The 144179-nt window shown below is 47.3% G+C and overlaps 4 protein-coding genes across 9 annotated transcripts; 2 read left to right on the forward strand and 2 right to left on the reverse strand.

Annotated features, from left to right (window-relative positions):
• Nucleotides 1-3555: 3555 nt before the first annotated feature.
• On the reverse strand, nt 3556-33538 carry LOC144938190 (mitogen-activated protein kinase kinase kinase 20-like). 3 transcript variants are annotated; one of them, XM_078865986.1, is made up of 23 exons: nt 31506-31710; nt 30468-30506; nt 26430-26644; nt 25013-25100; nt 24664-24765; nt 22616-22681; nt 22414-22442; nt 20842-20979; nt 19523-19609; nt 17784-17858; nt 17143-17249; nt 16227-16362; nt 15510-15554; nt 15314-15338; nt 13880-14019; nt 11693-11755; nt 11469-11564; nt 9126-9233; nt 8175-8249; nt 6860-7019; nt 5633-5755; nt 4911-5194; nt 3556-4460 (listed from the first exon to the last, which is right to left on the reverse strand). In XM_078865986.1, the coding sequence occupies exons 3-23, from the start codon at nt 26586-26588 to the stop codon at nt 3831-3833; spliced, it is 2736 nt and encodes a 911-aa protein (XP_078722112.1). In that variant the 5' UTR covers nt 26589-26644; nt 30468-30506; nt 31506-31710; the 3' UTR covers nt 3556-3830. The 3 variants fall into 3 exon arrangements, with proteins under 3 accessions (XP_078722112.1, XP_078722111.1, XP_078722113.1); XM_078865985.1 differs by lacking the exons at nt 30468-30506; nt 31506-31710 and adding an exon at nt 33410-33538 and having other exon boundaries at nt 3557-4460; XM_078865987.1 differs by lacking the exons at nt 22414-22442; nt 24664-24765; nt 25013-25100; ... (1 more) ...; nt 30468-30506; nt 31506-31710 and having other exon boundaries at nt 3558-4460.
• Nucleotides 33539-42348: 8810 nt separating this feature from the next.
• On the reverse strand, nt 42349-74585 carry LOC144938191 (solute carrier family 40 member 1-like). Of its 4 annotated transcripts, none has more exons than XM_078865990.1 (12): nt 73772-74585; nt 65887-65974; nt 57892-58068; nt 55800-55867; nt 54415-54574; nt 53664-53779; nt 53253-53376; nt 51378-51653; nt 50255-50496; nt 49100-49321; nt 48333-48486; nt 42349-44574 (listed from the first exon to the last, which is right to left on the reverse strand). In XM_078865990.1, the coding sequence occupies exons 3-12, from the start codon at nt 58013-58015 to the stop codon at nt 44201-44203; spliced, it is 1860 nt and encodes a 619-aa protein (XP_078722116.1). In that variant the 5' UTR covers nt 58016-58068; nt 65887-65974; nt 73772-74585; the 3' UTR covers nt 42349-44200. The 4 variants fall into 4 exon arrangements, with proteins under 4 accessions (XP_078722116.1, XP_078722115.1, XP_078722117.1 ...); XM_078865989.1 differs by having other exon boundaries at nt 57892-58105; XM_078865991.1 differs by lacking the exon at nt 73772-74585 and adding an exon at nt 67833-68069 and having other exon boundaries at nt 57892-58105.
• A 296-nt stretch (nt 74586-74881) lies between these two features.
• On the forward strand, nt 74882-107260 carry WDR75 (WD repeat domain 75). The gene is made up of 21 exons (XM_078865993.1): nt 74882-75042; nt 79180-79309; nt 79716-79781; nt 80203-80314; nt 81467-81591; nt 82300-82370; nt 82782-82898; nt 84449-84537; nt 85465-85623; nt 86385-86444; nt 86782-86897; nt 87119-87297; nt 87779-87942; nt 88997-89216; nt 90871-90965; nt 92075-92170; nt 98685-98854; nt 101052-101111; nt 102607-102795; nt 105397-105488; nt 106020-107260. The coding sequence occupies exons 1-21, from the start codon at nt 74939-74941 to the stop codon at nt 106237-106239; spliced, it is 2634 nt and encodes an 877-aa protein (XP_078722119.1). The 5' UTR covers nt 74882-74938; the 3' UTR covers nt 106240-107260.
• A 9280-nt stretch (nt 107261-116540) lies between these two features.
• LOC144938193 (glycoprotein-N-acetylgalactosamine 3-beta-galactosyltransferase 1-like) lies at nt 116541-136834 on the forward strand. Its single transcript, XM_078865994.1, has 5 exons — nt 116541-116854; nt 126358-126613; nt 128426-128744; nt 130049-130397; nt 131811-136834. The coding sequence occupies exons 2-5, from the start codon at nt 126367-126369 to the stop codon at nt 132219-132221; spliced, it is 1326 nt and encodes a 441-aa protein (XP_078722120.1). The 5' UTR covers nt 116541-116854; nt 126358-126366; the 3' UTR covers nt 132222-136834.
• The last annotated feature ends 7345 nt before the right edge of the window (nt 136835-144179 follow it).

Here is a 144179-nt window from a genome sequence, read left to right on the forward strand (position 1 = left end):
TAAACAGCAACGCAGCTACTCACACTACAGCTTCATTCGTATTGGATTTAACATGAGCGTGACCCCAACCTCCCTCCCTTTGCGGACGAACATAGCGAACGCATGAACACGTTCAACCGTAGCTGGAAAACTTTGGAAGTTAACCGAATCGTGACCGTGAATCGCAAAATGTAATGGCATCAACCGGGTTGTAGGGCGGGGGTATGAATCTTTTACACCGTATTTAGCCATAATTATTTCTGCTAAATCAAAAGCGACGTGAATACGGGTTTAAGGATGACATTTTATCAACGGCATTGATTGCATGAGCGTGTTGGGAGTGTGGTTTCTGATTGTAAGTACTGTACAATAAATGAGAAAATTGACAATGCTCTTTATAATGCTCATATGTTGAACTAAATGTGGTTTGTCATGTTGTGTGCCCAACGGTATTTTATTTGCGATTCGTCAAATGATCGACCCGTGTTCCATTGGTCAAACAAACGTAGGTTTTGTGAGTGCTGTGTCAATGTTGAAATGTAACATTTAATTTTTAGGATAAAACTAAATTCAATGCCATTTTGGGTAAAAATGGCTAAAATGTACTTTATATTCATCTTAAAAAGAGTACATTTTTATCTCATTTGTACACCAAAATTATATTAAAATGTAAAATTAATGCTTGGTCTGTGTTATATTTTTCAGAGAAACACAAGTATGTATTTGAATATATAAAAAATATGAACCAAATTTATTTGCTGAAAATGGGAAAAAGAAAGTTTCAATAGGGATTACCATCGATACGGCTATTTTAATAAACACAATAGACAGGAAGGACAAGATCAAAGGGCTCGCATAATGCACATGCATAATGTACGTTGCCTCATTAACCCTCCCCCCTTTACGTAAGAGCACAGAAGTGTGCCCACCACATCTCATCTATGCCTCTATATGAGGAACGAAACAGTAAGACTTCTCCACAAATCTGGCTGTCGCCTGAAGCTAGTTGTAATTAATTACTGGCGAAACGTCGTACTCAGATTGTAAATGTTGTGGCTTGGCTCTCCAACACACCGGTTAGTGCTGTACTAGTACACTATACAATACACTACACAACTATACACTACACTATACACTAGTGCTGTGTTAGTATACTACACTATACACTACACTATACCAGAGGTGTGGACTCGAGTCATGTGACTTGGACTCGAGTCAGACTCGAGTCATGAATTTGATGACTTGCGACTCGACTTGGACTTGCATAACAATGACTTTGTCCCACCTATGAGATGTGGACTCGAGTCATGTGACTTGGACTCGAGTCAGACTCGAGTCATGAATTTGATGACTTGCGACTCGACTTGGACTTGCATAACAATGACTTTGTCCCACCTCTGCACTATACACTACACTATACACTAGTGCTGTACTAGTGACGAATTGGACCCGTTGTTTACGTGACAACCCTTACTAGCTGGCTGTCGGGTGGTGGCGGGTTTTAACGACACATTTATATATTTACGCATTCTAACCCAAAAAAAACTCTATAATAGATGTTTTTTTAAAATAAAATATTAGTGCACTTATGAATTTATGCTTGTTTACGCAGGAATGCCTCGACTCTTTTTCAGGAGGGTCCTGCCAAGTATTCGCAGTCAGGGGGGGGCCCAATGTTGCTGTGTGATTGCAATCGAGTAGGCAATTGCAGGTACATTTTTTCGTGCGATGTTGTGGCCACTACCGGTTACAATGTGATCCTTTCCGCTATGGAAGGAAACCCATCCAGAACACGGAGGGGACGACGTACAAACTCCACACAGGCACCCGAGTTGGGAATCGAACCCCCAAGACCCTTGTTGCTGCGAGGCATGAGTGTTACCACTGCCTAGCATCATCCTGCCGCCAATATCTCGTTTTTGTTAAAAAGGTTGAGCTATTTCATTTGAATGCATGTTCAATCTGGTATCATGATGAATGTTATTACAGAAAAAATACCAATCCTTTGGAAAAGGTTGTCTATAGTCAAATTTTATTAAAATACACCGGCTTATTGCTGTACACATGGCGACAAATACAGCTTTCCCTCGTTATTCACGAACTTGCTATCCGCGAATCGCATCTGGAACTCCACACAACTGCATCGAGAGTAGGGAAAGCGATGCGATAAAGTGATGAGATAGGAGCAGGAACGATATCACAATGATCATCATCATTGTCATCGTCGTCAGCATCATCATTACTGCATCCTACTGCGCAGCAGCATCATCATCATGATTTAAGGTAAGGTAATTTATAAACTATTATTTAATACTTTAATATTTATTCGTAGTAACATTATGTTTATTTGACCAATTTTTTCGTATTATCATAATTTTCCTGTTTTTCATAGCTTGTGTATTTCTTGAAGGTAATTCGTAGGCCAATACCACTGTCTGCGAAATGTTCCCATTCACAAGCATCTCCGGAACGTGTCCCCCTCGCGAAGAACGAGGGGATACTGTCGGCGCAATTCACACCGCGAAGATCTCAAAACCTGAAGAGGAACAACAATATGCACACTATTCATTCAACGCAAATCAAAAGTGCCATCCATTTAAACTCACAGGGTCATGCAAGCTTGCATGCAAACGTGGCTTATGATGATTTGCACATCGAAGCTATAGATCTCCTGGTATAGAGGAAGTTTCCATCATCAGCTATGGCCGATCCACAACTGGACAAGGCACTCCCAAGGCAGCTCAGATCTGTTTTAAACTGTCATTTATGCAACTTGTGCGTGTATGCAATGTAAATCAAACACCAGCCTTGGAGGAAATGTTTTTTTTTTTTAAAAGGTCCTATCGATTAGCCCACATCACATTTTTATATTGTATTCACATATAGAACTGTAACAGTTATACGCAGACGATGATAAATACACGGTCAGCAGTTTCATGAATTCACTGCTGCATGATGGTCACCCCACTGTGCTGGTCACGGGAGTTGTTTGACCATACTTCACCACGTTGGTCAGTGCCGGTTGGTGAAGGCAGAGAGCAAAGAATTACAGTACAACAGTGGCGTGTGCTGCACTGCCCTTTTCTGCATGGCGGTCACCCATACAATCACTATCCAGGCTCAAACCTGCTTAGCTTCTGGGATCGGCGCATTGCATGTAATTTGGTTATCGGCAGTTATGTACACATCATCAAAAATAAATACATTTATTAATTTATCTCAAATACACACACTGAAAGTGTGTTCTACTTTAGAGCAGTATCTTTTGAACAGTATAAAAAGATACAATCATTATTTCCGCCAAATTCAGTTCAATGACTTCCCCTTGCGGACGCGTATTTACATCGTGCAACACTACATAACAATCCGAGCGGAGCGGAGGAATGGCACAACAAAACTCAAATCTTTAGAACTGCTTTGTGTTGAGTTTGTTGTCCTTCCCCCGTAACCTCCCGATTATCACGGTTGGCTAGGTGCGGCGCAAAGGAAGTTCAACATACGTACATACAACAAACATTGGATGAAAATGGCTTTTTGTCAAATGCCACTGAGTCAAGCTGTGGCATGGAAAACCCTGACGGTTGTCAAAAAGATATAACTGTTTGAGCAGCACATATTATTTCAGTGGTTCCAGTGACGTATGCAGTGCTTTTATTATCATTACTAGTTATACGAAACGCCAAGAAAAAATTCTAAGTCTGACTTATCTGCAGCTTTGTTCTCTCGAGTTGCTTTTGGCATAAAGTAATTAAATATGAGCTAAGTGCTTTACAAAGACGGGGGGGGAGGGGACAAAGCGATGGCGACGTCCATAGTAGTTCACGACCAACCCGGCCGGCGGGGTGGACCGTTCAGTAGTCTCTCCTGCCGCCGCCGTGCCTCCTGCCGGGCCCGACGGCCGGCCTCCTCGCGCTCTCCGTCCTGAACTGCCGCTTGTGCCGCTCCACTTTGATCCAGTCGCTGGCCTGCTCGGGGCCGCCGGGCGCCGCCCCGTCGCTCGCCGCCCGACCGCCGTCGACGCTGCGGTTCGGCGCCGTCCCGTAGTTCGGCTCCGCCCGGCCGGCCGAGTGCCACTGTCCCCGTCGGTTGTGGTGAGCGCCGGCTCCTCTCTGCGCGGGCCGACTCGGCCAGCCCTGCCGGGACACGGGCGGGTCCCCGACGCCATCTCCCACGATCCTGCCGCCGCCGCCGCCGCTTCTGACCCGTCCGCTCCACCGTCCCCCCCGCGACGGAGGGGGCCTGCCGCTGCCCCTCTGGTAACCTCCGGGCAGCGAGAGGCCCTGCGCGGAGCTCGCGCTCGCGCTTCGCCGGGTCGCGCCGACGCTGGCCGTCGACGTGACCCTTTCGTCGCCGCTGGCGTAGCCGCAGCTGATCTGGCGGTTCGTGGAAGCCACGCTGTCCTCCGTGGAGATGCTGTAGCCGCTGTCCTCCCTGAAGATTCCGTGCTTCTGCTGCGCAAGCTGAATGGAGGAGAGCTGCAACTGCACACCGCCACGAAAAACACACACACGTGTGTGCGGTTAAACGCTCGCCAGTGATGACAGCAACACTAGTGATGAACAAGCATCACAATGACACTTGGCAAAGGAATGAATTTGCTTCTTATGAGTTAGGGACTTCTACCTGCAAGTCCCAACCGATGCAAATTGTTGATCTCTCCTCACAAAGCAATCGTACCTCCCAGTTGAGTGCAACTTGCCAACAAAAACAACAGTCCTTAGTTTACCATAGAGGGCCTTATTGGACAGGTTAAGGGGTGAGCGAACTCATGCTCGGTCCATCCTGTGCCAACCAACACACAGGGCAACCCGTGCCTCCAATTCTCACACGACTCGAAAGGTCTTGTCCCTGCAACACCCGTGCGACGCCAAGAGGCAATAACAACGCGCAGGCGGGCGCAAGCAACCGCTCCACCATTGAACACTCCTCACCTGCAACCAGGCGAGCTCCGTGGGCTTGAGTCCGTCCTGCTGCGCCGCCGGAGCCGCCGCGGCCCGGGGCGACGCCGACGGCGGCAGCTCGGGGAAGAAGCCGTCCTCCCCGACGGCGCGGCCCGGTTGGCTGACGCGCCGCACCACCGACGCGTAGCTGTAGCGGGCGGGCGGCGAGAGCAGCGCGCCGGGCGTCTTGACTGGCGCGAGGTGCGGGGTGACGCACACCGGGCTGCCGCTCCTGCGCGGCGACATCGCCCCGCTGCACGGCAGGAAAATCCCGACTGCCGGGGCACAGAAAACGACGAACGGTTGGGTTCGTCGTCGCTACCACCTGTGAGTGTTGCGCGGTCGTGCTGTTGCGGATCTCCGGTGCGTTTTTGAGACGTGTTGCCGAAACAAACCCCCACGGCACAACCCAGAAAATAAAAACACGTGAGCGCTCGTTTAAGAGCGTACAACAAGCCAGCTGCCTGTGACCAAATCAGCCGGAACGTGCCTGATCTCATCGCATTTCAGAAGCTAAGCGGAGTCGAGTCTCTGATGACTGCTTTTGGATCGGCGGCCCCCCATGCGCGACACGTTGTGATAGGCTGTCACACATCTCGAAAAGCACAGCACGTCGTAAACTATTCCTCCACGCTTCTCCCACGGCGAAGCAAAACTGAGAGCAATGGGGACAGGAGGGGGGGATAGGGGCAGTGATGAGGGGTGCTCCTCACCTGGTGAGAGCGATGGCGACGGGAGTAGGTTCCCGCCGATACCGGGAGGCATGACGGCGTGCCTCTCCCAGCGGTCTCTCCAGCAGCCGTGCAGGTCACTCGGGGCGCCCGGCAGTGGACTCACTGCGCGACAAGAGAGGGAGACGGACGTGTGAGAGGGAACGCGATCTGTGGCAGAGACACGCATACGGCAGAGGGAAATGACTTGCGACCCACATTCTCGTGGCCAAGGCTCGAGTTGGTTATGTCATTTCACAAGTGTGAAGTACAGTCAAACATCGCCTACAACCTTCACTGAACGGTGTGAGATCCACACAGCATGGGGAGGCCTTCATCCAGCGGCCTATGGACGCTGTGTACATTAGTTTTCATGTACACAGCGTAGAGATGTAAAATGATGCATGTACAGTAATCGGTTAAAATTATATTCGTTAGGCGAAGCAGGGGCATAGTGGTCAGTGCGCTGCGCTGTTAACTCTTTCCCGTTCCGAAATTTCTGCAAGTTGCAGAGTGGGCGTCCCGTTCACCTCCGAATCCTGGGACTCGCAAGCGGCTCAGCGTTAGTTTTATTCAGAGAGGCGTAGCGCCATGGCCTTTAAAGACATTGTTACTCACCGCAGAGACCTGCAGCGACACGACCGCACTCTACGATAGCTGGTGCCAAACTGTGCCACACGCCCTCCCCGCATGGCCTTGTCGAAGCCTCGATACCGATAAAGTTGTTTCATATGAGTTTTTATTCCGATTTTGACGTACATCGTCGGAACGGGAATCGTGAGAAAAATTGATGACTCTTACTATTAACCGTGTTTTATTTTACGAGATAAGGCCCACTGAGCTATATAGCTCTTTTGCTGAAGTGACCTTGCCACAAATGATAGCCCAATGAAGTGGCTTATCATGTGGAAATTCATAGCAGCCAAATACTTCAAACGCGTGATGTTGATTCTAAATGTGGAGGATAAAACCGGAGGACCCGGAGAAAAATCGACACAACCACGGGGGGAGAGAGAAAGAGAACACGCAAACTCGAAATATACAGCAGCAGGCGTCAGGGTCGGAATCGAACCCGCGACCTCCTGTATACCAAGCGAGGTAGTTAACATCTCGCCAAAGTGGCACCCCACGGTGGCGCGATGACGTACACGCACGTCATCGGAACGAGAAAACAGGCCAACCCGTTGGCACCGAGTTCCGACTCCCGGCCGCAGTGGTTTGGGCTCTCACCGGAGCTGCGCCTGCTGTGGCTCGACGGAGTCTTGCGGCCACGACTCGGCGGCGCCGGCTTGACACGCAACGCGACGCTCTCGATGTGCGGCGCGGCGGCGGCGTCGCCCGCGCGCACAGCGTGCACGTGCCGCGTGTACGCCGGCGACCTCACGCTGTCCTGCACCGCCGACAGACAAAGATCCCCCCCCCCACGGCGTAGTCTCCAACGGACTTGTTTGGGGGCCAAGTCCTGGCGAGTGCCTAATGTTGTTATTATTGAGGTCGGCACGGCACCCGAGGGAGGGGGGGGGTGCACGGCTTTCCACCAACGTGCCCGGCAGCCTCTACCTTCCCGATTGCTGATGTTGTTTACACACCGCTAGGACCGGTTCATATAAATAGACGTGATTGATGTTGGCCGTGAGCGGGAATCGAATTCGGGTCGCTGGGTTCGCAGGGCAGCGCGCTAACCGCTGTCCCACCGCTCATACACCATCACTACCACTACCACTGGAACGGCATGAATGGAGAACCACACAGTGCAAGAAACGAGTAGACATTCACGAAAACTGGAAGTTCCAAAAGGTGCCGTGCACATGTGTACGTGTACAGCCCTTTTGTCAAGCAACTGCTAAAGTTCCATAAATAAAAAATAATTAATGGCCGTCCTTAAGTACTGCGACTAATCTTTCCTTCATAATCCGCGTAAAGAATATAACGGAACTCAATGGGCTCCTGTGAGGTTAGACGGGCCCCAAGGTGGTGAGATGTTAACTACCTCACCTGGTATACAGGAGCTCATGGGTTAGATCCCGACCCTGACGCCTGCTGTACATTTGGAGTTTGCATGCTCCCCCTGTGGTCGCGTGGCTTTTTCTCCGGGTCCTCCGGTGTTTCCCTCCACATTTAGAATCAACGTGTGTACTTGGCTGATGTAAATGTCCTCGTGATAAGCCGCTTTGTTGAGCTATCATTTGTGATGGTCAGGTCGCTTCGGGAAAGAGGTATATAGCTAAGTGAGCCTTACCTGGTAAAATAATAGTTTTTATAGATATGGAGGTGCTGGGGAAGGACAAAAAAGTAAACACAAAAAGCAGTTCTAAAGAAATTAGTTTTCAATCTCGACGATTTAAAAGTGCATCGCTCCCAGTGGCTTCTTAATATCGGAAGGGCGTTCCAGACGGTCGCAGAAGCGCATCTTAAAAGCGCCGTTGTTTCGATGGCTAGCCCAAAAGCCGCCGCTGTTGATGCTGCTGCTGTGAGGATGACCGGAGTTCGCGCGATGGTTTTTGCTCCTAGGCGAAATGGGCGGCGAGGCGTTTGCGAAACGTACCGCGTAGGTGACGACACACTCCACTGTCTGGCCCTCGGCGAGACCCACGGTCCATCTCGACATCACAAACGGTGGCTGTGGAAAATGCAGCGGCGATCCGCAGCAGCGCGTCAAGCACACGAACATTTAAGAAAACGAACGGTTTGTAATGCACTCATTGGTTTTTTCGGTAAAGTGACATATGTAGAAAAAAAAAAAAATCATTAATAAAATTAAAATAAATCACGACGTTTCGAACGCAACACAAGCGCTCATCGTCAGGTGGAAATGGGGTAAAACACATAGCGAGGGAACACACAGGGGGACACCACGTACACAGCACGCAGAGAACGGCAAACTGCATGGAGGCAAATACAGAAAGAAGATGGGAGACGAGAAATTAGTATAATTTCTGCAGTCACGAAAGCTTCAATTCGGTTTGTAATGCTTCACAATTCAAGTTAGAGGATTTCCACGCATTAGCTGTTTTTCTGTCGCGAATGTGTTCATCTTTAGTGACTTTCCGTCGTTTTTTTTGTTTGTTGTTGTAACTTTCTGACCAGCCCCTATTGGACATCTGTTAAAAAGAGCTTCATAGCTCATCGGATTTCTCCAGGATAAAAAAATATTCTAATAATGGAGAGCGGGGGAGAGTGCGAGAGTAAAGGTGACCCAATTTGAATTAAATTTAAGCATTAAGTTATATTTATATTAAATATTATATATTAATATATCTGGGGCTTATGCCATTTCAAACCAGCCAATTTGGTCAAACTCTGAAATACAAAGACCATGCAAAAAGGACCGTTAGTAAATCTGCAAACAAGTTTTGCCCCTGACACCTACCCGTTCGGCATCCGTACCGATGATCAGATACTTCCTGGGGCACACGGTTGTTGGAAAGCATTCCGTAAATGCATACGTGTGCACGTGCAGATTTTCCCCTTGCTCACTCGGCGCGCGTCGATTCACCTGCGAGAGTTTGACGGTGTTCGACGCAGGCGACGACAGGTGGAAATTCACTTCCTTGATGAAGGTGTCATCGCCATCGACCTCCACGTACATCTTCCACTTGCAGTCCTGCGACACACGAGCACGGTTTGTTACCGTAGACTAGGGAGGGGAATCCTACAACCCACAATCCAGATATGGCCTGGACACTGCAATATATACCGCCTACGGTCGCCACATGAGGCCGCCAACCGCTTCCAACCGGCCCGCAAGCAGTAAGTTGTCCGTCACGAGATGCCGGTGCTGAGAGTGAAAATAACTTACCGAACTGTGACCAACCTGCTGCCAATTAAAACATTTTATTTGTCGGATCACTGCAAAGCATCTTAGCAGCACTAATTGGCTACAATCAGGGAATATTTACAACCTGCCAAACACCGTGGACTCAGTCACTTCTGCCACTGCAAGCGGCTTATGTTGTGACAGAGGTGTTTTAGCTGTGTGTGTGTGTGTGTTAATGTGTGACCTGCCAAAACTATTTAAAAATCCTATTCGTGTCATACGCAATGCAGGCAGAAACTTTTTGTTTGCACGACGGGCAGGAATCTGGAATTCCCGGGGCCACTGGAGGTCAGGAACTGGCAGTTGATGGAGACTTGAAAATCCCGGCTGATGACCCCACGACCCGTTTAGCAAGGCCCCCCTCTCTCTCTCTCTCTAATTCTCTATCTAGTCTCTTTAGCCTCTCTCCCCGATTACTTGTCACTTATTCCTTCGTCCTTAACATGGATGGCGCCCTGAGCTCCATTTTCAAGGGTGCCTTATAAATCCAAATTATTACCGTTATTAAACGATGGTGGATCCATCGTTTAATAATGATTCGGAAGATCGAGGCGTAAGAAGCAGTGTTTTCCGCTTCGTATATATATGTTGCGCGTAATGTAATGGGTTCACCAAAATGTTAAAATGTACTCTTGAATCTAATTGTGATGAACTGCAAGACACAATGACAACCGCTCTCATTTGTAAAAAATAGGATTCATGCACGTTCAATTCCATGCGTAAAATCAATGCATGAAGCAAATGTTATTCCTCTGCACAGATTCACGCGACAGCAACGATCAGCTACATTTCCCCCCCTCCCATCTTTATCTATATTTATTTATTTAAAATAAATAAATAAAATCACAATTCTTTTTTTTTACTTACACGGCCCACGCATTTGCACCTGCTGTGCCAGTGAACAAACTTACTGAACTGTTAACAACCTGCTGCCTATTTCGGTTTTTTTTTTGCCTTTAATTTTATTTTTAAAAGAAGAAGAGAGCGAGAGAGAGAAGAAAAAAAACAGAACAATAATTAGAAACCCGCTTCCAAAGCGTCGCCACGGGCGCGCCAACCTCCCCGGGCGAACGGCGACACAAATGGGGGGCAATTACGCGACCCCACTCTGAGAGAGCCATCTCCCTGTCACCATCACAATGCCGGAAAGGGGGGGGGGAGAGAGTGCCCCCCCCCTCTTAAGAGGTGCGCAAGCCTCCAAAAAAAAAAACAGCTGCTTGCCTCCCAACAAAAGGCAGGCCCACGCACGAGCACGAATCGGTGTACGAGCGAGTCAGCGGCGGCCGGAATGTTTGAGGAGGGGGTGGGGGCGGTGGGGGGAGAAAGCGAGTGCCGCGGGTGGCCTGCTGCGTTAATCTCGGCGTGCGGTGGCGCCAGCCCAAGGGCGGCAGGCAGGTTGTCATCTAGTCGGATGGTGCGCGAGAAAAGGGTTCAATTTGCTGCAGGGAGGGATGGAGGGGGGGAAACAGGTGCGAGGGATGATTGCGTGCGTGTGTGTGTGTACGTACGCTGAACTTCTTTCGCGCCGCACGTAGCCAACCGCGTTAATCGGAGGTGCGGGGGGAAGGACAACAACCTCAACAGAGAAAGGAGTTCTAAAGAAATTACTTTTCAATCTAAATGATTCAGAAGTGCATGGCTCCAGTGGCTCCCTGACATAGGAAGGAGAGAGCGTTCCGGACGGCCGCAGAAGCGCATTTGAAAGCGCGCGATGCGATGACCGCCTTTTGTTTCGACGGTTAGCCAAAAGGCGCTGCGGCGACTTGTGAGACGAGGCCAGCCGCCCCGAGGCCAGCCGCCCCACGACGAGGCCGCGTCTTCCGTGCGGCGGTGGCAAAGGGGGGACGCCTGGCGCCGCTTGGATGAGCAGCCGAGGAGTGCGATGCGAGCGTAAGCGCGCGGTCGCTTCTTCAGAGCGAGAGAACGGAGGGTGGCGACCCTGCTTGGTTTTGATGAGTCAACCAATCGATGGCTGCTACAACGTTTAACGTTTCATTGCAAAACAACGGATAGGAGATGCACCTGCAGTGTTTTTCCTGGGATGATGTGGTAGCCAATGACAAGCTCCAAGGTGACCTCTTCCTCGCTGGAGTCGGGAGGAGAGACGGGTTCAAGCTCCTGCGAAACAAAGTTTCCAACGGCGACATCAGTCAAATGAGCAAGCAAGGCATATGCATCGTCCATGCCTGGCAGTTTAATTACCGTAGTCATTAATTGAGAGTGTATAACAGCGTGCGTGTCCTTACCTGCATGAGAGGTGGGAAATGAACCAGGTCCATGAATTTCTGGTAGAGCTTCCCGATTGCTTTCTGTGAGGACAAAAATATAGGGTATCAATAACGGTGTCATGCATAATTAACTAATTATATTAAGACAGCTGTTTGAACTGCATGGTTGAAAGGTTGGCCACATAGTACTTTACGATTACGTTTTTTTTTTTATCAAAAAGCTTTTTGAGCAATCTTCAACAGCGCATGACTGATGCGTGTGAAAGTCACACCCGTCATGTTTTATGTGCATACTGTATGTTGAACTTCTTTCACACCGTACACAGCCAACCACGCTAATCGGAGGTGCGGAGATTTCGGCGAACACCTGTGACTCAAATCTCGGCACCCACGTGCGTTGCCAACACGCGGAGGTTTGGACAGATGGGGCTCGTGTGATGAAACCTTCACACCACCCAGCATGTCGGCGTGTGCGTGTAGTTTTATGCGTGACGGGGAGTGGCGGCGCAATGGTTAGCGCACTGCGCTGCAAACCTGGCGACCCGGGTTTGATTCCCGCTCGCTGCCAATAACAGTGACGGAATATTTGAACCGCTGATCGTGGGGTTCCTCTCGGTCGACTCAGCCTTAAATGAGAATCTAGTGCAGTGTGTCTATATATACTAGTTCATAAAGCCTGTCTTTGCCAGGCAAAATAACAAATAAATCAAAGTTGTATTAGTTGTTATCGCCAAATTTAAGTCAATAAAGATTTGTACCAAAAAAATTTAAATACAAAAGTAACATTCTACTAAATAAATTGAGAACTATATATATTGCATACATTTTTTTTAGATAGTATCTTTCAATAAAAAAATGTTTACGATGATAGAATTATTAATGGTACATTTATCTTTGATTAGACACAAACTACTCCACCATTTTTTATTTACACAAAAAAAAATTATTGTTGACGACTTGATTCAACTTGTTATATTTAAAGACTTACCCATCAGAAACCACTCAATTTAAAGATTGTTTTTTTATTAGAAGGAACAAATTTATTAACGTAATACTCTTTGAGGGGAAGCTCCTATCTTTTACCGTTTTCGAATTATTCAGATTTGAACATCATAAAATGCATATTTTGTTCGTTCAAAACTGCTTTAATCCTAAATATCTCAAAAAACAATATTAAATAGAATAATGGTTCTCGCTTTAATGTTATTTGCTGTTTAACGCTTTATCAAACGAAAAAAAACCGCAATCTTATATCTTGAACGGTTTCCGAATGACGCGCACAACATGTTTATGGGGCACTTAAAATCGAGATTTTAGGGGCCTTAAAATAAAAAATCTAGGATTTTCAGATGTTTCCTGTTGTTTGAGTCCGAAAAGCTACCTATGTACCAAATGTCAGCTTTATACCTTGTCGGGAAGTACCCTAAAGGTTTTTGAGACGTACGTATATCAGCACAGGGAGAGACAAAGGTGGTCAAGCGTGGTGCTGGCCCCCCACCCTCCCTCGTGTGCCGTGCCGACCTTCACAGGTGCGACTCGTTGCAGCAATTGCTCCCAACAGCCTGCTGCAGTTTTATCGACCCAGCAAAAAAAACCCCAGCTAATTGTAATTCTACAATGATGGAAGAAAACCCTTTATTTAAAATCACACAATCACACAAAGTGCATTGCGCCAACAGCGTCTACTACACGTGCCAACACCGTGAACGTCGGGAACAGGCGGGTTTGGCGCTAAGGTGTGGGATCTCGTAAAAATAATGTCTCTCTTACAATGTGATGCTTAACAGTGTAGAATATTCAAAATGCGAATGCACGATGACGATCGCAGCAATGTTACGTCGTAATAACCAGGCTTACGTCGGGGATGCGTACCTGAAAGGTGCGACGACGAATATCGAAATCACGTCAAAGCGATTTAGAGGGTAGGAGGAGGCGAAGGCTGAGAGGTGACGGATACGAGAAATGATGGACGACGCTGTCAAGAGACGTGTGGGGTTGAGGCGACGCTAATCGGGTAGAGGTGTTCATAACAAAGTGGCGACATATTTGCGAAACAACGTGAAAGGGGGAAGACGTAAATCGGGGTATTACTGCAACGGCAAAAGCAGCAAGAGTAAGATGGGCTTGAGGGGGGTCACGAGGGGTCACGAGGGGTCACGACGGGTCACGACCACTGCAGTGGAGTGCGGTGGGGGGGACGGTCACCTTGAGGTGCAGGATGTGGCCACGCGACTTGATGCCCATGGCGAGGAAGTCGCTGTCCTCCAGCAGCAGCAGCCTCTGCCCCGTGATGTGCTGCTGCTGGAAGAGCTCCGCGTACACCGCAAGGTCTCCGTTCGCCTCCGCTAAACACGCACGGCGTACGCACGGTGTGTTTGTGGGTTGGGTTTTTTCTACTTTCGCGGTCGTTTCCCAACCCAACTTTATCCCAAGCGTGCTATCCGCGTCACTCGGCCAGACGAAGTGTCTGTCCGAGAGCGGCGCGACCCCTTCGTCTTGTTGAACGGCCCACGGAAGCGGACACCATGGAGCTACTTCTGAGATACCTCCAAGTCCTCTCTGATCCACAAAGAAGAGGACTAGCACTTTGCCATCCACTCTGCGTAACACTTCATAAACAATACATCTCATGGCAGTCAACACAAATATTGTAATTCTTAAGAGCTTGAAATAAGCCAAATTAAAGTGTAGAACCAAATTTGTGGCGCAGCCTTTGGTGAATGTGCTGAAACTACAGACTCGCTACGTTTGAGAACGCGGTACTCCAGACGGCGGATGCCCGGATTTAAACCTAGGATGATATCTCATCGGTTTCCAGCTTAGCGCTCTGTACTGAGCGGCTTAGCCAGCTCACGCACACGCGGCAGGAACTCTCACGATCGTGAGCGACGACGGGCATTAACGCAAGCATGCCCTCTACTGGACCAAATCAGACATGAGTGCATTCTCATTAATTTAATTTCCTTTGTATATATGTTGAACTTCTTTCGCGCAGAAAGTAGCCAACCATGCAAATCGGAGGTGAGGACAACGAATTAAACACAAAAAGCAGCTTTAAATAAATGAGCATTCAATCTAGATGATTTAAAAATGGATAGATACAGTGGCTTCCTAATATCGGAAGAGTGTTCCAGACGGCCGCCGAAGCACATCTGAAAGCGCGCAATGCGGTGACCGTCTTTGGATGATGGCCAGCAGCCAAAAGCCGTCGCTGCGAGGATGACCGGAGTTCGTGTGATGATGGTTTATGCTCCTTGACAAGATCAGCGAGCGATTGTGTGGTTCATTTGTGGCGAGCGCATCGTGCGTTCGGTGCTCTTTGATTTGCGTTTTGAGTTCACCTTCACCATGTGCAAAAAAGCAGGCCGATGTGTGCGTGGCAGCATTGATACCTTAATCGCCGGTTTTAAAATTACTACTTACAACTACGACAAAGCATAAATTGTGCGCTCCTTTCTTTTGTGGAGCATCTCAAGTTTTTTTGAGCTATCAATAACAAGATAAACTGCGCTTCACAGGGTTAGTCAGATTACAGAGCAATGGCACGGTTTTCCTTTATCCCCATTAACAAGAGCTGACGTGAGACTGAATTGCTTTTACACGAGGCAAAGAAGGCAACGGAGTGATTTTTACACTTACAACTAATTTGGCGGATCCAGTCGGCCTGCGAGAAACCAGGAAACAACCAATCAGCACACTTTATGACAATGAAGCACCGCACGCAAAATGTTTATTTAAGAACCCTGCCATCTGTGGGCTCACAATAAACGCCACGTGCGGGCTAAGTGCTCTGCAGTGGCTGTGCGCAGAGTCCGGCAATTAAAATTCTACTCACCACATCCGTTTCGCTCCAGGAGTAAAGAGAACAGGATGTAGATGTCTGTAAACACAACAGCGTGAACCTTGAACTTCAAGTGGTTCGTCCACACCTCACCCTGGCATAGCAACCGTGACCCACTTCAGTAAACGATAATCGTTCTTTCGTCAATTCACGATATGCAGTACGTGTACATGTAGAGCCCTTTCACGAAGCATAACAAACCATTTAGTTGATTTTTATTGGATATTCATGAAATGGCCAATGCTGCTGACATTGTGCACTTTCAGAAGGGCGTGGTCTGACGGGATGTGTAAAAAAACACTTTTTATATTGTATGCGCAGAGACAGATGTGTTGTGAAGGAGGCGTATCATCTGCTTATTCATCTTAATTTGACAATGGATGCATGGTTCACATCGAGCAGCATCAGAGATAAAAATGCGATAATGCTAACGAAGAGTTGACGGTCGCATATTACACTTAAAACATTTACAAAAACACCCCAAGTTACGCGTGTCCTCTGTTTGCGACTGTTAAAAGTGGTTCAATAGAAAATAAACAACAAGCCTGCATCTCTCAATAGTATTACGACACAACAAGTCACGAACAGATAAGTCCCCCATTGAAATGAAACAGTGAAACGACGCTCAGTCCCACCGTCTGGGCTGCCGTCGAGGTTTGAGCCCTCTCCATATTCCTCCCCCCACGGGCACCCCTCTGCTCCGGCACTCACGTAGGACGAGCCCTGGTCTTTGAGCTTCTGCTCCCACATCTTGAGGCGCCGCTCCCGGTCCCGCAGCTCCTGCTCCTTGCTGCTCAGGTCTCGCTCCAGCTTCTTGAGTCGCTCCAACGTCGCCTCTATCTCCACCCTTTGGTCGGCGGCGCAGGCGGGCGGTCAAAAGCGGCGGCGGCGGCGGCAGCGTTAGCGGCGTCACCGCGGGGACACAAATCACGTGTGGCGAACGGCGAACGGCGGCCGGGCGGTCAAGCGGCCGCCGCCGCGTTGCGCAGGTTCGCGTGTTCAAGCCTCGTGGCCTTCCTGGTCGATGCTGCGGGCGTGTTAACCAAAAAATACCGCGCACTGCCTGCGTCACAGTGGATGTTAAAGATCCCGTAAAAGGAATAGGTCACGTGTGTTCGTGTCATGGTCTATATATATTTTCTAATTTTCCCCTAATTTACTCAATATGGACACTATAGCTGACGGTGTGTGTACGCCTCGTACTGCATCGGGATCGCTGCTACCGGGGGTCCCCTTGGCTAGACGTCCGCAGGGCACTGGCTTGGTTGAGACAAGATGCCGTGTGACGGAAGGCACTTTGAGACGCTGAGGCATTTAAGCGAGCGCTCTATGCGTGCAAATCCTTTTACTTACATGACCTCTCGGGCGTAACAAGAAGCATCGTTGACCACATTTGTCCACTTAGCATGTGTCGACCGCAACAACAACAGCCGCCGTTCAACACTAAGTGGCGGTGATGTCACCACGGCACTTGTGCCACGCTAGGTGCACTCTGAGGCCATGTGAAGTGTCGAAGGCTTGCTGACAGGGCACGGGACAGATCCAGGGGCCATGGATTGACCGACTCAGATGACTGGCAGATGCACCGACTGTGCCCCGACCGCGTCGATCGCACACACACACACACCTCCAGACCGCCTTGTTGTGCAGAAAGGAGTTGCAGAGGCTGGAGAGGAGGGTGTCATGCTCCATGGAGTTCAGCATCTGCAGGATTTGCTTGAAGGTGGGTCTCTTCTGCGGAAGGGAGGTGCACGGAGGAAATGCGTCTACTTAACCCAAGAGTGGTGCTGGCAAATATCGTTTTTAAACACCGGCTTGGCTGACATCGTTCCACTGGGTTCTTAAGGAATATTTAAAAAGGAGCGGGGACACACTCCATAATATAATTTGTATTTTATCTCATTTCATAATTCACACCACTGTTGTCAATCCCTTCCGCGCACACCGCGTCGATTGACCAATACGTCACCGCGGCCGATCGGCGCGGGTTGGTGAAGGGTGGCGGTCCAGGACAAATTCAGATAACCTTCACCACTGATGTCAACCGTGGCCAGGGATTGAACTCAGGTCACCGCTCACCCCCCACCTTCTCACCCTATCCCTTACACTGCTTTGAACAGGTCATTCTCATTTGCGTTGTGAAGCATTTTGAGATGCTGTTTCAATATTTAAGAATTCACCGCACGCAAATCCTATTCGTTCATATTATCACAGGCACACACACGCGCACACACACACACACGTGTGACTTGACTCAGTGAGGCTTACCTTGGGATCGGTCTCCCAGCACTCCTTCATGAGGTTTGCAAAGCTCGGCGGGCAGCTGCTGGGTATGGTCAGCCTCTGAACAAAGGAACATCGTGCGGAAGGGAATGTATCGGACATATCAGGGGCAAGTAGAGCACAGCTGTTATCGTCTATAGCGACAATACACAAATGTGAAAACACCCAATGGCGGAGCCAGGATTTTCAGATAGGGGGGACAAACCCTCCAGCAATTAAAAATGATAGGAGTTGTTAGTAAGTAAGGACTTGTCCTTTGCTTTTTATTCGACGCGTGTGCGGCGATGGCGCAGCCATCAATTGAGGGTCGAATTCGAACCATGTGTGTGATCGGCATCGTGCTCGCTGAAGGTGAATGCCTTCAGGGAAGTCGTGGACTGTAGACGCAACTGCGCACAATTCTGTGAGTCACTTATAACTGCTTTGCCGTTACTTATTGCCAATTATGGAATCAGACTATTGTCCTTTCATCTCATAGAGTCCCTGGCACGTAATAATATGCTACACAGTGGCAGTAGGGGTCGCAAAATGCCAAGTTATTACTAATAAACCCTAATGATCCGATCGAAATGAGGAATATCGATCAGATAATTGGGGGGGCACGTGCCACCCCACCCCCCCCCCCCACTGGCTCCGCCAGTGAAAACACCCCCCATCATCATGCTGTCAAACCCCAATGGTTTCAAAAGCGTGGCGGCCCTCACACTGATGATGTCTTATCGGCAAAAGTGGCCGCCTCTGGAAATTAGTGAAGAACACTGGTCTATAATCAATATGCAGCACAAATACAGCCCTTTGTCATTGTACTAGTGGATTAAGGGACTGTTTGACCTTGCTTCACCCTGCTGGTCATTGTGGGTTGGTAAAAGGCCGGGAGCTTGAACGATGCAATTAAGGAGTACAGTACAACAATGGGCATAGCTGTACTTCTGCTCATAATGTAGTCCTACAGCCTATGAGACCTGTTGTGCGTGGTGGTTATCACCAAACTGAGCACTATCCAGGCTTGAGCGGGATCTGAATATACCAAATATTAACGAATGCATTTGATGTTTTAAAGTCTCAGCTTAGACCCAACCAGACTTTATGACATTCATGTTCAAAGTGGCAATGTCAACACATTTTTTCTACTCCCGCTCACTTCTTTACGAACACTAAACAACCAAAAAACATGAACTTGTTCTTTCCAAGTGAAAATAGAGATCCAAAGCATCGTAATTGTTTGCTGCTGTAACTTCCTAAACCCGCCCCTACTGGACATCTGTGAAAAAGAGCTGACGTAGTTTATTGGATTTATCCAGGATGAAGGAAGATCCTGATTCTATTATGTTACAACAATGTATCATGTAGCCTTACCAAACTATAAACTAAACATTTTTTTTTTATTTTACCAGGTAAGGCCCACTGAGCTGTATAGCAATTTTTTAAGCGACCTGGCTGCCACAAATGATAGCTCAACGAAGCGGCCTATCATGTGGAAATGCATAGCAGCCAAAATGTAGAGGGAAAAACCGGAGAACCCAGAGAAAAATCCACGCGATCCCAGAGAGAGAGACATGCAAACTCCAAATATACAGGCGTCAGGGTCGGAATCAAACCAACGACACCGTATCAACCTACATCCATATCCTCATCACAACACTTCCCTCGCTTCGACTTAAGCCCCAGTGTTGTGGCAGTGTTAAAACAACGTTCGGCGAAGCCACTAGACCCGATCGCTCTACCTCGTTCTTCTCCACCACCAGCCAGGCGACCTGCAGACCCTCCAGGCCGTTGAAGGGGACCTCCCGAGTCAACATCTCCCACAGCACCTGAAGGAATAGCGACAGGCACGCGAGACAATTTACTATCACGCTACGTCCTCGCCAAACGTGTGGTGTTCACGCTATCTACGAGTTTGTCGCTATAACGCAGTTCTTACAATTGGGGAGCATTTTTCACACAACGCGGAACATGAGCCATTGTAATGCGGAACGCGCACTGTTCCAACGCGGAACGCGCATCGTCGGAAAGTGGAACGCGCACTGTTCCAATGCGCAAAGTCGTAATGCAGAACGCGCACTGTTGGAACATGGAACGCGCACTGTCGTAACACGGAACGCGCACTGTTCCAACGCGGAATGCGCATCGTTGGAACGCGGAACGCGCACTGTCGGAATTCGCACCATTCCAACGCGGAACACGCACCGTCGTAACACAGAACATGCACCGTCAAAACCTGCACCGTTCCAACACGGAACAAGCGTCGTTGTAACGCGGTTTCTGAGCGGCCGATGACGAAGTACTTTATTGAGCTGCGCAGCTGAGCGGTACGATACAGTACGCGGAATGATGCAGTAATGTGGCGGCGTTCCCTCAGTTATTTATCTCACCATCTTACGGTGCGAACATACACTGTATGCTGCCAAAGTTCATTGTTACATTTGTGGAAATTGTTTTCGCTTATACGCGTTTTTCGCTAAACGCGGCACTTTTCAGGAATGCATCTACTGTGTTAAACGAGGTCTTGCTGTATAGAGAATCACATTCGTGTTGCACGTTTAGTCCACCTCCTGGGCATACATTAAAAATGTAATGATGCAACTCCCATAGATTCGATGGGTTGTCACGAATTAGGGTTTAGATTTGATTGAAGAAATATATCCGTTTTTTTTTTTAGACCGTGGTGAATGCAGTGGCCTTGAGTGGTTGGATGGGTGGCCATATGAATCCATTCCATCTCACAGCCTTTTGTGAATCCACTATGAAGGCTTCCACCACCCATTGTCAATGGGGCATATTTGAAACTTCATCACGCTGGTCAGCGCAGGTCGATGAAGTTTGTATTTAACCGATAATCGATCTTAAAATAACACAAATTTGCGTGCAATTTTTTAATAACGCCAGAACACCAAAATGAACAAACCCTCACCGCCCCCTCCCCATCTCCCCCTGGTCTCCCCGTGCTCGAAGACCAACAGAGTGGAGCTATCCCCACCGAGCCACAACTCCTCGAGATGCCAGCGTCAATCCCGACTCCTATCCCCCCGGGCGTTGCACTTACAACTCCGAAGGAGAATGCGTCGCACGTCTCGGACACGGGCAGGCTCTGGATGACCTCGGGCGCCATCCAGGGGAAGGTTCCCACCAGGCTCATGTGGGTGGTGTGCGAGTGCAGGCGTGAAGCGCCAAAATCACAGATCTGGGCGGGGGGCGGACAGGCACGGCAGTCGCCGCATTGAGTACGCAACGTAATCTGACGTGAAATTATCTTACGCGGGTAAATGCTAGGTGCGAACCGCATCTTTTGAACGTTACTGGAAATGACAGGAACAACATGATATGACGTGTGAATTCATTTCATGCGATTGTTAACGTTTATTCATTGGAGAACTGCTTTGACGTGGCTAAGAGGCTTGCAAGCCTCGCAGACCCTTGGCGCTATACTGAATAGGGCCTCTCCCTCTGCCGGTCAGGTACTCGGCGTGAGCTCACACAAAAAGTGCTCTCTTCACCAATGCACACGAACGCACACGAACCAGTGTGGTGAAGTAGGGTCTGTAATGGTGGAGTATGGTCTGTGACGTGGTGCAGGAGCTAGGTTGACTACCATGCTGACAATGGAATGACTGCCACGATTGAGAATTGTCCAGCAGTCAGAACACCCATTGCCGAGAGAAGAAATGCATGGCAATTGTGACTGAGCTGTGGATTGGCTTAACGTGCACGTGTGGGAAAATCGATGATCACTCATTAGGGCAGAATTACCACCTGGCTCGCGATTGGTGGGACCTGCACGTGTGCAGGGGGTATGACTCATTTCCCCAGCAGGTGATTGATTGCTTGCTCACCATTGGTCAATTTTGCATGCTCTTCAAATCACGCAGCTAATTGCAACCTATTGCACAGTCCTGCTTTGGATTAATTAAGTAGAGAGCCAGGTGTAATGGCTTAGGGTGGACCTCCTCTCCCACTGGCTAAGGAGGGCTAGGAGCTGTGTATAAAAGGAAAATTCAAGAACATGGCCAGCTTGGAGACGCTAACAGCAACTTGCAGTTGAGGGGAACTACACGGTCGCCATTGGACGGTGCATCTGAGAACAAGTGGTGACGTCACATGTTAGGTTGTGTTTTTTTATTTAGCATTTACTATGACTCTTGATAAAAAAAAATCGACTTTTAGTTATGGGATTTTTTTTCTTTACACCACAGTTGCTAAGCACAGCCCCTTAAAGGCCCAAAACGCCACGCGGGCAGCAACAAACGGCACTTGAAGGTATAATAGATAAGATTAACTGATTTAAAGCTTTCGTGACTGCATGGATTCATATTCTTTGTTCTTTCGGTAAAGTCGCGTAGAAGGGAAATAATAAAATAATAAAATGATAAAACATAATAAAAATTATCACGACGTTTCGGCCACAACGCAAGCAGCCGTCCTCAGGTGAAGAACGCTGTCTTTCCGACAGCTCTGTTCTTCACCTGAGGACGGCTGCTTGCGTTGTGGCCGAAAACTCGTGATAATTTTTGTTTAATTTGTATTATTTTATTATTTCCCTTCTACGTGACTTTACCGAAAGAACCAAGAATAAGATTATCTGAGACGTACAATAACGCAACATGAATCGGGTTGTTACCTTGAGAATGTCGTCAGAACTTATCACAACTGCAAAAGAGGGATAAACAAAAAAAATGTAGAAAATTATAATGCGTGTAAACGGTATGCATTTTGGATTTTGAATGTTGGCAAGTACACCCATGGTTCGAAGTCAATTTTAATACTAGGTGTACACGCGTGCACTTGACAGAATAAAGATGACGTGTGCCTCCATCGCCTACCATTCCGAGATTTCAAATCCCTGTGGATGACCTTGACTGGAGCCTCTTCGTGCAAGTAGTTCATTCCTGCAACAACGGTCATCACGGTCACTGCTTATGATTATCACCCTTTAACGTGTATTACGATTGCACAAGATGTAACTTCGCCTCGCCCACCTTTCCCTGCGCGTGCTCTTACGGAAGGATTCCGTGGTAAGAGCACCGACGTCACCGGGGTGTAGGCAACGTTTCGGGGGACGGTGACGTCGTGACCAAACGTCCGCTTAAAATATAACCAATGGGTACTGAGCTTCTGGATGATTCTACAAATAAACCGTGGCGTTGCTGTTCCAGAGGATTTTGGAGGCCCCTGTTGGCTTGTATTGGACTGTGTGCTTTGAGATTTCCTGAAGGAAAATGTTGAACTGGAAAGGTGACAATTTTGCGGGAATGTCCTCTCCAAGAAAAAACATTTATGGGTTTTTTTTCACACCATGTACCATTGGTGAGCTAGAACGTGACGAATGGATGCTTGTGCGTTATATATGTGTATAGGTGGCTCCGAGGAGAATCGACTTCATGTGATGGGGAAAGTGGGCTGTAAAAGTATAATATTTTCAATTTGTAACTGTACTTGGAAGCTCTTTGCAATCTAAATTATCGCATCACATTTGCTGGGGGTAGATGGGCAGCGTGCCTGTCAACTCTCGCAGCTGAGAAGCGTCGATGACGCGACTTGTGTCGTTTATCGCTGGCTAAGGCAACAGTGCAAATGACGAGGATTATAAGCTCTGCGCCGGCGTGCTTTTTCATTGCCAGTGCAACGCCGGACAATAGATTGCCGATGCACAAAGCGTCGCTACAAACATTGAAACCGATAGGCTGACAATTTTTCTTTCATGACGGTCTCGTGGGATGTGTGGTTTGTTTCAGTTTGGCTATGCAGGTAGAGGAAAGGTAAAATACTGGACTTCAAACAGAAGTGTCATGATTTGCTGCCCCCCCGCCCCACCCAAATTGTTGCAATCCACGGTCACAATTTGCTTGTAAAAATTGTCCTGGAAAAACTTGATAACCCACACGTGATCATTATCCGCTAAGTGGGGTATTGTTGAGAATTGGACAATTAAGCAGATGCAGTGAGTGAATTGTTAATCGTATTACCATCATTGTGCTCCTTTACCCAGGAGAGCCTCATGACTGTCAGGAGGATCCTGCCAAGTTTTGACGGTAGGGTGGGGAAGGGGTCGCCGGTGGGGGGGGGGGGGAGAAGGTCGGTGGGGTGGATGGGTTGGTGGGGGGTAGGCGGGCAATGGTTGCTATATATACACAGCCCAAATAATATTTGGACCATGGCACCACATCACTGTGGCCTACTGATAGGCACAACGTCAACGGGATATTTAACGTCCACCGTTTACGGTGATAACGGCCGGCGATAATCGCCAAAGAGGGCAGCTGCTGGATTCGAACCGTGAACCTTCTCAACAAGCGGCCAACGCGCCGCCGATGGGGCCATGGCACTGACCCCAGGGAAACACGGCGCCAATTGTGGGGGGAAATAATGCACTAGCAACGATGACAAGTTGTGGTGTGGTTTTTATTAAGGTAAAATAGCTTATCGAGCATGTATGTATAATGGGTAGTCGGGTTTTTTCAAGAACATACCTTGAAGTGTAGCAGCCAAATGTGGCTGCTGGGGCATGTGAACTCGATACATGTGCAAATTGCAAAATGTCAATCCGAGCACGTGTAATTATATTCTGGAGTGCTGAAATGCCACGTGTCAAGCACAGTTGACCACGAACATTGCGAAAGAAGTTGAACATAGATGCATTAAGAGAAGCAAGTTAAAAGTACAGCTCTTAAATCCACTGCTAGATAGGGACCTCTGGCTGTGTGGGTCACGGGGGGGGGGGGGGAATTCGTTGAGTAACGTACACTTCGCCACAATAGTCGGTGTTGATTGGTGAAGCTGAGGAGCACGTGAGTGGGAGCACAGGGGTTCGGTACAAAACTGGCGTGTAATCCGTGTGTGTGTGTGTTCGTAAGGGCTGCAAAATCGTCACCTCTCGCGATGTCCGTAGTCCAGGCAAAAATCTGGTCAATCTCCATGTTGTCGCTTTCCTTCTTTGCCAAGAACTCAAACAGGGACCCCTTGGCCGCAAACTCTGTTCCAGGAATAGCATGTCACGGTTTAGCGGTCTATTTCTATTTTTAATTCTCCATGCTTTCGAAAAAATGGATGCCTTCCAATGTTTGAGGTTGAACGGCTTTTAAGAGATCATCGCCATAACATGCTCTGCTTAATGTTTGAAATTTTTAACAAAGATTCGTCAACTACAATACTAAGATATTCGTGTTTTTTTAAATACACAGTAATGCATTTACACGTTAAACCCGTCCGTTAAGACTCACCAGTAACGATACAATAGTTTGGTGGATCCGTTACAGCGCCGAAAAACTTGATCACATTCTTGTGACTGAGAATGCTCAGTATTTCGGCCTGCGTTTATCAACAAAAACAAAACACCACAACGAAGGCAACGTTAATTGCAATACATCGGCATCTCCCGCGGTTCTGCGACGTAAACGTTCACTTGGCACTTGCACACGAGCTGAGCTGTTTTTACGATCGATTATATCGGCAATAACGTGTGATTTCAGCCAAGACGAATTCCCCTTGCTAGGTCAGGGCAGGCACACTCGGTCGCAGCAAGGGTCATTCTTGGGTTGTTCATTAGCTTGCTCGGCTTTCCAAATGTGACCACACGATAATAACCCATTCTCATTGACAATGTACTTTGTCTGGTCCAGAATGTCAAAGCAGTACATTTCCAAGGGTATAAAATTGAAAGTAAACACTGCATTTCGAGGCAAGCGTGGTGTAATTACGTTGCCACATTTTAATATGAATTGCACTGCAGCCTCGCCACCTTGGCAGTCGTCATATCAAAATAAAACCGCTATCTCAATGTAAACAAGCAAATTTACAATATTACAAGTTTTGAATGGTTTGTTTGCTAATCATAACGAGTTTTTCGGTACTCTGAAGCAAATACGGATGTTGTCATGTATCAAGCATATACAGTACATGCATCCCACGCAAAGATCTATCGTTGTTTTATAAACTGCTGTGGTAAATATTGCGAAAGGAGCACTTAAGGTCGGCAAGGTGCGCGTGAAGATGTGGTCAGAACCACAGCTGTTTGCCCTTGCCCCACGGCGCTTGCATTCACAGCCAGAACCAGGTTGTCCGTTTCGAGGGAATCGTTGACGCGTTTAGAGGAACACCAGGTACTCGTTTAAGGACGGCCCCAGAGAGATACAGATACCATTTACAACTGATGTTGGCCCTTGGCCGCAAACAAAGATTTGTGTTGCTGGGTCTGTAGCACAGCGCAGTGTGCTCACGATTGCACCACTGCTAACGATACTCTCACATACGGTTACGTGGTATACAGTATGTGACAACAATCGTCTGTGGGCAAATGTAACGAGACCCGATAGAGCCATTTGAGCCACCAGGTAATGAACAATTTTTTTCGGGCAAGACTCGCTGAGCTATATAGCTCTCTTTCAGAAGCGAGCTGGCCACAAATGATAGCTAAACTAATTGGATTGTGGACATTTATAGCAGCAGCTAAAAACTCTAAACGTACGTTTCTAAATGTGAAGGGGAAAAGCGGAGGACCCGTAGGAAAAATCCACACGACCACAGGAACAACATGTAAACTCCAAATATACAGGCATCTGGGTCGGGATTGAAACCACGGCCACCTGCGCATACCAGGCGACAAGGTAATTAACACCTCGTCCATTGTGGTCCCGTCACCTCATTCTCGATCTTGAGCAGTTTCTTGACGGCGACTTCGCGCCGCTGAGAGAGCCACTGCGCGCGGTACACGCTGCCAAAGCTTCCGCCGCCGCAGTGCTCGTAGAACTCCAGGTCGGAGAAGGCGACGCGCACGAACGCCGGCACGCTGCCCGCCATCCTGCCCGGAGCGCGACGTTCCAACAGCGGGGCAAGGCACCGCCACGCGTGCGCGGCTGTCGAAAACCGCGGCGGCAGCGAAAGTGCACGTTGATTGCTGTTAAACACGTTAAGGGTTGGGTTCAACGAACACATTCAGCAAGAGGTTACGCAACAAGCCTTTATATAGCGACGGAAAGTGGACGCCGTTCAACAGTGTGCTTCAAGTGAGCGGATGTGTTTATCCCCCCCTCTCCTCTCCCTCTGTCCCCCATATTGACATGTCCGTAGATGACTCATGAGCTTTGAGGGCCGGCGGGTGGGCCATCCCTCATGACAAGTGACGGCGTTACCTGGTTGTGAGAATGCACATTAAAACTCAAACTCCGTGCGTCTAAGCATCCTGTAAATCGTTGCTACAGCTGCCAATCCGCTGTTGGATGAAGGCCTCCCCCCACACACCGCGTATGTCATGGAGATTGTTTGACCACACTTTACACAGGTCGGTGAAGGTGAGACTAATGACTGGTTCTGATATCACCACTTACGTTAGCTGAGGTCAAGAAAAACGTAGGTAGCCTGGTTCATAGGGCAATGCCATACCCACTGTAAAATAAAATAATATTTATTTTACCCCACCACCGCTAAGCTCCAGTTTAAGAGGCTATACACTTCATTTCGGGTTTTCCAGTCTTAGGTGACGCATGCAGGTATATTGAGTGAATGGAAAGTGGCCGCTTTGAGGCTCTCCACCAGATGGGCATAAGCAGCTTCCCAGGAGAACGTGCCTGGGCAAGCCCAAGCACTGATGCGTTTATTAAGTTATCACACATTGCCGTGGCATTCCAACGATCAATAAAGTTGGGAAAAACATAACAATCGTCGCCCCCCCACCCCACTGAAAAACTTCGCAGAACCTTCCAGAAAAAAATGTCCCGAGACTTCCTGAATAAATGTTAATAATATAAAAAAAATTAAATAACCACGTGAAAATGTCGCATGAAATGGAAAAGGCGAAGGTGATTAATGTTACCTTCTCGTACCAACGCAGTTGCAATTCACACCGCAAAGCTGATGTGAATTGGCACGCGGGAAAGGAAGTGTGCACTGAAATAGCAAGAATGAATCATTATCCCAAGAATTAGGTTACTGGGCCAGACTTGACTCACGCCTGCTTTACTTCCCACCTCTAAATCCTGTTGCGACTAGCATTATCGTAGATGTTACATTGCCCAAGCGAACTTTTAAGAAACAAAGGTCCCCAAAGCCTCCATGCGTGTTGGTAGTATTCACCATAATACTGTACTCGTATTCACCATAATACTGTACCCCAACCATGCGATGCTCGGTTACACAGCCCCAGCCCACAGTGCACACGTGTACAGGCTATGTAAGAAAATGAGGCTATAGAACATGTCCAATACAATGGTACGCTTTCGATGCATAAGGGAGTCCAAATGCAACTGCCATCCCTCCAAGGCAAATATATGAAAGTGTCTGCAACTCTGGATATTTGTTCACGATACAAGTATAGTGGAAGAAGGTAAATAACTTTGCATCAGAGTCCATATAAAATTCCCTTTGCTTATCCACGAAAGCCTCCGTGAGTCTCAAAGACAATTTAAGGAGAACCCTCCATTGGGATATTTGGCAACTTCTTGTTTGACTTCATGTGGGAGGAAACCAGAGCAGCCACAAACCTACGCATACTAGTGAATAACAGTAAAAGATCCACGGATGGATTGGATAATCCATTGCGGTACTGGTCACCTAGCTGCACAGCAGGCTTGCAAGTTTCACAAATGTCTGCTCCACCAACCCCCTTGCTGGTTTACAGCTGTGCACCACCATGCCTGCCTGGCTCAAACTCGAAAACGGTGGGATGGTGATCCTCGCCTGAGGCAGTGGAGAAATTCCGCATTCCCATGGCAGGGATCAGTCATTCCACAGGACATCCACAGTTATGCAACTGCAGTAGTAGGATGACGTGTTTGTAGAATACTCTAAATCAACCGAAATTGTTCAATGTATAACAAATGCACGTTTGCAGTGCCTCTGTCAATCCACTGATGGATGAAAGAATAGAGGTCAATCGTGGGGGGGGGGGGGGGGGTTGGCCATGGGTAGCAATGATGTAGAGTACAATGAGAACTGTTTTTCACCATCCTCTGCTTGCCGATAGGCAGCCGGTTTATTTTTTGGGTAAGGCCCACTGAGCTAAGAAGCTATTTCAGTTTCGAGCCGGGCATGCATGATGGTCGCCCATCCATGCACTATGCATGCCGAAACCTGCTTGGCTTCTGGTATCTGACAAGATGAGCAAATTCCAGGTGATTTTGGAGGAAAATAGATCCACATACGAACATAGTTTAGTGGAGATATTAAATAAGGAATGCTGCCAGGTTATGCATTCGTATAGCAATAGCCTGTTGCACAACTCCGGTCATCCTCGCAGTGACTTTTGGCTAACCATCGAACAAAGACGGCCACTGCATAGTGCCCTTTCTGATGTGCATCTGGGGCCGTCTGGAACGCTCTTCCTTCCGATATTAGGAAGCCACTGGAGCTGTGCACTTTTAAATCTAGCTTGAAAATTAATATATTTAGAACTGTGTTTGTTGTCCTTCCCCAGCACCTCCGATTAGCACGTTTGGCTACTTACGGTGAGAAATAGGTTCTACACACATGTTCCCATTATTATATAGAGTCCTTTGACGGTCGAGGTGTGAGATGTGTCAGACACGGTAAACAGAGTTCGGTGAAGGCCACGGCCCCCATGACCACCGACCAGCACTGACACAGCATGGTGAGGTATGGTCAACAATCCTGCACGACCGATGATGATGGGTTAATGATAAGAGGGCTGTGGATTTTCACTGAAGTGGTACAAATAACCACACTTGAGGTATATTATGAAACCGGACACCACAATATCATGAGGGGCCGTCCATAAATGACGTCACGCACCTGGGGGAGGGGGGGTTTGAGAAATGTGACGTCACATCAAAATGCGTAACTTTAAATAAATATAAACAAAACGTTCTACTTAATTAAATAGACTTTTTAATAAATGTTTTCTCCTACAACATCAGAGTGCAGCGCAACATTAAATACGCACTACAATGACAATAGTTTAAAGCGATTTGAAGCATGTTTTATTTTTTGGGGGGGGGGCAGAGCTTTGTGACGTCATATTTGAGGGGGGGGTCTGACTTTTTGTGACGCCGTGTGACGAAGGCGGGGGGGGTCAAAAATCGTCCAAAATCGCGTGACGTCATTTATGGACGGCCCCTAACAAAATTAATCCAGGTGACGTCAGACGGGGCACGTCTCTTTTTTTTAAGAGTAAAGTCATAACATCGTTTTAAGAGGCCGTAAACTAAATCGGTATTATCTTAAACAAATGTGCGGAATATGCGAAAGCTATACACCAATGTTCTGTGACCAAGCCGCATTCAGCGAGGATAATGCTTGGTTTAGTGACCTGCATACATCATTACAGGCGTTATAGGCTGCTGCGGGGGTTACGTGGTGGGGGCAGCAGAGGGAGAGGCGTTTGTGCGGAAAAATGCAACCACGTACTTCGACACATCCAATGGTCTCCTACCTAAACCATGAGTTGGGCAAAGAAAATCAGATGGGGGGGAAAATGCAACCACGTACTTCCACACAGCCAATGCTCTCCGCCTAAACCATGAGTTGGGCAAAGAAAATCAGATGGGGGGAAAATGCAACCACGTACTTCCACACAGCCAATGCTCTCCGCCTAAACCAGGGGTCTGCAACCTTTAAGACATAAAGAGCCACTTGGACCCGTTTCCGAAGGAAAAAATAAACTGGGAGCCGCAAAACCATTGCAACTATTAAAACAAATATAACACTGCATATATTGTTTCTTACCTTATTGCTATATACAGGATCGTGCAGTCAGCTGTCAATCTGAATAAAAAAAGGACTTTTTCACTTAACAATGTAAAATATATTTTTGCAAATTAATAGCTAAATTACCTGGTTAATGGGATTTTTGCTCCTGAACCTCAGTGCACAGTGTCTGCACATCAGGGCTGTAAGACGTCACCTTCATTTTCACACAGGCTTGCAAGCTGTCATCTGTGAGACGTGATCGATGTTTGTTTTTAATATAGTTCATGTTGGAGAAGACCTGCTCACATACATGTGTGGAGCCGAAGATCGACAGGACTCCAAATGCATACTTTTTCATGTTTATATAAGTGTTGGGGATGGCATTCCATGTTTCGAATACAAGTTTGTCCTGTTTGGGAAGGTTTTCAATATCACTCCATTTATGATTCTGAGCCAGAATGGCCTTCTGACGGGCAACATCCTCAAGAGTAGCGGTCAAGCATTTGAACTTGGACACCCATATATCTTTGTCGGCTATATCGGCCAGTTCCATCTCAAGATCAGGTTGACTTACACCTGCAAATGCAGTCATATTCAATAGGGATGGATCGATCGCCAGGGGAGTGACAGGGAAGGATAATGTCGTTTTTTCTTCTCTGAACTCACAGAATCGTTTCCCAAACGAACTTTGCATTGTGGTGATTGCAGACTTGAAATATTCCAAATTTATCGTATCATGACTTTGTTTGAACTCTCTCAAAGAGGGAAAGTGAGACAGTGTACCTCTCTGTAAATCTTTGACAAACACTGTCAACTTGCGCTCGAATGCCAAAACCTCCTCCAGCATGTGCAGGGCTGTGCCTCCTTTCCCCTGAAGGGTTGTATTTAGCGTGTTTAGATGTGCTGTCATGTCTACCATAAAATGTAATTTTTCCAGCCACTCTGGCTGTTCCAGCTCAGCAAAGGTGAGCTCTTTGCTGCCCAGGAAGGTTTTTACTTCTTCCAAACATGTGACAAAGCAACGGCAACGTTATTGCCTGTCACCGGGCGGGCAGTGTGGAGCGGAGCGGCGACCTGTCAGCAGCGGCAACGCCAGAGCAGGTGTCACAGTGCGCCTCCTCCCCTCGCTAGCATCCGCCCCGGAGCCGCGGTCAAGGTTCAAAAGAGCCGCATGCGGCTCCGGAGCCGCAGGTTGCCGACCCCTGGCCTAAACCATGAGTTGGGCAAAGAAAATCAGATGGGGGGAAAATGCAACCACGTACTTCCACACATCCAATGGTCTCCCACCTAAACAATGTGTTGGGCAAAGAAAATCAGATGGGGGTAAATGCAACCACGTACTTCGACACATCCAATGGTCTCCTACCTAAACCACGTGTTGGGAAAAGAAAATCAGATGGGGAAAATACAACCACGCACTTCCACACGGCCAATGCTCCCCGCCTAAACTACGGGTGGGTGGGAGCTAGCAATATAAGAAGATGCAGCAATGTTCGTTCGAATTTGTTACAAACAAAAAGGACTTTGCAGCATTTCAACAACCGCCAACGCGCACGTGAACAAATGCGCGCGTACGGAGCGCCACGATGCATCAGCAGTGCGTAAAGAGCTGCAGCATGCGGATCCAGAGCTTAAACCAATTCGCACTAAGCACGGTCAAACAACCCCCCCCCAGCCACGATCTGCACGGCGTGTCGAGCCCCCCATCCATCATCTAGCAGTGGATTGACAGCGCCGTCCGGTGGCGCTTGCGCGGTCAAAAGTTTGGGCTACGCTTCGTCCACGGTGCTGCGCTACGATTACGAAAGGCGTTCATCCTCGACAGCCATGGGTGGTGGTTGGTGTTGGTTGTGGGGAATTCCCAATTGCCGTGCCTAACCATTTCGATGTAAAGCTTTCGTGACTGCAGGGATTCATCTTCTTGGTTCTTTCAGTAAAGTCACGTAGAAGGGAAATAATAAAATAATAAAAAATAAAATAATTCTCACGACGTTTCGGCCACAACGCAAGCAGCCGTCATCAGGTGAACAGACATACCTGGTCTTCACCTGAGGACGGCTACCGAAAGAACCAAGAAGGTGCCTAACCATGTCGGGCATGGAGATTGTCCGTCCATACTTCACCACTCTTGTCAATGCGCGGGTTCATTTAGGTCTGGGCGGGGGGTTGGCAACCTACGGAGACTTTTAATCGAACACCCCCCCCCCCCCATTCCAGAAGTACATCTCACGAAAGCCACCGGTCAGTGGCCACTTGAATTAAATGACGTCCGTGCAACGGCGACAGATGTGCTTGCTGTCCGCCTCGCTGTTACTTGTGTATTCTCCACAGCGACGCCGACTGTTAATGAATAGTGTTTATCGTTGAATTAATCGAACTCGGGGGAGGGCAGGAGGGGGGCTGTCAGAGGCGCCGGGTTCAGCGCTAACCGCTGCGCCACCGCTCCACGCCTAAATGAGACGGCACTGTACCGAGAACCATGCGTTCAGCACAGGAACGCTGAACGTGCATTCTGCAGACAAATGTCCCCCGTGTAGCCTTAACAGACTGTAGTGGCAAGTGCTGTTAGCGAGCAGCACCTATAAAGGCCGGCACGGCACACGAGGGGGTGGGTGGCCAACACCACGCCCGGCCGCCTTCGTCTCCCTCGTGGCGATGTTTACACACCGCGCCAGGTACTCATTTGAGGCTGAGTCGACCTAATCGTCACTGTTGGTGTTTGGCCGTGAGGGGGCATCGAACTCGGGTCGCCAGGTTCGTAGCGCAGAGCTGCGCTAACCGCTGCACCACCGCTCCCCTACACGACGACCGCTATGCACACAACACACGCGCCGAGATGTCTTCAATGCACAACACAAGGCGTGTTTGGAGACGCGTCTACTATTATAAACATTATATTATTATAGATTGAACGCCGCGTAATGGCGCGACAGTATATGCAGTATGCACTGTACGTAAACAAGCGTTGAACCACCCACCTCGTCGCAAGACTTTAGACGTCCGAACCCTGCGGCCGCCGCCGCCGCAACTCCTCTCCTCGCAAGACACTCGACGACTTTAACAACGCCAAAGATAAGTTTTCTTTAAAATCTTCCCCTGCTCCTCAACGTTGCGTGGAAGTTGTAATCGCGCGCGCGGATTCGCGAAAGGCGCGCAAGCGACGCGGTGACGTCACCGAGGCGCGCACGCGACGCGGTGACGTCACCGAGGCGCGCACGCGACGCGGTGACGTCACGGTGACGTCACGCGCGCGTCGCGGTGACGTCGTGCACGGAGCCGTCGCCGCAAACCTTTGGAGGTGGGGTGGGGGCGCTGGGGGGCAACTGCGGGGTTTGACGTTGCTATGGGGAATGGGACATTGCCCGAAACGTCGCCTATTTTTTTTCTTGGAGGCGCCACTGTTATTTACAAATGTTGAGGGGGGTAGGGGGTTGTGTTGGTGTTTGTGGACCCCCGCAGCAGCAGCATCGCACGTAACTTTGTTAATAACAACATTTAAGCAACGTGAATAAGAATCAGAATGTGTTTATCGTGGAGGAATCCGATGAGCTTTGAATATATTTTTCGCGGAGTTCCACAGTCATTCCAAGATGGCATGCATAATGAGGGATTAACGACGCTTAAGAGTATGGTTGTTAAAAGATTTGTTTTTATTACCGGTAAACACTTGAGAAAAATATAACATGTTACCGGTTTGCCGCACATTTATGGATAGGTGTCTGGTCTAGCAATAAACAATAGACGTTAAAGAGCTTCCGCAGTCGGAGTTTAACACTTTCCCACGCTGGACTTTACAGTCCCAGAGTTGGCCGGTTCGCAGAGCCGTCCCGTACGATACGGTACGGCGAATCGGAACGACCGCCCCGGGCCCGGCGCTTTGGGGGGGGGGGGGGTGCTTAGACGTCACGCTGTCATATGTAATACTTCTGGTTTAGTTTGACGGTGTCGGGGAGAGCCCACATGATGAGTGATTGTTTCTGTTTTGCCCCGGGCAAAACACGACCCGGCCGGTTTGATTCCATCTCCTGGCGCGGAAGTTGAAACAATGGCGCATATTTCAAAATCCTATTCCCACCCCGCCACCACAACAGTTCGTCGATTGACTGGTCGCGTGTGGTGGGGTAAAAATGTGGGTACACCAACCTCTTACCAACACACGTCTGAGGGCGTGTGTAAGAGCACACCAACGTTGCATTACATTTATAAGTTTGGTATCTTTTTTCTTTTCTCTCCACCTTTTTCCCTCTGTAGGTTTCACCCCCACCCTCCTGCCCGTTAGTTATTAATTTTTCTACCTACGTGACTTTACCGAAAGAACCAAAGAGTATGAATTCCTGCAGTCACGAAAGCTTCAAATCAAAATGGAGCAGAACAAATGCCCACTACCTCCCTACACTTGAGGCTCTTCTGCCAGCAATGCCGCAAAGCAGTTGCAGACCTGCACCTTTAACTTGTTTTTATTTACTCTTAAGTCCTGTCTGTCGCCGTGCGGTTTGTACGTGCCAAATCGGTGCATTCACCATTCAAAAATGTATCTATAACGATTGACTGTTCCTGCCTATTGGAATCGGCAATACATTCTGTAAACTGTGATTGCTTAAGTCCAATAACTGTCTGCTCTGTAATAAAGATAACGAGTCTCCACCAGAGGAATGTGGAACTTTCACCTCTGAATAGAGGCCACCAAATACACTCCACGCGCGCTCTGACTTGGCTCGATTTTACAAATTGCCGCACCTTGTCGAGTAGAATGCTTCCGAGCTGTAACATCTTTGGCAACTCCTTTATTCCGATATCTCTTTATCTTTACAATAGAGCGATCGGCAGGGCAAGGTGCTCTCCTGATGGTGCCAAGAGCAAGTGGGGATGGTTTTATGGAACGAAAAACCTGATCAAAGTAGTAATTTCAGTTTGTGACGTGCGCAGTAATTGCTCACTCTCAAGAGGTGTGATGAACCACAGACAACCAGGAAAGGCAGCAACCGCGCGGGGGAACCGGCACTACCAACAATTGCCCAAGCTCTGCGGTCCTCTATATGTATTTAGGTGTTACCAGTTAATTCATTGGTTTGCATGTGGGAGGGAGCCGCAGACCCGGAGAGAGAAACCACGTGCGCGAGAGGGCGACACTTTATCCCATACGGATGGAACATTAGGGGTCAATACTCTTTGTTTTTTTCGGTAAAGTCACGTAAGTTAAAAAAGAAAACAAATAAATTAAATCACGACGTTTCGGAGGCAACACAAGCTTCCGTCTTCAGGTGGAACCGTCACAGCACAATGACTGTATCACGTGGGGAGAGCTCTAAGAGACACGACCTTTTATACTGGTTAAGGGGAGGGGGGAGGAGCCAGGATGGGCCGGGGGGGGGTATAAGCTGGTGAGGTGACGACCTGTCCTGCATCTACAATTAGGGGTCAACTTTTGCTGCATTGCCATTTCCTTGCACGCCATTGTATGGAACCTCGACAAGTGAGCTCATTTGCAGGCACTTATGGTTTCGAATGTTGAATCCAGATGATACTCAATTTCATTTCTGCTTATGGAGTAGCAACCACAGGAGAGAACCTGCCCGAGTGGATGATCCACATGAAGATGAAGCGATGCGGTCAGCGAGTATCTGTCGTGCTTCCCGACCCATCATCATAGGCCTTTGTGTCTCGAGAGACAATTTCTTTTGCGCCTTACGAGGTCAGCTGTAAGTTGTGCAGCGCATAGAATGACTTAGTAGGCCAATCCTTGAGTGGCAATCCTTGCCACAACAATTGAAAGTGAATGCGGTGGCAGCTCTAGAGGTGTTTGTTGCTTGTTCTTTACGTCGCTCCCTTTGTCTGCAAAGCAGTGTGTCTTTTCTCCTCGCCTTCTCCTGAGGCCTGTTTTCACAGCCTGCTGCCAGCTGAATCGGTCACCGGCAGTTTTCTCCCAGTCATTCGGGTTGATGTCGCAGCTCTTCATGTCCCGTTTACAGACATCTTCCCGACCCACACCTCAGATTAGTACGGTTGGCTACGTACAGTGCGAAAGAAGTTCAGCATACAGTTCAGGACTTGTAAGGTGTATGGGGGGGGGGAGGCCTTTATCCAGCAGTGGAATGTGACAAATATTTAATGTGACATAATGATGTACAAGAAAATATTAGGATACAACCATAGAAAAAAACTTTATTTTTTTATGGTGGCGATTTTGCAAACGGCATCGCACGCAAATGTTCATTTTATTCAATGGACGTTTAGAAAATAAGTATTTGACTGACACACCGAGAGCAGTTACAAAAAAAATTGCACACATGCAAATGATACCTGCACAATCAGTGTGGCAGGACCAATATACAGCTTTTACATGCCAATACGGTGTGCTTTTTAAGTAATCAGAAAAATAAGTGGCCAAGGGGAAAGTAATCATAATTACAGATTGGTACTGCAAAACAGACGTTTCGTCACTTAAATCATTGCACAGTTGGAAAATAAACGATGACATTGAATGGAAATATAATTCGACAATCCTGACTCGGTTATCTAAAAAAAACATTGTTCATGCAAAAAAACATTATAAAAACAGCAACCAACCAAAAACACTCCAACCACAAAACTCATTTTAAACGATTGTTCATGAAGGTGCAGCTCTGCAAGTACTCGCTAATGCCCAATGTTGGTAGAACAGCCTCCACGAGGGAGCTCCACCGAGCAGGCATTTTGGTCTCCTGTTCCACGCTGGACACAATATCTCGGAAGAGGTGGGGATACCCACATTTTACCACGCACGACCCACCGATCATGAGACTGATGGACCAGTTTATACTGGTGGGTGGACAGAGCCGAGGGCGGGTGGTATATGGAACGTTTCAATTTTTTTCAACTACCACACCAGGAGGTGGAATGGTGGAACTGTCGACCTTGACCCGTTCCACCGCGGCAACAGCCATCGTTGATGTATCGACACGTGCTGTGACCCGTACGCGTCGGAAGTGATACTGTGCAGCTAGCAACTCCACTTGCCCACGGGCAAGCGAGGTTTTGTTTAATTGCGCAACTAACGAGGGAAGAAGGCACAGAAACACGACTCTTACTGGGTTACTGCAAGCATTGCAATGTGACGTTAGGCTCACAATTCGCCCACGCGAATTGTGAGCCTCGAACGCATGGGCATTCCAATTCGGTTCGTCAAGTTCAAATTCCGTTTTTAAATTTGATAAAAAAAAAAATCGCTAAATGCTGCCCGGGGTGGGGTGTGAGTATGACCGCATCCGACGGAGCGGTGGCGTCGTGGATGTCACGCTGCTGTGCTACGAGCCCGGTGGCCTGAGTTCCATACCCGGTCACGGCTAAGGTCCAAGTGGTGAGTGACCAGCGTGAAGTATGGTCAAGCAGACACGGCCTTCCTCCCATCGCTGGATTAACAAACCGGGCTGTAAATCAGATTATGATTATACCGCGCGTGTCAGGTTGCCACCAGCACACGGCAAAGTGCCCTGTGGGAAAGCACAGTACTTGATGAAACCCCGTGGGGTCATAAGTGCTGTAGTCTGTTTCTTTTAGTGTTCTCCCGTTCAAAGGAGCACACAGTGGTGTAGTGTAAGGGTGTTGTTTATAAGCACCCTTAGCAAAATAGCATCACAGCAGAGCTTGTCACATCTACGGACAAGGTGTGGGAACATGTCAGAGAGAGAGAGAGACAGGGTGGCCGAGCCTGGGGGGCTGCACGTGGCAATAAAGAGGGAGGGGGGGCGCTTCCCCGTGTGTTAAGCCCCCCTCTGCGTTCCTTCTTGCAGTGGTAGCATTCAGCTCCCGTTTACGGCAGTGGACAAATCCACATTCCTAATTCGCAGGGGACGAGCGCCTGTTGTCCATAGGACGACCACTGTAAGCCTTCCCACAGAGCAGCACACTTTCATTTTATGAACTCGGTTTTGTGTTAAACTTGGAGGTAATTACGCCTCAATTAGTATTGTTTGCGGCTGTGCACTCTGCAGTTTGGGGCTGTGCTTGACAATTGATTTAAAGAGGATCAGAAGTGTGCTTAATTGGTGACGGCCTTCAGGTTATCAATGCATACAATTCACTATTTTTTTAATATACACACTCCCAAATCCATCATTTAAAACATCTAATGCCCAGTGGAATGCGCGCACCCACACACACAAAAAATGCCGACGCACAACGTACCTCTGAAACATGCCGTCAAACCGGCCTCTCACTCTCGGGCCCGGCTGCTAAAATTGCCTGGCATTGGGCGGGTGCAATTCAAGCATTTCTCTCAGGTCGTATTGGAATTGCGAGGTCACAGAGGATTCATATGATCCTTATGGCGGTACCCCGGGGTGACCAAATAATAGTAGATGGCCGAGGCAGTTACATATTTTATTTCTGGGACACAATTTTTCCCCAGGGTGTACTTCACTCCGCAACTGGGGTACCAATCAATCCGAAACGCAGCGAGGACTATTGCGCTGAAACCCTGAACGCTCGCACGTGGCACCGTAGCGGTGCATCGTGTACAGCTCGTCGAGATGAGTCGATTGCCGCATCGCCGACCATCAACAGACTAAAAGTGACTGCATCACGGACATTATGCGAGAGCCGGGGTACTGCCATAAGGTTCATTTGTCAATTCATGGTTATGATTCAATCTGATAATTGTTTATTATTTTTTTACATTTACATAAACATCTCTGGTGGCTGTGGAGGTCAAACCAATTCTATCAAACCAAAAAACTCAACACATTCGTCACTAACACTGTGGCAAAGGGGCTTTTCATTGCATACAAATGAGGGACCGTTGCCAAAAATGTTGCTTATTATGTACTTTTTTTACTTTTAAGGCCACAACGAATGTGCGAGTTGTTTTGTTTGTGCTTGTACGCCACAACCAATGCAGCATACGCGAAGTATTTGTTTCTTTTTGTGTAACCAGGTGAGAACGAGTGACCAGAATACTTAACATTTTTCAACATCCACCCGGTTAATCGAAATTACAAAAACACAAAGTACAGCAATGAAAGCAAATAGAAAATCATTCCAACCCGACAGACAGTGTTGATGCCACTGTTTATGTTTAGCCACGGAAATCCCGACAATGCCCTCGTGTACCACTGCAGTACAGTGGCGGCGTCTTTGCATTCCAATCCTTGAACACGAAACTGTTAAGACACCTGTCCAACATTAACTGTGTAGCTAAGCACTGTCATAAAGCCCACAACTCAGTCAAGTGCAGGTAGGTAGTGTCTAGCATGTGTGACACCCAGGGCCCTGGATCACTGGTAGACTTGGAGTAGGTGGCACGATCATTCACAGCCACAGCAGGAGGTATTCTGGATGTGGCGTGCCGGGTGGGAACATGTCAAAGAGCCCCAGACACCTTCTTGGTTCTTTTGGTAAAGTCACGTAGAAGGGAAATAATAAAATAATAAAAATAAAACACAATTCTCACGACATTTCGGCCACAACGCAAGCAGCCGTCCTCAGATCAAGAACAGGTCTGTCGGAAAGACAGCGTCTGAATGAACACCACCAAAGCCCCAGACACGGCTACAATCGAGCCTTGGTTAAACCGCTCTCGCTCCTGGGCATGCTTCGTTCCAGCGGTGCGTGCGTGTGTGTGTATATCACACAGGACGCAGTGCTTTTTGACTTGCGCAGAACCAACACGACCTTTGATTTTTTCCATGCGTGTTTTATCCTGCGGACGGGGACAATTGTGGGGGTGGGTTGCACCACGTGGTTTCCACAACTTTTGAGGTGTAATTTCGTTGGACTGTCCCACGATTGCATTCCGTGGTTTGGATTGTGGTGGTTTTAAATCAACCCGGCAGCTTTTTGTTTCGGGGGCTCCACATTATTTTACTCCAAGTTTTCAAAAACGGTCAACATCCTCCGCTACATGTATTACACAGCGAGGCAGCGTTCAGATTGCGTTGATGAGAACATCACTTACGCACACACACACACGGCTACTGATGTTAATTGTCATAAGTGTACTAATTACTTAGATATTCTTAGTTCTTTCGGTAAAGTCACGTAGGTAAAAAATGAAATTAAAAATTAAAATTAATAAAATAAAAATCACGACCTTTCGGAGGCAACACAAAATGACGGAGACTCGTGTTGCCTCCGAAACGTCGTGATTTGTATTCTATTTTTATTAATTTTAATTTCATTTTTTACCTACGATGACTATACCGAAATAACTAAGAATATGAATCTTTGCAGTCACGAAAGCTTCAAATCTAGAATTAATTACTTGGAGCCCCATGTTGTGATTCGATTATTGCGATACGGGGCACGATTAGATTAGTTTTTTTACGTGATGGTGAAAGTAGCGGCCTCTCGTGGCTGGGGGGGAGGGGGGTCATGTGATCCCATTACGGACGACACGTGCAAAGATACAACTTTGATTTTTGCACGCGTGGTTCAAGAACCACCTATCGTCAGTCTTAAAGAATCGACAATCGTCAATTTAATCCATGCATCGTTACACCCCTATAGATAATAAACAATCAATTCACATTCCAGCATCGGTGACACGTGAATACATTCATGAAAAGCTATTCTGTTATAAAACAGTATTCAGTATTTCCACCCTTCGTATAGTACAGCAGTGGCCAATACACCAGGCACTGCGATCCATTTTTGACCAACAATTGCTGGAAGGATTTGACTGCAATATACTTTGGACCAATGTTCTCCAGCATCTTCGATTGGCAAGGAGATATTTTTTTAGTCGGGGATTTTTTTTATATATTTCCCATCCGCCATAATGAACAGTTTGTACGTACATATGTATGCTTATGATAGTTTGCGTTCCGTTTTGTCCTGGGATTCGCAACAAATCTTTTTGGAAAGCCACACCTACGGAGTCATGCATTGGCCACCGCTGTTTACAGCACGAGGCTAAAGTGGAAAGGGCGATGTGCTTCACAGACGTAGAACAGTCCGCCAGAAAGGGGGCGATGACGCAATGAGGGTTTCGCCAATTAATAACGTTACACCATTTTTTTTAATGTTTCCAAAATTTGCTCCATGACGGGCGCGCGCGCGTGCACACGGCCTGCTCTTTAAAAATAAAGTATTCATAATGTCACGGGATTTTTAACGTCCGCTGTTTGAAGCAGACAGTGCGAAGTATTTATAGTTATTGCATCCGCAGTAATAGCCAGGGTTGCATTGCATATCCGCTAACAAATGTTGTCGATGCTGTCATGTCTGGAAGTACGATGTTTAAAAGAGTAACAAGCCCGGACAGCGTCTACACCAGCAGCGCTAGAAAGCTCACGAACATGTGATCACGGAAACGTTCGTATTGTATCAACAAAACCAACAAACGCATACCGTATTGTGCGTTTTATACAAATCCACCGTTGAGTGGTTGCTTTGGTTCCACTGGTCCCACTTAACAAAAAAACACATTATCAATCTACATACAGTAATAATAGCAGTAAAAAGAAAACAAATGAAAAAAAGTACGCAAGAATCATTCTTGATTTAATACACATTTTTCCTATTTTTGTGAGTGTTATTTCCCCCCCCCCCACCTCCTATTTCACCCTGATTGTGCTCTTGGCTGTCACGCCATGAGCCGAGGAATCATTCGGATCTCTCGCACAGCGGTGCAGCCCCCCTCTTTTCGTGTTCGAGAACGGCCCACAGAAGTGGATGTCGAAGAGCTACCCGGCGAGATCCCTCCGATTGACCTCAAGTCGGAGGAGGGTAGCACAATTATTATTTTAATTCTCAAATGATGGAATTTTCGACGACTGCCTGGATGGGAACCCATAACCTCGGCAGTGCCTGCTCAGTGCTTTGACCTCTTGAGTCACCGAGCCACCTCCAACTAAATAATATGTTCTTATGAGTAGGGTAGCTACAATCCCCCCCAGCCCCCCTGCCCCCTCACAATTCAATGAATTATAATTCAGGGACGTTATTCAAATCAAGAATCGATTCTCTTATTGTTAACGCAGTGGCCTCTAGTGGCTGGAATGATCACATGACCCCATTTTATACGCGAAACAAAATATCCGATTAGAAATATATTTCTACGCGTCGTGAGCTTAAATCGATATCAATCGACGGGTATTGTCACCCCTCCGTAGGAGCGATAAGCACCTCACGCCAGCACTGGTCTCTTCGACACTGGCATGATCGGATTAGCAGCAGAATTTTTGAGACTTGAGCACCGTAATTTATTTGCCAAAATTATCCGAGCCACACGGCTAAACGAGCGAAGTAATTTGATCGACAGTTCGAACTGTGAGTCGCCTGGCTAGTTAGCATGCGAGTGGGCACAGTGGTCAAAGGCAGCCTAGCGAGAGTGGAGCCACGGGTTGTCTATTGCAAGTCGAGGTAACAGCCCTGATCGCGTCACTGCTGGGCAGGAGGGCCTCCACTAAAAGGGAACACCAGAGAGCCCCTCACCCAGACCGTGGGTGAAGTTTCCGAATGGGACAAAAGCTCAAATTGGGCACAGAAGCTTCGAGAAGCGCACCACTACGAGTGCACTGACAGGACGAGTTGCACGTGGATCTGGGAACAAATAAACCCAAATTGGAGACGTTAAAGTGACAGTCGTGAAGAGTCCGCAGGATTGGACAGGACGCCCACAAAAAGGCTGTCAAAGGAGAGAACTTGAATGAAGAGGATGACGACGACGATGATGAGGCTCCACGCTTTCGAATGATATGACTCGACGACATCGTGGACAGAGGAGAAGGTGGGGGTGAGAAGAGACCGATATGTTTCGGACATGTGGCCAGGAGGGTCGGAAGACAGCATTGGTGGAAAGAGAAATGGCGATGACGCGAAGACCGTGGAGAGAGAGAGTACTCAGACAGCAGAGTCCACTTATTGGGACAAACCTCTGGAAAAAGAACACCGATGACCCAAAACAAGTTGCAATGCCCCAAATGTCTACGTCACAAACAGACCGACCGACGTGGTCAAGTGTCGACCAACTTTCCCCTCGACAAGTGCACGGATGTTGGGGATAAAGTAAAAAAAAGTAATACTTACAAGTCATCTAGCTCTTTAAACGGCCAAACCTAATGTTGCTACCTGCTCAGTGCTATTTAAAGTATTCCTCTGCTCTGTATAAAGCAGGGCACACAGGCTTACAATACCCAACTGACTCTTAAGTTGTATTTAGTTGACACCAGGATGAGAGCAGGGTGACCTCACTGGCAAGAGTGGCATGGTGGCATGTGCAAATGCATTTCGCTGGGTCAAGTAGGGACGGTGGCCGCTTAACCATACGACCCACCAGCAACTGGCAAGGAACGCGACTCCTGTCGTGAACGTAGGCAACACCTCTTACCGCCCCCTGGCAACGCTCCGACTGTCCATTGGCAATGTTCCCATGAGCTAAAGGAAACCACTGCCACCCGCCACAGGCTCAAGTAATGCTGCTGATGCCTGCTAAAGGTGGCAACACTTCCCCACCAGTCCGAGGCAACGCTCCCATCGGCCACAGGGAACGATCCCAGTCGACTTCCCCCGGTAGCTACAAGCGAAATCGCCACGTGCCGCAGGCAACGCTTTCCCTGGCCAAAGGCAACGACCACAGGGAACGCTCCCGGCAAGCACATGGGGCCAACGCTTACGACGGCCACAGCCAACAGTCCCCAGCCGGCCAAAGGCAGCGCTCTTACTGGCTACAGGCAAACGTCGCTAGCAACTCCCAGAGGCCACAGGCAACGATCTCACCGACCATCGGCATTCCTCTCAACCGGCAAAAGGCAATGCTCCCGCCGCCAACGGGCCGCGCGGGCAACGGCCCCTCACATCCGCTTCTTCCCGTCGCCCTCGCCGCGCCGCTCGCCCCTCTCCCCGCCGTCCCGCTCGGCCGCCGGCCCGCCGCCCGGCCCGTCGAGCTCCAGCGGCGGCGGCGTGCCGCAGGTGCAGAGGCCGCCGGGGCCCAGCGTGCGCACGGCGTAGTGCGTGTAGAGGAGGCCGCCGGCCGTGACGAACGCCACGGAGACGAGGATGAGAGCGCCGAAGTGGTGCACGCTGGGCGCCACCATGACCATGATGAAGCGCAGCACGTTGAGGAGGCTATTGAGCGAGCTTTGCACGCCCGTGACGACGCCGCGCTCGCTCTCCGCCACCGTCTCCTGGAAGATCTGCGTCACCGACAGGTCGAAGCCCCACAGGCCTGCGCGCGAGGGCGGACAAAAAGAGGCGAGAGGTCTGAAGCGAGTTCAGAGACACTATTGTGCCTCTGTTCCATGGGCACATACCAAATCGTTTAAACTATAAACTATTAAAAACTAAACAATTTTTTTAGTTGGCCAGGCCCCACTGAGCTATATTGTAGCTCTTTCAGAAGCGACCTGGCCACTAAACATGGCCTAACGAAGCGGTTCATCGTCGTGGAAATGTGTAGCAGCCACATACTCTTACGTGCATGTTGTTGATTCTAAATGTGGAGGGAAAAAAATGGAGGACCCGCAAACTCATTCAATACAGCAGGCGCCAGGGCTGGAATCGAACCTACGACCTTCTGTATACCAGGCGAGGTAGTTAACATCTCGCCACCGTGGCATCCCACGGTGAAGGCCTGCTGCGCCCCTCTCTCCGATGCCACGCGGTGTACACGGTCCAGGCGGGTGCAGATGGTGTACTTTGATGACTGATGCAACTACCTCTCTGGCTTCTTCACGTGTGCTGTGGAGAATGGCCATTGCCCGAAACGTCGCCCATTGCCCGAAACGTCACCCATTGAATACTTTTTAAGGCCACAGTGTTTTTGACAAATGTGAGATGTTTTTGTCTTTTGTATGCGCTGCGAACGTCGTGTCTCACCATATTTTGTGACTTAATGGTTGATTGATAGGCCTGGGTTCTGGCCCCATGTCCTTCCGGAACATGAACGAACAGTGCCACCTTCAAAACCTTTCCGCTTAACCTGCTATGCCCCTTGTTTTGTTTTGGAAATCGTCAAGGCACCAGCAGGAGTGGCTTCTTGACCCCATTCTTTGCACAACAAGAACACTCTCTCAAGAAAATAATCACAGTAATTTGAGTAAAATTAGAAATTATTTGGTTGACCGAATATCGTGGAGGTTTGACCATACTTCACCACGTTGGTCAGTGAAGGTTGGTGAAGTGCGGGCGGGCGTCCAAGGTTCAGCTATCAATCACCGGTGCTGTTAGCCATGACTGGGAGTCAAACTCAGGTCTCTGGGTTCACATTGCAGTGCGATAACCACGAAACCACCGCCGCTCAACCCAAGTCTTACCAAGGAAGGTGGTCCCTCCTCCTTTGGGTTATTACTGAAAGTGCCCACTTTTGCAATAGGTTCACGGAGGTTGTGCTGCATAGCACTCTCATCATGTGGGTTCGGTTCCTGAAAAATCTCCCAGCGAACCGTCGAACATCGTGCCAAAGAACACGCACTACAAGCCGATCACAAGTCGCACAGTCTGACCACTTGGCCCGCCAACTGCTGCACCTGAATGGAACCACAAGCCTGGATCTACACACAAGCCATCGTCCAGCGGACGAACTGCGGTACTGCTTGGGTCAACACTTCAAAGGATTCCAAACCCGTTAAGAATCAATTCTTAAGCACAACCACGTGCTCTCTTGAAATGGTTTTCACCTGCAGCGTTGCGCTGTGGCAGCAGAGCAGTAATGTTAAATAGTAATTCCTGAGCCACATGAGCATCTTCTTGGACACGTCCTAGATGACTATCAGGGTAATGGAGAATAAAGAAAAGCATCCCTTCCTGCTTTAATTCAGTTCTCTTGAGGGTTAGAATAGCCAGCTGATCCCTAACCGCCACGTGCTCTCTGTGGTATTTTTCGTGGTAAAATTAGAATTATCTGAAGTTCGTAACTTTTATAGCTCTCCAAATTATGCATTGAGCATCACATCGTTGGATAACACTGGTCAACAACAAAAAAAAATTTCTGGCCTGGACTTTTGCAGCTGTTCTAGACTAATTTCAGGGTGCTGATTCCAAATCTGATCTCAGATTTGCTCTATCACATCTCATTTTATGCTATCGGCATACCCCATTTTCATAGATTTTACCTGAAATTAACTTTGTCACTTATGATTGCAAGTTGTTGCGAGTCAGTGACTGCTTTAGTGTTAAAATATGGTGCTGTATTTTTAGGATAGTGTGTTTATAATATAATTTTATGTAGATATCCACATTTATTTAATATTTTTCTTCTGCAGTTTTTATTGAAAAAAATATTTGATATCTCAAAAACCTGATGTGATAGACAAAAACTGATGCCAGATTTGGAATCAGCACCCCAAAATTACCTTACAACCGTTGGAATAACTTATGCCAGTAAAAGTGTGTTGACCAGTGTAATCGATTATCAAGTGTCCATCGGGAACTCTTGCAAAGCAGTGCAGCGGATCGCCTCGTGTTAGATAACGTGCCTGCAGAAGACGATGGCATCTCATAACTACCTTTAGAAATCACTTTTTTATAGTGACCTCTCACTCACACTTAGGAGCACTGCAAGTCCTCCAGATGCTCTGCAATGGAAATGCGACGTGGCAGTCAAAACTCAAAATGGCAATCGAACCAACATTTAATATTTCCCGAGTTGCAATCTTCCGAAATTGAGTGAAAGATCAAAACTATAATGTAACAGGGAGGGAGGGGGTTGTTTTATCAGCGTGAAAGTCGCTGGTGACCCAGGCTGAGACTCGACTCGTGACAATAGAAAGCCCAGTTTAATGACGAGTGGCCCAAAAACTATAAAAACTAATTTAACCCACGATCTAAGTGGTCCTTGACCTCCTGAGCTACCCGACCACATCCGCAGAGGTTTAAATTGCGTATCAAGGTAACATTCTCTCCTGGCTGATAACGAGTTCTCATCGGCTGGGAAAACAAAGGTACAGCCCCTGCACCTTGGTTTTTGTTCGGTCCAGAAGGACAACGCAGACGAAACTTCAGTTCTGTACTGAGGAACGAAATGAGGCCGGTCCGATTGTTTTTTTTATTTTTTCAAGGGAGTAATGATTCATACCCCCCACCCCACATCACAATGTCATTGTCGTAATTCAGTATGAGAATTGTGTTTGTTACGCTATGGCGGCCTCTAGTGGCCACGCAGACACAATGCATACAACACGCGTTCCTTGCACCAACTTTCAGTCGTTATGGCGGGACCCCGGGGTCCCGAATAAACAAAATCAAAATCGTAATTTATTTATTTTTGGCGACTCCGTCCCACCGCGCACATCAACCCCGCGACCCACCCGGCGCAGATTGTTCTGATGTCGTGTCGTGTCCAAGCGCAGCGGCGAGGACGAATGCGCAGGAGAAACAAAACTTTTAAACTTTGATTAGCGCATCGTGCAGAGCTTGTCGAGAGGAATAGATTGCCGTGTCGTTCGCCTTCAACAGACGTAAAATGACGTCGCAACGCAGTTTATGCGAGAGCCAGGGGCTCATGGGACCCCGGGGTCCCGCCATGAGGTTGAATTGTCCATTTGTGGCCTGGATGTTTAACTCTCGCAGCAGGCCTATTCCCTTGGAGCGATTGCATCCAAGGGTTTTACACCATTTGTTGTCGTTACCTATTTTAGCTTTTAAGCGAGCCTTGCCAACAATTTTGGCTGATCTCGTCAAGGAGCATAAACCATCACGCGAACTCCGGTCATCCCCGCAGCAGCACATTTTGGCTGGCCGTCGAAGAAAGACGGTCGCCGCATCGCGCGCTTTCAGACACGCTTCTGCGGCCGTCTGGATTGCGCTTCATTCCGATATTGGGAAGCCACTGGAGACATGCACTTGAATCTAATTTGAAAGCTCACGTCTTTAGAACTGCTTCTTGTGTTTAGTCGTCCTTCGGCCGCACCTCCGATTGGGGCGCTTGGCTACGTACGGTGCGGAAGAAGCTTCGACATACGTACATTCAAGCGTTGCTCAACGTACCAACTCTGGACAGGATGGCTCCGGCAAAGAAGAGCGAAATCGAGGTGTAGTCGAGGATCTGCGGCTGAACGGTGGCGGTGACGTTTGTCGTGACGTTTTGAAACCAGGTCCCGTTTGCCTCGTAAGCAACCGTGGGCTCGGCTGCGTGATGATCCTGTCATACACACAAAGAAAATCGCACGGCGTGGCGCGCGAGGGTGGCTGTCAGACCCGGGATGGAGAAGCTACAATAGCCCCGTCGGAGAGGAGTTTCAGGGCGGGGTGGGTGGGAGCTAAAGCAAAATGCACAATAGACAAAAGCAACATTCCACCCCTGGGTATTGGTATATGCCTATTTACAGGGATGCACGCAGTCCCAGCAGCCAATCCACGTGAATTTGCGTGTGGGCCGTAATGTAGTGGTCAGGGCACTGCGCTACGAACCTGGTGACCCGAGTTCTGTTCCCGCTCGGTGACGAATATCTGAACCTGTCACGGGCCTCCCCTAGGTCGACTCAGCCTTGAAGGCTATATGGGAGGGGAGGGGGGGGCTGATCTCTGTCTTGATAGATGACTACAGCCATCACAATGCCATCATTCATTGTCTTTGTGTGTGTGTGGACCTATTTATGTTGAAATTCTTTCGCACCGCACGTAGCCAACCGTGCGGGGAAATAGCGCTACGAACAGTGATGGCGCTGTTAACAGCGACGTCATCTTCATCGTCGTCGTCATCATCGTGGTGGTGGCGGCGGCGGCGGCGGCGGCGGTGACCTGACCAGTCTCACCAGGCGCGGCTTGTGCAGCGGGGCAGTCAGGTCGAGCGGGCTGCCCGGCGCGAACACGGACGCGACGCACAGCAGGAGGCAGCAGACCTGCGCCAGGCTGAAGAGGGCGCCGGTGCGCACCAGGCCGCAGCGGCGCCGCGCACGCAGGTAGAGCACGGTGCCCACCAGCCCCAGCGTGGCCGACAGCCCCACCATGATGCTCAGCACCGAGGTGCTCACGCCCTGCCCCCGGCGGGGGCGCAGGCGAGGCGGCGGGACGAGAACAGCAATAACGTTCATCAATGTTCACCGTCGTCGTCGTCGTCATCATAATCGCCGTCGACAGCCACGATCAAATCGCGCTGCTCGGTAAAGCCACATTGTCTCGCTGGAAAATAGGCGCAAGATTTAACGTTGGCAGCCGCGAGATTGTAATTCCGCATATTCCGGAGCTTAATTGCAAGGTTGTTAAATGTTTAAGTTCACGTGTGATTTTTGAGATTTTTTTTTTACTTTTCACCGGGTCATAAATTGACACTTTCTCGATATTTATCTTTGCCGTTTTTTTTTTTAATCGGGCGTTTCGGCCGTTACCCAGTTTGGCGTCTGCAGCAATTTTTGTCCATGCTGTTTGTCCACTTTTAGATTTTGGGTCGGACCGGTTTCACAGCTCTTGACATGGTAGGAATGCACCGGTGCGGCAAAACCAGTATGGTTCCATGACACGGCACACCCACCCACCCACCCTCTTGTGTGGGCTCATACAGAGAAATGTGGGGCCATGCTTTCTATATAGGCCAGAAATTGGTACCACCTAAGGTAGCAAAATCTTAAGCAATATTAATGTATTAATATGACTAATAGGTACTCTTCGGTTCTTTCGGTAAAGTCACGTAGATAGAAAATTAATAGATCACGACGTTTCGATCGCAACACAAGCAACCGTCGTCAGATGAAACAAACACAGCAGGAGAACTCCTACGTCAGCAGTTGTCTCCAACACACCGATGTGCTGAACTAGTAACTAATTGGCATGTTTTGCTTACAAACCTTATTCATTGGCTGTGTTCGGTGTTGGCAGGTTTAACAACACATTTACTGTGTGGCGATATATAACCCAAAAACCTACATTACGAAAGGAATACCAATTCTGCCACTGCTACTGCGTGACCTCACCTGCGCGTACGCGTAACCCGTGGTGATGCCGTCAAATCCCAACACAGTCATGTAGAGGAAGGCGAGGCCCAGGCCTGGCAGGAAGGCCGACTGTCGGTAGTACGCCACCCAGCCATAGCGAAGCGTGCGTAGGGGCTTCCCCAGAATCGCCAGCCAACTGCCAGACTTGGTGTTTGGAACGACTTGAGGTTTGGAGCTCTTGTCGATGGCAGACTTTTCTTCGGTGTTGTTGGCCTCGTTATCTGAGGACAAAACGGACAGGCAGGGGTGGGGAGGGCTGCGTCGTTCCCGAGGCTAAATCGCGGCAACGGCTTCCGCGGATCCTCGTGCAAGAGTTGCGTCCTCCTACCAGACACTGTTGTGCTTTGTGTGGCTTTGCAAGCAGATAATTTATTCTCATCTTCAGCCATGATCAATCCACTGCTGGATGAAGTCCCCCCCCCCCACTACCTCCAAACCGTCGCAATGTCTCATGATCCACTGGAGCAATAGATAATATATCACGCATCTGATTTAGTTAAACGCCCAAAACAAATCACATTTGTGAAGGGTAAATATATTTAAATCCACATAATGAAAAAAAATCAATTACCATAGCTTTTGGATAGGTAGTGATTGTTCACAATGTTAATTAATCAGATTTCTGGTTCAGGGAGAAGTTACACAGCAGGCAATTAAAGTAGCGCAATGCTGTTAAAATACAACAGATGAGCTGAATCATTCCGTTCCCGACGAAGCTCCCATCATGTGGAGCGAAATGTCGCGGGGGGGCGGGGGGTGATACGGTACAACCAGAAAACACAGCGCAGAGCAGCACGGGCACAACCGCTAAACCGCCCCCCTCCCCCCACCTCCGCATCTGCATCGCTTTATAGAGAATCGAAAATTCCTGCGCTGACAGTGCACAGACAGGCATGGAAATGAAACAAATTTCTTTAGAACTGCTTTTTGTGTTTTAGTTTGCCCTTCCACCGCACTTCCCATGAAATGCCAACACCGTCATTGTAGGATGTCCAGACCCAGGCCTGCCAGGAAGGCCGACTACCGGCAGTACGCCATGCAGCCGTACGCAGCCAACCGTACGTGCCAAATCGGAGGTACGAAGCAGCGACGCGTCGCTTACCTTCTCCTGCCGCCAGCGGATGCAGTTCGCAAGCGGCGGCCTCGGTCTCCCCCGCTCGCTTGGCGTCAGCCACGGCGGCTCCTTTGGTAGCGAGCGCGGGCACGCTGCGAAACACGTGCCGCAGCAGCCAGTACTCCACCACCATGGAGAAGAGGTTCCAAGCGGCGATGACGCCGCAGCTGAACTCCAGGCTGAGGAAGGTCATCACCTGCCCCACCGTCATGGGCGCCAGCAGCTTGCTGAGCTGGTCTATCTGCCGCATGGTCGCGTTCATGCCTGCGCAATGGGGGGTGGGCAACGTTTTGTTTTTAATGCTTTCTAAACGAAGGTTCAAAGTGTTCAAGCGTGAGATCTGCCTGTCGATGGAAAGGGGCGGTGTGATAACTCCCGTAAAGATGACGCAGTATGGACTAAAGTTGAGTTGCTATTGGGGACCTCCCCTTGAGAATAATGGACAAATTGATAAAAAAAATATATATTGGCCAAAAGTAGTAGATAAAAACCAGCGCGAGATAGATTAGCTTTGGCGTTTGCGCCACTACGTTTGTGCGCTACCGACTGCAGTGCATCAGCAACTGTGGATAGGGGCCAAATCGAAATGATCTGAGAAAGAAATTCAGTGAGGTCATCTTCCGTAGGCCAAATTCTTACACAGGGTGAGGGCGCACTGCTAGTTGCAGGGTTCCTGATGGAATTGTCTTTCTTCTCCTGAGACGAGACAAAGATGGCACTTTATTTTTAATGTCCCGTAATTGTGGGGGGGAAAAGCCAAAACAATAGGTAAGGTGGTCCAGCAAGCTTAAGCAAAGAGTCCTCCGAAATGTTTATCCTGCAGTCTGGCTGGGTTAGAGCCCTCTGGCATGAATCTATGCTGCTAAAGAACAAGACGGGAGTTTTAGTGACTTACCGCTACAACATTCCACCTTTTGGGGGGAAAAATTTTAATATAAGGAGACGAACGTATACGTTTTATTAATGGGCAGTCTCGGCATGGCGGGTTACAAAGGGGAAGTTGTGTCCATGGACGCTGGAAGAAAGGGCGACTTTAGAAATCGCCTTTTTAAATGGCTCCATTGAGGGGGGGGTTCCACATTCTCTGCCAAACACATGGTAAAACAGCACTGCGAGTGATTTATTTTTTCATATTTTTTTTCTACACTTGGGTCCAAATTTTAAAGGCGTTCGTATTTACACTCGATAAACATTTCAATCCATCGTCTGCAATTTAGCCAGGCAAGAGGCTGGAGAGAGGCGTTGACCCCCCCCCCCCCCCTTTGTTTGGACAAGGGTGATGAAAGGCCGATTTGATATTGGTGCTAGAAAACATTCTTTTCAGCAAATTGCACTGGCAGTGGTGCTCGCGCACATGCACCAAGAAAGTCTCGACCCATGTTTGTCGCGGACACTTTCTTTAAAAAATATATATATAAAATATATACAGCAGACTATCGTTTCGGGCAAGAGCTGTGCTTAATCCTTTTCCCGTTCCGATGAAGTACGCGTAAGTAAGTGTACGTCATCAGTTTTTCTTCCAATTCGGAAGGGAATAAAATAAAATAACTGTATCGGTACTGAGGGGCGGCTCCCACAAGGCCATGCGGAGAGGGCGTGTGGCACAGCTTGGCGCCAGCTTTCGTAGAGTGCGGTCGTGTCGCTACAGTTCTCTGCTGTGAGTACAATGTCTTTAAATACAACGGCGCTGCGCCTCCTATAAATAAAATTGACACTGAACTGCCCGTGCGTTCCGAGATTCGGTGGTGAACGGGGACCCACCCTGCAATGTCTCGGAACGGGAAAGGATAAATTGGCCACTGCCCAAAATCCTGCGTGCGTGAACCCACCCTGCTGACCCAGGAGAGACGTGCACCCGCTGACCTGCCAGCTTCTCTTTGCTGTCGGCCACCACGACGATCCAGTCGCGCTGGATGGCGATGGTCATGGCCGTGCCGGCCAGCTGCGCCACGACCCCGATTGTGATCACCACCACGTAGCACGCCACCTGCGGAGGTCAGGATCAAACCCACAACCTCCTGTATACCAGGCGAGAAAGTTAACGTCTCTCCATCGTTGAGCCCAAGATCGGCAGCAACCGAGGCCAGGTGAGAAATTCGCCTAAGCTAAGGTAACTGGATATGGGCGTGCGGAATCGTATTTGCCCGTCAATTGTGTCCACAGAAAGGGGGGGGTCGGGGGGGTGACGAGGCAGAATTATTGGCCACTATGCGTGGATCTGCTCTCGTGTCACGTTGCTGGGTTTGTCACCGCCCGCCACGGACGCGAACTCACCATGAGCCAGCCGTTCCACACGGGGCTGATCTGGACTTTGCACAGGAAGATCGTGAGCAGCACCAAGGCGCAGAGAATCACCGATGAGTTCTGGATGCTCAAGGACAGGCGCACAACTGCAGGATAGCACAACGGGGATAAAATTAGAATTTTTTTTGGCAAGAAAAAATGTCAAATGTTTGCTGCTAGAAAAACGTGAATTGTGAGGAATTGGCACTCGTAGCAGGGCAAAGAAGGCCCACTGCCCAAAATGTCGTTATTTTTTTTTCCTGTTTCGGGCAGCGTTATACTGGTAGGAACCTCCTGGTTACACCAGCCCACAGGGGATTATTGTGTCCGTCCGTCGTGCATCCAAAAATGGGAGGGGTGGGGCTGGGTGGAGGGGAGGGTGGGGAAGGGCTGGGTGGGGAGGGTGGGGAGGGGCTGGGTGGGGAGGGGCTGGTCACCCCGTGATGCCCTCATAAAACTCAACGTTTAACCTACTGACGCCGGCTTGTGCCCGCCCTCAGTCGGCCATATTTGCGGAATACACCACGCCGCCGTTGACCCAGGCCATTGACCGAGCAACCCAACGTTCCTACCAGCTCCCTCCGCAGGATTGTGTTTTACGTTTGAGACGTTGCAATATGTGCTCGTGCAACCGCCGCGGTGTATCACACAGCCTTGTATTTGTTTTTTAGCAACTATAAGGCGAGGTGGCGTTGTGGAGTGCGGCAATGAGGGTAAAAGAGGGGGGGGGGGGGGGCCGTACCGCGCATGCGTGGGTTTTTGTCCACCCAGTCGCCCACCAGGGCCCCCAGGAGGATGTGGGACCCGGACGCCGTGAGGCCGTAGACTGCCGCCAGGAAGAGGGACTTGTCGTAGAGCTCCACCAGGAAGAGGCTCATGGCGAAGTGCCACATGCGGTCGCCCTGCAAACGACAGCAGATCGCGAGCGCGCTCGGACGCGCTCAACCGACGCTCCGCCGACGAGAGATGGACGGCGATTTTTGTTTAAGTTTAATTTTGCAAATGTGCTGACTGCGCGGCAGTCGCGGGATCTGGCAGGAGAGTGGAATGTGATCTTTTTTGGCAACGAAGTGTGGTGGTAGGTCGTGATAACATCTTGATGTTTGATTCCAAAGAGATGGACCGGCGGTGGTGTGCGGGTCCGTCAAGTGCGCAATGAACCCGGTGACCCGACATGGATTCCCGGCCACGACTAACGTTAATGGGGAGTGATATCTGAACAGGCATTGCGGTGGCGAGATGTTAACCGCCTCGCCTGGTACACAGAAGATCGTGAGTTCAATCCCGACCCTGACGCCCGTATATTTGGAGTCTGCATGTTCTCCCCGTAGTCGCATGGATTTTTCTCCAGGTCCTCCAGTTTTTCTTGCCACATTTATAAACGTGCGTTTAGAGTATTCTGCCACTATACATTTTCACATAAGCCACTTTGCTGAGCTATCATTTGTGGCTAGGTCGCTTCTGAAAAAGAGCTATGTAGCTCAGTGGGCCTTACCTGGAAAAATTAAAAATATAAATTTGATTCCAGAGCCACTTCTCTGAGTCCTCAAAATGACGTCTCTCACTTGCTTCTGATCGATACTTGCTTCTATTTCTGTGGCTCGGTGTGTACATTTCGAGGTGGCACCTATCCATGCTTCTTGACGCACCAGCGAGTATGTAAACATGGCGACCAGCGTCCGTGTTGGACGGCGACAACTATTGCTCTGAGCCCAGCAGGAGAAAGTCCACATTCGTATAGCAGGGGCCAGACTATCCATAAGATAACCACCGTGATATTTTTACACATTTATTTAATATGACTTTGATTTAAAATGGGGCTAAATCAAGATATATATATGTGAAAGAGATTCAATTAATCTAGAATTGAAGCTTTCGTGACTGCAGAAATGACTATACTCATTGTTTTTTCGGTAAAGTCACGTATGTAGAAATAAAATGTAACTAAATTAAATTAAAATAAATCACGACGTTTCGAACGCAACAGGTGGAAATGGTGGCATCCCACAAAGTGGCTAACCATTTTATCTGTCCAAGTGAAGTCTGCCCGATCTCTCCGTCAGTATTTGAACTCGCAAACATTTCAGTTGTGTCAAGTGTGTTTTCCACATTCATGAATCGTCTTACCCACGTGGACATGGAGTGGCTGAGGAATATGTAAAACCGGGGAGATTTGACAAATTTCCGAAATGAGGCTGCAAAGAAAAGAAAAAAAAACGAATGAAAAATGTAAAGCATGCGAGTGCTATGACTGGGTTAGCGTGAGAGTTTGCGCGACAAATACATCGTCTTAATCATGTCCATTAGTCACCCTGGAAAGGCCTCGCCGCGCATCGAGGTTCTTTTTCTCGAGGGTCCTGCTGCCTTGGATTGTTTGGCCATTTTCACTTACAAGTACAGGGTCTTCTTGGTTCTTTCGGTAAAGTCACGTAGAAGGAAAATAATAAAACATAAGAAAATAATTCTCACGACGTTTCGGCCACAACGCAAGCAGCCGTCTTCAGGTGGAGAACAGGTCTGTCGAGAGACCTGTTCTCCACCTGAAGACGGCTGCTTGCCTGTCGAGAGACCTGTTCTCCACCTGAAGACGGCTGCTTGCGTTGTGGCCGAAACGTCGTGAGAATTATTTTATTATGTTTTATTTTTATTATTTTCCTTCTACGTGACTTTACCGAAAGAACCAAGAAGATGAATCCCTGCAGTCACGAAAGCTTTCAATCGAAAAGTAGAGGGTGCTTCAAAAAAATGTATTTGGGACTATCGTTTTTAATTGACAAAGAACGGATAATACACTGTAACATGATAACAAATGTATGTTAATCGCTTCAAAAAGTCAGTCTCCAATTGTTCGCCATCATTGTCAACGCGTGCCTGGAATCTTCTCCAGGTGATCTCTAGAGCCCGGAGGCACATTTCTCGTAGTATTGTTGCAAATTGTCAGAAGTTGTAAAAAAAAATTTAAGCACCCTCTATTTGGTACACGGGAGTAAACCATAGGACCTGGAGAAAATTCATCAAGCGTGTATGGGTGTTCTCCTCGAATATCCGCATAGACAGATTGACGAATCCATTTACTGTGCCGATATGTCCAGGACACCTGGCCAGCCACTCCTACAACAGCTCGTCTTCCCAAACAGTCTCCCATTCGGGTCCTAACCATAAGAGGGGATAACTCTCAAAGCTCTGCGCATGTGCATTAAATTCACAGACGCAATCTATGTAATTCATCTTTGGAATAAACCTGTTCCTGTACTCCCATCTCCCTGGCCACCGCACTGCGTACAACGCCTGGCAAGCCCAGTTCATGATTCAGAAGTGGCCTGGCCACAGGCGTCATGGTGGCGGGGTGAGATGTTAACTACCTCGCCTGGTATGCAGGAGGTTGTGGGTTCGATCTCGACCCTGACACTCGCTGTATATTTAGAGTTTGCATCTCTCCCCGTGGTCACGTGGATTTGTCTCTGGGTCCTCCGGTTTTTCCCTCCACATTTAGAATCGACATGCTTATTGAGTCTTTGGTTGCTATAAATTTCCACGTGATAAGCCATTTGTGACCAGGTGACTTCTGGAAAATGTTAAATAGTTTAAAAGTTTTTTTTAATGATCCAATAAAAACTACTGGACATCTGTGAAAAAGAGCTTTATAGCTCATCAAATCCCTCCAGTATCAATAAAAAATTCTGATACTAACCAGGCTCAACTCTACTTGGCCTTTGAAATCGCCCGGGATTGGGCACATTCAGGGGTAAACCCCACATCACAAATCCAGTAAACTCTCGATTATCCGGGGTAGTGGAAGGGTGGTTCAGATAAGACATGGATAAAGCAAAGCGTGTAAAGATTAGGCTATGAACACGTACCTAATTGATTACCTATACAGAACGGGGGAGAAGACGGTTGAACGCACGAGTCTGTTTTTGCGGGTTTGTAAAGCAGTCCAGTGACCCGCCGACGCGTTTGCGGTCACGTGGGCAACTAGTCGCTGACTCTCGACGATTGAGGAGCAGCCAGTAATTAAACCAACGCGCGCAAAGACTTTCTTTTTGCGCAAGCACGGTTAATGTCCAATCCAATTTTTTTTTTATCTGCTACCCACGGATATTCGAGAGTGAAAACCGTTCCATACCAAACCAGGCTCATGCCGCCTTTGGCATTCCAGCATTGTGTGGCGAATTGACCAAAAACAATAAAAATGAGCGCCACATCATGAAGTCGATACCGCATCGGTTTTTCTTGGGCGGGGAAGCCTCGGCATCTGCCATCCCATCGCGATCCGGTTCAGCATCTGCCATCCCATCGCGATCCGGTTCTTTGTCGGCATTGGCGGCCTCGGCGTCGTCCATCCTCGCTCGTCCTCGTTGGGTTTTCCGCTTTGGTGGCTCGGCTCACAACACAGCTGTCGTCGCGGTGAATGAACGGGGTAGAACGCATCACTGTGGCGACAGGCGCCGGCGATCGGTAACGCGAGCGCACATCGACTGTAAACAACACCTCGGTTGTGGGTGTTTTTAGGCGAAGGTTCAACAGGCGTGCACACGTAATGCACACACGCCACAGGTGCGCGCTCTCTCTGACCATTTGGTAGTGAAACACTTCAACGATTCATGAAGCTAAAGTGCTTGTATAGACCTTTAATCCATTAAGTATTAACTGTTTTAACTTTTTTTATTTTACCATGTAAGGCCCACTGAGCTATGTAGCTCTTTTTCATAAGCGACCTGGCCACAAATGATAGCTCAACGCAAGTGGCTTATCACGTGAAAATATATAGCAGCCAAATGCTCTAAAAACATGTTGATTCTAATTGTGGTGGGAAAAACCGGATGACCCGGAGAAAAATCTGCACGACCACGGGGAGAACATGCAAACTCCAAAAATACAGGCGTCAAGGTTGGGATCGATCCCATGACCTCCTGCATACCAGGTGAAGTAGTCAACATCACACCACCGTGGCTGGATGAGTGCTTCCCTAGGATGTGCAAGTTGTGTCTGTGTGGTTTGGTGAAGGCAAAGCAGCATATCTGTGTGGGAGTATAAACGTGCAGTACACAATTGCCATTTGATGACCACAACGTGGAAACCCGCCCTGTAGAAAGTGACAGAAGGAAAGAACATACGCGACACAATACAAGTGAGACGGTACAAACGAGCCAAAAAATACATATTTTTGGGTCAAAACATGATGCAGAATCATGGCAATTTATTGAGTCGCACACATACCTAACTATATATTCAGAGTGTATAATTTACCGCGGTGATGTGTAAGATGTTCATACCAGGATCGTTTTCAGCTTGCACTTGCAACCCAAGTGCCGGGTTTACAATGGGGTTATTTTGCACTCAAAATACCTGCACCACAAGCTTCCAAAATAATCACCACACAAATATTTCAGCCGATTTTCATTCGTGGCTTTTGACCAATTTTGGATTGAAACCTGATTTTTTTCTTAAATAAACAAGTGTATGTAGACTGTCTAGAAAGAGCCGCAAAACGCAGGGCATTGCCAAAGTGTTGGTTACCAACACTGAACACAAACAACACGGTAAAGAGGGTAAAGGTGCAGCCTTGCAATTGCTCGCTCACACCACTGCTGGCAGAAGGGCTCTAGAGAGCCCCTCTGGAGAGTAATTGGCCTACTCTTCTACGCTAAAGTGCCAACGTTGAGGTCTGTTAGCCAAGACGAGAGAGGGCTTCAGGAGATGGTTTGTGTAGTTTTGCTACCAGTCTTCTTGAAAGAGGTGGGGGGGGGGGGGGTACCCACATTTTACCCCACCGCACACGACCTGCCGATCAACTGACCGTGGGTATACCCATTAACGCTGCTTGGCGAAACGGAGGCAGAGGGCATGGATTCAAGCAACTTGCACCATTGTTTCAACTGCCGCGTAGGAAGATTGATTTGAGACCAGTGTGTATCCATTACACCATTCCCTCCACAAAATACACATCGAAAATTTGTAGTTCTAGATTTGAAGTTATCGTGACTGCAAGGATCCATATTCTTTGTTTTTTTCGGTAAAGTCACGTAGGTAAAAAATAAAATAAATTTAAATGAAAACAAATTCATCACGTAGGTAAAAAATAAATTAAATTAAAATGAAAACAAATTCATTTTAATTTATTTTATTTTATTTTTTACCTACGTGGATTTACCGAAAAAACCTAAGGAAATTTGTAGGATGGACATTGTGCAGATCTTCTTTCGCACGGCATGCAGGGGGAAGGGGGCGGTGGAAAGCAACAGTTTTTATAGATCTCATACTCGGCTGTCGCGACCAATATCATCCATAATACAGGTTTTCTTTGGGTTAGATCGCGTAAATATATAAATCTGTCATTAAACCCGCCACCACTCGATACAGCCAACTAGTAAGGGTTGTCATGTAAACAGAACGTGGCCAATTCGTCACTAGTACAGCACTAACCGGTGTGTTGGAGAGCCAAGCCACAACATTTACAAACCGAGTACGACGTTTCGCCAGTCTATTACAACTAGCTTCATCAGGCGACAGCAATATTTGTGGCTTGGCTCTCCAACACACCGGTGTGCTGTACGAGTGACGAATTGGCACGTTCTGTTTACGTGACAACCCTTACTAGTTGGCTGTGTCGGGTGGTGGCGGGTTTAACGACACATTTATATATTTACGCGATCTAACCCCCAAAAAAACCATTATGGATAGATGTCATAGTTGAACATTACGGGGCGCTCAACCAATCCAAGGCGGCAGACTCTACTGATTGCAGCAATACCGCCAGGGTGTGCGTAGGGATGGTGCGATCGTCGGAAATGCGTTGGATGTTTTGGGATTTACCGCAATGGCATTGCGCTTGATAGGCTGGCGGCCCTGCCGCCTTCACCCTGAGGCTGCCCTCGGAGTTATGGGAAGCCCCTGGGGCCCCTTGCGTGGTTGCCGCTGTGCCCTCAACGCTGTTGCCATCTCTCCGCTCTCTACCGTTGTTGATCCGCCTCAAACAACCACAAGCTTTACGAATGTATTCCCTCGACTTTGTGTAAAGCGTCTTGAGGAGCAGTTGCATTTAAGATGCAACTGCTTCTCGCCTGGATTGTTGTGTAATAGTGCACAACAATCCATTGTTGTGCACTATTAACTGCTGTGGTGCTGCACAGCAGAGTCCTATGAGCGTGCACTCCTGCTAAGCTGCATACCCTGTGAGTCGCTCATGTTACGTAGAGGCGTTTCACCATAATTCATCAACGGGGGGGCCCTCTTAACGCGATCGAGTGAACAGAATTACTTTGCGCGCGTAGCAATAAGCGGTTGTACTGCCGCCTCTGCGTAGCATCACGCAAGGCATTTGGATGCTGCTGGATGCTACCCACGCGCCTCAATCTTTGTCCGGCCTGCGTAGGCATCTCACGCGTTTATCACGAACTGTGCTTTACCCCTTATTATATATTGTTCATAATGAAGAAATTTTCCCCTTAACGCGGTGTTCTTCAGGAATGCAGCTACCGCGTTATAAGAGAACAGACCGTATCACGAGGGATAACTAGACGGCACGGTGCTGTCGTTTTGCTATTACGCTGCAGAGAATATTGCACCTCTAGTGGCTACAGGTGGCTACCACGTGAAGCCCACATCACACAATACGGTAACTGTTCTAATTACAAAGCTTAAAAAAAAACATCACACGCGCATGATTCGATGCAGGTGTCACGAGCGTTAAGAATCGACGTTCATCTGGAAATGTCGTGCATGCATCGTTACGCCTTGAGCTATTTTATACGTAACATTTCGAGTCATGAATGAATTCATTTAATTATTATCACGCACAAACGCTACGCAAGCCATTTGCGAGTTATATTCGATGAGTTCAACAGATTTGTATATATATATGCCAGTTTACAAATCTACTGTTCTTACGCACGCACAAATAAACTCAACACATTCGGCAATAGCACTGTTGGGCATTGAAAGCAAAAGCACAATGGGCAATGTTTCAGGCAATGACCTTTCTTCACGTCAATGCATCTTCTTACACATGCGACATGACGCACAAATAATCACGAGCCCCAACAATCAATCGTCAAACAGACGCGCACGTGTCCTGACTATTTATGTGGTGAGATAAAAAGTTGTATTGTATTTGTTTATTTTCAAGTAATTTGTTTACCTTTCCTAGACAGTACTTTTTGTATTGTTTGCTGTCGTTAAGCTCTGCAACCTGCCCCTACTGGACATCTGCGAAAGAGCTTTATAGCTCATCGAATTCATCCAGTATAAATACATATTCTGCTTCTGATCCTGGCTCCCATCGGATTCACCCAGTATACATATTCTGCTTCTGATCGGATTCACCCAGTATAAATACATATTTTGCTTATGATCCTGGCTCCCATCGGATTCACCCAGTATAAATACACATTCTGCTTCTGATCGGATTCACCCAGTATAAATACATATTCTGCTCCTGATTGGATTCACCCAGTATAAATACATATTCTGCTTCTGATTGGATTCACCCAGTATAAATACATATTCTGCTTCAGATCGGATTCACCCAGTATAAATACATATTCTGCTTCTGATCGGATTCACCCAGTATAAATACATATTCTGCTTCTGATCGGATTCACCCAGTATAAATACACATTCTGCTTCTGATCGGATTCACCCAGTATAAATACACATTCTGCTTCAGATCGGATTCACCCAGTATAAATACATATTCTGCTCCTGATCGGATTCACCCAGTATAAATACATATTCTGCTTCTGATCGGATTCACCCAGTATAAATACACATTCTGCTTCAGATCGGATTCACCCAGTATAAATACATATTCTGCTCCTGATCGGATTCACCCAGTATAAATACATATTCTGCTTCTGATCGGATTCACCCAGTATAAATACACATTCTGCTTCTGATCGGATTCACCCAGTATAAATACACATTCTGCTTCTGATCGGATTCACCCAGTATAAATACACATTCTGCTTCAGATCGGATTCACCCAGTATAAATACATATTCTGCTTCTGATCGGATTCACCCAGTATAAATACACATTCTGCTTCAGATCGGATTCACCCAGTATAAATACATATTCTGCTCCTGATCGGATTCACCCAGTATAAATACACATTCTGCTCCTGATCGGATTCACCCAGTATAAATACATATTCTGCTTCAGATCGGATTCACCCAGTATAAATACATATTCTGCTCCTGATCGGATTCACCCAGTATAAATACATATTCTGCTCCTGATCGGATTCACCCAGTATAAATACACATTCTGCTTCTGATCGGATTCACCCAGTATAAATACACATTCTGCTTCTGATCGGATTCACCCAGTATAAATACATATTCTGCTTCAGATCGGATTCACCCAGTATAAATACATATTCTGCTTCTGATCGGATTCACCCAGTATAAATACATATTCTGCTTCTGATCGGATTCACCCAGTATAAATACATATTCTGCTTCTGATCGGATTCACCCAGTATAAATACACATTCTGCTTCTGATCGGATTCACCCAGTATAAATACACATTCTGCTTCAGATCGGATTCACCCAGTATAAATACATATTCTGCTCCTGATCGGATTCACCCAGTATAAATACACATTCTGCTTCTGATCGGATTCACCCAGTATAAATACATATTCTGCTTCAGATCGGATTCACCCAGTATAAATACATATTCTGCTTCTGATCGGATTCACCCAGTACAAATACATATTCTGCTTCTGATCGGATTCACCCAGTATAAATACACATTCTGCTTCTGATCGGATTCACCCAGTATAAATACATATTCTGCTTCAGATCGGATTCACCCAGTATAAATACATATTCTGCTCCTGATCGGATTCACCCAGTATAAATACACATTCTGCTTCTGATCGGATTCACCCAGTATAAATACATATTCTGCTTCAGATCGGATTCACCCAGTATAAATACATATTCTGCTTCTGATCGGATTCACCCAGTACAAATACATATTCTGCTTCTGATCGGATTCACCCAGTATAAATACACATTCTGCTTCTGATCGGATTCACCCAGTATAAATACATATTCTGCTTCAGATCGGATTCACCCAGTATAAATACACATTCTGCTTCTGATCGGATTCACCCAGTATAAATACATATTCTGCTTCTGATCGGATTCACCCAGTATAAATACACATTCTGCTTCTGATCGGATTCACCCAGTATAAATACATATTCTGCTTCAGATCGGATTCACCCAGTATAAATACACATTCTGCTTCTGATCGGATTCACCCAGTATAAATACATATTCTGCTTCAGATCGGATTAACCCAGTATAAATACATATTCTGCTTCAGATCGGATTCACCCAGTATAAATACATATTCTGCTTCTGATCGGATTCACCCAGTACAAATACATATTCTGCTTCTGATCGGATTCACCCAGTATAAATACACATTCTGCTTCTGATCGGATTCACCCAGTATAAATACATATTCTGCTTCAGATCGGATTCACCCAGTATAAATACACATTCTGCTTCTGATCGGATTCACCCAGTATAAATACATATTCTGCTTCTGATCGGATTCACCCAGTATAAATACACATTCTGCTTCTGATCGGATTCACCCAGTATAAATACATATTCTGCTTCAGATCGGATTCACCCAGTATAAATACACATTCTGCTTCTGATCGGATTCACCCAGTATAAATACATATTCTGCTTCAGATCGGATTCACCCAGTATAAATACATATTCTGCTTCAGATCGGATTCACCCAGTATAAATACATATTCTGCTTCTGATCGGATTCACCCAGTATAAATACATATTCTGCTTCTGATCGGATTCACCCAGTATAAATACATATTCTGCTCCTGATCGGATTCACCCAGTATAAATACATATTCTGCTTCTGATCGGATTCACCCAGTATAAATACATATTCTGCTTCTGATCGGATTCACCCAGTATAAATACATATTCTGCTTCTGATCGGATTCACCCAGTATAAATACATATTCTGCTTCTGATCGGATTCACCCAGTATAAATACACATTCTGCTTCTGATCGGATTCACCCAGTATAAATACATATTCTGCTTCAGATCGGATTCACCCAGTATAAATACACATTCTGCTTCTGATCGGATTCACCCAGTATAAATACATATTCTGCTTCTGATCGGATTCACCCAGTATAAATACATATTCTGCTTCAGATCGGATTCACCCAGTATAAATACACATTCTGCTTCTGATCGGATTCACCCAGTATAAATACACATTCTGCTTCTGATCGGATTCACCCAGTATAAATACACATTCTGCTTCTGATCGGATTCACCCAGTATAAATACATATTCTGCTTCAGATCGGATTCACCCAGTATAAATACACATTCTGCTTCTGATCGGATTCACCCAGTATAAATACATATTCTGCTTCAGATCGGATTCACCCAGTATAAATACATATTCTGCTTCAGATCGGATTCACCCAGTATAAATACATATTCTGCTTCTGATCGGATTCACCCAGTATAAATACATATTCTGCTTCTGATCGGATTCACCCAGTATAAATACATATTCTGCTTCTGATCGGATTCACCCAGTATAAATACATATTCTGCTTCTGATCGGATTCACCCAGTATAAATACACATTCTGCTTCTGATCGGATTCACCCAGTATAAATACATATTCTGCTTCAGATCGGATTCACCCAGTATAAATACACATTCTGCTTCTGATCGGATTCACCCAGTATAAATACATATTCTGCTTCTGATCGGATTCACCCAGTATAAATACATATTCTGCTTCAGATCGGATTCACCCAGTATAAATACACATTCTGCTTCTGATCGGATTCACCCAGTATAAATACACATTCTGCTTCTGATCGGATTCACCCAGTATAAATACATATTCTGCTTCTGATCGGATTCACCCAGTATAAATACACATTCTGCTCCTGATCGGATTCACCCAGTATAAATACACATTCTGCTTCTGATCGGATTCACCCAGTATAAATACACATTCTGCTCCTGATCGGATTCACCCAGTATAAATACACATTCTGCTTCTGATCGGATTCACCCAGTATAAATACATATTCTGCTTCAGATCGGATTCACCCAGTATAAATACATATTCTGCTTCTGATCGGATTCACCCAGTATAAATACACATTCTGCTCCTGATCGTGGCTCACCTGACAAGTTTCGTCGTCCTCCTCCTCCTGTCGTTACTGACCAAGCGGTGATTGGCGAGCTCTGTGCGCGTCGTGGCATTTGCGATTCCTGCAGAGCAAGTGAGGTGTGGAGACGCGGGTTGAGGGTGTGGAGGAGGATAAAAAAAAAACGCAAAGCATTTAAGTCTCCTCGGCCGCCACCCCTCGTGTTCAGGTGATGATGCCCTGAAGCCGACGGGGAGGGGGTGGGGGTGCTTTCAACCTATGGCAAGCGGCTCACATTTCACTTGCACAGCAGTCAATGGTGCAACCACGGCAGGGCGCTATCCAACATACGCAGTTTTGAGGCCGCACAACGTGAACATTGCGTGTGTTTTGGTTGTTGTTGGTGTGCACTCGTGGGGTGTTGAGGTTGGGCATGGGACGGCACACGAGGGGGTGGTTGGCCAGCACCACGCCCGGCCGCCTTTGTCTCCCCAGTTGCGACGTTTACACACTCATTTGAGGCTGAGTCGACCTAGGGGAAGCCCCAGGACCGGTTCAGACAATCGTCACCGGTGTTGGCCGTGAGCAGGGATCGAACTCGGGTGGCCAGGTTCGCAGCGCAGTGCGCTAACCGCTTCACCACCGCTCCCCACATAGGTGCACCCACACACACAAACAATACACAAACAACAGTTTCAACTAGCGCTGACTGGCGCCGACTGGTGCCAAAGTGCGCATCGGGGTCCCCGACCCTCTTACATTTTCCAAATGTTGCAGTTCGCTTTATTACCGCCTGCAGGTGGGGGAAACAACGCGGTCCAGGCTCCTTTGACGAGTGTAATGGGGAGCGGTGGCGCAGTGGTTAGCGCGATGTACGATTATTCTTTTTTTGACCAGGTAAGACCTACTGAGCTTATAGCAGCTCTCTTTTTCAGAAGCGACCTGGGCCACAAATGATAGCCCGACGAAGTGTATTGTCACGTGGTCATTTATTGCAGCAAAATTCTCGAAACGCAAGTGGATTCTAAAGGTGAAGACCGGAGGCCCCGGCGACCCGAGTTCGATTCCCGCTCATGGCGAACACCAGGGACGATTGTCTGAACCGGTCCTGGGCCTCCACTAGGTCGACTCAGCCTCAAATTAGTATCTGGTGCGGTGTGTAAACATCGCCCCTGGGGAGACAAAGGCGGCCGTGCGTGGCGCTGGCCACCCACCCCCTCGTGTGCCGTGCCGGCCTTCACAGGTGGTCGATAACAGCGCTTGTCCCAACAACCTGTTACAGGCTACAGGAGGGGTCGGTGAGTGTCCACTCCGTCTTAAAAAAGTGTACCTGCTGCAGTGTGTGTGTGTAATCCTGAGCACCACCAGTCTGTCTAGGCACATGGTCAACCTCTGACATTGGTGTTCGTTTATATACGTAGTCGAGTAACGCGCGTGGGGTCTTGCAAACAGTGTGCATGCACGTGTGAGCCGCGGACAGTGAGGTCACATCAGGGCGAACAGGAGCTGTGGGAGAAAGCAACGCTAGCGAGCAGAGGTCGCAAACGGGTTTTGATTCCTTACCCGTACCCGTACCCGGCCGCACCAGGGTCGCAAACGGGTACCCGTACCCTACCCGATACCTGGCTACCTGTACCCGGCCGGGTATCGGGTAGGGTACGGGTATCGGGTACCCGATTGCGACCTCTGGGATGAAGCCATGTTGCAGGCGCTGGTGGGTTCATTCTAGGAACTTGAATTGTGAGAAGAGACGAGACGTTGGGAAATTAGTGACAAACGGTGACTCACCAGTGACTCACGGCCTACACGTACCTGTACCCAGCCGCACCAGGGTTGCAAACGGGTACCCGTACCCAGCCGGGTATTGGGTAGGGTACGGGTATCGGGTACCCGATTGCGACCTCTGCTAGCGAGAGAGACAGGGCCAATTAAGATGCAGAGCCGTGATTGGTTGGCTGCAAATGCAGGCGCGGAGTAGGCACCTCGGAGTCTGCAGATTGAGGCGATAGCAGCGGACGCGCCATGTGCGGGAGGAGGACGCCAGCTTAATTCGGGCGTTTAATGAGGAGGATAAACACGGAACGGGTGAGGCAGTGGAGTTAAGTTGGTCGGAGTGAAGAGAAGAGGAGAGACGAGAGAGGTCCGGGGCCCGCGCTCCACACCTCTTCCTCTCCAGCGGTGATGGCTGATCCCCCACTGGAGGCAAGGGCGAGGTTGGAGAGGCGAGGGCAGACAGGCTAGCAGTAGAGAGGCTAGCAGTAGAGGCGAGCAGTAGACAGGCTAGCGGTAGAGAGGCTAGCGGTAGAGAGGCTAGCGGTAGAGAGGCTAGCGGTAGAGAGGCTAGCGGTAGAGAGGCTAGCGGTAGAGAGGCTAGCGGTAGAGAGGCTAGCAGTAGAGAGGCTAGCAGTAGAGAGGCTAGCAGTAGAGAGGCTAGCAGTAGAGAGGCTAGCAGAGGGTATAGTGGAAGGCTAGCAGTGGAGAAGCTAGCAGAGTGTATAGTGAGAGGCGAGCAGTGGAGAAGCTAGGAGATAGAGAAAGCAGGCAAGCAGTAGAGAGTCTAGGAGAGTGAGAGAGAGAACAGGCTAGGAGTGGAGAGAGCGGAATGAGCGAAGCGGGCGAGTTGCGACGGAGTTACGGGGTGTTGGACGCGAGGAGTTCTGTTCAATAAAAAGTGACAAAGGAGAAAAATAAGTTGTCCGCGTGAAATAAAAACACTACATATATGCAATGCCCAGTAGTGCATCGATGAAATGCTCGATTTTTTACAATGCCAATGAAAAGATGATCAAAAATCATTGGATAACAGGGCATTTTTCAACAGAGTTCCACAGTATCGCCGTTTACGTTAAATTGCAAGTTTGTGTGTTCACGCAGAACAACTGCATGGCACATTTCACAATTAACCGCTTGTTTACTTCACGAAGTATGAAATAGCAAATGCATTACACCACCATACGCAAACAACAGTATTATTGCACATGGCAGTGTTTTTAAATGAACGAAAATACCCTGTGAATGAATGACATTCATGGAAATAAATCTAAACAAGGAAATAATCATAACTACAATCCTGGTATGCGAGTTCAAATTACAATAAGACGTTTTCATTTCAACTCGGCATATTAATTAAATGCCCATGAATTGAATTGCGCATTAACACATTCCTGCGGAGGGAGCTGGTAGGAACGTTGGGTTGCTCGGTCAATGGCCAGGGTCAACGGCGGCGTGGTGTATTCCACAAATATGCCCGACTGTGAGGGCGGGCACAAGCCGGCGTGAGTAGGTTAAACGTTGAGTTTTATAAGGGCACCACGGGGTGACCAGCCCCTCCCCACCCAGCCCCACCCCTCCCACCCCCACCCTCCCCACCCAGCCCCTCCCCACCCTCCCCACCCAGCCTCTCCCCACCCTCCCCATCCAGCCCCTCCCCACTCTCCCCACCCAGCCTCTCCCCACCCTCCCCATCCAGCCCCTCCCCACCCGGCCCACCCAGCCCCTCCCCACCCAGCCCCACCCTCCCCACCCAGCCCCTCCCCTCCCCACCCTCCCCACCCATCCCCTCCCTGCACGACGGACGGACACAATAATCCCCTGTGGGCTGGTGGAACCAGTGGGTTCCTACCAGTATAACGCAACTATCCGAAATGTAACACTCCAATCACGCTAGTTAATCTCTCGAGTAATTCTGATTTGAGTAATTATCCCCGTAGCAAACTGTAAATGACTTAGAGACCGGGAGGGCAGGCTCAGCATGCGAAGGTGGCGAGTTCAAATCCTGGTTGGACGTTCACTCGGCCCATCATTACTTTCTGTGCGTTATTAAAATGAGTAGTTACCACTGGTTACCCGATGGATATTACTCGCACCTGCCATAGGAATGTGGAATTTCCACGAGTAACTCATGGCTGTAAATGGCACAAGAGCACAGCACCAATACAAGTTGCCCAAGTTACACGAGACCATGATTATGAACTAACAGTGTAAAACATCAAAAGGTTCAACAACCAGAACAACTCATCGAAAAGCCTAAGTAGTAGTAGGAGAAACATTCCAATTCATCCTTCCCTGCTGCCTAAAATTATGTCTTTGCATTATTTAGTTTACAATGAAATACAGTATTATCGGACAGATCTTTGTTTGAACCACAGGTCTGGAATTAGTTGTCTCAAATATGCCCACTCACCCCGATATTAATAGAAGACGGTGATGCAATGTTTTAGGTTTAAACATCATAACAAGTGTTGAATGCACCTCCGAGCTACTTTACATGTTGCAAACATACAATAGCGATGGCTTTACCTTGATTTAGCCAAGTGTAAAGCCCTCTGCAACGAAGCGTGGCGATGGTTGCCTGGGTAACGATACCCACAGGGTTATTATTAGCGTTCCACAATTAAGCCGTAGCATGAGACTCAATTGCCCAGGAATATCCTCGATCTCGTGAGCTAAGCAGGCTTCTGAGCCACCTCATTGGTGAGCAAAGGGCAGTTCCGGCCAAATCAACTCTTGTATCGTAACCAAGCTTCCCTATCTAATTCAAATATGGGTCTCTCTCCCTGCAAGCTGCTTGGTGCTCCACGATGGCGAGATGTTAACTACCTCGCCGGGTATGCAGGAGGTCGTGGTTTCGATACCGACCCCGTGACGCCTGCTGTATATTTGGAGTTTGCGTGTTCTCCCCGTGGTGGTGGTGGTGTGGATTTTTCTCCAGGTCATCCAGGTTTTTCATTCCAAATACCACATTTAGAAGAATCAACATCACGCGTTGAAGAGTATTTGGCTGCTATACATTTCCACGCGACGATAAGCCACTTCGTTGAGCTATCATTTGTGGGTAGTCAGGTCGTTTCTGAAAAAGCGCCATATAACACAGTGGACCTTAGCTGGTAATTAAAACTACTTATTTAAAAAACACGCTTTAATGAAATGTACCGTACTAGTAATGGCAGAACTCCACGACTCCATCAAGTGGCCCCGAAGCTTGCCAGAACGTAAGGGGCCGTGGTGATTTACAGCCAACGTCAGTTGAGCGTGGACAATTAGACCCAAGGCTTTACATAACATATAAAAAAGATGGTTTAAAATTATTATTTTTAAATGATAGAATATAGTATTGTCATCAGTATGACATAAATATACCAAGTTTGCAGTCGATACCACATTGAGAAGTGTGTTAAAATTGAGTTACAAGATTTCAGGATACGACAACAACAGACAAAATGAGTTAAATAAAAGCATGTTAAAAGATTGTTTACAAATTTTAAATTTTATGATATAATATAGCATTGTCATCAGTAAGACATAAGTATACCAAGTTTGCAGTCGATACCACATTGGGAAGTGGGTTAACATTGAGTTACAAGATTTGAGGATACGACAACAACACACAGAATGAGTTAAATAAAAGCGTGTTAAAAGATTGTTTACAAATTTTTATGATAGAATATAGTATTGTCATCAGTAAGACATAAGTATACGAAGTTTGCAGTCGATACCACATTGGGAAGTGGGTTAAACTTGCGTTACAATATTTGAGGATACGACGACAACAACAACAGACAGTGAGTTAATAGAAAGCGTGTAAAAATATTGTTTAAAAATCTATTTTTTTTATGATAGAATATAGTATTGCCATCAGTATGACATAAGTATACCAAGTTTTCGGTTGATACCACATTGGGAAGTGGGTTAAAATTGAGTTACAAGATTTGAGGATACGACAACAACAGACAGAGTGAGTTAAATTTTGATTTAAAGCTTTCGTGACTGCGGGGATTTATATTCTTGGTTCTTTCGGTAAAGTCACGTAGAAGGGAAATAATAAAAATATAAAAGAATAAAAATTATCACGACGTTTCGATTGCAACACAAGCAATCATCATCAGGTGTGAAATCCACAGCAAGAAAAAGTGGCAGAAATTTTGAAAAAAGTGGCGCCACTTTTTTCAAATTTTCTTGCTGTGGATTTCACACCTGATGATGATTGCTTGTGTTGCAGTCGAAACGTCGTGAGAATTCTTATTGTTTCATATTTTGATTATTTTATTATTAATCAAAATATGTGACTTTACCGAAAGAACCAAGAATATAGAGTGAGTTAAATAAAAGCGTGTAAAAATACAAAAAAGTTCACACAGTCCACATTGTACCAATATCCCCGTGTCGGCCTTCACCGGGTTCAACTAGCCAACAACAGCAGCAACTTGCTGCTGAAGGCGTCATGGGCCAATCTTTGTCTTCTTGGTTCTTTCGGTAAAGTCACGTAGAAGGAAAATAATAAAATAATAAAATAAAACATAATAAAATAATTCTCACGCCTTTTCGGCCACAACGCAAGCAGCCGTCTTCAGGTGGAGAACAGGTCTGTCAGACTCTGCCTTCTCGACAGACCTGTTCTCCACCTGAAGACGGCTGCTTGCGTTGTGGCCGAAACGTCGTGAGAATTATTTATAATGTTTTATTTTATTATTGTATTATTTTCCTTCTACGTGACTTTACCGAAAGAACCAAGAAGATGAATCCCTGCAGTCACGAAAGCTTTAAATCGAAACTTTGTCTTTGTGTTATGACCTTGAAAAGGGGCACTAGCAGGACAATCATTAAGAAGGGTCAGAATGGCAGGATATATGTCTTAAACATTTTCCTTGTGTATGTGGCATTTGCCAGCGTGATCTGTGGCACCAACATGATCACAAAGTGCAAGAACACTTTTCAAGTACTGTACAACAATGAATTCAACATAATTAATCCGAGCAAAAATAAATCATTGTTCACAGTGGTAAGCCAGTAACAAAGAGGAACACGCAGAGGTATTTTTATGATCAACGTTAAGAAATCTCAAAATCTGGTTTATTTTGTAGCATTATCCTTAACGCAATGCAACAAACCAAACGCCCCCGATGGCACATCGATTAATTATCATCGATTTAGCAGCACGTATCGACATTAGTAATTTAAAAGGAAGAAATAAAACGGGCAGTGTAAAAAAAAAAGTTGAACTCGTGATAATTATGAAATAAAAGGTGAAATGTACGATTTGTCGCGGAGACTCGAGGGTTGTTCGATTGTGCAAATCGATCCCTAGGATCAAAGGGATTAAACAAATGAAGAGACGGGGAAGATGATCGCGTGTATTGGAGAAGACAGCGCAAGGTCTGGGGACACTGCAGGAAATGTTGAGAATCGGAACTCGTGGACACGTCGCTTGATATGGTCGTGGCAGCAGTCGAGGAATGAATCACGTGAGTGGAAGAGCAGTCGGGGAATGAATAACAACGTGAGTGGAAAAGCAGTGGAGGAATGAATAACGTGAGTGGGAGAGCAGTCGGGGAATGAATAACAACGTGAGTGGCACAGCAGTCGAGGAATGAATAACGTCGTGAGTGGGAGAGCAGTCGGGGAATGAATAACGTGAGTGACACAGCAGTCGAGGAATGCATAACGTCGTGAGTGGCAGAGCAGTCGGGGAATGAATAACGTGAGTGGAACAGCAGTCGAGGAATGAATAACGTGAGTGGCACAGCAGTGGAGGAATGAATAACGTGAGTGACAGAGCAGTCGAAGAATGAATAACGTGAGTGGCACAGCAGTCGGGGAATGAATAACAACGTGAGTGAGAGCAGTCGGGGAATGAATAACGTGAGTGGAACAGCAGTCGGGGAATGAATAACGTGAGTGGCACAGCAGTGGAGGAATGAATAACAACGTGAGCTGCAGAGCAGTCGGGGAATTAATAACGTGAATGACAGAGCAGTCGGGGAATGAATAAAAACGTGAGTGACAGAGCAGTCGAGGAATGAATAACGTGAGTGACAGAGCAGTCGAGGAATGAATAACGGGAGTGGCAGAGCAGTCGAGGAATGAAACGCGTTCCTAGGGGAGATATATTCCAAGCGAGTTAAGAGGGAGCGATGGGGATCACCTGGTGTGCAGCAGCGTGGTGGTGGCGCCGTGACGGCTTGTTGGTTGGTTGGCGGTGGAGGTCTTAATCCAGCAGTGGATTGAACACGGCGAATGACGGTGGTGAAACACAAATCAAACTCAAGCGTGATCCGTGACAGAAACCCGCGGCAGCACGTGTCGATGACACAGGCCCCGTGCCAATCCCGGATACAACGCGGGATTAGAAACCCGCGGATGTCTTTAGAAATCCGCGGAAGTCTTTAGAAATCCGCGGCAGCACGTGTCGATGACATAGGGCCGGTGCCAATCCCGGATACAACACGGGATTAGAAACCCGCGGAAGTTTTTAGAAATCCGCGGCAGCACGTGTCGATGACATAGGCCCGGTGCCAATCCCGGATACAACGCGGGATTAGAAACCCGCGGAAGTCTTTAGAAATCCGCGGCAGCACACAGCACGTGTAGACACAGGTCCGGTGACAATCCCGGAAACACGGGATTAGAAATCCGCGGAAGTTCTCAGAAATCCGCGGCAGCACGTGTCGATGACACAGGACCCGTGCCAACACCAGATGCAACGCGGGATTAGAAACCCGCAGAATATTCCGCGTGCCATCGCACACACGAGTGGCGGCGACAAGCCGCGTTGCTTTATCGCCCGCATGCCCGTTCCAAAATTGGACGCGAACAATGGCCAAAATCGCCGCGACGTTGCTCAACGAACGCTACGCTCTTGACAAACTCAACGCAGCGTCTTCACGCGCGTGACACCACCACCACCACCAACAACAACCTCGCAGTGTTAACGCTTCCAAACAACAACGTGACCGAGCCGCAAGACGCCGCTTGATTGGTGAAGTGAAGCCAATTTCTGTGACGCCATCAGCTCAACATATAATGGCGGCCATCTTACATGGGGGGTGGTGTTGTCTACAACGTTGTGGCGGGGCGGGGGAGGGGGCGAGGGATCGTCCCGTGTCGATGACGTCATCCAGCGTTATTTAATACCCCTCCCCCTTGGTAAGATGGCGGCGCGCTGCACACGTTACTGACCACGTGTCGGCAGCGTGGTGGTGGTGGGGGGGTAGTGAGAGACACGTGGTGGTGGGTGGTGGTGCTGGGTGGGGAGTTCCATTTGCCGGGAGCGAGCGAGAGAGGCAGCAGCAGGGTTAGAGAAACGGAGGCCATGGGGGTGATGAGCGTGGACGAGGAGCCGAGTGGAGTTCGCGTGGCGAGAAGCGGCGGCAGCAGGCTCGTCTTCAGGAGGCCCGTCTTCACGAACGACGGAAAGTGAGCGCCGTTGCAAAATTAACGATAATGGTTTTATTGTTTTACTTGTCTGTGTGTTTTAAGTTTGCAGGGGATCCGGTTGAGCGGCGAGGCTTTTGAGAACACGTGCGCCCTGCGTGATATAGCTCGTTGCAGTGTCTGTGCCGTGGCGGGTTTACTCACGTTGAGATTAAACTTCGTCAGATTAATACTAATAATATAATTGGAAGTCAGGGGCGATCCGGTGCCATGTGAACCCATTATCGTCGTAAGCTATCCGCTACTTCTGCATGAAGGCCTACCAATAATTTAGTATGTCTACCGCTGAACGAAGGCCTACTCGGCGTTATTTTGAGCTGTGGTCTAGCACGGTAACCAATCCAGCATTAATTCTTCCCGTCATTTGTATTATACGTTATGGTCACTCCACTGATGAATTAAGGACTCTGTTAATATTAGTATCTTAAGCTACCGTCTATCCAATTGCCACTCCCTGGGTGAAGGCCTCACCATTTTTTATCAGAAGCTGTAATTATCCATTTCTGGATGAATGCCTCTCAGTATATATATTTGTTTAATCATAAGCTATGGTCTACCGATGCATTAAGGCCCTCTTCATCATAAGATGGGTTATTCACTGCTGGCTGAAGGCCTTTCCGTCGGAAACCAGTCTACTGTTGATGAAGGCCGCTACACGGTGCGGGTTTTTTTTTTAAATCATCAATTGACACACGAGTAGATGAAATCTTAATAAAAAATGACGAGCCATTGGGGGCCATCCATTTAGTAGGTTACGTAAAAATCTGTCAACTTGACGTCTCCCTCCCTGTACCCCCCTTCCTATACCCCCCCCCCTGTACCCCCCTCCCTGTACCTCCCTCCCTGTACCCCCCCCGTACTCCCCCCCCCCCTCCCTGTACCCCCCTCCCTGTACCTCCACCCCTCCCTGTACCCCCCTCCCTGTACCCCCCCCCCGTACCCCCCCCACCCCCCCCCCTCCCTGTACCCCCCCCGTACTCCCCCTCCCTGTACTCCACCCTGTACCCCCCCCCTCCTTGTACCTCCACCCCTCCCTGTACCCCCCCTCCCTGTACCCTCCCCCCATACTCCCACCCCCTCCCTGTACCCCCTCCGTACTCCCCCCCCCTCCCTGTACTCCCCCCTGTACCTCCACCCCTCCCTGTACCCTCCCCCCATACTCCCACCCCCTCCCTGTACTCCCCCCTGTACCCCCCCCTCCCTGTACCCCCCCCCGTCCCTGTACCCCCCCCGTACCCCCCCCCCCTCCCTGTACCCCCCCCGTACTCACCCCCCCCCTCCCTGTACTCCCCCCTGTACCTCCACCCCTCCCTGTACTCCCCCCCCCCCTCCCTGTACTCCCCCTTCCCGTACTCCCCCCCCTCCCCGTACTCCCCCTCCCTGTACTCCCCCCCCCCTCCCTGTACTCCCCCTTCCCGTACTCCCCCCCCTCCCCGTACTCCCCCCCCCCTCCCTGTATCCCCCCCTCCCTGTACCTCCACCCCTCCCTGTACCCCCCCTCCCTGTACCCCCCCGTACTCCCCCCCCCCCTCCCTGTACCCCCCCCCCGTACTCCCCCTCCCTGTACTCCACCCTGTACCCCCCCCTCCTTGTACCTCCACCCCTCCCTGTACCCCCCCTCCCTGTACCCTCCCCCCATACTCCCACCCCCTCCCTGTACCCCCTCCGTACTCCCCCCCCCCCTCCCTGTACTCCCCCCTGTACCTCCACCCCTCCCTGTACCCTCCCCCCATACTCCCACCTCCTCCCCTCCCTGTACTCGCCCCTGTACCCCCCCCCTCCCTGTACCCCCCCCCCCGTCCCTGTACCCCCCCCGTACCCCCCCCCCCTCCCTGTACCCCCCCCGTACTCACCCCCCCCTCCCTGTACTCCCCCCTGTACCTCCACCCCTCCCTGTACTCCCCCCCCCCCTCCCTGTACTCCCCCTTCCCGTACTCCCCCCCCTCCCCGTACTCCCCCTCCCTGTACTCCCCCTTCCCGTACTCCCCCCCCCCTCCCCGTACTCCCCCCCCCTCCCTGTATCCCCCCCTCCCTGTACCTCCACCCCTCCCTGTACTCCCCCGTACTCCCCCCCCTCCCTGTACCCCCCCCCCCGTACTCCCCCTCCCTGTACTCCCCACTGTACCCCCCCTCCCTGTACCTCCACCCCTCCCTGTACCCTCCCCCCATACTCCCACCCCCTCCCTGTACCCCCTCCGTACCCCCCCCCTCCCTGTACTCCCCCCTGTACCTCCACCCCTCCCTGTACTCCCCCCCCCCCCCCCCCCTCCCTGTACTCCCCGTACTCCCCCCCTCCCTGTACCCCCCCTCCCTGTACCCCCCCCTCCCTGTACCCCCCCCTCCCTGTACCCCCCTCCCTGTACCCCCCCCTCCCTGTACCCCCCTCCCTGTACCCCCCTCCCTGTACCCCCCCTCCCTGTACCCCCCCCCTCCCTGTACCCCCCCTCCCTGTACCCCCCCTCCCTGTACCCCCCCCTCCCTGTACCCCCCCTCCCTGTACCCCCCCCTGTACCCTGTACCTCCCCCTCCCTGTACTCCCCCCCCCCCCCTCCCTGTACTCCCCCCCCCCCTCCCTGTACTCCCCCCCCCTCCATGTACCCCCCCCCCCGAATCCTATAGAACGGCCGATATTTAATCCACGCAGAAACGATGAAGGATTAATGATATTAACGTCTTTAAGCAAACAGTCCACCACCGGACTATCTAACTCATTTGAAGGTCACCCCCCCCCGTTTCCTATGCGTACTTGCATTGTTAGTAGAGCCCCCCCCCATACGCAAGCGTACGCATTTAGGTTAACCCCCCTCCATGCGTACGTACTAAATGGATGGCCCCTTATCTTGTTTTGCTGAACGAACGGCTCACCGTCGTAGATGATCATCATCTAGCCGTTTTTTCTCCTGTTGGATTTAATGCGCCCCACGTAATCTTTGCGACGACGGTGTTCAAGGCCTCCTCTCAAGCACCTTTGAAGCCCGGGCAGGTTTTTGGGATATTGCCACAATCGAGATATTGCCACAGATCACTGATGCACCAAAACCCTCGCTTCCAAATCTCCGATCCGCCAACCCTCGTCCTCCAAAGTGCTGGATCAAGAGCAGTTTGCAGCCGTTTCAGGCTGTAAAACACACACTCTAAAAGCTTTCAATTAGCGCTCTTAAAAAATAAGGTGGCATATGGCATGTAATAACAATCATTAGATTAAATCGATTTCTTTAGAACGAGGTTATGACGTTGTTGGTGGCGAGGGCCCTTGTCCGGCAGTTGAATTGACCATGGACTAGTTAATAATATTATTCATAGAAGATCAAAGGCGCAGCCCTGCAATTGCTCGTGCCACTGCTGGCAGAATCGTCTCCACGAGGAGATCAAAACAGCCCCTCTAAAAACCTCTTGGTGCATGAAGTGCATGGGCTGTATGACCAGCTGTCCACCACAGCATTAACCATAGTGCCTTCTGTTCACTGTGCGTGCGCGATTACATTAGGAGTATTAGTTAGCGCACTGTGCTACGAACTTAGGGACGCGAATTTTAATTCCCGCTTGCAACCAACATCGGTGACGAATTTCTGTACCGGTCCAGAACCCTATCCGAGGTCACCTCGACCGTCGCTGAGTGCCTGGTGCGATGTGTAAAGATGGGGAGCGGCCGGGTGTGGTGTTGGCCACCCACCCTTCTCTTGTGCTGTGGCCAGCCTTGAGAGCGCCACGGTGGAGAGATGTTTACTACCTTGCCTGGTGTATCTAGGAGGTGTACAGCAGATCCCGACCCTTGTGCCTCTGTGTTTGGAATTTGCGCGTCTCTCTTCCCATGGTCGTGTGGATGCTTCTCTGGGTCCCTGGGTTTTTCGATTGCCATTTAGAATCAACATCACGCGTTTAGACGATTTGGCTGTTATAAATGGTGCACGTAATCGGCCACTTCGTTGAGCTATCATTTGTGGCCAGGTCGCTTCTGAAAAAGAGTTGTATAGGTCAGTGGGTTTTACCTGGTAAAATAAAAGTTTCGTTTTTCGATGCTCTAGCAGTGCTTGCCTCAACAGTGTTAAGGATATATTGGGGATATTCGTATTTTGTATATTAAGAGTAGCACGTGTCTGGATCGCGCCATGTGTGCAGGTATTTGCTGTGCGCATCGGGAGACGTCATCAAGGTGTTCAACACTGCAACGGGCGAGACCTTGCACGAGCTCACGGGACATGGACAACTCGTCACAGGAATCCAACTCAACCCCAACAACTACCTTCAGGTCCCTCAGCTCGTTTTAACCTGATCACCTAATTGGTACTTTGTTCAATCAAATAATTAGTACATTCGGTATTTGTGCAGTTCTTAACAGCCACGGCTATAAAAAAAGGCACCACTTTTCACAGACATAGTACCAGTTGACTCTTTTGCTGGTACATTGTAAAATTTGGATCATGAATTACATCTTGGGATCTTTGGCGTGAAATGAAAGCAGATGGCGCTTATTTCATAGTTGATACACACCGCAGTATTAACCAGGCCTGCCAGATTCGAACCGCGAGTCTGTGCACATGCGGCGAAAGCGCGACCACCCCCTATTACCACGTGAATGCTCGCACTTTGCTGGCACTCATAGTTTGCTCGTCAAGTCTCTTAACGTGTTTTAAATTATATGCTGTGCTTTGCAGGCTTACTCCAGCTCTGAAGATGGCACAATTAAGCTCTGGGATTACATGGATGGCATCCTGATTAAGGTATAGGAAACACTCAGTTATATTTTATCATTGTGCACACTTTCATGCATACTATTTGCTAAATATTATGAACATTTTTCACCTTTTGATAAATGCAGCAGCTTCTAAGCAGTTGTTGATATGGGTCTCTTAAGAACTTTGGTCGGAGGTCAAATCACCGTGCTCATCTGAGGTGTGGGGGAAGGACAACAAATTGAACACAAAAAGCTGTTTTAAAGAAATTAGCTTTCAATCTAGATCTTAAAGTGCATCGCTCCAGTGGCTTCTGAATATCGGAAGGAAGAGCAGTTCCAGACTGCTGCAGAAGCACATTTGAAAGCACGCGATGTAGTGACCATCTTTGTTCGATGGCGAGCGAGGATGACCCAGAACTCGCGTGTGGTGGTTTACGATTTGAGTCGAACGTCTTTTTTTTTACCAGACGTTCCTGGTGCATCGTCCCCTGCTAGCGCTCTTCACCTGTGTCACCACCCCCAGCCGCCTCTACGTCTTCAGCACCAAAGAGACCAACGGCTCCGGCACAGCTGTACCAGGTTTTTACCAACTTTCCAACTCCTCACGCACTCCCGCTTACACAGCGAGTCGTCGTTTAGCACGGCAGTAGATTCGTTTCTGAAAAGTGCCGCCCGCGTTCGGCGAAAACTATTTCCCCTTGAAATAATTTCGCGATAAAGTTTGCCGGGATACGATGTACTACTACTACTATGCACGCGCAAGGTGAGATGGCGGGACAAATACCTGAGGTTACGCCGCCGCATTACTATATCATTCCGCATACTGTATCGTACCACTTGGCCATGCAGCTCAAGTAAGTAGTTCGTCAGCGACCGCTCGGACACAGCGTTATAACGAGTTGATCTCTCCGCGTTATAACGTTATAGGCACAGTGCAATTTGCCCCATACCCCGCACCCCCCTATGGACAGCGCTGTACATAGTACGCCTTTAATGGGAAATAGCATGTTTTTTAATTAAATATTATTTTCGTGATTTTGAACTATTGTTCTTTCAGAAATAGATCGTCAGGAAAATGAGAATTTTCAGTGAATAAAACGAGCGAAAATCCCGACGGAACTATGTTTTAGCAAAATTGGACGATATTATCGCGGACCTTTAAGCTGTACGAGACTTGGTAGTGCCTGTCGTTTGGAGGAGGCGCGACCCTTACTCTGAAACCGTGGCGCCAGTAGGCCACACGTGGCTGGCCTGTGATGAGATGTGTACTCATGACCGGCTTCGGTCGGGATGAAACCACTTTAAGGATTTACCTGAGGCCAAGTCGCAAAGTGGCATTGAACAATATTTGCCAAACGGAATATTCGCTGACTTGTATCATAGTATCGCAGCGACCCTACTTGTAAAAGACATATACCCTTGTTTGTTTACATATCAGGATGAAAGTCACCCTATATCTGTTTAATGTTCATATTCCTGGAGCTTAGTTTCTTAATTTGTGCTGCATTCAATCTGGAGGGAAATAACGTTTGCGTTTTTTTTCAAGTCGTCATGTCATAGATGCGGTAACTTTTTGTTCTCGTTTTAATTCGTTCAGCTTTAGTAATAATGCTGACCCGTGTCGCTCCTTGCAAATTAAAGCTATCTTGGTCTCGTTGACGTTGACACCACCCCTGGTCAAATAAAGTAATCTCGAAGCCCTTAAACAACGGCCCGTGTCGCCTTGAGCAGGGAGGTTCCAGTTGTTGGCGCTCGCCGTTCCCAAGTCGCCGGAGGTGGAGGTAGAGGTGACGGAGTCCGATGAGGTCGTGGAGACGTCGGAGTGCTCTGAAAAATCCGTCTCGTTCAGCTGCCACGTGAGTGCCTCCCCCACCTGCGCCACAGCCCCCCCCCAACCCCCCCCCATCCCCGGTGGGTCATCGTGATGATCGTGGCTGTTGCCTCGAGTTCTCTTTATCCGTCTGTCTTCTGTTGTTTGTATTCTCCCTGCAGACGATTATCTTGCCACGCAGTCGGAATGACACGGAAAGTGTTTAATTAATTAGAAATTACAGCTCCGTTGCTTTTGTGGACCCCAAATTAGGACGCTCGTTAACGCGTGAGCTGAGATTTTGTTACCACCTGATGGTGATGCAGGAGGAACGTTGTGCCAAAGTGTTGAATTTAGTTTGCTTTCAACATTTCTGCTCATAAACGAATCAATTGGTGTATTTGTCTATGACCTGAAAACTTGATTTTATTGGCTATTTGAGACGGTGGAAGGTTACAGTTAGAAATTGACATCTTAGACGGTGATCTAACCCAAAATAAATTAAGTACGAATCATAATAGTGGTCGTGGAAGCCAGCATATAAAATCTGTCATCGTCGTGTGAAGGTCTTACGTAGTTGAACAAACAAAAAATCACAACGTATTTGTCAATAGTACTGTGGCCTTAAAAATAATATTAAAATATATAATAGGTGGCGTTTCGGGCTATGGCACTCATTCAGCTCGTGCACCGCCACAATAATTTGTCTCGACTACGCGGTTTACATCGGCTTGTCATCTTCATTTTGTTGCAGGGGGAGTACTTGGCGTTTGTACAAAACGACATGCTCGGGGTGTTCCACCTCAAGAAAAAGAAGTGGAATTGGTGAGATGAAAGTAAATGTCACGTGGATTATGCCAAGTGTAGGGCGGCGCAGCCCTCTTAGTAATTTTGGGGAGCAGTGGCCTCGACAGAACAAAAATACGGGTAATGGAAATCATGTTAATGAGCCACTAAAAACGTATTTATTGTTTATCTTTGAGGTCGGTGGGGGTTCTTTTAGAGTATTTGACTGCGATAAATTTCCACGCTATAAGCCACTTTGTTGAGCTATCATTTGTGGATCAGATGGCTTCTGAAAAAGCGCTATATCGCTCAGTGGGCCTTACTTGGTAAAATATAAATAGTTTACAATCGACAAAAGGGGGTTGCTCGTGTACGCACATACACTGTCAAAGAAATGGAACTGCGCTGTAATCGGTCGTTGGGTCTGCGGGGTGGGGGGGTGGGCCGCAGGCTGACGCTAAAGTCGAACATGAAGAAGAAGACGGACAACACGTTCGTCGTGGTGGCGTGCCACCCCACGGAGGACTGCATAGCGACGGGCCACGTCGACGGCAGGATTCGCCTGTGGTGAGTGGAGACGCGAAACTAAGTCGGTGGTGGCAGGTGGTGGGGGGTTGTTGGGGTTTGTTCAGGGATGCGGTGCAGGAGCAGTGGCGCGTTCGCCGCACAGCTGAGAGTTTAACGGTTCAAGGTGCTACCCTACACGCTCCTCGCCGGCAGCCCTGGTTAATACTGCGGTGTGTCTGTATTAACTGTAAGGTGCCACACACCATTGGAACCTCATTTGCCAGTAATAAAAATATGATAATTGCTTTTTTACCCTTCTATCTGGCAACAAAACGGACACCTTTTTTACAAGGAGTCATGTTTGCATAGACCACAATACCTGCAGCCATAATGCAAACAAAAAACATAACTCTGATCATATATGCACTGTCCTTGAAGTTGATTGGTCCACACCCGAGACAGCTTTGCTTAGAGCCTAGTCTCACATGGGTTGGACCAGATGACGCCAAAAGGCGTTAAAGATCCCCCGTGATGTGATTATAAGACGTATAGTAAGCCACTTTGTGTCAGTGTCACGGTCCAAATTTGCCAAGTATTTTTTACCGGAACAACCAAGAACAACATTGCCTCCGACCAGACAGTGCTGTGTGCTCATCTTGTGCCACATAAAGACAAGCTGCCACTAGGGGGCGTACCCTAGACTAAATACAATAACTCGTTATGGGCGCAATATGAAAGCAAGTATTATTATCGTGGGATGTGTGTTCCTCCTCCCATCCAGGCCCTTGATGGAGGACGTCGGGTCCGTGATTTATATCGCACCCGAGTTTTTTTCTTTTGATATTTGTTATATCTGGAAAAAGCAAGCACATACCCGTAGCGTCAAATGCATGAGCAATAACGATTCTTTACGTGGGTCGACGTCGCTGTGGTTAGTGCACTGCCGCGTGATTAACCCTGCGACTCGGGTTCGGTTCCTGGACCCCACGGACCATCGTCTGTGGCGAGCGATATCCAAATCACTCCTGGGGGGGGAGGGGCCTCCCCTTCACTAACTCACACTGACCAACGCGGTGAAGTATGGTCCTTCAAGGCTCCACGACCGGCCCTCGTCCATGAGTTAATGGTGGTAGTCCCTTGTTATTCACGAGGGATACGTTCCAGAGAAGCTTGTGAACAGCAAATTTCGTGGGCCCATGATATTGGCCCTCGAAAACCTTAACTTAAAACTTAAATAAGCGATTAAATACGTGGAAATTATCAACACGAAATGTTATAAATTGGTAATAACCATTATGGAAATAAAAGTACTTTATAAACTATTATTTAATACTTTAATAATTAACTTTCCTTAAGTGATGATGATGATGCTGCTGCTGCGCATCATTGCTTTGTCGCATCTCTTTCTCTCTCGATGCGGTCGTGCAGAGTTCCAGATGCGATTTCGCGGATATTCCAATTATGGCGGATAACGAGGGAACTCTGTTGTGTACGCTGAACTTCTTTCGCACCATACGTAGCTGGCTGTGCTAGTGGGTCGACGGGGGATTCATTTTTTGTTTATTCGAAATTGTTCGATGAACCATGGTTATTTCGCTCGTCTTTTTCAGGAGAAACTTTTGGCACAAGAAGCAGTACACGTTCTCCACGTATCACTGGCACTCCGAGGGGGTGTCTGACCTTGCCTACTCTGCCGAAGGTAAAGGAACATTTTGCTGTTTCAGATTGGGTTTCTTGACGATCCTGGTGGACACCAGCCTCGGAGGGGGGGGGGGGCACCACGGTGGCGAGATGTTAACTGCCTCGCCAGGTATAGAGGAGTTTTATTTTACTTTGATTAATTTTAATTTTTTACCTACGTGACTTTACCGATAAAACCTAAGAATATGAATCCTTGCAGTCACGAAAGCTTCAAATCTAGAAGGTATAGAGGAGGTTCGTGGGTTCAATCCCAACCCTGACGCCTGGTGTATCTTTGGAGCTTGCGCGTGTCTCTACCCGTGATCACGTGTATTTTTCTACGGGTCCGCATTTAGAAATGTGCGTTTGGAGTATTTGGCTGCTATACATTTCCACATGATAAGCCATTTCATTGAGCTGTCATTTTTGATAGCCAGCTCGTTTCTGACGAAGAGCTATATTAGCTCGGGTGGCCTTACCTGGTAAAATATTAAAAATTGTTCAGTTTAAATAGTCTAAGTGATGGCGTGCTGTGGTGGATCCAATGCAAATAGGCCTCTAATGTCCTCGACTCGTGTTAACCAGCCGGCGTTTGTAGCCAGCGATCCGTGGCTCTGTATAAGTCGGCCCATCCGGACGCACCCGACTTTTGCGTGCGGCCTGCAGCAGAGGTTGCAACCGGGTACCCGATACCCGTACCCTACCCGATACCCGGCTACCCGTACCCGGCCGGTTACGGGTACGGGTACCCGTTTGCGACCCTGGTGCGGCCGGGTACGGTCAGGCCGTGAGTCACTGGTGAGTAACCGTTTGTCACTCATTTTGGGTAGGGTACGGGTAGGGAACGGCTACCCGTACCCGGCCGGCTACGGGTACCCATATGCGACCCTGGTGCGGCCGGGTGCGGGTAAGGAATCAAAACCCGTTTGCGACCTTTTGCCTGCAGGCACTTGCCTGCTCACAGGCGGCCCCGAGGCCGTGCTGGTCCAGTGGCGCCACTGCGCCGAGGAGCAGAAGGACTTCCTGCCGCGCCTGGGGGCACCCATCTCGAGCGTGAGCACGTCCCCGTGCGGCGCGCTGCTCGCCACGGGGCACGTCGACAACAGTACGTACCGCCACGGCGCCCCCAGTGTCTTGTGTCCCCCCCCACCCCCCCCCGAATCCCACCCCCCCCCCCTAATCCCTCCCCCCACCCACCCGTGGCTCACGCGTTCACACCATCGGTCACCTTTGAGCCGTAAAGCGCCCCCAATAAGAGTTGGTGTTATGGTACACATACAGAGTCAATTGATGAGAAATTGCAGGCATTTGAGATAATGCGGGCCATTGAGAAAATGCACGCAATTGAGAAAATGCGGGCAAATATGGGTTTGCAGGCAGTTGAGAAATTAATGGCAAATAATAAGTTGTGGGCAACTGAGAGAAGTTGCCCTGGTGCGTGGCCGATGATGAGACGTGTACTTATGACGAGCTGGTTCCACCGCTCGGTGTGATCCCCAAAAGGATTTACCTGAGGCCACGGCACCTGGGAGACCCGGCGAGGTCAGCAGTTTGGTAACCAGCGAGCCGACGTCACGCCAATCCACTCCTGGATTTGAGCTTCACCGCGGGCCCTAGTCAGCGGTGCGAGGGGGGGAAGAGTGTTTTTTGAAGGATACTTGAGCAGCCTCTAGTCTCGGGTTGTGGCGAATGATTCGCGTTGCTCGGAATCGAGCGTAGCAAAAGCTGTGAGAGACCGACACGAATGTGTTTTGGAGTCACGTCTTGAGATGCGTCGTAAATCGATCCACAGTGGCGTTAACATGACATCGTAAACGTCGTAAAAGCAGATCATCGCCGCCTCCATGCTTGTCTTTCTCTTTCCAGAAATAACGATCGTCAAGAGCAACCTGTTTGTGGTCCGCGTCATTCAAGGCCTCGTGAGAGGCAAGTGGCGAGAGGGCCCTGCTGTTTGTGATCGTATCTGATGCGGGTGCTGCCGGTGCTGCTGGTACTGTTGCTGCTGGCTCGGCTAGTGTCACCGGTTCTGCTGGTCCTGCTGGTACTGACGCTCCCTGGTGCTGATGCTGCTGATACTTGATGCTGTTGGTGCTGCTGATGTTGCTGAAGCTGCTTGATGCTGCTGTTCCTGCCACTGCCGATACAAACGCTGCTGATGCTGCTGATGCTGCTGATGCTGCTGATGGTGCTGCTGGTGCTGCTGATATGCTGCTGGTTCTGCTGATACTGACGCTGCTCGTGCCGCCGGTTTTGCTGGGTGCAGGAGGCTCCGCGAGCACGGGGCTCATCGTGGACCCGCGCAGCAAGGCTCTGGCGCTCAACGGGAAGCCCGGCTGCCTGCAGTTCTACTCGCTCGGCACCGACGAGCTCCTCTACGACGTGAGCACGTGCCGCACGGCAACCTCTTACCGGCCACTCCGTGGGGTCTCAATTTGCGGCCGACACACAAAAGGCTTGTGACGCGCCGGCAGCGTGGCCACATTGCACTTCTGCTGTAACGTGGCCGAGCGGGAGAGCGCTCTGGTCTGGACGCGAGCGGGCTTTCCCGTGTAAGCTGGAATCCAAAGCTGTGTCTCGTTCTCTCCTCCCATCACGTGCAGCTGGACATCGTGCAACAGGAGCACATCTTCCAGCGGGGCCTGGTGCAGACCGAGCTGCACAAGGCCACGTTTGACACGCTGGGCGATTGGCTCGCCACCGTGGAGCAGCGGGCCGGAGGCCTCAACGCGGAGCCCGAGATCCAGCTCAAGTTCTGGGCCTTCGACGTTCAGCAGCAGAGGTGAGGCCTCAAATGCAGCCCTCCCCACCCCCCCCCTCCTCCTCCTGATTGCTGAAATCGGGAGGAAAAATTGTACATACGCATGGATTCTCTTCGAGGCATTCATCTCTGCCCCCACTCCCTACCTACCTTCCTGCCTACCTCTGTCCCTGCCCGCCTCCCGACAACGACGCTACCTTTGTGCACAGCACCAACGAAGCGGGAAAGAAAAAGCTTGCACGCGCATAGATTCTATCACGCTCTCCAACATCCGAAGTCTTTAATTCGAGATAATTGGAGCGTTAACCTCTCGAGAGCCGTACAACGAGCCAGATAGAGGCGTGTCGTGAGCCCTGGTGATCGTGGTTTGGTTCCAGCTCGGCACGGTGGGAAGCCAACCCCCTCCCGCGAGAGGCGCCACCGCATTGGCTCGTGAGTCGCAAGTTTCCCCTGATTTTTTTGGGGCTTTTGCTTTGCTGCGCTACCGCTCGTGCGCTCGCAGTTTCGTCCTGAACACGACGGTGGCGGCCCCGCACGACCTCGACATCACCGCCGTCTGCTTCCGCCGGCAACGGCCGGGACGGGAGACGGAGTCGACCCTCGTCACCTGCTCGCTCGACGGACGCTTCAAAGTGTGGACGCTTGCGCGGGACCCAGAGGCCGCAGGTAACCGGGCCCCCGTGCCTGGCCCCAGGCGCCTCTTGGTTGTGTCTTGTCCTGACGAGCTGAGATAAGCAGCGAGGTGGCATGGGAAGTTTTTTTTCTGGGACCCAAATAAAACTGACATGTTCACTAGAATTAAGGTAAATGGAATTTTTCGTAGCGTTACGGAATTATTTTCCTTTTGTAACATTACGTAATTGTTTTCTATGCGTAGACCTGTCTTTTTCTCCCCATGTTTCTATTGCTAGTTTTTTTATTCTAATCTTATTTCATGAGTTATTAACCGTATGTACTTCCATTGCTTGTGGTCTCAGCCAACAGCGATCGGAGAAGTCCAGGCCTAAACAAACATTTGCGAAGTGACTGCTTTCTGTTAACAATTAATATTAAAATGTTTCGTGGTATTCATTAACAATTGGATACAGCATATGTTCCGTTAGTTTAATTATGATTAGTGTTAGGGTAGTAATTCGATTTAAATAAAATAATTGTAGGAAGTGCAGAGCATATGTACAGCGTTACGCTGCAGGTAGCAATAAATAACGGACGACAGCGAGATACGGTACTCGGTGAAACCGAATTGGTCATCGGGTAGGGGAAAACACCATGGGATCTTATCGTTGATTTTGGGGGGAAAATTTTCAGTTTCTGACGTACGTGAAAATAGGATTACGGCTCGATCTCAGAAACTGAACGCTTCCGTGACCCGGGGATTTTCTGTGTACACATGAAGACAAAGAACTTCTGTCGTATATCCTTAGATTTTTTTGGGGCAAGCGCTGTTAGGTTAGAGAGCACCTAATAAAGGCCGTTACGGCACACGTGAGAACGGACGGGTAGCCAGCACCACGCATACCTAAAACACGCACTTTGCTGAACACAGTCGTGAACCCAGTGGGGGCCGTGTTTGATTCCCCGGCTAACATCAGTGGCAAGTAACTATCTAAACCGCTCGTAAATCTGCAGCCGCCACCCTGTCACGCCAGCACACGCACTGACCTGCACTCGCCTGCACCGTCCGTCCGTGTGTCGGCGCGCACGCGTGTGTGTTCATTAGAGGAGGTGAGGAAGGTGAAAGAGGAGGAGGAGGAGGAGGGAGGAGGGGTGAACTGGAGCTGCGACTTTGTGGGCTCCTTCCGGAAGCTTCCGGCCACCACGTGCTGCTTCTCGGAGGACGGATCAGTGCTGGCCGTCGCCTTTGGCTCCGTGGTCACGCTGTGGGAGCCCGAGTGCTGGGAGATGCGGGCGACCTTCTGCCAGCCGCCAGGGGGCATCCGGTACGCGACATATGCCGCGCACCACCTGCAGCGTAGGGGAAGGAGGGTAGGGGGGGTCACGTTCGGTAGGGGCGTTGACGGTTGGTTCAGCCGCGTGCGAACTCGGGAGGCCAGGGATGTAGTTTCGTTTTTAAGAGCGACCTGGGGTGGCATTCGAGAGCGGCTTGGAGCGCCGCGGTGGCGAGACGTTAACTACCTCGCCTGGTATGCAGGAGGTCGTGGGTTCGATCCTGACCCTTACGCTTGTATATTTGGAGTTTGCATACTCTCCCTGTGGTCGTGTGGATTTTTCTCCGGCTCATCCGGTTTTTCCCTCCACATTTAGAATTAACATGTGTTTTGACTATTTGGCTGATAAATTTCCACGTGGTAATAAGCCACTTCGTTGAGCTATCATTTGTGGCCAGGTCACTTTTGATAAAGAGCTATACAGCTGAGTGGACCTTACCTGGTCAAATAAGAATAGTTTAAACTTGATTTGAAGCTTTCGTGACTGCAGGAATTACTCTTTGGTTCTTTCGGTAAAGTCACGTAGAAAGAAAAAATAAATTAAGTAATAGAATACGACGTTTCGATTGCAACACAAGCAATCGTCATCAGGTCGAACTAAATTTGACAGACACGGAAACAGAGACACAGCATAGACACACAGGGTCTGTGTATCTGTCTGTATGTCTCCATGTCTGTGTTTTTTTTCTTTCTCAAATTTAGTTCTACTTGATGATGATTGCTTGTGTTGCAATCGAAACGTCGTATTCTGTTATTTAATTTATTTTCTTTCTACGTGACTTTACCGAAAGAACCTAAGAGTAAAATAGTTTAGTTGGTTAATTTAGTCTACCAGTAGAGGGCGATGATTGGTCTGGGTAGTCCCTATTGAGGGCAATTCATTGACCAGGGTGAGTCTCGATAATTGTTTTTTTATCCTTCTATCTGGCAACAAAATTGACACCTTTTTTACAAGGAGTCATGTTTACATAGACCACAATACCTGCAGTCATAATGCAAACAAAAAACATAACTCTGATAATGTGCACTGTCCTTGAAGTTGATTGGTCCACACCCGAGACAGCTCTCCTTGTCTCACATGGGTTGGACCAGATGACGCCAAAAGGCGAGTCTCTTACACGTATATATCCAAACATGCACACACAGAACATGTGCTGGATTTTCTGCTGAAATAAAAATTTAAACTTATTATAACCCTAAGCCAGTGATGGAAATTCCTATGTCAGGGGCGGCAAGTCTCATCTTAGGAAAAAAAAACACTGTTGACTTCCGCACAAAGTGGGCCGAGTCCGACTCCCACGAAGCTTTTTCGATTTTAAGCTTTCGTGACTGCAGGGAGTCATCTTCTTGGTTCTTTCGGTAAAGTCACGTAGAATGGAAAAAAATAAAAATAATAATTCTCACGACGTTTCGGCCACAACGGAAGCAGCCGTCCTCAGGTGGAGAGGCAGGTCTGTCGAGTGGCCGAAACGTCGTGAGAATTTTTTTTATTATGTTTTATTCTATTTTATTATTTCCATTCTACGTGACTTTACCGAAAGAACCAAGAAGATGAATCCCACGAAGCTCTTCATTTAAGTTTTGAATGGCGTCAGATTCCTCCTCCAGGATAAATGTAGATTCTGATTTTATATTTTACCTTCAGGCAACTTTGCTTCGGCAACAAGAACTCCTGCAAGTACTTGGTGGGGGCGACCGACACCGGCTTCCTGCACGTGTGGAACCTGCTCAGCTGTTGGTGTAAGCGTTGAACCCCACCTTCCACCCCCCCCCATCCACCCCTGTCCCCACCCCTCCCTCTGTGTACCGCCACGCGTGGCTGGCCAGTGATGAGATGTGTACTCATGACCGGCTTCTGTCGGGATGATACCACTTTAAGGATTTAACTGAGGCCAAGCCACGCATGCCAGGAATTAATCGGGTAAACTAAACTGTAAATGTTTTATTTATTTTACCAGGTAAGGGCCGCTTGAGCTCTGTAGCTCTCTTTCTTAAACGACCTGACCGCATATGATCGCTCAACAAAGTGACTTATCGCGTGCAATTGTACCGCGGCCAAATACTCTTAAATAAATGCATGTTGATTCTAAATGTGGAGGGAAAAACTGGAGGGCCCAGACAGAAATCCACACGAATACAGGGAGAGCATGCCAACTCCAATTATACAGGCATCAGGGTTGGGATTGAACCCACAACCTCCTGAAAACTAGGCGAGGTAGTTAATATCAGTTGTCACCAAATGAATGTGATCTTTGTTGACTTGCCTAAAACAATATGGTGGCCTGTTTTAAAAGGTTACGCAGAAACGATCAAGGATTAATGATATTAACGTGTTTAAGCAAACAGTCCAACGCCGGACTATCTAACTCATTTGAAAGCCAATGTAGACAAATTATTATCGAGGCTTCACCCCCCCCCGTTTCCTATGCGTACGTACATTGTCAGTAGAGCCCCCATACGCAAGCGTACGCATTTGGGTTAACCCCCCCTCCCCCCTCCATGCGTACGTACTAAATGGATGGCCCCTTACAAACCCAGCGACCCGAGTTCGGCTCTTGCTCACGACCAACACCAGTGACGATCATCTAAAACGGTCCTGGGCCTCCCCTAGATCGACTCGGCCTCAAATGAGTACCTCGCGCCTTGTGTGAAACACCGCCACTTTGGAGACAAAGGTGGCCGGGCGTGGTACTGCCCCCCCCCCCCCTTCGTGTGTCGTGCCGGCCTTCATAGGTGCAACTCGCTAAGCACACGCCCCAACAGTCTGTTAAGGCTATATGGGGCGGCGGGGTGGGGGGAGATTCCTTATCGCGTTTGCTCTCGGTGTGTCTGTGCGTGTGGCCCTGCAGTGGAGTGGAGCGTGCAGCTGTCTGTGGCCGTCCTTGTCGCCAATCCTCTGTCGGATCACGTGGCGGTCTTCACCACGCCCTCGCCCACCACAGACCGTACGTAAACGATTTTTAGGCTTGGTTCCCCCCCCCCCCCCATGAAGTGCCTTGGCCCCCCCCCCCGCCCCCCGATTGTATCCCAATTATGTTGTCGGCGGCACGTCACGGGGCAGAATCTGTTTGAAAATTTTCTGAACAGTTCGGTTGCGACCCTTATTCGTGTCCGACAATGGTACACGGAAAGCGGATGTTACAGAGCTACCTCAGTGTCCTCTGGTACACACACGGAGTAGAGGGCAGCATTTTCCTACCCACTCTGCATGTTAGGGGGTAGAGTTCATCACATGATGACGGTCACACCGATATTGCCATTCTCAGAACTGGAAATTGTAGCCACTTATTTTTTTTTAAACCAGTTCGTGAGCATTCCGAGGTCCTCAACTTCGCGGGACTTAAGAACGCGTTTTAATTGGAGGCAGCCGGTGCCCGCATTCCATCCCAGGGTCGTGCTAGCTTGGCTGTCTGACCTCCGAGCCACCCGGCCACCTCGACCGGAGGTAATTAATGAGACTTGCTCCACCTCTCTCCCGCCTCGCAACTCAACACCAGTCAATCGACGACAGCGTTTCCTGCAGCTTTGCAGCTGGGGCTAATGCTATGATATTTTATTTAATTACACAATTAATCGCCTTCTAAGCCAACAACCCCCAACAAAGGTGCACATTATGGGACCTCCTTTGCCAGTACCAAAATATAATAATAGGTTTTTCCCATTTTTTTCTGGCACCAAAACAGGTGTCAAGATGTTAAAACACCAAACTGAAACCTTTTGCAAGAAATCGTGTCAAGGACAATGCATATATTATCAGAGTGTTTTTTGTTTGCATTCTGACCACACGCATTGTGGTTAATGCAGACATGATTCCTTGTAAAATGTTTCAGTTTGGTGTTTTAACATCTTAACAACTGTTTTGTTGCCAGACAAAAGGGGAAAACCTATTATCAAAGGTGTACAGTTTGTCGTCTGTGCTGTCGAGTACTTTGGCTTATCGCACCCCTTTCTCAGAGGGAACCAGTTTAGCCTGCTTGGATTCTCGCTCATCGCCAGTGGTAGCGAATGTTTTCATGGAAAATTTTGAGACAGATGCCATCCAGACATCCACCCTACGTCCTTGTGGACGAGATACGTAGATGACACCATGGAAGTGGAAAAGGATCGCAAGCTACCATTCCTGGATGTTTAGATCGAGAAGAGACCTGATGGCTCGCTGGGACATTCCGTCTACAGGAAAGCCACCCACACGGCCTCCTATCTAAAACCTGACTCCCACCACCATCCGGCCCAGAAGAATTCCCTCAATTCCCTGGGTTGCACTTCCTCGTCAAGGAGGTCGCTTTTCTTCTTTTCTACAGTTACATGCCAATCTCTCACATTAACATCATGCTAATTTCTCACATTAACATTATGTTAATCACTCACATTAACATAGCCACTTCCGTGCCCTCTAATTTCTCACATTAACATGTTAATCTCTCACATTAACATCATGCTAATCTCTCACATTAATATAGCCACTTCCGTGCCCTCTAATCTCTCACATTAACATCATGCTAATCTCTCACATTAACATAGCCACTTCCGTGCCCTCTAATTTCTCACATTAACATCATGTTAATTTCTCACATTAACATACCCACTTCTGTGCCCTCTAATTTCTCACATTAACATCATGCTAATTTCTCACATTAACATCATGTTAATCCCTCACATTAACATAGCCACTTCCGTGCCCTCTAATTTCTCACATTAACATCATGCGAATCTCTCACATTAACATCATGCTAATCTCTCACATTAATATAGCCACTTCCGTGCCCTCTAATCTCTCACATTAACAACATGCTAATCTCTCACATTAACATAGCCACTTCCGTGCCCTCTAATTTCTCACATTAACATCATGTTAATTTCTCACATTAACATAACCACTTCCGTGCCCTCTAATTTCTCACATTAACATCATGCTAATCTCTCACATTAACATAGTCACTTCCATGCCCTCGTCGAGGAGGCCGCTTTCCTATCTTACAGTTACATGCTAATTTCTCACATTAACATCACTAGCCCCGGCCACTTCTTTATAACCCTTGAGCTACACTCATTTCAAACCTTTTAAAACAGTCTGCCTCAGCAGCTGACCATGCTTTCCCACCTGATGACGGACGCTTGTGTTGTGCCCGAAACGTCGTGATTTTTTTTATTCATACCTACGTGACTTTACCGAAAGAACCAAAGAGTATGGATTCCTGCAGTCACGAAAGCTTCAAGTCAAGATTGTTATATAAGTTTACACATTGGCCAGTTTGTTGCTATTCAGTAACTCGGTTGTTTTTGTTTGCTATTCATTTTTTGTTTTGCGTTTAACCACTCGAAAAAGCATCGATCAACGCGCGCCAGATTCTACGGGCGTTTCTCCGTGACCTTCAAAAAAAGACGTTAACGGTTCGAAGCATCATCTACTGTAATGCGCAAAACTTGAAACAAACCAACACAACAGCTGCCACTGAAACAAACGCAAGGGAAAAAAATATGATTTCCCATCGCTGACTCCAAAGCTGTGCAGCATATGTGGCTGTGTGTGGAGCGTGTTGGCTGATCTTTGCTCCCAGGGCCACATAGCAAATGGAAATTTGACGCATAGCATGTGAAATTAATCCGTGTGCTGGGGAGGGGGGGGATTCGTGTTTTTAAACCGTTGAGATTAAATTGAATGGAAGTTAAAAGTTTTCTAGAATTTTGCATATGAAATAGAGCCAAAGTTTCAGGATTATGTTTGATATTTAAAAATATATATTTAAGTGCGGGCATTCGGTTACCTTCTGTAAATTGACTGTTCCGCAATCAGGGTTTTCTTTTGGAAACTAAAAAAAAATATTGGCTGATGAGCTTCTTAATGAGGTGCCGATTTGAGTTAATGTGTGGTCACAGAGGTGGAACGATTCACCCTCCTGGAAATTCAATGATTTATCGCGATTCATGTTTCCGAATTCGATTCAAGAATCGGTTTATTTATTTATTGGAGAAAGAAAATGGTAAATGTCTCTAGTGGCTGCAGGCGACATGGGATCCCATTTACATACGACATACAAATTTAATGGTTGTTCCTCCACTGGCTTCTGGGTTTGATCTGAACAATTTGCATACGCCACATGCTGATTTGAACACACATCGCGAATCGACGCGGTTACCATCAGCCTAAGAATATGAAGATGAATCGACCCATCAATCCGCCTTTTAATGCACGCAGTGCTTTATTTACTCGGATGTGAGTTACAATGCCACCGTCAGGAATTGTTTATACAGGCGGTCCTGCACAATGCGTTCCTGGAAACCCCATTGTAAAATCGGACCCTAGTTTCCCCTTACAGTAAAACCTCGTTATTTCGGTATTTGATCATTCGTGATTGGGGGTAATTCGGCACGGCTGCGCCTTCGGCAGAAATACCAGTAATTCGTCATGGGCACTTAGCATGCATTTAGCATGCATTGGCATACAGTACATACAGTAGTGCGTTAAGCCCCCCCTCCACAACCTGTCACCTACCACATGGAACCTACCACACATCCTCCTCCTTGGCCTGCAGTGCCGGTTACTGATGGTAAGTGTTATATTTTTTGTCAAATAATTTTTGGAAAACATTTGGAAGCAAAAATATATATTTTGGCAGGATGCACTGGGGAGTACCGTTCTACATAATTCGTAATATCATTCGGCAAGACCAGAGCCCCCATATGTGTCGAATTAACAAGGGTTTACTGTAGATGATAGAAACGGTATAAACATCACTTGCGGATGTGTTTTTCTCTTTTTATGAGGCGTCTTTAATAGGGTTTAGTAAGTGAACATCCACAAAAACACTCGAGAATAACAAAAGTTCCATGCCAAGTCACATCGGGAAAAATCTGACCGATTCTGTTCAAACGCGTTCCGAGTCTTGCCGGAAGCTGCAAATAAAGTTTTTAGACCGTGAAAGATCCATGGGGGGGGTGGCCATTACGTCAACGTCGTGAATTCGAATCGTCGTTAACCGGACGATCGTAAACCGCAGACCGCCTGTGTTTTTTTTAAATCATATCAAGTATTTTATCTCGATAATCTGTTTTGAGATGGAACGTCCTCTTTGCAAGCGTGTCCAAGGTGTTATGGGATACATACAGAGTAAATTGCGGACAGATGATAAATTGCAGGCAGATCAGAAATTGCGGGCAATTGAGAAAATACACGCAATTGAGAAATTGCACGCAATTGAGAAATTGCGGGCAAATATGGATTTGCAGGCAGTTTAAAAATGGCAGGAAAGTTGTGGGGAATTGTGAAATTTCAGGAAAATGCGAAGTTGCAGGCAATTGAGGAGAAGTTTCCCTGGTGCGTGGCCGATGATGAGACGTGTACTTATGACGAGCTGGTTCCACCGCTCGGTGTGATCCCCAAAAGGATTTACCTGAGGCCACGGCACCTGGGAAACCCGGCGATGTCGGCAGTTTGGTAACCAGCGAGCCGACGTCGCGTCAATCCACTCCTGGATTTGAGTGCTTCACCGCTGGCCCTGGTTGTAGGCGGTGCGAGGGGGGGGGGGGATATTGGAGACCCACCCTCTAGTCTCGGCATGGGTCGGGGGTTAATGAATCGCATTGCTCGCAGTCGAGCGTTGCGAAAGCTTGAGATGTAAGGAATGATCAACACCGCGACTCAAACCCGGAACAACCAGTGTTGACGGCGGTTGATTTTCCAGGCTCAAATCCGCTTGGCTTCCGAGGTGTGACTGGGTTTAATGTCCACACTTGAGCCTGCTTAGCTCCTGACATCTCGCGGGGTTGAATGCATTCTGGGTGATTTTTTTTGTTTGTCATAGGCAGTGCCGTATATCAGCCGGCAGAGTTCTGCCATCAGCAGTACTTTTCTCTCCATCGTTCGTTCATATGTTTTGTAAGTAAATAATTATCATGGTGGTCATTTACGTGAATAAGCCACGTAATAAAAATGCGCACCTATCTCTGAAAACTCGCTTTTTTGCAAACTTTTGTGTGGGCTTCCGCGGTTGTGCTGCGCCCGACTCTCTCCAAGAGAAACGTCTCAGGACGTTATGCCATAAGGCACTTTTGGGGCCACCCATGTCTTTGCGCTCATGTTATAACCCCCGCCGCCGCCCCTTCATCGATTCCGGCGGTTTTTTCCACGAGGGTAGCTCTAGAGCTCGTGCCACGCGACACAGAAGCAGCATCAGTGGTAGCGGCAGGAGTGGTAGCGGTAGCAGCATCGACAGCTCCGTGGACGTGCAAGATTGATGAAGCGCTGATTGCGATGAGCACCGTGATTGATTCGGCGCCGCTCGTCGCAGACGCAGCTCGACACGCCGGGAGGCCGATTTGGTGACAACGCAACGCCGCCCCCCAATGCGGGTGATTTTCATCAAGACGATTGTTTGGGATTACCGCTCAAAAGTCGAGCGCCGTGTGTTGGGGCCTTTCATCTTGACGGCAATCGCCATCGAGTGTCGGCAAAATGTGCCGGGCAATCTTTCACAAGGCCTCGCGGCGCATTTGCGACCGTAGAATAATACCGCTGTGAATTAAATTACTCGCGTTTCTCTGGAATCAATACGAAAACCCGAGGTTGGCCGTGACCTCTGTAGAACATTCTGGCCGTACCCGCTGTGCGGATGCTATTGCATTGAAGTTGTTTTTTAAGTCCTGGACGTTGCGACACTGTAACGAGTCCATTGAAATCGAATCGTGCTCTTAAAGATGCAGGTTTCAAATTGTATTCTGAAAATACATTTTTTATGTTGTATATGGCATGTAATATTTAGTTTTATAGAGCGTCATTCATCCAAATTGCATCTCGCAATCGCTGACGAACCAGAGGCAGGTCAGAAGGCAGCAGCCAGGTGTTTAGCCGGTGCTACCAACAATTCCCCAAGCACTGCAGGCCTGCTTCTATACATGTGGGAGTAAACTGGATCACCCGGAGAAAACCCAAGCATGCAGTGGGGCAACACTATGCCGTAGAGAAGGGAAAGATGATATTCGTCTGCCTTCCGGAGAGCCAGGGTACGGGGCACCTCCTCGATGCCCACGGGAAGAGAATTGCACAACATTTGCGCCGTGATCCGCCAACCCTCTTCTCGACTCCACAGTGCCGGATGACAGGCCGCATGCGTAGCCATCGCCGTGCGTCCGATTGACCGGTTAACGAGACCGCTTGCAGCCACTCCTCGAGATATTTATTTTTTACACGCCCCACAATTGTAAACAAAAAATTACGTGATTCTTGAATAAGGTCGTGACCCCAAAATCGTGACAATTAATCTTAAGCGTCATGGAGGGTGGTGGTGGTGGGTGAATTCCCCATACCTCATCAATTGCAGCCTCTTGCCAATTCGCTGCTGGTTGAAGGGCACTCCAGGCTGCCTGTCACTACTGGTGGTCGTGTGATTAAACTTCATCACACCGGAGGTTGTGGAGAGGGAGGCCTGACATGGAGCGTTCTTTCCTGGCCGCCCCTCGCAGTGTTCGTGTTCCGGCCCAGCGAGGCGAGGCCAGTGCTGGCGCAGCGCGGCGTGTGCCCCCAGCTCGTCTCCTCCGCCGTGTTCGTGCCGCGGGAGCGAGCGGCCGCCGTCTCGGCCGACTCGACACGATGGCTCGCCCGCTCGCAGCTCTACTTCCTCAACGCCAACCACGTGAGTTGGTTCTGGGCGCGGTGAAGCTGCAAACGCTTGTGACGTTCGTCCGGACGCATTTCATTTAAACAAGTCCGTGGTGTTCATCTTCTTGGTTCTTTCGGTAAAGTCACATAGAAGGGAAATAATAAAATAGACAGAGCTGTTCTTCACCTGAAGACGGCTGCTTGCGTTGTGGCCGAAACGTCGTGAGAATTATTTTATTATGTTTTATTTTTATTATTTCCCTTCTACGTGACTTTACCGAAAGAACCAAGAAGATGAATCCCTGCAGTCACGAAAGCTTTAAATCGAAAAGTCCCTGGTGTGTTTTATTTTCTCGTATAGTACCCCCCTCCCCTGCCCTTCCCTCCAGGAATGTGTGTATATTTTTTGGCGTGTGTTTAGTTTGTTATCCTTCCCACACCTCCGAATAGCGCGGTTGGTAACATACAGCGCGAAATAAGTTCGACGTACCTATATACATGTAACAGGGAGACTCTTTAGCCCAGAGGACACAACCTGCAGGCCGCCCCCGGCCGAGTGTCATCTCGCCTCCCACTGTCTGGAAGTGCGATGGGTTCAATAAAAGAAAGTGATGGACAGGGAAATATTATGGGCGTGCGTGAGTTACGTAATAATTTACTCCACTGTGCGTTTTGTCTTCACAAGTATTTAATTAGCGGGTAAGGGGGGGAGGTTGTTTACGCTTCGAGGAAGATGGGCAGCCGCATATGGTCGTAGTAACATGCTGACACATGCGCAGCTCTTTTCTCTCCAACATTTTCGCCTCCCCCTCTCACCCCTCTTGTGTTTACTAAAAGAAAAGAACGGCCCAACCCTTGTGAAATTCTCAACAATAGGCTCTAATTAAGGACGTTTACAACCACTGGCAGAGCCAGTGGGGGGGGGTGGGGTGGCACGTGCCCCCCCAATGATCCGATCGAAATCCCTAATTCGATCGGATCATTGGGGTTTATTAGTAAGAAATTGGAATTTTGCGACCCCCACTGCCACTGTGTAGAATATTATTACGTGCCAGGGACTCTATGAGATGATAAGACAATAGTCTGATTCCATAATTGGCAATAAGTAACGGCAAAGCAGTTATAAGTGACTCACAGAATTGTGCGCAGCTGTGTATACAGTCCACGACTTCCCTGAAGGCATTCACCTTCAGCGAGCGCGACGCCGATCACACACAGTTCAAATTCGACGCTCGATCGATGGCTGCGCCATCGCCGAACACGCGTCGAATAAAAAGCAAGGCACAAGTCCTTACTTACTAACAACTCCTATCATTTTTCATTGCTGGAGGGGTTGCCCCTCCTACCTGAAAATCCTGGCTCCGCCATTGATTACAACCTGTAAAACCGGACCTGTAAAGCCCCTTGGGGGGAGTCGGGGGTGTAAACCATGAGTGGAAAACTTGGTAATTCCTGAAGAGCAACACAATATTACTCGCGTTATGTGAACATTTAGATCATCGTTATGAAAGCTATAGCGATCCTCCACCTGCTCTCACCCCCACCCTGTGATGGACTGACAGACGGGTGGAACAGAGCTAATCTATAAAGGCTTCCAACGTTAGTTGGAAAGTGTAAAAAAAAAATATGCACGTTTCTCCCAATGGTATGCCAGTTGTCCTGTTGGCATCGTGTGACAAAGTGACCTTTCGCAGAGCAACTTGTTTTCGCCGCGGACATCACAGAACTACTTCTGAGTTCCCCCCCGCCAAATGACCTCTTATCCACACTTTGGGTGCCGCGCTTTTTCACACGCTCTGGTACCGAGATGTTTGTCACACGGCAGTCAAACTGAAATCTTTTCTTTACATTTTTATAGCTGGAAAAAGTTAAATGAAGTAAAAGAACCTAAATTACCACGATATATATTTTTATGCGGTCCTTGGTGTGACCCTGGCTGAGGACGCAGCTGCTCGCAACACTTGAGCGTCCAGGCTTAATCCACGGGGGGCTTAAACTCCAGATTCAAACCCCAGGTACTCGTCGTCGCTGGCTCGACACTCCGACCCCGAGAGCCACTTGGTAGGCACCCCTCGTGACTGGTTTCATGAAATGCGCGGCTGTTGTGGCAACCGCTCGCTTGCAACGGCCGAACTGAAACGACCCAATGCGACGATGGAAATGGCATTATTGTGTTATCAGAGGTTGATGAACAGGGGCGTAATAATGCCTTGTGATGTGTCTGCACACAGGAGCTGCTGACGGTCACGGCAGATGACCTGGACGTTAACATCACTCCGACCACCAAGCAGGTATCCTGCCGTTGCTGTGACGTTTCATTCGCTGCATTGCCCCTCTGTAGCCTGTGAGCCAAGGGAGGTGGGGGGATAGTTCGGTACCACCTTGGGGTGGATAAAATGCAACCAGTGTCCACCAGAGGCAGTATCCTCTGTGGGCAGAAAGCAAGCGATAAACACTGTCTGTTTTTCTATACACAGTTTTTTTTTACATATTCCAAAGAGACACATTTTTATGCAAAAAAAAAATTTCCTCTGTTTTGTGTGAAGGCTACCATGGTGACACTCTCCCCCTCCCCCACCCACCCCTGTGCGTATATGCGATCGAAATATGTTGCTCAAAATAAATCGGCGCGAGCATTAACCACCCCACCGTGGGTGGTCCCAGTCACCCATTTTTTTAGCCATTGGCCTGAGGGGCAAATAGCTAAAAATTACCACTGAATGTGCCAGATTTCATAAGACCTTTTTGAATTCGAAAGCGGGGGTGGAGTCTGTTTTGATACTTAACTAATGGGAGTCCGCCAGCAAAAAAACAGGTGTTTTGTTTGTGGCCGGGAAATATGTTGGCGACATCTGCGCCGTGGGCAGATGTGGTTTAAAGGGTTGAAAATCGTGCAATTAAATCTTCGCACTATAAAGTGTGTGCTGCGTGTAGTGACCTCTTATCCATGCTCGGTGAGGACACCGAAAATTGGCATTTCATTGATATTTACCAAAAATAGTTACATTTAATGGGTTTTTCTTGAATTGTAGGGTCTGATTTAATAACCTTGAAATGTCAGGATCGCCATTTGTCTTAATAGGTTCCAGAACCACCACTGCCTCTAATTATAATAATTTAGTCAAACAGTTGGGGGAGCAGTCACTCACCTGTTGAGCTACAAAATCTGTGTGGTGTCCCTCCGTCAATCGGCCTGCCGAATTAATTTCCAGCCGTGACTACTAATGCCAGTGGTGAGCGAGCTCTGAACCGGTAGTGGGCAGCCCACCCCTCCCTCATCACGGAAATTCCCTGACCAGCACGGTGAAGTATGGGGCCCAAATCATCCTCTTGGCAGGCAACGCACACGGTGTAGGAAGGTCCGAGCGGTGAATTGGCAGAAGGACTGTGAATATATCACGTGTATGACACATTGTAGACACCATTTGCACAAACTTAGTTTCGATAGAGCGCGATTCCAAGATTGAAGGGTTCTGTTAACAAGCCCAATATTCTTGTAAGCGGTCTTTTCAGGTTAATTCCCAGTGTAACTTGCGCACCTCTGTGTTTGCCGGCGGCGCGTTGTGTCATGTAGTTGGATAAACGACCCTATTGTATAAAAACCCAGTATCATCATTATTATGAATAATAATAATTGGACATCTACTGGACACCTGAAAAAGAGCTTTAGAGCTCAACGGATTCCTCCAGTGTGAATAAAGATTCTGATGAAAGGCGACTTCTGCTCTTTATTTACTTGGTTACATACTAATACATTCGTCTCCCTCTCTCTCTCGGGCCTGCCAGTTGGTGCTGGCGGAGAACGTCCCAGCCACTCCGTTCTCCATGCTGCTGCAACACCACCGGCAGCAGCAGCAGGGAGAGGATGGTGCTGCCACAGCAAACAACGCGGAGCTCGGTGCTTTCAGGGACGCCGTCGTGGAGAGGGACAACAAGGCTGCCGCTGCTCTCTCGGGCTCGCTCACCGTCCGGGAGGTAGGTGGTGGTGGGGGAGGCGGGATTGTGGTCGTCATTGATTGGCAGCGGTGGCAGGCGTGATCTGTTCGCTGACCGGATTAAGGTCTGCCCATGTTGCTGTCGCCAGCCTGGTGGTGGGGGGTGGGGCTATGCTGCTGCTCTCGTGGCCGACAGTGATGGAGCGCTGTGGAGGTGTTCACTGCAAATTTCGTCATTTGTTTCCACTCGCAAAACTTACATACATATGCAATGGGTTCAACTGAGTCGCAGACGTAGACTTGGAGGCAACACATGTATTCAACTCCAACACACGGGGTAACTACCCCTTAACAGAATAACAACCTAAGGTGGTGACCACCAGGCTAACTACACCGGTTACTACGTAACTGGTACTATGGACCGTGACCAACAGCTTGGGTCCGGGTCCACGTGTTGGAGACTCGTTGAATGTAGAAAGCAGACGAAGGATTCTTCCAGGATGAACAACGACCCTGGTCCCTCTGGGGACCCGGCTGATATTTTTTATGGCATGGCCGGCTCTGCCCTTGGCCACGACCACCTTCTAGAATCCTCAGGAAGGATCTGGATGCTAACCACATGACCACCCCTAGCCAACCACTTGGGGCCCTTTTGTAGACTTAAATGGTCACATGTCCTCCCGGTGTCAACCAGAGTGTTCCATGGCCATGAGTAACCTCATCCTTCGGCGGCAATCGCACACCCTGTCCTGTAGGGTTGGCACTACACATAGATACTTGCATAAATTAGCAACAACCACAAAATACTCGAAAGGATAGTCAGAGGGCACGGTGATATGCTTTTGCCAAAGTTATTCACAGAGACGTGTGGCGAGGCGAACGTCACCTGCCTTTGTCAGGTGACGTTCGCCACGCAGGCGGCGGCGGGAGAAGAAAGAAGCTGAATGGGGTTGCATACCTCAAGTGTAGCTCTGTTTGATTCTTCAAATGTTGCGCAACCATCCTATTGTTAAACCATTGCCTATACCCCTGACGCTGTTGCGCAACACAGCCGCATGCATGGGTGACTTGGGGGAGGGGGAAATGCTGCTACTGGTGTAATGGGTTAGCACACCAGACTTGTCTTCTTGCTGTCCAGAAGTCACGGGTTCAATTCGATCTCCCGGCGCGACGGTTGACGGTTGAAACAATGGGGAGGGGGGGGGGAGTTTTTGTTTTGTTCACCCAGCGGTGTAAATGGGTCCACCACTGTCAGTTGATTAGTGTAAGGTCGCGTGCGATGGGGTAAAGTTTGGGCACTCTCATGTCTCTCTTTTCCAAGACGTTACTGGCCAGTCTGGAAGAGTGGGCGAGAATGCCCTTGAGAGAGCCCTCTAGAATTCCTTTGAATGGAGGCCCTTCTTCCAGCGATGGCGTGAGCAAAGCAAATTGCAGGGCTGCGCCTTCAACTTTGGTTAATTACTCACCCATTGTATTGGTTCTTTCGGTAAAGTCACGTAGAATGGAAATAATAAAATAATAAAAATAAAGCATAATAAAGTTTTGTGGAATCCCACCCCATAGTGGATTCCACAAAACTTTATTTTGTTTTATTTTTATTATTGTATTTCCATTCTACGTGACTTTACCGAAAGAACCAAGAAGATGAATCCCTGCAGTCACGAAAGCTTTAAATCGATACTCACCCATTGTATTGTAATAACACAGAGGCTTGGAGGGTCCTTCCTTTTACCTCCCATCTGCCCCGGGGTGGTAAACAGGCCAGGAAATGTAGGCAAAGAAAAGGCACTTGATCGTTATCTGAAAGAACAAAAAACCCTCAACAACCATATGTTTTAAAAGAGTATAATAACATGCTGTGAAAATAGCTATGGTGAGTTTGCTACTTACCTGTTTTACACGTACATTGTTGTCGATCCACTGCTGGATGAGGTTCCTGCCCATGCCATGCGGATTATGGGGTGGGCTATTTTACCGCACTTGACCACTTTGATCAGATTTTTCGATTTAAAGCTTTCGTGACTGCAGGGATTCATCTTCTTGGTTCTTTCGGTAAAGTCACGTAGTAGGGAAATAATACAATAATAAAAATAAAACATAATAAAATAATTCTCACGACGTTTCGGCCACAACGCGAGCAGCCGTCCTCAAGTGAAGAACAGGTCTGTCGGAAAGACAGCGTCTGAATGGGCACCACCAGGCTTGGCAGCGTATATTTAAGCTGGGTTGGAGGGGGGAAGGGGTGCCTTGACAAAGGAATTTGCATATCAAGAGGAATTTAGCATATTTATGGGATATGCAGATAGTTTGTGTTGGTGACGTTGCCTTTATAAAACATTGTTTAGTTTCTTGAACGTCTAGAGATTTTAATTGCATGGAAAAAATACACGCCATGTTGCATTTAGTATTCCCACGATGACCAACCGATCCCACCCTGCTGATCGCAGCACGTGCGTCTGTTGCAATTGCAACGAACCAACATTTTAACGCAGTTTGAACAAAGTTGTCTGTTGCGAAGCTGTGAGCAACATTGTTTACTCACAAGTTGCACGGCAACGAAGACAATGATGCTTTAAGCAACAACCGCATAAAAATTGCACTGTTCATCTTCGACTTTGGTTGTCACGGCCTGCTCTTTCAGATGCTGAGTACCCCAGCGCATGTGCTGCCTCCTGCCTCCGTCCTTTGCAACCTCTTTGTCACCTCCCTGCTGATCTCCAAGAAAGAGAAAAGGTACGTTTAGCGCGTCTTCTCCGTAGCTTTTGCCACACACTACCGTGGGAATCACTGCCGTGCTTTCCCTCCAGGTGCATCCGGTTTAACCTCGCACGCGTATAAACGCTCATTCGTTGGCAGAAAACATCTGATTATGAAAACCCCGTCTACATAGGGACTCACCCGGGGTAAATAATAAAATACAAATAGAATTATCTTCATGAGTTAAATGAATGCCGAAAGATGGTGCAATCACTGTACTTGGATGAAATAATAGTATAGTTTATGCACTTATTGGTTCTTTCGGTAAAGTCACGTAGAAGGGAAACAATAAAATAATAAAAATATAAAACAATGTTTACATGTGAGAGGAAACCGGGGAGCGCCTGGAAAGATAACCCATTTGTTAAATAATAATATTTGTTTGCAGGCCGTTTGAGACTGTTCATACCATTATGCTTCCTTAACTCAATGGCAGTAAAGAAGATTGCACTGAAGATTATTATTATAATAATGTGTGAATTTTTTTTTCATTTGGAATTTCTTCAGCGAGCTTCCGGATGAGGAGAAGATGGAAACCGATGTAGTTAAAAAAGAGGTCGACTCCGATGTAGAGAGTGATGAACCCGCGTCGTGCACTCCACAAAATGACGAACTTCGTGGCGAAGAGACGGAGGGACGTACGCCAACGTTGAGTCGATCCGAGGCGAAACGGCTCAAACGTCTCGGTAGATCGGACTTCGGCTGGGTGGCAGAGTTCACCCCGTGAATCCACACGCACCACCGGGAACCGATGATCTTGCGCTCCTTCGCCAATTGCCGAACTGTTGAAAGCACGCAACATTGCGAGCGACTTGGGCTAAATGTGGCCTTGCGCAACTTTGTCTCCGATGTAATTTCTCCCCCCCACCCCCCGAGTCATTAATTGTGCTCCAGTGTTGCTGCGTCTGTCGCCGGCTGCACAACAACACGGCGGGGTCTTGCGTCCAATCGCACGGCACATTTGTAAGACCGCACCCTGTCTCGCCCCGACCTGAATTATTGAACGCGTGTTTGTGGAGATGGGAGGATCGGCCCCCGTATGGCAACTGGAACTGGCACAAACGTGTCGCTACTGTGGGGGGGGGGGGGGGTAGCTCTTGACCTTTGTGGTGAAAACACCTACACTACTTTATCACATTTGACTTTGGTTATAGGCCAATATTTGATAAGGTCAGATATAGGTGTATCTATAGAAAATGACAGATCACACACGATAGGTTATTGGATAAAAATAAAGCACAAACTGCTTTAAAAAATGCTCGGCTTTGCTTTCCAAACAAGCGACTGTATGCGAGAATAAGAATGAATGGCTGTGTGAAGAGGTTAGATTTGTGAAGATCTGAGGATGATGACAGTCACACCATCCACAATGATGGCATTGGGTTATGGACTGTTCATTGCTCAGTGTGGGTGAGTGATGGTCAGATATGCGACGTGTACTATATGGATATTTTGGTTAACGTAAGACTTCCCGCTTTCCCATTTAAAGTGTTTAAATAAAGGGCCGTCCATAAATGATGTCACGCACCTGGGGGGGGGGGGGGGGGTCAGACATTTGTGATGATGTGTGACGAGGGGGAGGGTGAGAAATGTGACGTCACATCAAAATGCGCAACTTGAAATACATAGACAACACATTCTACTTAAATAGACTTTAATGTTTTTTCCTACATCATCAGAGTTCAGCGCCACATTAAATACGCACTACAATGACAATAGTTTAAAGCGATTTGAAGCATTTTTTTTGGGGGGGGGCAGAGCTTTTTGACGTCATTTGAGGGGGGGGGGGTCTGACTTTATGTGACGAGGGGGGGGGGTCAAAAATCGTCCAAAATCGCGTGATGTCATTTATGGACGGCCCCTAAGATCTGTTTATTTAATTTGATATTACTGGGAAATGCAGTCGGATGGATTGAAATGCATGTCCTTCAAACTATGCTGCTGATGTCTCGGATGGAAATGATTGTTTTATATTTTTTATAAATATATTTAAGACTTGGTGCTTGTGTTTTGAGTCAATTCACCACACTTGACACAAATCTACAATTACCATTGGTTGCAATCAAGAATGCGCTGCACATTCTGCGCATACATCAAACGGTGAACCTTTGCATCGTTTAGTGTCTCAAAGATTCCATTAAAAAAAAAGTAAATTTCTCAACTTTTAAGTCAATCGTGTTTTTTCAGTTTGCATAATTTAAATGAAGGTGCAATTCAATCTTGATTTGAAGCTTTCGTGACTGCAAGGATTCATATTCTTAGGTTTTTTCGGTAAAGTCACGTAGGTAAAAATATTAAATTAATAAAAGTAAAATAAAATAAAAATCATGACGTTTCGGAGGCAACACAAGCTTCCGTCTTCAGGTGGAACTGTCACAGCACGATAGCTGTATCAAATGAGAGAAATTCCAAGAACACAGTATATATACAAATATATATACAAATACTGTGTTCTTGGAATTTCTCTCACTTGATACAGCTATCGTGCTGTGACAATTCCACCTGAAGACGGAAGCTTGTGTTGCCTCCGAAACGTGATTTTTATTTTGTATTAATTTTTATTTTTTAAATCCTTTATATTAAGTTCACTTGCTTGTGCACTTACGACTGTGCAAATCTTTCGGTCGTTTTTTAACCCACTTCCCGTGATCCAATCGAGCTGACATTTTGCACACAGACTCGTTGTGCGTGACAATGTATTTTCGTGAAAAAAAAATTCCCAAAATTTACACTTTTTAGGAAATGTTTTTTAATATTTAATAGGTGGCAGCCATCTCAAGCCAGAGGACGAGAGGACTCTAGCCGCCACGCATATAAAGGATTTATAGTGAAAAACTTTGTTTTTACAGGTTAATTTTTTACCTACGTGACTTTACCGAAAAAACCTAAGAATACTGGACGATCCAGTCACAGTGGTGTTCCCCTTTTCCCAAGTCGCCCCACAAGCCCTTGGTCCCATTCGTTAATGCTAAAAGTGTCCAGTATGGGTTGATGCCACTTTTCCTGAAAGCGTGTGGTTTTAAGTAGCATCTGTGAATTGTCAATTGAGAAAATACAATACGTTGGGGAAAAAGTTAAATTGGTCTCCGAAGCCTCTTCCATACTGCAACTCTTTACTAAAGGTTTTTGAAGTCTCGCCGTGTTTTGCTGACTTTAAACTGTTCTCAGCAGGGCGATTCGGGAAAGTATAGCAAGCGAAACCATCGCTTTTACTTCTGTATATAAGCACACCCTCATTTGAACCGCCGTTTTGGGCGATTCTGCCTTAAACCAGCAATCTCTGGATAAAAAGTTGTCGCGTCCTTTATGCACCACGACAGCATACGGACCCACATCTTAATGTAAATCCATTGTACAGCTCTTGGTATTCCAGTTCCCACTTGGGTGTTTTCATGTAAATACACGCCCTGTTGTAAGTAAGCCCCGCGAGTGAAGGGAGTTAGAAAATGCAGATAATTGCAGCCTGTTTGCCAATCTAAAAGTCCTTTGTGATCGTACAGTAATGCGGAGGTGCGGCGTAGGAGAATGGGTGGTTAGTCATGAAATGTAATACTGCGTAGAATCGCTTCCGAGTGCAGTGTGGTATTGATCGGTCAATATGTTCAGACTGGTCTCGGAGTCCCGTGCATGTTTTATTTATTTATTTGGTTGTCCAACTTCGGTGCGCAATGTTTAGCAGTTTTTATCCAATACCTGTATTGAATGTTTAATGTCAATGAGCGTTCAAGTGGTTTTAATGTTTTTTTAAATATTCGACATACATTTCCGTAAAGTGTAATAAAATTCAATCATTTGAAGCCCTTTGTCCGTCCACTCCTGGGATAAATGCCCTCCGTGCGCCCTGTTGGTCATGGTTCATAATAGAGGTTTTCTTGGATGATATTGGACGCTAAAGCCTCCGTGTTAAATTGGCCATGGTTGTTGGGGATTACTATACTCGGTTCTTTCGGTAAAGTCACGTATGTAGAAATATAATAAAAATGGATCACGACGTTTCGAACGCAACACAAGCACTCGTCCTCGGGTGAAAATGTCGTAAACCACACAGCGAGGGAACACACAGAGGGTCTCATATTCTTAGGTTTTTTTGGTAAAGTCACGTAGGTAAAAAATTAAAATTAATAAAAATAAAATAAAAATCACGACGTTTCGGAGGCAACACAAGCCCCCGTCCTCAGGTGGAATGGAAAAAACCTAAGAATATGAATCCTTGCAGTCACGAAAGCTTCAAATCTAGAACACAGAGGGACATCACACACAGACATCACACACAGCCATCACACACAGATCACACCGAGAACGGCAAAATGCACGGAGGCAAATACAGCAAGAAGATGGGAGACGCGAACTCGGCAAACCTTAGAAATATAATGCGATGCAACCCAGTCGGCCAACAACACAGTTAGGACACTAAACCTGGTTGACCACGCATTTCAAAAGGCTGCTAAATCTTGTGTTCATCTTCTCGGTTGAACACACCAACGTAAACAGAGGATAAGGACTCGTGAACGGACACGAGGTAGAAGATAGCAGATTGTTTTCTACTTTCAACTTTTCTTCACCATGCCGGCCTGTGCAGGTTGTGGTGAAGTTAGTCTGTGTGGGTGTCGTGGGGGGGGGATGCTCCTCATTGGCGCATGAAGACAAATACTGTACAAAGTTTTAGTTTAACACGTGGTAGGGCTTTCGCGACCAATATCAATAATACAGCTTTTTGTTTTGGGTTAGATTGTGAAAATGTCGATGTCTCCTGATGAAGCTAATTGTAATTACTGGCGAAACGTTGGACTCTGAATGTAAATCTTGTGGCTTGCCTCCCCCAACACACCGGTGTGCTGTGTTGCCAGCTACGTATTGGCACGTTCTGTTTACGTGAAAAACCTTACTAATTGGCCGTGTCGGGTGGTGGCGGGGTTTAAGGACGCAATGCTTTTCGTGCCACTGAATGAAATCCCATGTGCTTTTTTTTTAAAGCCCCGTCCGGTTAACTGCCCGCTGTCTGCACCTGCTATACCACGACGTGAATGATCCACCTGGCCCCAAGGGCATTCGTTTGTTCTTCCAACCGCACGCGGCCACTATCGCACTAAAATCGCTTCATCAACAGGGTTATCGATCAAAGTGTGTTGCGTGGAGCATTCGTTCACTGCAGACGCTAAACGACCGCGGGCCAATTGTGAATTGACAGTCTATCGAATATTACGATGGTTGTTCATATGTTTTTGCTTGCAGCTATCTGTGCTCGTGGTGTGTTGCGCATCTCGACGAAGACTCACGGAATAATTTACCTTTGAGTACGGGGTCAGGTGTCGCTCGTCCACTGATTTTAGCCGTTTGCCGGCAATGCGACTCAAGCTGGTGCAACGTTTTTAAAGCCTTCGTGACTGCAGGGATTCATCTTCTTGTTTTTTTCGGTAAAGTCACGTAAAATGGAAATAATAAAATAACAAAATAAAACATAATAAAATAATTCTCACGACGTTTCGGCCACAACGCAAGCAGCCGTCCTCAGGTGAAGACCAGGTCTGTCGGGGAGACAGCGTCTGAATGAAACAGCACCATGCTTGGAGCGTATATTTAAGCTGGGTTGGAAAGGGGGGGAAGGGCGTCTTGACAAAATAATTTGCATATCAAGAGGAATTTAGCATATTTATGGGAAATGCAGGTATGTGATTAGTACTAGTATTTCCATTCTACGTGACTTTACCGAAAGAACCAAGAAGACTGGTACAACGTGCTAACCCATGCGCGGCAGCTTTGCCGATGCATTGTTTTTGTTTCATGGAACGATTGTACCGTGTCCTCTTGTTCGCCACAGTGTGGACGGGCTTTGTGCGATTGACTGAACCTGCTGCCGATTGCGCACGCTTATTTGTAATGCCCTTGCTCAATGTCTCCCAAAACAAACAGCTCGTTGGTTCCTGCCCCGGTCTTGCTGCCACACCTCCGTGATTCATAACGCCCTTTCGCAGCACAACATCAATCACCGCTAACGTGGGACTTATGCCCAACTTGAAACACCGAAACGTAGGGTTTGTTATCGTCACGCGGATTATTGGATTAGTGTGTGATTTTGGGTAGTGATTTGGAAATGTGGTTTCTTTCTGTCTCTTGAGAGAAATTGTCACGACACCAGATGAAGGCTGGGTTCGTTCCTCGCGCAGAGGATTGCATCACCCCGTGCTAAGAGAACGGTCCGCAGAAGGAGATAATATAGAACTGCTTCTGAATGCATCTTCAAGGGACCTCTGATCCACAAGGATACGGCTGTGCTAAGAGAACGGTCCACAGAAGGAGATAATATAGATTCTAGATTTGAAGCTTTCGTGACTGCAATGATTCATATTCTCAGGTTTTTTCGGTAAAGTCACGTAGGTAAAACATTAAAAGTAATGAAAGTAAAATAAAACAAAAAAAAAATTCACGACGTTTCGGAGGCAACACAAGTCTCCGTCATCAGGTGGGACCGTCACAGCCAGATTAGCTGCATCAAGTGAAGCAATGATTCAAGATGTAATCCCTTATAAGCAAGTTGAAGGGGGGAGGAGAGGGGGGGGGAGTTCATCAGAATGTGGTAGCCAATGAATGGAACGTATCGGGAGGGGGGGGGGGTGGGAGGGGGAGGGAGCCAACAAAACATTTGGCGACGGCTTGGACGCGGCTGCTGCGCACGCCAACACAATGGGCAGAAAGGGGGGAGGGGAGGTCTGATACACATGATAGAACAAAGGAACGAAAATGCCCATGTTTATACCAATGCAGGCTGAAAAATGAAGAGAGTACTGTTAAAAATAACTGGGGATGTTAACACTCGGTGAAGTAAATTAAAATAGTGCCTGTCAGATAAGATGGTCCAAAAAGTGTAATTAAGTCTTTTTTGCGTGGTTAATAACATCTTTCCAGTGATTACTGAGTTTGTACCCATCATCACGGTTGAAATTTTGTCTGTGTTTGTATATTTGTATGGCTTCGTGTACAAACCTTTGATGGTAGCCAGGAGGCTTGCAGAGAACCTTGGTCTCGGAAAAGACAATTTTTTTTTTTTGTTTTGTTTTATTTTACTTTCATTACTTTTAATGTTTTACCTACGTGACTTTACCGAAAAAACCTGAGAATATGAGATAATATAGAACTGCTTCTGAATGCATCTTCAAGGGACCTCTGATCCACAAGGACACGGCCTGTGCTTCCTCACCCTGCCTGCTAAACAGGTATTTTGCCACGTGATGTGTCAAGCACTGATATATTTTTTATTCTCACAGAGCTGGAATTTATCAAAATTACATTTTATAAGTTTCGTTTTTACACGCTTTCTATGAACTCACTCTGTTGTTGTTGTATCCTCAAATCTTGTAACTAAAATTTTACCCACTTCCCAATGTGGTATCGACTGCAAACTTGGTATACTTATGTCATACTGACAATACTATTCTATCATAAAAATAAAACATTTAAACAATCTTTTTTTTATATTCTTGGTTCTTTCGGTAAAGTCACGTAGAAGGGAAATAATAAAACATAAGATAAATATTTGTATATGTTATGTTTCGGATTGTCCACGCTCAACTCACGTTGGCTGTAAATCACCACGTACCCTTTACGTTATGGAAAGCTTCGGGGCCACTTCCTGGAGTCGTGGAGTTCTTCCATTGCTAGTATGGTACATTTAATTAAAAGCGTGTTTTAAAAAAAGTTTTTAAAAATATTACTTATTTACATTCGTAACGATGGTGCAATGAACACACTACACTTGAGTTTAATCGCAGACGGCTGAAATCCGGTCTCAAGCCCAGGGAACTCAACGGTGTCATAAACATGCTGTAGCATACTCTTTGGTTTTGTCGGTAAAGTCACGTAGGTATAAAAAAAAATCACGACGTTTAGATTTATTGTATTTTATACCTATGTGACTTTACCGACAAAACCAAAGAGTATGGATTCCTGCAGTCACGAAAGCTTCAAATCATGCTCTAGCATGTTGAGAACTGCTTTTTTATGTTTGTATCTAAAACTGATAGGTCAAAATTTGAAAGCCACGCTTTTACAATTTTGTAGGCATGCACTTAAGTACCAAAGCATGTTTTATTGTGCTCTTGGTTTCATGTGTAGTGACTGTACTTGTCACTGCGTGGTGCCGGGACTTGCGAAGTCACGGCCGGTGATGTCATTGCGGGCAGCCCAGATTGCGGGCTCCAGCACCAACACTAGCGGTGGTTGGGTGAGCGCTGGTTAGCGCAAAGGCACCACGAGCAGTATGGGTGCCGGCTCCCAATGAGGGGGCAAGAGAGAGTGTCAGCCAGCCAGGGTCACTCTGGGGCATGACACCCTGGCTGACCTGTTGTCACGTGACCGGACGTAACTAGAGGGGGGCCACGTGGTCCCGCAGAGCTCTCGGGAACATTCGAGAAGGGGCTCGAGGAGCCTGGAAGGTGGGCGGGGCTGAGGGCGGAGCCAGCCCCAGCCCGAGAGCATATAACGAGGGCTCCGTGAGGAGCTCGGGTTCTTCAAGTGTTGGTGTTCGATGATCCACGTCGAGAAGAAGCCTCTAGCCACGCGGTCCGGGACCCAGCTTGTGGTCAGGACCGGGATAGTGAACCGTGTCTAGTTCTGCCGTAGCATGGTTAGATGGGCATTCGAGACCGGAGCGTAGGTTAGTGTTATGTTACGTATTGTTGGTGAATCAAGAGTGTTGCTCCCAAGACAACGTCCGTGACTCAGTTGGACTCGCTACACATGAAACGTCTTGAACTTTAATAGTTTACTTTATTTTAAAGCGATAACAACGAAAACGCATGGTATTTTATGCCACCAGCTCTCAAACTCTGTTCAAAGAACTATAAATTGCGTACAATTGGACGAGTTGCAGTAGTTGTAAATATGCCGTGTGGTGGTGTCAGCCTTGAGCAATAACAGTTGGAGGGACTGGGAAGTGGAAACAATTCTAGAAATGTGGTACCATATGAATAAAAAGTGTGCTGTACTTGGCCCTTTCCCCCTCTCCAACCATTATATAAACGGAGTGGTAGCTCCTGCAATTTCTCATTTACTTGATACAGCTGTCGTGGCTGTGACGGTTCCACCTGAAGACGGAAGCTTGTGTTGCCTCCGAAACGTCGTGATTTTTATTTTATTTTACTTTTATTAATTTTAATGTTTTTACCTACGTGACTTTACCGAAAAAACCTAAGAATATGAATCCTTGCAGTCACGAAAGCTTCAAATCTAGAATTCAGTGGCTCGTGTTGAGAATATTCCTTCTACCCTAATGTGCCAATTTGTGGCAGAAAACGACTCAAAATAGTTTTCAGGTGCCCATAAGCGCATCTCTTTTCGCACATTTTCTTCATGTTCAACAAAAAAAAGCCTATTGTCTTGAGTTGGCAGCGATAATCACATGCCAGATGTCCAAATGGAATTACATTTAATGATTACAACAGGAATTTTGCCAAATTAGATGATAAAAAAGGTTTAAAGCGACGTGGCAGTTTCTGTTAAGGCATTGCTTGAAAGCAGCCGAGACAATCGAGTTGACTCACTCTTTATAAAACAGAAACCTGTTTCGTCCGCAGTGGTCAAAATCAGGATTTTAAATCAGGAATTTGCCAGTGCTAGCCCATTTTGACACCTGAGCTACTCAGCCACATCCATCCTGTGCAGCTATTCAGCCACACCATCCATCCTATGCAGCTGTCCAGCCACATCATCCATCCAATGAGGTTAATTATTTGGTTAAGATGCTTCTGCTGCTTTGGCAGTTGTACATAAAAATAATTAACAACTCTCCAACACGTTCCGTGTCAATGACACTGGGGCCCAAAAAGGGAGACGGTGCATAATAGGTGGCATTTCGGGCAATGCCCCTTCTTCAGAACACATGGAAAGGAATGTGCTTTGAAAATCACGTGCTTTGAAGAAACGCCAAAATGTCGCCTTTATAGTATTAGTGATTGCTTTTGAGGCAGTGTGATTGAGCAATGTGAGTTCTTGTTTTATTGTGAGGCAAATGTGTGCTTAGCCAAAATAGTGTACTGTATATGTACAGTCCGCTTGTTCCATCCATTGCTGCATGACGGCCTCCTGTGGGGCAGTGAGATAGATTGTCCATACTTCACCACGCTGGTCATGGTGCCGCTCACCGAAGATAACCGAATAGGGGGGCGTAGATTGTGTTTACTTTTCTGCATCACTCTATTGCTAAAACAACAACAAGAATGACACGAGAGAATTGGATTTTTATTTTTTGGTAACTTAGTTTGAATGGCCATTTTTGCATTTGAGTTTTTTCGAGTTGAAAATTGACATTGCAACACACTATTGTAACACCTTTCAGCACATGTATTAAACCTCGCTTAACTAATAAATACATATTCTTGGTTCTTTCCGAAAGAACCAAGCAGAGGTGTGGACTCGAGTCATGCGACTTGGACTCGAGTCAGACTCGAGTCATGATTTTGATGACTTCAGACTCGACTTGGACTTGCCTCATCTTTGACTCGACTTGACTCGGGACTCGAGAGCAAAGACTTGAGACTTACTTGTGACTTGCATAACAATGACTTTGTCCCACCTCTGGAACCAAGAATATTAATGCCTGCAGTCACGAAAGCTTTAAATCAAGATTTAATAAATACATGTTTGCTGTGTTTTGTTAGACCTAAGGTGTGGCAGCAGGAATGATAATTATTTGACGAAAGCTCAGAAATCCATTGAAGTCAGGCGATTAGTAGGTGGGGGAGAGGGGGGGAGCTGGGTGGGGGGTGAGGGGGAGGGGGGGCGGGGGGGTAGGGGGGAAGAGGGGGCGGGGGGTAGGGGGGAAGGAGGGTGAGAGGGGTCAGGGGGGCGCGGGGCGGGGCGAGTCGCACCCCCCACTCCCTCCCCAAGTCTCCCAACGCTTCAGCTCGACATGTGTCGCGCTCTCCCATTGGCTGGCGAATGTCAACGCGCACGCTCCTCGACCAATCACGAGAGGTCCTGCGGGGGGGGGGGGAACCGCCGTTAGGGCCCCTTTCTGCAGCGGCTCGTCGGGGATCAGTCGGTGGCGGGCAGCCGAGGGTCGCGTGACATCTCCGCGTCCATTAAAACCACAAGTCCCTGTACGACAATTGAACATTAACAACTTTGGTGAATTGACGCTCGCTTGGTTGTGGTCGATGGTGGTAGTAATTTTTTTTTTAATTGTCTGAGTAACGGAGCCGGCCGTCGTCACCACCCGCCTCAGTGTGTAATGTGGGCGACTACAGCTCGTCGCTAAACGCGAGTTGGAAGGCGCCCGCGGCGACAGGCGTGGAAGAGAAAGACGGTGATCATATTTGGCCTCGGCTGCTGCTGTCAGTCACGACGAGGTTCGTAACAGTACCACCACCATCATCACCACCATCATCATCATCCCCACCATCGTCATCGCCATCATCAGCAGCCGTAGTCATTCCACTGCTGGATGATGGCCTCCCCCAAGCACTCCGTGGCTGTGTGGGTTTTGTTTTTGCCTTCGTGCCTGCAATGATTCATATTCTTAGGTTTTTTTTCGGTAAAGTCACGTCAGTAAAAATAAGAATAAATGTAAATAACTACATTTTTGTTATTTTCATTTATTATTATTATTTTAATAATAAAATACTAATAAATGAAAATAACCAAAATTTAGTTAGTTTCATTATTATTTTAGAATTATTTTATATAACCAAAATTTAGTTATTTTCTTTTATTATTTTTTTTAAAATTATTTTTACATACGTGACTTTACCGACATAACCTAAGACTTTGTTGTTGCCTTTACTTCCATCGTGTTGTGGGGCCATGGTCAGTCCACTAATGGATGAGTCCATCGCACACAACCCCCATTGCCAATCATCACGCGTTGTGTGTGGGGCTTTTACTGACCATACCTCACCATGTTGGGCGAGTCGAAGGCGGGGAGCATAGAAAGTGCAGTACAACTACACTTAACCGTACAATGGGTTTGCCTTACAACCCCCATATAGCTGTCATCATTCACTGCTGGATGGGGGCCCTCCACACGCCGTCGGGGTCATTTGACTATACTTCACCACGCTAACCAGTGCATGTTGGGTTGGTAAAGGCAGGGAGCATAGAAGTGCAATACAATACTCTACATAAATAGATTTTTTCTGACCTGCTTTCCCATACTGTATACGGTGTTACGATGTAAGATGGGTAGAAACATCCATATTGACCAAATGTAACAAGCTAGAATGTAAAACATAGTTTTTGTGGAGAGCACGTTTAGGGAACACGTTCTTTCAGCAGATCATCGGATAAATACTTGCAATTGTGCCCGGGCAGTACAGTAGTTGTGCCTCTGAAAGGCCATGTGGGGGAGGGAAGTGAGTTACTTTTGTGTGTATTTGTGTGTGCTTTTAAGGACGTGTGTATGTATGCATCTGTGCATGATTATTGAGTGACACGTTCATTTCAGGTGCATGACCGAGGTGGGTTGTGGCGTTATTTGAGACACGAAATGGCCTTCATGCATCACTTCATAGACCACGCGTTACAATGACGACGATGTGAAAGTGTGTGTATGGAGATGCTCTCCGTCAAGACGTGAGTGAGAGAGGCTTGTAAAATCCGCCGTGTGATAGAGATTCTGTACTCGAGTGGGAAGTATGCACATCAGTTTGCATCCTCTCTCTGTGTACTCGTTCCAAACATGTACGAGCTAATAATGACACAGGAGTTATGCTGTCACATTTGCAGTACGTGTATATTGTGCAAACAATGACTTTGTGTTGTATGGTATTGCTTTTTGTTTGCGTTGAACGAGGATTTGTCCATGGTTGTATATGGGATGGAGTGGTTTTGCAAGTAACATTTTAGCCTCATGGCGGGACCCCGGGGTCAAATAAGCCCCCGGCTCTCGCATAAACTGCGTTGCGACGTCACTTTACGCCTGTTGAAGGCGAACGACACGGCAATCTATTCCTCTCGACGAGCTCTACACGATGCGCTAATTAAAGTTTGAAAGTTTTGTTTCTCCTGCGCATTCAACGATCTGCGCCGGGTGGGTCGCCAAAAATAATCCTGGTAGGAACCTCCTGGTTACACCAGCCTACAGGGGATTATTGTGTCCGTCCGTCGTGCATCAAAAAATGGGAGGGGTGGGGCTGGGTAGGGAGGGGTGGGGCTGGGTGGGGAGGGGAGGGTGGAGAGGGGCTGGGTGGGGAGGGGCTGGGTGGGGAGGGGCTGGGTGGGAGGGGTGGGGCTGGGTGGGGAGGGGCTGGTGACCCCATGGTGCCCTTATAAAACTCAACGTTTAACCTACTCACGCCCTCACAGTCGGGCATATTTGCGTAATAGACCACGCCGCCGTTGACCCTGGCCATTGACCGAGCAACCCAACGTTCCTACCAGCTCCCTCCGCAGGAATGTGTTTTTACTTAATCACGATTTTGACTTCCGTTTATTCGGGACCCCGGGGTCCCCGCCACGTGGATAATCCAGAAACATTTGTTTTCTGGCCCAGACTGCCGATGGGGCCCCGAATGTCAAAACCTTTTTTTCTTGCATAGACACGCTGCCCGATAGTATGTCTGAACACGCAATAGGTTGATGTACCACACATTTATTTATATTCGCATACAATGGTAATTAGGCTGGGCGTGTGTATGCATAGCCAAAATATTAAAAGATTATTTTTTTTAGTACAAACAAATTAGCGTTACATAATATATGCAGTGACGCATTCTATGCCAAAGTAGTGGTGGAATATAAGTTTAATGTTTTCGAGCCAGAATTGAGAAAGAGGAAACTGTCGTGACACAAAGGTCAATGGTTACCTTTTGGACAAGTTTTAGCCGGCGGTCGTCTTCTTTTCATGTCAATTAACACGCAAATGTTACCGGCAGTCAGACGATTTGGAAACTCAGAATAATGTACAGTGTACTATGTAATTTTAGGCCATTTGCCAACTGCAAACTTTTTGGTTAATACAGTGGTTCTTATTCCTTTACTCTGCAGCATTTCACCCTAAAAAATGTGTAATGTTAATAAAGACATAGGTTTGATGCATCAAAGTAGTTGTAATTATGTGCCCGTACTTAATTTGTGTTTCAATGATTTGACCTTCTAAAAAAATTCTGGCCATGTCTCCACACCCCCAGGGAGGGCATCTCGTATCTCCCAGGGTGTGCGGCCACCCCAGGTTAAGAACCACCGGGTGAATATAACCATAACTGTGACATCACAAATCTTGTCAGACTTGTGTCAGTCCACTGCTGAATGAAGGCCTCCTTCCCCATGTGTTGTGTCGGCAGTCGTGGGGGTCTCGTCTGGCCATATTTGCCCACGCTGGCTTGGGATGAAAAAGGGCATGCCCCAAGACTGGTTCAGATGTGAGTTAGTGAACCTTGGCAAGGAATTGGGCCTCTGGTCACTTATCCTTAAAGCTTTACATCTCCGTAAGTAGAATGGAAGATGCGTTACGACACGGTTGTGCCTGTTTAACCAGGATTTGGCTCGAGCTAAAAATGGAAGGATATTGGGCACGTCGTCGTAACAGCAATATACAGTACTAGCATAAGTACCCGGCGTTGCCCGGGTGAAAAATATATTTCTTAATAACCTTACATATATACACAGATGGGTTGCTACCCCTGCCCCCCCCCCAGCCACGATCTCCTCGGCCGCTGTGCAGTAATATGTACGGCCTATAGTGTGGTGGGGTGTCGAGGCATAGTACCGTGCAGAGCCTCCGGCCTCGCCTAAATTGCCCACCCGGCTGAGGCTGGGTACTGGGGCCGTTACCCCCCCCCCCCGCGCTACAATAATACTGTCTAATCGCTATAATTTTATAATCTACCGACCCTATAATAGTAATTGCACACATTGTGGTGGGGGGGGAGTGAAGAGGACGTGAAACTATGATGAATTTACCTCAGAGTCGCGTGTTAATGCGTGCGCATATTTTTAACGGGAATTAAAAATGGCGTCCACCCCGCAGTGAATGCGTCGCTACCCGTTGCCAGGGGCAACCGCCGTGGAAAAGCAAACGGACCAATCGTGTCTCGCAAATCCCTCACATTTCGTCCAATGAAACTGCGTATGGTCCAGCGACACACAGACACACACACAGACAGACAGATTTGCGATTTTATATATATAGATATCCCTGTTTCGTAGTCATATGCGAGTGGCACATCACTGCTAAAGAAGGAAGTTAATACTTGACAGTGAACAATGGGGGACTTGTATGCGTGCCATTGTTTCTCGAAATGTATTCACAATACCTGAAAATGGAGATGATAAAAAAACGTGGTTTTTTACCGTTTTGTTTCATAATTCAGGATTATTGATTTTTGTTTGGACTGTTAACTTCCATTGTAGATGCACGTTTAAGGTTAAATGAAAAGGTAATTCGCCCGAATAGGGTGTGGTGGAATTTTCGGTATCTGCTCGCCATTAGAAGGGATGATATAATAACACCTGTGTGTTGTTTGGAAGACACTCTTTGTGGTTCTGTCACATTACCAAAAACCTCTAAATCATGCAGCACTTTAACGTGTCACGTCACCTACGTTCGAACTTCACGATTGCCTAAGATGACATTAGAGTAAAACTACGAAACGCTTAAATTTAGATTTAAAGCTTTCGTGACTGCAGGGATTCATCTTCTTGGTTCTTTCGGTAAAGTCACGTAGAATGGAAATAATAAAATAATAAAAATAAAACAATAAAATAATTCTCACGACGTTTCGGCCACAACGCAAGCAGTTACGTGACTTTACGAAACGCTTGTATGTGTATACATAGATTCGAGGAATTTGCTTCGCTCATAGGACACGTATTTCGCATTCGACAATTTTAAAAAATGAATTAACGTCTTTAGATTTTTATACGAAAACTCTTAATGGCATCGGTATTTTCCTTTAATCCCTTTCAACGGTGAGGTTTCAGTTGAGTGTGAATGCCTAGCACGTCTGCACCATTAATATTCTCCGTGTACAAGTTTGACCACCGTTTCAAAGGTGTAATCGTCACAGTTTTTCTCAATGCATGTACCGATGTTGTGTTAAAACTTGAGAACAATGTTGTCACGCAAGTGTGGATTGCTCCCGAAACGTTTGTCCACGAGTGCTGCTGAACACAAACCCAATGACACCGACACGTATCACTGAATCATAATCCTAATGTCACAAACCAACGACGAGGCACCTTTAGACAAAGTGTCCAGGTCACCGATGCATTATTGTACGATATTGTGAAATGCTCTCTCCGTTTCAGAATACAGTTATGGGTATTATATCCCCCTCGTCCTATGCTGCATTTGTGCCTCTAAAATTAGGAATTGATTTGTCAGACTCGCACAAAATAACGTGAGGTAATGCAGTTTTGCCTTCAGGGTAATTTCATCGTCATGGAATGTATCTTCTCTTTTGGACCCGGTTAGTTATTACCTCATTAAAACGCTTCTATTTTAATATTTTCCTACATTGAAAACTTTGCTATTCACCGTTGTCAATTAATTCTGCACAGGGTTAGTGGTAACATGGAACGTTTTACTTTCGAGACAAGTCAGCTCAGCGCCTCCTGCATCATTCAGGAATTTTTACACGCATTTTAACGTGACAATTTTACAAGTATTACGTAACATTTGCTGAGTCATGAACTGACTGTCTTTGTTTACTCTTGCCCTTTGTGCAGCAGCCGCTTTTACCAGATGTTAATCATCTGAATATTTGACAACTTCTTCCAGAAAACCAGTACATTTAGTTAGTCTCATCGCAGCCCGTGACCTCTGTTCCTTCATGCCGCAAAGAAAAGAGCGTGCTCCAAAGGTTAACGTTACCATTCTGTATAGTACTGTTGGCATCGATGTTACCCTGCAATCGTTTGCTCAAGGTGCTGATGTTGCAAGGACATTCACAAGAAGGAGCTCTAGAGGAGCCTCTCGATGGGATTTGGCCTATTCTTCCACCCTGGCCAGACGTTACTTCACCACACACGACTCTTTGTCCTGGAGTGGGCGGGCTGGAGGAGGTGAAATTTAAGTAACGTGGCTAATTCAAGTCCCTCGCCACGAGATCGAACTGGTGACCTCTGGATTGCAGTTCCGGCGTGCTAACCATGACACCACAGCAGTACCCCTACGAATAAATAACTCTGTAAAGTACTATGCATTATGTTCAATAGTTTACGAACTATGTATGGTGAATGTCTTTCGCATTGTACGCAGCCACCCGTGCTAATTGGTGGAGTGATTGTTTCCACAATTAGCTGCAGACACTGGAGGGTAGTAATGCACCTTTACGTGGAAACGGCCAGAGACAGTGGTGGGTGCATGTTGTGTACTGTTCTAGCAAAGCACCTTGCATTAGTCATTGGAGGAAGCAATGACAAGGATTTTGAATGAGATGGTCAAACATAAAGTTACACCAACAAAATAGCGAAACAGCTGATCACGCTTGTGTACGAACCATTAGAATGCATGTGTTTAAAAATGGTAAGTAAACAAAATGACACTGATGAAAATGTTAACAGGACATGTTTTATTATGCTTTATAGCAACGGCGGTAAATACAATACACCGAAATATTGTGCAATAGGACATTCCGTCCTAAAGTCTGTTTACTTAGTGGTTGGCAGCAAGGTTCTGGAAAGAGTGCTAAACTTAACTCTTTTTTCCACGGGCTCCAATGTAAAGTGGCACTCGATTTAAACGTCGAAAAGTACTTTCTTCACTTAAAAAACCCAAAAGGGCTCTTTCGAAGTTACACATTCACGGATGTTCCCCCGCCTGTTCAAGTTTCCTCCGATCTTGACCCTGCCTGCCAAGTGGTGCGCCCAGCATCTCTTCAGGGCACGCACATCACTGGCACATCACTGAGGAGCTGTGCTGTCTTTGTTTGAGGGCAACAGCATCGCTCTTGGTGACTCGGCTATTGGCCCCCATTGTGACTCCTTGTCTCTATTTCAAGCACCGTCTGTTATTTGACCTCGACTGAGGAGGCAAACGGGATTAAGATAATTTGTAATCAATTTTTGGGTTAGACCACGTCGTAATGATGTGACCAAGTAAGTCGTAAAAGACCCTGTACCACCTGACATCCAAACAAATCTCCACAGGTTTAATGTGCCAATTTAAGAACGTGTAAAGCCCTTGTCAAAAAAGGGCTGTACATGTGCAATAACTACACCACTATATTAATGTAACCAGAGTGCGACGGTGTAGCACCAGGCTGATTTAAAGTAATATTTTCTTGTTAAGGAAGTTCCAGAATTGTCTACAAGATATGAACTATCACGAAGGGGCTGCTTGTGGTATAAGTAGAGTACAGGGGAAGCAAGAGAAAGGTGGAGAGATATACAGGGCTGTATAACAGGTTAAACATTAGCTGGCTGGCTGGCTGGAAGGTTTATGTCCTCGGGGTGTTGTGGGTTGCTAATCTTTCTTTTTTTTTAAAAGGCTCAAGGTTATTGAATGTTCTTCTTCTTGCGAGTGCAAACATACATTTTGTTAATGCTTTGCACGTACCCTATAGTCCATAAGTGGATAGACTAAGCATGATGCAAACCAGGATGTATTTTGCTTTAAATATACTAATAGTGGTCAATTGGATTTACAATATTTTTTAATCCAAAGAAAACAATGTAACATACGCTCGGTACACATTTATTATGTTCTCCGAAAATTAGTTTTTCTTCAGTGAGCTTAAAACAAACAGTTGCACCCAAATGCATTCTAAGAAGTACAGTTTACTTCAGGGATATTTTATTACGTAACGATTTTCACTGCATAAAATAGCGATCTGATATATGTTAGTATCATTTGGGAGACGGGGTGATGCCATGGTAACATTTGTGCCCTCACTGCAAGAAGAACTTGATTTTGATTCCCAAATCGGGTGCCCCTCTGTGGATTTTGCATATTTCTCTCCCTTTTCTGAATGGGGTTTCTCCGGGTTCTCCGATTTCTTTCCAAAGAAACAAACATACAACATCATTGATATTGCCCAGTAATGATTCATACATTTCCAAGAGATGTTAAACGATACAATGGATGTGTAGTGACATAGACGTGGTCACAACGTAGCATAGCGCTGGCTGCTGGCAGGGAAGGGGATCTGCAGCTTGAAGCAGCCCTGACTGACAGCAGGCCACGTGACAGACCCGAGAGAGATCTAGGGGAAAGGTTACGGAAGGGACACGTCGAGAGCCCGCTAGTAGGTTCCAGAAGGGGGGCATGGATGAGGGGGAGCGAAGCCACGCTGACAGGATAAAAGGGGACCCCGAGCGGGGGATCGGGGCCGTCGTTTGGAGTGGGATCCCCTCGTCGTCGTCGTCGTCGCCTTTGCCGCTGTCGTCTCGTGCCTTCGTCGCTTTTGTCACTTGATAATTGCGCTGCTAGCAGTGGTTGGCTGTCTCGGTTCAGCGCCGTCAGTGTCAGACGGCTAGCGTTGTATTGTAGGCTAGCAACAAGAGTAGAGTTGCGTTTAAGCGAGTGACAGAGCGTTGTGTAACAGCAGAGAGTGTGTAAGTTATTATGTTTTATTTTTATTATTTTATTATTTCCCTTCTACGTGACTTTACCGAAAGAACCAAGAAGAGTTTGCTCAGTGTTAAATTCAAGAATTGCCTCCAATAAGTTACGTCTCCAAGTCAGTCACTACATATGTATTGATTATTATTGATTATTAAGCTCATTATACATCCACCACATCGCATGTGATTTTTTTGTGTTGTGCAAAATGTGTTCATGGTACCCCTTGCAGCCACCAACGGTTACTACAATTGCCACAGTGTTGTAAAAGAACAAACTTGCGAATCAAATCATGATCCCGTAGTGGGGGATAATCATTAGACCTCTATTTTACATGTTTTTTACATTTTATTGTCTGCTTATTTAAAAATGTAGCTCGCTAATGGTAATAACCACCGAAATAAATCACCAACACTTCATCATTTTTGTTGTTGCCAAATTATTGCACAATTAACAAAAAACGCTGAACACATTCTTCAACAACACTATAGCAAACAGTATACGCTCGCACGGATGTTGACTATACGAGTGAGGCACGCCGACTGAGACCGAGCATGGGAGGCGATTACCCACAATCCCGCAGCGAGAGAGAGAGAAGAACCATCGGCTAATTTGTGATCACGTGACGCTCGGCAGACAAAGCGTATACATACTACTCGTATTGCAAGACCTCGCTCGTTTTTCAAGTAAAAATTGATTGAAAAAAACTCGCAGACCAAGTTACTCGCAATCCAAGGTTTTACTGTACATTGTAAGTGAAGCAATCATTCAATCCTGCCAGTAGAAGAGTATTCAGTTTAAATAGGAGGCTGCCTTCTTTGACCTTTGGTTTCTTTCCCACAAAAGATCACAACAAGGCCAAAGACCGACACGTCACTCGGGCTGTGGTCGCCGCTGTTGAAATGACGAGCCACTGGTGTGGATATCACCAGATGAGATGTTGAACAAATCTATTACCCAGCCGTTGACCAGTTTCTCTAAAGGATTGGAGGTGGCGGCGTTTGAACATTATGCAATCAGCCAAATTGGTGCAGGTGCATCTAATACCGATGGTGCATCACAAATTATGCTCTGGGTGTTGTTATTATCCACATATCAGTTGATATGAAGATATACTTAAAGTTTATTGAGGTAAACTTTTAGTTTTATACTAAGCTGCATTTAGCTCATGAGTTATACATCAGGGTTTTCCACATATCACCCATACATGCAGTATTTGTGCATGCACCTTATACCAAAAGATGCAGCTGATGATTTAATGATGACGTGCCAGACCCGGACTAAGGCATTGAGACCACCGCAGCAATAGAGAGAGATCTTGCGTTTGTGTGCCCCTGCTTGTGCTTCCAGGTTGCCGCGATGATAATCCCGAGGACCAGGGCGTCCTTCTTCAGCCTTGTGTGTGGCGCCAGCGTGGGCTTTGCGCTGAGCTACCTTCTGCTGGCGGTGTACACGCTGGACCGCACGGAGGAGCGTGAGCGCACGCCCGTGGTTATGCTGCCGAACAACCCTCACGACCCGCATCCGGAGGGTCGCGCCAGCGACGAAGATGGCAACGCGCCACAGGGGCAGATGAAATTCCACGTCCATGACGGCGATCATAAAGGTGCGTCAGGCGCCTCCGCCCTCCGTACACGTTGAAGCTGCCACGGAGGCGGCACGACCTCAGGTCTTGGCCCAAGTTAGCGGTAGCTGATTCTTTTCCACTGGAATATCTGAACTAAGCCAGCACCGGACCCTCACGGTACAGGCAAATTAATGCTGTAATTTTTTTCTGTGATGAACAAGAACCAATACATGATGACGCTAACCTCACAAGACATCTGAATCTGGCTCAGGGGACCAAGCAGGGGCAAGGTCGGAGCTAACGACGCATTAATTACGTGTGATATGAGAATACAGTGCTGCCGCATCATCTACTTGCATCTCGACACGTTCGTTGGATGTGACGTGAGCAGCACGGCTCTGCTTCCGTAATGGGAAGTTGGAACCTCTATATCTGCGCCGGGCTGGCTTGGTTTGGCCCCGGCAAGGTATGGTCGTGCAGAGGGAAAAGAGATGGTAGGGGGGTGGCTGGGGGTGGCCTTGTGGTCAGAGTGGATGGTGTCTGGGACAGATTGTGAGTTTTCCATTTGATCATTTACATTTGTCAGATGACCAAATCGCCCAGAATGTCATTGAATCTCAGGAGCTAAGCTAGACTGTGCCCGAATAGTGCTTGGATGGGTGACTACCACGCATCGACAGGTTGTCATTTGGCAGCAGAAGGTAGCGCAGCAAAATCCATTGTTGTACACTGGTACCTCGGTATATGTCGTTAATTCGTTCCAGAAGGGGTAGGACTTATACCGAAAATGACGTATACCAAACGAATTTTTCCCATAAGAAATAAAGGGAAAGGAAATAATCCGTTCCAGAGTATAAGAAATTATATTTTATATGGCATATTAGACATTAATGGGGTTGTATAAAATAATTTAGACACTACTTATTACTAAAATGCATACATAAATTTAAAGAAATGCATAAATAAATAAAAATAAATAGAAATAAAAATAAAATTTTACATCACTTTACCTTGCTGAGAGGAGTTGATAGCCTACGAGGATGGTGGTGAGGAAGGGGAGGAGTCGTGAACGGGTTCTATGTGGGTACGCGGTGACTCATCCCGACCCATACAAGTTCTAGCAAGCACGTCGTATCTCAAGCAAGACGTCGTATCCCAAGACATTTTTTCTCGTCAAAACACGACGTATACCAAATTCGACATATTCCAAAGCGGTCGTATACCGAGGTATGACTGTACTTTGCTTATGTGCTCCCACTTCTTTGCTCCCCAGAATGGTGAAGTATGGTCAAATGACCCCTACTACCCACACGTTGTGGGGAGGCCCTCATATAGCAGTGGATTTACACTAAAGGGCTGTACATGAATCCTTCGTAAATCAGCAACCCAGACAACAACATTACAGCTAAATATGGACTATCCGATGATGCAAGTATTGTAATAATGTATGGATTGTTCAAGCGTTCAACTAATTTCGTAACAGAAATAGTTGAGAAAAAGATGATCGCTAACCTTTGTTCCCATGTATGCAGCTTGAACGGAGGTGATGAGAGGGGCTTGCTCAGATCATTGTGGCATCATTAGCCACATAATGCTTGGCATTGCTTGCAGAGGGTTTCTCGCCTCTGTAAGGCAAAGTGTGGGGACCCGCATACCGAACTACAAAGGGAGTAGTCCGTTACGTTGTTCTTGGTCAATCACGTATGTGTACATTTTGAAATTCTTTCGCACCTTACGTAGCCAACCGTGCTTATCGGAGGTGCGAAATTAATCAGTCTCGACCGATTGTATACGACGAAATTCCGCCGCGTAACTTCCACCACCGCTGCTGCTGTGCGCACCGCCCTGCAGAGGAGGACATGAGCCAGATGCAGGAGCTGCGCCGGCGTGTGCGCGTCCTCTGCTGGGTGATGACGGGCCCCCAGAACCTGGAGAAGAAGGCGCGCCACCTGCGTGCCACCTGGACTAGGGCCTGCGACAAAGTGCTCTTCATGAGCTCCGAGGAGGACAAGGATCTCCCCGCCGTGGGGCTGCACACCAAGGAGGGGCGAGACCAGCTCTACTGGAAGACGATCAGGGCCTTCCAGTACGTGCACGAGCATCACCTCGGCGACGCCGACTGGTTCTTGAAAGCGGACGACGACACCTACATCATCGTCGACAACCTGAGGTGAGGGCGGCAGTGGCGGCGCTTCCCATTCGGTTGCCGCCAATTCTCGCGGGAGCGCTGCGACGCGGTGGTAGGCCGTCGATGAATTTGTCTTGGTGCAAGAAAACCAACACGTTCGTCAGCAACGTGGTGGGCCTAAAAGGAAAACAATATGTAGTTTGTGACTTTTTTGGGCAGTGTCCCTTCTTTATTAGCAGAGATGAAAAGTGCCATGACATTAAACCTCACCTATCTCGCCGTAACGGAAAGGGGCTTTCGCCCAAAACGTCATCTGTATCTCCAATGTATATTTTTTATTTAGGGAAGTATTATTGACGAATATATGATGTTGTGCGGACTGAAATTTATATGTAGGTTTTCACGACCAATATTATTCATAATTGGTATGTTTTGGGTTAAGTTTTGGAAAAATGTGTGCCGTGAAACCCTCCTCCATGCTCAATCTGAGCTGTTAACCTGACGATGCTGGATGTGATCTCCAGCGGAACGTCGTACCCATATCAATGTCGTGAGATTACTCTACAAAACACACCGGTGGTGCTGCTGAAACAGTAATACATTTGGCATGTTTTATTCACGTGACACTGTCATTAATTGGCTGTGTCGGGTGGAGGAGGTTTGACAACGCAATTTTTAACACGAACGAACCCAAAAAAAACGAATTATTAACTTAAGTAATATTCACACTGGAAGTACATCAAAGCATAAATACAATCTAACACAAATGTGAAAGTTACAGGAAACTGAAATCATGATAATTGCCATAACGTGCAGTGTGGTATATGTCATCATATTGTGAAAAATGATATTGCGGCAACCATTTATCTGACCATTTGTTCTTCTGTGCTGCATGCGGCTGGCCTGTGAAAGATGTGTACTTTCGACCGGCTGCGGTCAGAATGATCCGCTTAAAGGATTTATCGGAGCCCCAAGCTGAACATGGCATTCAACAACTCTTTCCAAGTTTGTTGACTTACTGAAAAAAAGTTGCTCATATTGAAAAAACGTACAATCCTTTGTAAATCCTCTGCTTTCATAAAGGGGTTGTTTGACCATACTTCACCACGCTGGTGAGTGCGGCTTGATGAAGAGGTGGATGCCTAGGACCGGTTCAAATCTGGTCCGCTACTAACGCGGCCGGCAATCGAACTTGGGTAGCATCCTGGTGAAGCGCGCTCTCCACTGCTACCTCTCCAGTCCAATTCCTGTAAACTCATTTAAACAGCCGGTGGTTATTTACATACGCATTTCTCCCGAACGCCCGCTTGCCTGCGCGCATGCACCCATCCCATCAAACCCACCAGACTGATGCTGAGCAACTACACGCCCGAGCAGCCCATCTACTTCGGGCGCCGCTTCAAGCCCTTCGTGAAGCAGGGCTACATGAGCGGCGGCGCGGGCTACGTGCTCAGCAAGGAGGCGCTCGTCCGCTTCGTTGACGCCTTCGCCAAGGGCACGTGCACGCACACGAGCTCGGTGGAGGACCTGGCGATCGGCTCGTGCCTAGAGAAGATCGGGGTGGTGGCGGGCGACTCGCGCGACTCTGCCGCGCGCGACACCTTCCACCCGTTTGTGCCGGAGCACCACCTCATCGCCAACTACCTGCCCAAGTCATTCTGGTACTGGAAATACTGCTTCTACCCAGCAGTGGAGGTGAGCGCTGATTAAGCTGTTGTCCTTCATCTCCCCCCCCACACCCGCCCCGCACATCCCGATTAGCGCGGTTGGCTACATATAGCGTGAAATAAATTCAACACACGGCTGTGCAAGGGGACCTACCCACAGGGGGTATGGATGGTGTTGTGGGGTTTTTTTCGCATCGCCACAGTTGCAGAGCGCAGGCCCAAAGGCCGATAAACAGCAAGCTGACAGCAACAAACAGCACCCATTAATGTTGCAAGAAGCAGGCTTGTTTCCACCTTAGCTCACAGGTGTTTAAAAAAAAACTGATGGTAGGGTACCAGAACTCAGATTATGTCCAGGATGTTGGGACGTGTGCTGCCTTGTCACAGCTGGATGATGGGTCTCATACAGTGCTATGGGTTCTGGGCTATCTTACACGAGTCCGAACAAAGACTTGAATGATATAGATAATTCTAACAGAACATACAAGGCGAAGAATACGAAAAAAGACAAAACATATGATGTCGACTTTAATCCAGGTTGTGTCAGTTCATCTGGAGATTTGCATTACACGCTTAGTAACATATGGTATCTGTTGAGCAAGCGGTGCACTCTAAAGATTCATCTTGATGAACTCTTCACATTCAAGCTGTTAAACCCCATGGTTTAACCCCACGTGTGCAAAGCCCTTTTATCAACAATAATCTTTTAATCCCGACCACGTTGTTTGAACTCGGCAGATGATCATTTGTAAAATGCCAACTTTATTTGAAGGCTACTTTGTGCCCACGGAGAGGATGGTCATAAGTTATTGTCAAAAGTTCCGCAATAAATTCAAATATCCGTGTACTTTGCACGCATTTCATCAAGGAATAAAAGCAAATCGGAGATGAAGTGACTGTTACGGTAAAAGTAAGAGAACTTAGAAAGGGCGCTTTGGTTAAAGGGATGATGGCTGATAGACAGAATGGCAGCCAACCAACCACAGAGATAGATCATGTAGTATGCAGGAATGGGATGGGTTATGGCATAAAAATATTCCCGAGAGATGGCTAAAGAGACCTTAATCCAGTCGTCATTGGATTATGGATCATGGTCGCGATGAGGATGATGGTACTTCGTGCGTGCATCAATGTTATAATTTCTCTTTATTATTTTCATTGTTAATCATAATCATTTCGCATAATTAATTACGGTAAACCTGTAAATGAATGGCTCTCCACCAATGGGAGGAAGTCATATGGACCTTCCTTTCAATGGAGGTACACTTGTGTGTTTTTTTAGCTGGCAAATTCTGGGCCAGTTTTGACTTTGGTCAAATCAGCAGTCAGACGTAAACATGCTGACGTGTGTCCAGATGTTATTGGCATGAGCCATCCACTTAAAGTTATGGGGACCCTTACAATAAGATAATTATTGTTGTTTTTTCTTCTTCTCCAACAGGGCCCACAATGCTGCTCCGACTTCACCATCTCATTCCACTACGTGAGCCCCACGTGGATGTACATCCTGGAGTACTTTGCCTACCACCTGCGGCCGTATGGCTACAGGTACCGCTTCCAGCCCGTGCTGTCCAACCTCGGGCACAGTAAGGACGTGGTGCTGGCAGAGCCGAAGGACGAGGGCAACTTGAGGCTGCCGGACGTGCAGAGGAAAGGTGACGCGCCCGCTGTCGACGACAATGCGATAGACGGAGGAGGAGGCCCTGGGGTGAAGGGCAATGATGAGAAGAAGCCAGCGGCAGTTGCCCCAGAGAAGTCGAGAGACACCTCGAAAAAGATTTCTAACGCTATCGAGGACATTGTGGAAGACAAAAAGGCGGCTGACGCGAATGAGCAAAAGAAGACGAGATAGAACGTGGAGATGATCTGGCTTCTAGCAGAACAATGTGAAGGATAATTGAAAAAGGACTGATCACAATAACAAAAAAAACTACAAATGTAATGAGAGACTAATAGTATGGGTTGAGTGGTTTACATTATTATTTTTTTTGAAAATATTTTGATACAAAAAGTTATACATTGTCTCTTGAGATGGTTCGTCAAGTGAAGGTTGATGCTGTGGTTTGAATGTAATTAAATAGCGTCCAGTTAAAGGTGATCTTCTGAGCATGCACCTGTATCAGTTTTAACACTTCTTGACTACCAGTTCACGTAAATAATTTGTTGTTATATTATCATTGTCAGCTAAGCTCAACTTGTTCAAGTTATTGTAGCCATCATGAGAGTGCACCTCACTGCCTAACTGCGTGGTTATTGAGCGTTAACCAGTTATGAAAAATGAATGACTCAAGTACAGCAGCTCAATTGTACAAATTTATATTCCTGGTTAAAACATTTTTCATCTGCACTCTTGTTTATTCTGCCAGTAATCGGTCATGTCAAAACACATCTCCCTTAAGACGGAAACAGGAAGACTTCTTGTCAATTTAGTTTTGTCTACATGACAAACCTTGTCTTATTGGCTATGTCGGGTGGTGGCGGGTTTAACGACACACATTTTACTCGATCTAACCCAAAAAACCTTTATTATGGATATTGGTCGCGAAAGCCTACGTGTCAAACTGACATCCCCCTTTTGTGTGAAGAAATCTCCATTAAAGACAAAGAACTGATCCATAAATATTTAATGTAAGTACAGTATAATCATTTTTGTATGGCAGACAATTGAATGTGATTTAAATTCAATATTCAGGTTTGAACATTGTCCCAAAGCACACAGCACCACTCGATATGAACAAATGGCTAGTACATAACTCGGATTCCTCAGCCAGTTTTCAAATCATCCTCGACTCGTGAAATTAAGAGCATTACAGGCTGGTTGAGGCCGTTTTCCTTTTACAATTTTTCGAGGTGTCATTTATTTCTTATTAACAATTTTATTTACCAGGTAAATCCCACAGCTATTAGCTCTTTTTCAGAGGTGACCTGGCCACAACAAACACCTCCTCAAAGAGGCGCTGATTTCATCATCACTCGTGGGAACTTCTAGGAGCAGCCGAATAATCTAAACACATGTTCATCTTAAATGTGAAGGGGAAAAACCGGAGGATCCGGAGAAGATCCACGTGACAACCACGGTGGGGGGGGGGGGAGAACACGCGCTAACTCCATATGTACAGGCGTCGGGGTCACCCCCACGATTTCCTGCATACCAGGCAAGGGGAGATATAATCTCGCCACCTCGGCGTGAATTTTAATGCGTAAATATTGGCAGCCGCTTATAATCCAAATGTGCTTTTCCAGGTTGGGATGTGATTTGAGGATTTCTTCTCTTCAACTCCTGATGTTGCCCGCAGGCATTGGAGGTGGCGAACGTGCGATAGAATCGTAAATTAACGTGCAGCCCAACCTGAAAAATCCCACTCGGATTGGGATTATATTAACCATGTAAGTTTGTGTAGTTCTGTTTACCTTGACATCCAGTTTGATTGATTATATCAGTTCAGTCGGCTTGCAACAGCCATCCCAGATGAAGTATGCAATGCGATTTGTGATTCATGAAATGTCTTTTTGTACAGTACAATTGAATTTCAAAAATGCAGGCCTGTATTCTGGTTTTTCATTGCAGCTTGTGTGAAATGTTATTACTCACTCCAATAGGCACTTGATGTCAGTAGCACTTGTGGGTTCTTCCACATTGTTCCTCTGTTGCCTGAATGTTAAATAAGTCGATACAAATAACCTTTTTCACAGGCTTACACATTACCTGTACATAGTGTATATTTCAGTTTGCAGACAATCAGTGTACAAGTACACCATGTAGTGTCCCATCAATATTTTGAAGTGATGGTTTGCCGAATTCTCCTTGGTTGATTTTTTGAAGTGTGCATTTTAATCGGCGATTGCTCGTGGTACTTTGGCAGAAGTGTCTGGTGGACAACACCGATGTCCACTCTGTCATTCGCATTCTGTCCAAAATTCATTGTCAACCATTGAAGAGAGAATCTGTATACCTAATTCTAGATTTGAATCTTTCGTGACTGCAAGGATTCATACTCTTAGGTTTTTTCGGTAAAGTCACGTAGGTAAAACATAATAAAAATAAAATAGTAATAAATGAAAATAAATAAATTAAATCACGACGTTTCGGAGGCAACATAAGCTTCCTTCATCAGGTGTAAAAAGGCACAGCAAAATAACTACTGAGAGTTATTTACTCTATATAATAATGTCCCATCACAAGTAACTCTCACTACAGTTATTTTGCTGTGCCTTCTTACACCTGATGAAGGAAGCTTGTGTTGCCTCCGAAACGTCGTGATTTAATTGATTTTTTCCATTTATTATTATATTTTTTTTACGTGACTTTACCGAAAAAACTTAAGAGTAATCTGTATACCGTATCGTGTGTAGAAAAGCAGAAGTCAACGACGTCAACAAACTTGCCGCGCCCCCCCCTACCCCGCACCTTTTCTAGTATTGTGGTCATCGGGGTGGTGTGCCGATCAAATTCTGCCCACCAACAAATAAGTGCCTGCTATTCGAAGCACTTAGCGCCTAACAACACATCTGTGGGCTTTTCGACTCTTGGGTCCTTTGTGGGATATTTATAGCTTTTGAATAAGCGTCTCGCGTGGTTTGTACGTTTTTGTAGCATGCGTAGAACTTGAATACATGGAAATGCCTTTAGATCAGCCATTGGGATAAGGAGTCTGGTGCGCCCGTTTCATTTTTTTTGCAGGTCCCACAGTTTGAGCGATCCCTTTGGTTGTGCTGCACTCGTATGTAACTGGGGCGTGCGTCACATCAAGTGTGCGCTGTGTGCCGTCACGTGGGTGGGAGAAATGTGGCGTTTTAATGTGTTCAGTCCCCACTGTGGAGGGGAATGTGTTAGTGTCTGCGCGCACCTGAGCGTGACTGACTTGCCTTGAATAGAAGCAACTTGATCTTCAAGTTTTATGGGTTGGTTGGCCTCGGTGGTACGAGTGTGTTTGAATATCACCCATGTGTAACGGTGCGTCCTTTTGGGACATGCTTTAGCCGGTTTCGGTCTATCGTCGTAAACCTAGCTCGCAATCACTGTTTAAATTTCACGCGATGCCCCAAATGACCGTGCGCGGAACACAACCAAGATCACTGCCGGTATATTATTTCAGATGTATAGTGTTTACTTAGAATTTTATCTCTACACAAATCTTACATTGTTAAAGGGCAACAGGCCTACTAGTCTGGGAGTGCACACATCACAGGGCGCTATACCAACCCAAATGACCCTCACAACAACCAACAGTCACACAACTCGACAACCACGGCCTCACCGACTTCCTTCACCACGGACGCAGGTGGGAGAAAACTGCTGAGCAAAACTCCAAAAGGCACGTACGAAGCACCACCCGGCTCTGGAACAGACCAAACAAAAGCTACAAACACCACCTCGAGCCGGATGAGTCCCAGCCACGTCAAGCCAGATCAGCACCCCCAGCCACCTCGAGCAGGATCAGCCCCCCCCCCCCCCCCCCAAGCCACCGCGAGCAGGATCAGCCCCAAGCACAGCAGCCACGTCAAGCCAGATCAGCACCCCCAGCCTCCTCGGATCTCAGAGTCTCCAGCACAGCACCCGCCTCCAAACAGGCTGGGGCGCAGAATGAAATCCACCCCCCCGCCTCTCTCTTGGTTCCCCGCGGCGGGGCCTTTTTAAATCCTTTATATTAAGTTCGCTTGCTTGCTTAGGACCGTGCAAATCTTTCGGTCGTTCTTTACCCCACTTCCCGTGATCCAATCGAGCTGACATTTTCCACACAGACTCGTTGTGCGTGACAATTAATGTTCGTGGAAAATTTTTTCCAAAATTTTACACTTTTTAGGACAAATATTAGATTTAATTTCCAATTGCTTAATGGTGCAATGCAATCATCTGACCCATAGGTGGCAGCCATCTCAAGCCAGAGGACGAGAGGACTCTAGCCGCCATGCATATAAAGGATTTATAGTGAAAAACTTTGTTTTTACGGGTTATACTTATATTGAGTCAAACCCTTGGGCCCTTCCCCCATTTGATGAGCACGAGTCCAAACTCCCGTGCCCACGAGCCAATCCAATCCCACACATCTGCAACCACTTTCACACGAAGCTCCCCCCCCCCCCCGCGAGTCCCTCGCTTCTCCCCAATCAAAGAAACACCCTGCCCCCCCCCCCCAAAGCTATCACTGTGACTGCCACACCATGGATCAAAACTTGTAAACAAATGTGGGTGCATTATGGCATATTGTCGCGTAGCTTGATTTTCCACCCGACGTAGACCCGTACAATATTCGAAAGTGAATGCAAATGCAATGGTGAGCGATCAGTTTTAGTTGACGGTGTTATGCGCAGTTTGAAAAATGAACGTACGGAAGTGTCCCTCCTCCCCCCCTTGCCAATCTTGTTTTCCTGACAATTGCAGATTCGCTTCGTTAGCAGAGAAGTGCATTGTTACTGGTAGGAAGCTGCTGGTTACACCAGCCCACAGGGGATTATTGTGTCCGTCCGTCGTGCAGGGAGGGGCTGGAGGGGCTGGGTGGGAGGGTGCGGAAGGTGTGGAGGGGCTGGGTGGGGAAGGGCTGGTCACCCCGTGGTGCCCTTATAAAACTCAACGTTTAACCTACTCACGCCGGCTTGTGCCCGCCCTCACAGTCGGGCATATTTGCGGAATACACCACGCCGCCGTTGACCCTGGCCATTGACCGAGCAACCCAACGTTCATACCAGCTCCCTCCGCAGGAACGTGTTTTTCTAGTCCTGTGTCGCTCGGCGAGTGAAGTCGTGTTCGCGTCGCCAGTTGGCGTGTGTATTTTAAATCGGCCAGTGCCGGGGAGGCGGTGGTAAAATGAGTCGATGCTTTTACAATTCATGTTTAAATGGGGCGCTTATTGTCCCCAAGTCTGCCTTAATTTACCAATGTACTCATATTGCACAGGACTGCAGGCACAGAATATACCAGAGAATAAGCATGTCATGCTCATCATGAACATTGGTGTTTGTCCAGCCGTATGTTCTGTTTGTCTGAACTACCCTCGTTGGATTATCGTATTACATCGTAACAATGGTTTTCATCGGTTGCCTTTCCCTCTGTAGATAATTAAGAGTAAAGTGCAATGCTAAGAACATTGCACTTGGAAAACACCTATGGGTGGAACAGTGATACATTCCTAGTTTATTGCAACATGCGTATAATCGCTCATGTAAAACATAATGGGTTTTTTTACTTGTTCGCGTTGTAATCCGTTTATGTCTGCTGCAAACACCTGAGGTGTCGTAATTCATAAAAATGATTAAGCAAGTAATTAGTTAATGGTGTTGTGATCCTGAATCTCAACAAATGTATTTGTGGTGGGTGAGAGGGGGAGTGAATTACATCCCTAGTAATAAATTACAGCTTGCATTGTCAACAAAATGAAGTCTATAAAAACGAATCTTAATGTTCTGTTTATAACTCAATGGCATACATAATTCTAGATTTGAAGTTTTCGTGACTGCAAGGATTCATACTCTTTGGTTTTTTCGGTAAAGTCACGTAGGTAAAAAATTTAATAAATGAAAAGCAACTAAATTAAATCACGACGTTTCAGGCGCAACACCAGCGTCCTTCGTCAGAAGGGAACAACTTAGCGAAAGCACGACCGCTTAATCGCGACGTCGTCCCCACCTGAAGAAGGACGCTTGTGTTGCGCCCGAAACGTCGTGATTTAATTTAGTTCTTTTTCATTTATTTAATTTTTTAGCTACGCGATTATACGTGAAAAAAAAAAAGAGTGGCATACATAATATGTAAATTAGCAGGGTTGGCTATGTACGGTGTGAAAGAAGTTCAACATACATGTGTGAATTAATACAATTCAATTTTATCTGTCTTTATACAGATGTTCAGATATTTATTCTTGGAAAGGTATCTATGAGAACTCGAGGTGTCCTCCAGCAACTTTGACATGTGGCTGGGTTTTCGTTTTTGTGAAACGTTTGGCAAATACAAGGTCCGCTTTTTAAGTTAAGCAAGAAATGCCACTCATTGTTTCTTATTTTAATTTCAAATCAATACCTTCATTTGGTGAGCCTCATTCTTCACTATTCTCACAGTTTTATGTGTGTCCTGTTTTGTGATGGCACTGGTGGCAGCTGTTTTAGCATCATCTCCATTACCGTCTTGTTCCCCTTTTACCCTTTTGTGATGGTGGATTTGCCATTGGTTTTTGGCACACAGTTTCGCAGTCCCCCCACACGTTCTTTTAGTTATTGCGAGATGAGTGTTCCGTTTTTGAAGGATATTTTTTAGTTATAAATCGTGCTCCTAAAACATTTGTTGTAACATGTACTTTTGTTGGCTTTTCGCAATAGTTCTCCACGATGTGTGTTTATTATGCGCAGCATATATATATATTTTTAAAATGCTGTACATATGACATGTGAGAGGCAGTCAAGCAGTTTTGAAGATGGGACATTAAATGTATTGGGCGCGTAACGATTCGATTATTTGTCCCGATTCTTGGTGGTGACTTGACTCAACGATCGATTCTTACACGCACGATTCAATACATCCGGAGCGTCTTCGGTCGATTTTTAACCTATGGATAATTGCACATCCAAAACTGTTATACAACTTTTTGCTCTTCAATAGACAGGACTACATGTACTGTTGGCACAACGGTTAACATCGATCTGTGCTGATTATTATTTTCTGTGATAAGTACATAAATGCCGAGTGTACTTCTTTCTGATTTTCATTCCCAAAGGGGTTTTGGTGGCTCCATTGTACGCGTATGTTCATCTTTAGATGCTGGCCAGGGATTGTGCTATGTACATATGCACTGTATGTATATCCCAGAGATTGATGTAAATTCAGTAGTGTGGAGCCACCTTGCCCCCTGGACTGCAAGGCGGCGTTCTTCATTGGTCACGTATTCACACGTGTACTAAATGGCACGCCGTCCATTCTGCTGTTGCTTTCTGCACTGATTGAGCACAGGTTAATTAAAGAAAATAATGGACACAAACAGGAACTTGGTTTGTTTTGAGGTGAGTTTTTTTGTGTGTGTCCTGGCGGAACTTCAGAGACACTAATAGTAGGAGGCATACACGTTTATTCTATACTTTCCACAGTATAGGGGATAACTATACACGGTTCAGGACAGCCGGCACACTGCCTGACCCAACACCGACGAGGAGGACGAAGACTTCGTGGACGACGGGCTCCATTCCCAAACCACAGCAGCCCCGACCCAGCGTCAGGGCCTCCCTTTTATCCTCCCCAGCGTGGCCTGGCTCCGCCCTCGGCCACGCCCCCTTCTGGAACCTACCAGAAGGTTCTGGGCTCTGCCCCACGTGTCCCCTCTGTCACCTTTACCCTACATCCGTGCCTGTCACGTGCCCTACTGGCAGACCGGCCGCTCTTTCCTCATACCCTTCACTGCCAGCAACCGGCGCTACGCGCTGCAGTGGCACACTGCACCTGCCCTGCTGGTAGACCGTGCTATCGCACCCACGATCTCGATCTCTACCAGTAACCAGGGCTACGCGCCTTAGTGACCCATTCTATGTCACTACACATGTTTAACGTTCATTGCGTGACCTCCCGCGCTCTCCGGCAACACGGTAAAGCAATCCAGCTCGCTGTCCACTCGCACTGCTGACGGCGTGAATCTTGATTTTACAGAGGCAATATTAAACAAGACTGAGCATGTCGGTGTTGGGGGAATTCATACAGAGTTTTTTTTTCTAATGCAACAAGAGAACACGAGCTAAAAGCATTTTTTTGTTGTATATTTAAACACAATTGTGATGGACTGGTGGGTATGAGAGGTTCTTGTGATTGAGTGTCATTTGATATAATTTTAATGCCATGACCCAGAAGCAACGTGCAGCACATGTCCAGGCATCTCGTGACCGCATCCTGGCAGAACCTGAGAACTCAGGAAAGCGTCAACACCAGCTTTTCATGGGCACCAATCTGAGCAGTATCTTGCCATTAGAAGCCAGAGGGACCAGGCCCTCACCAATGAAATAATTTAATTTAGATTTAAAGCTTTCGTGACTGCAGGGATTCATATTCTTGGTTCTTTCGGAAGTCATGTAGAAGGGAAATAATAAAATAAATATAAAACAATACAATTCTCACGACGTTTCGACTGCAACACAAGCAATCATCATATGTGAACACAGGTGTGAACACAGGTGTGAACACCTGATGATGATTGCTTGTGTTGCAGTCGAAACGTCGTGAGAATTTTATTGTTTTTTTTTCCCTTCGATGTGACTTTACCGAAAGAACCAAGAAAATGAAATAATTACGAACTATAACCCGTCTGGCTTTCCCTGCAGCATGGAGACCAAAACATAAAATCAATGCTGTAGCATCCATAATACAGGTGTTTTTGTGTTAGATTGCGTACATATAAATGTGTCGTTAAACCCGCCACCACCCGACAGCCAATTAGAAAGGTTTGACTTAAAGCTTTCGTGACTGCAGGAATTCATACTCTTTGGGTCTTTCGGAAAAGTCAACGAAAGGCCCAAAGAGTAGTAAGGTTTGTCACGTGCACAGAACATGCCAATTCGTTACTAATACAGCCACTGGTGTGTTGGAGAGTAATCCAGAACATTTACAATCTGAGTACGACACGGTGGCTTAATGCTGTTGTAGCAGTAGCAGCAGCAGCAGCTTTGACCAACTTGCCACTTGGGATTCATTGGGAAGTTACTTACAGATAGTGGGGGTGCAACAATGCATTGAGAATGGGATGTTTTTCGATTGGCGAAAATGGAATGGGTTAACAGCATCCCTGCAGCAACTTAAGAGGCACTACCATTTGCCGCTTGTACAAATTTCAACAATCGATTCTTCAACAGAAGTGCAACGCTGACTCGGGACAATGTATCGCTGGGGTCGGAGGATGAATAATTTCACGTATTCCTTTGGAGCCTTTAGTACTAAGATAAATCTTTAATGCGACCTGCGCACACAGTAAAATGGTCATATGAAACGATAATTTATTTAGCTCCATAACATGGCAACCTATTACAAGGGTGCTGCGTGTAACTACTTTGTGATCCACACTCATTTGGCTTGTAATGCTTTGTTGTTTCCAAATTGAAGGTGAATTGTCTTCTCAGGTCTTCTTCACCTTTGTGCGCTTTAGATGGAAGTTGGTACAGTATATTCTTACATGCATAAGGGGGGGGGGGTCCTCAATTTAATGCCTAAATAAAGAATGAAGCTCTTTCACAGTGTCTCAACATGTCAGTGCCTGTCAAGCAGTGCAAGACTGACCTTTGCGTGTTGAGAGTAATGAAAAATAAAATGCTGTGGTTATGATGAAGGAGATGAAAAACGTCACCGCAGTGAACATCGTATTTTCGTGCGAGAAATGTTTCCGTTATTTTATTGTTTTTCCTCTTGATGCGGTGTTGTTCACGTAAAGCGCCGCTCGGGATGCGTGCGACGCGTCGAGTCCACATTTGCACGAGCTTGTCATTCAAGTCGATGTGACCTGTCAGTGCGTGTCTTCTGCCGTGGATTGGTGATGTTTCTCGGGTGCTTGGCGCAAGGCCGTAGCCATGGAGTCAACAAAAAAAATCTAAATTTGAAAACGAATTTCCTGCCTAAAATATTTCAAAATTCACTAACATAGGATGGACTTTTAAAAATTTATTTTTTACAATAATGTCTAATAGTGTATTGTATTACATTGCTGTTTTTTCTTTTTTTTTTACCTTTTCTTGTTTCATTGTATGTAATGGCAGAGAGTAGGGATTAATAAAGTACAACCATAACCACGATCATATAAACAGAAATCTCTTTTATAGCAATATATTGGGGGGGGGGGGGGGGGGGACAATTTGAGCATATTTGAATATTGGCGAATCATTTTCGTTTGGCGAATCATTTTACCGGGCGGGATCACGGGAGGTGGCAGCAGTGGCTTGGCGAGAGGCCTTCATCCAGCAGTGGATTCACTGTGACGGACAACGTTGATGGTTGAAATTTAATCACGGTAATGATCTTCTTGGTTCTTTCGGTAAAGTCACGTAGAAGAGAAATAATAAAATAATAATAAAACATAATAAAATAATTCTCACGACGTTTCGGCCACAACGCAAGCAGCCGTCCTCAGGTGAAGACCAGGTCTGTCGGGGAGACAGCGTCTGAATAAGGGGGGTCCTCAATTTAATGCTGTCTCCCCGACAGACCTGGTCTTCACCTGATGACGGCTGCTTACGTTGTGGCCGAAACGTCGTGAGAAGTATTTTATTATGTTTAATTTTATTATTTTTATTGTTTCCATTCTACGTGACTTTACCGAAAGAACCAAGAAGATACTTCACCATATTGATTCTTGTGGGCTGGTGAAGGGGGTGGCGGGCGAGGGGGGTGGTAAGATGGTATTCAGATTTTGCTCGCCGGGAATGAAACTCGGGGTTTTTCCTGGTTCGTATTGCGGTGTATGACCTCCCCCCTGCCAGTGCAGGCAATGGGGAAATGTTTAATTGTTGCACGCAACCCGTGCCTCCGACTTTGGCGTACAACCGTGCAACTCAAGACGACCTCGTCAAATCGATATTTAACTCGAGGTTGATACATATTCTCAGGTTTTTTCGGTAAAGTCACGTAGGTAAAAACATTAAAATTAATTAAAGTAAAATAAAACAAAACAAAATAAAATTCACGACGTTTCGGAGGCAACACAAGTCTCCGTCATCAGGTGGGACCGTCACAGCCGAATTAGCTGCATCAAGTGAAGCAATGATTCAAGATGTAATCCCTTATAAGCAAGTTGAAGGGAGGTGGAGAGGGGGGGGGGGAGAGCTTATCAGGCTGTGGTAGCCAATGAATGGAAACGTATCAGGAGGGAGGAGGAGCGGTGATCAAAGACTGCACGCAGTGCTCAACACAATGAATGGAGACGTGTCGGGACGGAGGGCGAGCGGCGATCAAAGACTGCACGCAGTGCTCAACACAATGAATGGAGACGCGCCGGGACGGAGGGCGAGCGGTGATCAAAGACATCACGTAGTGCTCAACACAATGAATGGAAACGTGGCGAGCGGTGATCAAAGAACAATGAAGAGATTACTGTTAAACACTGTGGATGTTAACACTCGGTGAAGTAAATTAAAATAGTGCCTGTCAGATAAGATGGTCCAAAAAGTGTAATTAAGTCTTTTTTGCGTGGTTAATAACATCTTTCCAGTGATTACTGAGTTTGTACCCATCATCACGGTTGAAATTATGTCTGTGTTTGTATATTTGTATGGCTTCGTGTACAAACCTTTTATGGTAGCCCGGAGGTTTGCAGAGAACCTTGGTCTCGGAAAAGACAATTTCATGAGAGCCCGCCGAGTTGTAGCAATGATCGGCAACGGCCGAAGAATCAGTTCTGCCGTGTTTCAGATCTGACTTGTGCTCGCGGACACGATCAGCAACATGACGTTTTGTTTCTCCAATGTAGCAATCACCACAAATGCAACTCAATTTGTAGACTCCAGGATACTGTAAGTCAGGAACGACATCCTTCACAGATGGAATCAGATCACGGATTTTATGCACTGTACTGAATCGGACTTGGATCTTATGTTTGTTTAGAATTTTGGAGATCTTTTTGGTCACGCCTGCTATGTATGGTAACGTGATAGTTTTGGTCAGAGTTTCATGTGGTTGTTTCTGTGTGGTGGGAGAGACAGCTTGGCGGATAGTGCGGTCAGAGTATCCGTTCATCCTGAGGGCCCGATGTACATGTCTTAATTCATCAGTCAGGTGGTGTTGGTCAGAAATGCCATGGGCTCTGTGGTATAGCGTTTTGATGAGAGAATTCTTTTGAGATGGGTGGTGGTGGGAATCCGG

The sequence above is a fragment of the Lampetra fluviatilis genome, chromosome 21 (genome assembly GCF_964198595.1).
Source record: "Lampetra fluviatilis chromosome 21, kcLamFluv1.1, whole genome shotgun sequence".
Lineage (NCBI taxonomy): Eukaryota > Metazoa > Chordata > Hyperoartia > Petromyzontiformes > Petromyzontidae > Lampetra > Lampetra fluviatilis.

Coding starts and splice junctions, on each gene's coding strand:
- WDR75 (XM_078865993.1), top strand. CDS start 74,939: ATGGGGGTGATGAGCGTGGACGAGGAGCCGAGTGGAGTTCGCGTGGCG. Junction 84,538..85,464: donor CCTTGCCTACTCTGCCGAAG/GTAAAGGAACAT, acceptor TTTTGCCTGCAG/GCACTTGCCTGCTCACAGGC. Junction 89,217..90,870: donor CAGCCGCCAGGGGGCATCCG/GTACGCGACATA, acceptor TTTTACCTTCAG/GCAACTTTGCTTCGGCAACA.
- LOC144938193 (XM_078865994.1), top strand. CDS start 126,367: ATGATAATCCCGAGGACCAGGGCGTCCTTCTTCAGCCTTGTGTGTGGC. Junction 128,745..130,048: donor ATCATCGTCGACAACCTGAG/GTGAGGGCGGCA, acceptor CAAACCCACCAG/ACTGATGCTGAGCAACTACA. Junction 130,398..131,810: donor GCTTCTACCCAGCAGTGGAG/GTGAGCGCTGAT, acceptor CTTCTCCAACAG/GGCCCACAATGCTGCTCCGA.
- LOC144938190 (XM_078865986.1), bottom strand. CDS start 26,588: ATGGCGGGCAGCGTGCCGGCGTTCGTGCGCGTCGCCTTCTCCGACCTG. Junction 8,250..9,125: donor ACACCGTCAAACTCTCGCAG/GTGAATCGACGC, acceptor CATTTTCCACAG/CCACCGTTTGTGATGTCGAG. Junction 4,461..4,910: donor CGGAGCTCGCCTGGTTGCAG/GTGAGGAGTGTT, acceptor GGCGGTGTGCAG/TTGCAGCTCTCCTCCATTCA.
- LOC144938191 (XM_078865990.1), bottom strand. CDS start 58,015: ATGGACGACGCCGAGGCCGCCAATGCCGACAAAGAACCGGATCGCGAT. Junction 50,497..51,377: donor TCCGCTGGCGGCAGGAGAAG/GTAAGCGACGCG, acceptor TTTTGTCCTCAG/ATAACGAGGCCAACAACACC. Junction 44,575..48,332: donor AGCCATCCTGTCCAGAGTTG/GTACGTTGAGCA, acceptor CCTCGCGCGCAG/GCCTGTGGGGCTTCGACCTG.